Source organism: Mobula birostris, chromosome 3 (assembly GCF_030028105.1).
Source record: "Mobula birostris isolate sMobBir1 chromosome 3, sMobBir1.hap1, whole genome shotgun sequence".
Classification (NCBI taxonomy): Eukaryota; Metazoa; Chordata; class Chondrichthyes; order Myliobatiformes; family Myliobatidae; genus Mobula; species Mobula birostris.
Window position 1 is genome coordinate 83,198,442 of NC_092372.1, and position 144,179 is coordinate 83,342,620.

Consider the following 144,179-nt stretch of genomic DNA (forward strand, 5'->3'; position numbering starts at 1 on the left):
CTCTCCTTTGACTATTATGTTTGTTATTTCCTCAATGAATTCAAACTAATTTGTCAGGCAAGCTTTCCACTTACGGAAGCCATGCTAATTTAGGCCTATTTTATCATGTGCCTCCAAGTACCCCGAAATCTCATCCTTAATAATGGACTCCAACATCTTGTAAACCACTGATGTCAGGCTAAATAGCCTATAATTTCATTTCTTCTGCCTTCCTCTCTTCTTAAAGATTGGAGTGACATTTGCAATTTTCCAATCCTCCAGAACCACTCCAGAATCAAGAGATTCTTGAAAGGTCATTACTAATTTCTTCATCTACCTTTTTCAGAACCCAGGGGTGTAGTCCATCTGGTCCAGGTGACTTATCTATCTTCACACCTTTCAACTTCCCAAGCACCTTCTCCTGAATAATATCAACTACAGTCACTTCTGCTCCCTGACACTGAATTTCAGGCATTTCTGGCATACTGCTAGAGTCTTCCACAGTCAAGACAGACGCAAAATGCTAAATGTTCATCTGCCATTTCTTTGTCCCCCTTTACTATCTCTCCAGTGTTATTTTCCAGTGGTCCAATAGCCACTCTTGCCTCTCTTTTACTCTTTATATGTCTGAAAAAATTGTGGTATCCTCTTATGTTATTGGCTAGCTTACATTCATATTTAATCTTTTCTCTCCTTATGGTTTTTCAATTGCCTCCTGTTTGTTTTTAAGGGCTTCCCAGTCGTCTGTCTTCCCATTCATTTTTGCTCTAATATATGTCCTCTCTTTTCATTCTCTGCTGTCTTTGACTTCCACAGATAGCCATGGTTGCCTCATCCTCCTTTTAGAATATTTATTCATCTTTGTGATGTGTCTAATCCTGCGCCTTCCAAATTGTTTTCCAGTCTTTTCTGTCTGGACACAGCCGTGACACTTTCACTGACTAGTAATGCCACCCTTCCCCGTTCCCCAGTAGAGATCTCAGATTCTTAAACAATCTGGAATTGAAAACTTAGTTTGAGTAATGGCAATGATGAAATTGCGAAATTGTCATAATTTGAGGTTGTTCTCAAGTGCTCTTCATAGAAGGAAGATTTCCCTGCTGGATCTTGTGTAAATGACATAGGTAACTGGGTGGCAATCAGGAGAGGGAAAGAGAATCGGTAGCCAGTGCAGAGTACCCCTTTGGCCATTCCCCTCAACATCAGGTATACCTCTTTGGAAACTTCTGGGGGGAATGACATAGCAGAGGAAAGTCTCAGCGGACAGTTCTCTGGCACTAGGTTTGGCTCAATGACTCAGAAAGGAAGTGGGGAGAAGAGGCAAGTGGTAGCGATAGCAGATTGGTTAGGGGAAGAGACAGAAGGATCTAGGATGAGATCGAGATTCTCGGGTGCCATGTTGTCGCTTGGGAGCTAGGATCAGGGACATCTTGGCATTCTTAAGTGGGAGGGTGAGCATTCAGAGGTTGTAGTCCACGTCTGTACCAATGACATGAGTAGGAAGGGAACTTAGGTCTTGCAAAGTGAGATCAGGTAGTTAGGTGCTAAGTCAAAGGACAGAACTTTTAAGGCTGTGATCTCAGAATTGCTACCTGTGCCGCATGCCAGAAATAGAAAGGTGATTAATTTAACACGTGGCTAAGGAGATGTTGCAGGAGGAAGAGTTTCATGTTTTTGAATCTTTGGGCTCTCTTCTCCAGAAGCTGGGACCTGTACAGAAGGGCTAGTTTGCACCTGAACTGGAGGAGGACTAATATCCTTGTGGGAAGCTTAGCTGGTGCTAGATGCTGGGGGTTGGGGGGGAAGGGGTTAAACTAGAAATACAGTGGGGTGTAAACCAGAGTGCCAGAACAGATAGTGGAGGGGTTGTCAGAAAAGATGTTGTGAAGCCTACGTACATACGAAGTCAGGGATCAAAAATGAGCATGGTGGGACTAATATTCTGAGCTGTGTCGATTTCAATGCAAAGAGGATTGTACGAAAAGAGCATGAGTTTAGGACATGGATCAGCATGTGGATCTGTAGCCATTAGTGAGACTTGGTTGCAGGAGGGGCAGGGTTGGCAGCTGAATGTTCCAGGGTTGATAGAGTAGGAGGAATCAAAGGGGCAGGAGTTGCATTACTAGTCAGGGAAAATATGATGGCAGTGCCCAGACAGGACAGAATGGAGAGCTTGTCAACTGAGGCTATATGGGTGGAACTGAGGAATAAGAAAGGGATGGCCACGTTAATAGGATTATGTTCCTTCAGTTCCCTAGCCTAGAGTGGTAGTGGGGATAAACACCCACTACATATGAAATGCTCCCAATGGCATGGTGTCTCAAGTAGTCACTGACACCCAAGTTCAGCTCCTGGCCTTCACCCATCCTTAGCCATAGGTGAGGTGCCAGAGGATCACAAGATAGCTAATGTTGTTCCGTTGTTTAAGAAAGGCTGTAGCTATAAGCCAGGAAATTAGGCCTGTGAGCCTGACAACGGTAGTGGGTAAGTTATTGGTAGGCATTCCGAGGGATCAGATATATAAGTATTTGAATAGAGACAGTATGATTAGGGATAGTCAACTTGCCCTGTGTATAGTAGGTCCGGTCTAACCAATTTTATAGAGTTTTTTGAGGAAGTTACCAAGAAATTTGATGAAGGCAAGTCAATGGATTTTGTCTACATGGACTTTAGCAAGGCATTTGACAAGGTCCCACAAGGGAAGTTTGTCAAGACAGTTCAGTCGCTTGGCGTTCAAGATGAGGATTGATATTGGATTAGATATTGGCATCATGGATGAAAACAGAGAATGGTAGTAGACGGTTACCTCTCTGACTGGAGGACTGTGAGTAGTGATGTACCAGAGGGATTGGAGCTAGATCTGTTGTTATTTATCATCTATTGCAACAATCTGGATGATAATGTAATAACCTGCGGTGACAGCAGAGTAGAGATGTAGTGGATAGCAAGGAGGCTATCATTTTTAGCACTGGGATCTTGACCAGTGGGAAAAATGGGCTGAAAAATGGCAAATGGAATTTAATGCAGACTTGAGGTGTTGCAGTTTGGGAGGATAAACCAGAGTAGGACTTGCATGGTGAGCGATAGGGTACTGAGGCGTGTAATAAGGGGGATCTAGGAATACAGGTCCACAATTCTTTGAAAGTGGCATCACAGGTAAATAGAGTTGTAAAGAAAGCTTTTGGTGCATTTGCCTTCAAAAGTAAATGTATTAACTACAGATATTGTGATGTTATGCTGAAGTTGTTTAAGACATTGGTGAGGCCTAATTTGGAGTATTGTGTGCAGTTTGTGTCACCTATCTACAGGAAATATATCAATAAGATTGAAAGAGTGCAGAGAAAATTTACAAGGATATTGTCAAGACTGAGGACCTGAATTACAGGGAAAAGCTGAATTGGTCACTTGCAGGCCCCAGTTAATTTGTATTGGTAATAATATCTCCTCCAATATTACCATCAGCACAGGTGCACCACAAGGCTATGTGCCTAGCCCCTCACTCCCACTGTCTCACTTTATACTTATGACTGTGTGGCTAACCAGAGCACCAATATTTGTTTGCTGATGACACCACTGTTCTTTGCTGAGTCAAAAGTGGTAACAAATCAGCATATTGGAGGGAGATTGAAAATCTGGCTGAGTGGTGCCACAATAGCAACCTTTCACTCAATGTCAACCAAAAAGCTGATTACTGCAGAAGGAAGAAACTGGAGCTCCATGAGCCAGACTTCATTAGGGGAACAGAGGTGGAGAAGTTCAGCAACTTTAAATTCCTTGACATTATCATTTCAGAGGCTCTGCCATGAGACCAGCAGTAAGTGCCATTACAAAGAAGCCATGGAAGCACATCTACTATCTTTGAAGTTTACGTAGGTTTGGCAGGTCATCTAAAGCCTTGACTGTCTTCAATAGGTGCACAGTGGAAAGTTTCCTGACTTCTTGTATCCTGGCCAGGTATGGATACACCAATGACCAAGAATGGAAAAAGCTACTTACAAAGAGGAAGCTATTTCACAGGAACGCCATAGGAAAAGTCCTCCCCACAGTTGAGCACAGCGAGAGTCATGTGCTGCCACAAGAAAGCAGCATCCATCATCAAAGACCACAATCATCTAGGTCATGCTCCCTTCTTGCTGTAGCCATCAGGAAGAATGTTGAGGAGTCTTGGGTCCCACACCACCAGGTTCAAGGACAGGTATTACCCTTCAACCTCCAGGCTCCTGAACCAGCGTGGATAACATCACTCACCAGAGCTGATTCCCCAGCCTATGGACTAACTTTCAAGGGCTCCACAACACATGTCCTCAGAATTATTTATTTATTTATGGTATTTCTTTTCTTTTGTGCATTGATTGTTTGTCAGTGTTTGTTTCTATATACTTTTTTCATTGATTTTGTTGTATTTCTCTGTTTTATTATGAATGCCTGCAAGAAAATGAATCTCTGGGTAGTATATGGTTTTATACTTTGATAATAAATTTATTTTGAAATTAAATGTTGGCTTTGCCAGTGATATCTGCACCCCATAGGTGTTTAAATGTGTGGAGAAGCAAAGTGGAATAAATAACTTGGCTGATACCAGAATTTTGTAATTACAGGTGAGACAACAAATTAAGTAGAAATTGTTGGGCTGAATTATGTGTTTCAACAAATGTAAGTTTCTACTTTGAGATAAAAGTTTATCAGAAAGCAAAATGAACAATGATGATATTGAAACTTTGCCAAGATACCTTTTGTAGTACTGTCAGGGTGTGGCAATAACATAGCAACTAATCCTATTCACTGACTTTATAATTGGTAAGTCAAGTAAACACAAGTACAATTAGAATATGAAATTGTGCATCATACAAATCATTATTTTATATTCAAAGTTTTCTTTCTCTTTTGGAAACATTTTCTACTTAGATAAGTGAATTTTCTTTCAATAGTGGAGACAGAGTAAGTGGAACGTATTCCATCAACAAATCACTTGGTACCTAAAACAACCAAGTTCAGTCAAGTAATGGATTCCTCTCTGTAATCCACAAAGTGGTAAAAGATGTTAATAACAGTGTTATTTAGTGGCTCTGTTCACCAGTGCCCAGGTGTTCTAAAGAGTCTTCAGACTTCATTAAAGTCTTGATCCCAACTTGGAGTAACAAAACAAAATGTAAAGGTAACTTGAGAGTGACAAGCCCTGATATTAAGGTAGCAGTTGAATATGGCATGAGAGACGCTTGGTGAAAATAAAATTAATGGTCTCCAAAGGGAAAACACCTAAATAATTGGAGCCATACTTCAAGCTAAAAGATATGATTGTGGTTGGTGTAAGTCAAAAATTCAAGCCAGAGTCCATTTTTGTAGGTGTTCCTCAGAGAGTGCTCTACTCTCTACTTCCCATTATGCTGCTGAATTTAGGGCAGCAATGAGGGTCTTCCATCTCTGGCATTGTTCAGGGATTCCTTCATCATGTCCTTCATCAGTTTCACTACTGTTAGTCATGAAAGTTCTGGGTATAGATTCAGTACTACCATCACACTCAAATGTAGTATTCCTCATTGCTGTTTCCATAGCAATTTTGTTTTACCAGTCAGTGTTGTTCACCTTGTGCAGAACCCCTAACCCTGCAAAACTGGTGGACCGTTCTTAGCCCATGCTAAGAGCTAAAGCATAAATCTCTGATTCCAGTCAACATAGCTCCCTGGGTCATTGAGGCATGCAAGCCTCCAAACCACAACAAGGCTGTGGTCCTTTTGGAGTTCCTTAGAGCACAGTTCAAATCAAAATCTCTTCATCTGTTTCTTCATTGACCCTCCTTCATTCAATAAGTCAGAAGTAAGAAAATACAAGTGACATTCATATTATTAATATATTAGGTGATGACTATTGCCAACAAGCAAGAATCTAGTGATCAGCCCTTAATCTTCTTTATCATTGCTCAGCCTGAATCTCGGAATTCCCTACTCAGTAGTTCTCTGGGAATACATTTCCAAAGGTCCTGCAGCACCTCAAGAAGATGGCTCAACATCTCTTTCTCAAAGCAACTAGAACAGACAATCAATGCTTGCCTTCCCAGCAAAGCTCAATGAATAAAGACAATATAATTCCATTATGCTTAAACTACACTAGCTTGAAAACATTCAAAGATTGCAATAAACTCAAAGTTTAGAACTTTCCTTCAGTTTTTCAAAAGCATAACATCTGTAAGTCATTCAGAAGAGTAGCTAACAACTATATGTGTTTTTTTTTCGACCATGTTTTATGTATCAGTGTTCTTGGAATTTGATATCTTCCTTGTCCTCATGCAGTTCTCATATTAATACATCTGTCTTAAATAAGAATGGTTTCTTATATTTCCCCTTATTCACCCCTAACACTCATATTGGATTCAAGTCTTAGATATGAATGGCTTCCTTACTGTTGGTGCCTCTTCAAGTCTCCACCCCCAAATATATGGATTTTGCACACGAAATGCAATCTTTCATTTATTCATCAGCTTCTCTTTTACAGCCTTTCTTATCTTATTTATTGATTGTGACTCATTTCTAAACCAAAAAAATACATCTATTGTAGTGTTTTGTTTATTTTTTCCTGACCCTTTCAAAGTTATGTCTGAATTTTATCTCTCTTCTCTTCAATATCTGCATGGTTTTGTCATAATAACCTGCTGAGTCCATCTAGCATTTTGTGTTTGTTGAGCAAAGTAAAATGCTTACTCAGCGGGAAAAGCAGTGCCTATGGAGACAACAGAATTACTGAAATCAATGACCTATTCTCAGTTCTATTGAAGAATCATTGGCATTATAGGTTATCTGTGTTTCTGTCTTCACAGATGCTGTCTGACCTACCAAGTATCTCCAACATTTTGTGATTTCACTTTACTGATCTTCAGAACCATTTTATTTTAAAATATTATCCAATTATTACCATAACAATTCCAATTTCTTTTGAATAGATGATTCAGAACAAGAAAATCTACAGTATTTTCATTATATTAGTTAAACCCTCTCATGCGCTTGATTGTGTTATATCTATAAATTAAGCAACATGTGTGCAAATAGGTTTTTTTCTGCTTTGCTACTGATGAAACAGTGAAAGGTAACACTATTTAAATATGGAATAACTTCATGTTATAAACTTCTTTAAATACAAATATTACAAATTCAACAAGTTAATAGGACAGAGATGATATGCTTTATAGCACATTAATCTCTGCAATATCCTTAACTGTTGCTGCATAATTGGAATGTACTTATAATTCTACGAATATTTAATTTAAATCAAAAACACTAGGGAAGAAATACTATGGAAACAATTTACATAAACAATACTGCATAGAAGAAGGAGAAAGATCGGAGAAGACAAAGAGCCAGTGTTATTTCAATTTTAAAAATGTAGAATTAAAAGTCAGAACCAAAAGCAATAAACTTAAAATCAATACTAGGAAAGAGACAGGGGTCAATAAACAATATTGATAAAGCACCTAGATGCAGAAAACATAATGATATTCAGCATGAATTCCAAAAGAATATGACATGTTTAACTAAATGGTCAAATTCTTTGAAATAATAGCAAAGTACGCTTGAGAGTAATTGATCTGCTATCAAATACTTGGATTCTCAAAGGTCCACAGATAACATACCACATAATTCACTGAAGTTAGGGAAAATGATTGACAGCCTTAAAATGGTACTAACTCAAATAGCTGAGATTCTGGGTATGATGTAATATTCAGTATGGAGAAAGATAGAAAGTGGAGATCCCTAATGTAATATCTCATCTGAGAGAAGGTACCGCTGATGGTACCAAACATATCCTGCATGTTATTTTTTTCATATTCTAGATTACTTAAAACCATAATCATCTAAGTTAGAATCAACGGAGCTACTTGGCTTTGGTAACAGGCCAATGCAGGCTCCTAAGAATGTCCAAAAATATTTACAAGGATGGCAATGGCTCTGATTGGTTAGGTTCCTTATAAAAGTTTTACAAATCATTAACATAAGAATGCTCTGGGCAGGGGAGATAGGGAGTGAGTGCTTTCAATTGCAGAAAATGTCAAAAACCATGAATAAGAGATGATAATAAGAAAATCAATCACCAAACTAAGCATAGATTTCTTTACTTAGAGGGTTAAAATGTCAGTGCAAATGCTTAAGTCACATTGTTAGAAAAATTCAAAAGGATAGCCAGATAACTTTATTATAGGGAAAAGAATAGGAAGATGTTGGAAAAATGAGATGAGGTAGTTGAATGGGAAGAAACTTGTAGCAAGCATACACCATCACAAACCAATTTGTCCTATCTGAAGTTGTGCATTCTATGTATTGCCATACATTTTGTACAAAAAGAAAACCCTACAAATAGCCAGTGAGTTAATTTCTTTGAGTTTTATTCAGGAGAGGAATGATAACCTGAACTTTCAGTAATATAATCTTCTGCTTTAACTGGTGATTTTAAAAATGTATTCAACAAAATAGGAAGTCAGGCCTTCATAATTATATCTTTCTCAATGACTTCTCTCTTTTTCAAGAATATTAACTATTTTGCTTCACTAATTTCAATGCCACTATTTCACTTGATTTATTCAACATGATTCAACTTAGTTATAAAAGAATTATAGAACAATACAGGAACTGGCCATTTGACATCTCATGCTTGTATTAGCTCCTTGAAAACTCCAGTTTAACTCACTTACTTGCTCTTTCATATTTATCCTTAAAATAAACAATTACGTTATTTTCAAACATGTTTGCATTATGCTATATTGATTATAAATTACCTGGAAGCATAGTTTAATGATTTTAACCATTTTGACTTAATTGTTAATGCAAAATTATATTTACTGTTAGAAAGTAGTGGATATCAAGAAAACAGCATAGATATACAATTTAGCAGACATAGCACAATCAGTAATCTAAATCAGCACTTAACACTGGCAGATTTTCAAATCCTAATTGAAAGTGGCCACACAGTCGACAATTCATCCAAGTTAAATATGAATATTTGAAGGCAATGTAATTAAATGGTAGCTTTTTGTGCGTGTTTAACAAATTTGTACAATTTGAATAAAATCCTACGATTTTGATACCTCCAAACAGATCAAGAAAAAGGAAACAATCTTGTTTCTAACAATAACAACAGGAATTCTACAGATGCTGGAAATTCAAGCAACACACATAAAAGTTGCTGGTGAACGCAGCAGGCCAGGCAGCATCTCTAGGAAGAGGTGCAGTCGACGTTTCAGGCCGAGACCCTTCGTCCTGGTGATGAGAGGCATTGCTTATTTGGGTAGCTAGAGGTATCTTCCCAGAGCTGAAATGGCTAACATGAGGGGGCATAGTTTTATGGTGCTTGAAAATAGGTACCGAGCGGATGTCAGAGGTAAGTTTTCACACAGAGAGTGGTGGGTGCGTGGAATGCGCAGCTAGCGACGGTGGTAGAGGTGGATACAATAGGGTCTTTTAAGAGACTCTTAGATGTCCATGGAGCTTAGAAATATATAGGGCTATGTGACAGGGAAATTCTAGTTGGTTTCTAGAGTAGATTACATGGTCAGCACAACATTGTGGGCTGAAGGGCCTGTAATGTGCTGTAGAATTCTATGTTCTATGTCCTATGTTCTGCCTACACCTACTATGCATCTCCTTTTTTTTTAACCAGAGTCTCAGTATCTCCTGAAAACCAAGGTTGCCCAAACCTGCTATGTTTACCTTTATTCTGACAAGTACATTCAAACTTTCTTCAAAATTTCACTTGCCAAGTACTGTACACCTTTACCAGAAATCAACCTGTCCCAATCCAAACTTGCCAGTTCCTTTCTGATACCATTAAAATTGGCCTTTCTTCAGTTCAGTCTCAACCCATGGACCAGACCTAATTTTTGCTTATTTACTTTGAAACTAATGGCATTATGATCACCATGTGCAAAGTGTTCCACTGCACAAACCTCTGTCACTTGCCCTGTCTCGTTCCTGAATAGTATTACACACTCTCTCATTGGGACTTCTATTCACTGATTAAGGAGACTTTATTCTATCTAGTCCTATTACAGTATGGGATTTCTGGTCAATATGTGGAAAGTTAAGATCACTTACTATAACCTCCTTATGTTTCTTGCAACAGTCTGTGATCTCTTTCTTACTCTAAATCCTGCAGACTGTTGGGTGGCCTGTAATATTGCTCATTAACATGGTCGTAACTTTCTTATTCCTCATTTCCACCCATAAAATCTCAGTGGATGTCTGTCTTGGCTGAGCACTGCTGTAACGTCAAGCAACTCATTCCATGTACTCACCATCTGGGTGAAAAATCTGCTCCTCAATTTCCTTTTAGTTCTTTCCCCTCTTGCCCAAAATCCATTCTCCCTGGTTTTGGACTTTACCACCCTGGAACAAAGACTGCTACCACCCACCTTTTCACTGCCCCTCATAATTTTATAAACCTTGATAAGGTCACCCATTATTCTTGCTCCCCCAATCTTTTCTACACTCTTTCCAGTTTAACTCCATTCTTCCTATATCAAGGTGAGCACAATAGTACACAGAACTCCAGGTGTGGCCTCACCAATGACATGATGTCTCAACTGCATACTCAATACCTGACTCACGAAGGCTAGTGAGCTAAGCATAGCATAATTTCTATGCAGATTTAACTTTCTAAAATGCATTGCCTCACACTCATCTGTATTGAAATCTATTTGCCACTCCTCAGCCCACTTCCCTAATGGATCAAGGTTCCTCCTGTAATCCACAATAACCATCTTCATAACAACCACCTCCCAGTTTCATGTCATCCACAAACATCGTGGTCAGGCAATATCTGTGCATAGAAGATAGAACATGAAACAGAGAAGCACTGGACTAGGCCTTGCAGGCTATGATATACAAAATGTGCCCACTGCAATGCAATTTTAAACAGCACATCTAGCTACACATGGTCAACATCCCTCCATTTTCTACCTGTTTCCATCCAACTGCCCCTTAAATACTGCTATCAAATCTGCTCCTGCTAGTTCCTCACACTGCATATTTGAGGCAACTGCATTCTCTGTTTAAAATAAAAACATAAGCCTCCATTAAAAATTTCCCCTTTCACCATAAAACTAAGCCTTCCAGTATTTGACTTTCCATCCTGGAATTGACTCTCCATGCCTCTGGGTTTATATACCAGATTATTCCTATGTTTCTGGCACTCTGGAGAAAGCAATCTCAGTTTATCCAACCTCTCCTTATTACAAATATTCTCTAATCCAGGCTACATCTTGGTGAACCACTTCTGCAGTTGGTCCAAAGTTTCGACATCATTCCTGCGATGCAGCAACTAAAACTTCACACAGTGCTCCAAATGTGGTCTGACCAACGTCTTTAGACTGAACCAATGTGACTTCCCAATTTATATGCATGACATCCAGACTGATGAGGGCCAGTATACCATATATCCTTATCATGTTATCTACTTGTGATGCTATTTCTAGGAAGCTATTGACTTGCTGACCAAAATCGCATTACCTCATATTAAAGTTCCCAAAGGTCCTACCATGTATTTTATATTTTATCTTAAATTTGACCTCCTACAGTACAACAGCTCACACAAGTCTGGATTAAGCTCAGTATGTCATTTCTCTGCCCACATTTCCAGTTGGGCTATATCCTGCCGAATCCTTTGACAACCTTCTTCATTACTTACAACACCATGGATGTTAGTGCTCTTTGCACACTTACTATTCAGCACACCTACATTTTCATCCAAATCACATATGTATAGGTCACAAACACAGAGGTCCCAGCTCAGATCTGTGGAAAAGAAAACTGAGTTAACATTCTTTGTCATTGTTACCTGAAATATCAGATACGCTTTAATTTCACAAAGGGTCAATACTCCCCCTTTCCTTATCCCCCCTCCACCATGTGCTCCCAGTTTAAGCAAAGCAGTCCCTTAAACATATAGTCCTATCAAGATGGATATAGATTGAATATATTCATCTGATATTGTCCACATCTTTTCTTACTCTCTATGCTGCTCATGTTATCCTGTGTGATATTGAAAATCCAATTAACCAATGATCAAGCTTTTGCATTAGTTGTTCTATGGTGATTCTGTCCTGGTATGTTATTAGAAAGATTGATGCTCTATGAGGACAGAGCAGTGGCACAGCTAACAGAGCTGCCACCTTAGAGCTCCAGTGACACTAATCTCCAGCACTTACTGTCTGTCCCCACTCTGGCTATCTGGGTTTCCCCAAGTGTTTCAGTTTCACAACACATTTCAAAGACGTGGGTTGATATGGTAATTGGCCATTGTAAGTTGCTTCTTATGTATAAATGAAAGTTGGATTGTGCAGAAAATTGATAGGAATGTGGGCAGCATATAAAAATAGATCAGTGTAAGATTAGTGTGTTTGATGGTGAATGCAGACTTATTGGGTCAATGGGCCTATTTCCTCTCTGAATAACTGAAGTTCTAAATCGGCCTCACAGATGTCACATCTTGCTTGCCAGACCCATGAAAGACATGATTTATTTGAGTCATGTCATAACCTTGTCAAATATGATGCCCCATCTCTTCAGTGTTCAATCACTGGTGAAATTAAGTCAGGACATGCGTGCCAGAGAAATCTGTAATACTGTCATTAACTATCTGAAACCTCCAAGTCTTTACTCTTTAATCCAAACAACTTTGAGCACTGTTTCTAAGGCACTGGTTTTGAGTAGAAAGTCAAGCTATTGCTTTGAGTTCCCGCTATCCATCCAGTGATGGTACTGCCACAGTGATATTGCACAGTGTATTTCAATACTTTGAACCAAGTGCAATAGATCTCCAATTCGGGATAGTGCATGATTTGGAGGCAAGCTTCTATGTTTTACTTTTTTCAAGCACCTGTTTGGTTTTCTAAAGTTTCTTTCCCTAAAGGACACAGAGGTAAACCTGATGGGTTTTTACAGCAGGTATTTGATTGATGGCGGTCATTACACTAGTAGCTGTTCCTTTAGCATTTTTTGAACTAAATATTTCAACTCCCCAAACACAGTGGTGAGATCCAAATTCATATCTCTGGATTCGCTGTTGTCACTTCTCCAGTGGTCTGATACATGGTCTGATATAAAACTGGAATATTTGTGGTTGTTCACCTCCAGAACCATTCCTCACCACTGCATTTTGTGCACTCTTTATCCACAAGAGAAACTGGACTTATTTTGGCCTAAATCTGCCTGCTCTCCTTGCACCTCAATCATGTGATGAGAATAAGGGCACGTAAAGGTTAAAAACAAGCTGTTTTCTTTCCCCTACTTATAGCAGACCTTAGCTCAGGCATTTGGGGTATTTCCCATATAAACACATATGTCTTGTAAATAATTAAAATAAGTAACTAGTGTATTCCATTGGGCTATCAATTGTCCTCATTGTGCAGTTGTATGCTTGTTTGCCAACTGCTAGCCACCTCACAGTAGCCTTCTGATACAGCGGTACAGAATGTGATGAGAAAGTTTCAATGGTAGTGTAGTGGTTAGCACGACACTATTACAACTTGAGGTGTCAGAGTTCAGAGTTCAGAGTTCAATTGCAACATCATCTGTAAGGAGTCTGTACATCCTCTCTGGAAAAAGTAGGGTTTTCACTGAGTGCTTTGGTTTTTTCCTACAGTCCAAAGAGGTACTGGTTATTAAGTTAATTGATCATTGTAAATTGGCTCAAAATTAGGCCAGGGTTAAATTGGAGGTTGCTGAGTGGCGCAGCTCGATGAAGTGGAAGAACTTATTCCGTATTGTATCCCAATAAATAGATAAAAAACAAATACACATATTGCTTCAGTTTTGAAAGTTGTCTTGTGAGCTAACAGATGTAGGAGAGAGCTGTGATGGTATTGGGCTTGCTGACTGCAAGGTTCTAAACTCAAATGAAGATTGTAAGCCCTATCTGATATAGATAGCTACCGTTATATTTGTTCAAATGCATTTTCACACATCTTCTGGGGACAGAGTTGACAGACACCCATAATTAATGTGGGGAATCAGATTCTCTGAGTACATAAACCATCCAACTATTAATAGATCATCTATTTGATGTGCTAAGTGACAGCATCAATCCAGTTTATAAGCTTCCTTGAACTAAATAACTTAGCTAGTGGTGTCGGGTTTGATAAAATGTATCATTCTCCAGAAGCCTCTGTATCCAACACATCATTCCTAAACTTCTGCCATCTCTAAAGGTATCCTACCATCAAACATATCTCCCTCTCCTCCAAGGATTGCTCCCTCTGTGATTCCACTGTCCATTCATCCCTCTCCGCTCATCTCCCTCCTGGCAAGCAGCCAGAGTGCTGCACCTGCCCATTCACTCCCTCCATCACCTCCATTTAGGGCCTCAAACAGTTTTGAACCTGCCCATTCACTCCCTCCATCGCCTCCATTTAGGGCCTCAAACAATTCTTCCCGGTGAGGCAACACTTCACCTGCTGGGGTCGCCTACTGAGTTTGGTGCTCTCGAGGGGGCCTCTTCTACATTGGTGAGATGTGCTGTAAGTTGGGGGACCACTTCATCGAGCAGCTCCGCTCCTTCTGCCAAAAGCAGAACTTTCTGATGGCCAAACATTTTATTTTTGATTCCCATCCCACGTGGAGAGACAACACCTCACATTCAATTTGGTTGGGTAGCTTCCAAGCTGATGGTATGAATATCGATGTCTCCATCTGGTAAAAAACAGTTCCCTCACCCCCATTTCTTCTATTCCCCACTCTGGCCTTTTACCTCTTCTCACCTGCCTATCACCTCCCCCTGGGTCCCTTCCTCCTTCCATTTCTCCAATGGTCTGCTCTCCTTTCCTATCAGATTCCTTTCTCTCTAGCCCTTTATTTTTCCTGCCCACCTAGCTTCACCCATCACCTTCTAGTTATTCCCACCCTCCACTTTTTTATTCTGGCATGCCCCCCGCTTCCTTTCCAGTCATGAAGAAGGGTCTTGGCAGAAATATCGACTATGTACTGATTACTATAGATGCTGCCTGACCTGTTGAGCTCCTTCAGCTATTTGTATTTTAATACAAGCCGAATTAATAGACCCTATTGTCTCACACTGCAGCTCTTGAACAGTTAGCTCTCATGCTCTAAGTCAACAACTCGTGTTCTATAGACAGTGCTGTTTGTTTGCAGAGCTGTTCTTTTTATTTCAGACTGATTATTGGTTGCAATTTATATTAAGAACTGAAGACTGGCTCTCATTTACAACAAGATGCTGAACAAAGAATATTGGATGGAAGTTTAACTTACTCAAAAACAACTCTAGATGTTTCAATTGCTGTGTTTAGAGAGCTGAGCTTGGCAAAAAGCCCCCTCACCCTGGACAGTGAATATCCATCAAAGAGAGCTATATCTCTCAGGACTATCCACCCGTCTGATCACAATTCTTCATTAACTATTACCTCTGCATGTGATAACCCATACCTTCAGCTGTAACCTGAAAGCACAATCTCTTGAATTTCCTGGATTTCCTCAGACCCAAATTATGTTTATGATTATGATTATGATCACTATGTTATAGGACATGAAATCTATTGTTTTTCAGCAGCAATGCAATGCACAGATATAAAATTACAATAAATTACAAAGGAAATAAATGGCATGAAAAGAATTAATGAGGTAGGGTTCATGGACCATTCAGAAATCTGATGGTAGAGGGGAAGAAGCTGTTTTAGAATTATTGAATGTACCTCTTACCTGTTGAAAGTAACAAGAAGAGAACATGTCCTGGATGGGGAGGGTCCTTAATGATGGATGTTACTTGAAGATGTCCTCACCAGGCTCCACATCATTTCTGCTGTGTTTTGCCAAAGCCAAACTTGGATTGAGGAGTGAAATGGCCAAAATGGTCCTGATATTTGGCTCAATAACCTAAAGCTACCTCCTTGTGTGAGGTTAAGTTCCAGTTTTAGGCTTAGTTTGTAGTGTCCAACTTCGAAATGCAGAAATTATTAAGAAAGTGGAAGTAAAGTTTTAGACAGATAATTATGTATTATCAGGTAGAATTATGCAATTAAATCCTTCAAAAAAGATTTTCATAAATTATGTGCATATTTTGATCTGCATATACCCTATATTCATTTAAAAGGTAATGCAAAGAATTTTAATTAACTATTCCAGATAATAACATTTTTGACACTTTAGGAAATATGTATAATTTTATTGTTTTTTAATTGAGATACTGCACAGAATAGTCCTTTCCAGCCCTTTGAGCCACGCCGCCCAGCAATCCCTCGATTTAATCCTAGGCTAATCACTGGACAATTTTCAATGACCTATCAACCTACCAATCTGTACATCTTTGGATTGTGGGAGAAAACCAGAGCACCAAGAGGAAACCCATGCAGTCACAGGGAGCATGTATAAACTCCTAATAGGCAGCGGTGGGATTTGAACCCATGTCCCTTGTGCTATAAAGTGTTGTGCTAACCACCATGCTACCATACACCTCTGCTGTTTGTGATTTATATATGTGATTGGGATGAAAATGTTGGTGGGCTGATTAGTATTTTATATATTTACATTTTTATTTAATTGGATAGAGACAACCAATGACGTGAATGCATATGCTATTATCTAGTACCATGGGATTCTTAGATCCAAAACCATATAATATTATTCCAAATGAACAAATTTCTTATAATTTTATATCAATTATAATTTTAGTTAGATAACTTATTGAGATTTTTAATTGCAAACGGTCTCCTCTTACATCTGCACATAGAATGGCTTCTGAGCAATTAAAGCAATGGGAACATTAGAAGTAAGAGCAGAAAAAGACTAACAATTTGTCAAACCTACTTCAGATTTCAATAAGGTCATGGCTGATCTGGTCTTTGATGTGATCTTCTCTCTCCTGATCGATCCTTGTAACTTTTCATTTCTCCAAAGTCCAAGTTTGTGCATATGCAAGGACTCAGCCATTAATGTTGGAGTAGTCTTGGTTTGGCATTAGCACTCAGTCTGTCTTCTTCAGTATGCCATTGCTGCCTTCAGTTTAAGCTCTGCAAGGTTGCATTTCTATTTCACAATTTGTTTCCTCTGATCAATTGCTACTTTTTACTTTTGTTTTGTACTTGGACTGAAATTAATTACCTTGTGGCCACCTCTTCCAAAACATTATGCTGCTTTCAGCTCATCTGCCTGTTCTGGCTCATTACCCATAATCATGCCAAATGGTGCTTGGAAAGAAGTTTGCAAAACAAGACCAAGTCATTTGGATTCTTGTGCATTTACAAGAGCCGTGGAAGACTAATCCACTTTGTGCTAACCTGTTCCCGGTCTTTCAACATTTTCTTCAAATATTTTCTTTACTCCTTGTTCAAAAGTGCATTATGATTTTCATTCATTTATTTGTATTTTTTTTTCCTTCAAGGAAACATCTTGAAGTATGGAAGTGAGGCTTTGAAATTTCACCTCTATTTTCAGCACAATTCCTGTCCCACAGCTCTTAAAATGCGTACCCACTGACATATTCCCCACCCCCACCCCCACCGTTGCCATTAAATCACAGCACATCCTTCTCCTTCACCTCCACATTTACAACTAAAATGGCTGCCGACATCTTGCTGTAGTGCTCAACTAGCACCCTTTGCTGTGCACCAGAATTTCTTAGCCTGAGGATACCATTTTCTACAAAAAATCTATATTATAGCATTGCCACGTTCATTCCATTTTAATTCTAATTTTATGGTGAAAACTACACCGATGAAATGATGAATATGCTCCTTAAATTTTTAAATCTATATTTTGAACATGAGTGGGCACAAATGCAGACAAATCTGGATTGTAATGTAACATTCTATAGAGAGTAGTGTTTCTGTTACCTCTTTTTGAGCCAATACATACTAAGGAAGTAGGAAGGGTAGAATGTGTCTCCCACTAGAAATCACACCAGTACTATTGTAAAATACGCCTGCACAGAGGAGTCACATCTACTGCACCAGTTTTGCAGTGGGAGATTAACAGCAGTGATCCAACTGCAAGTGATTACACCATGAAGCTCTGCCAGTTAAAGAGTTCCAGTGGAACATTCTGAAGAACACCGAAAAAAAAAATCTTCAGTTGCATTAAATCAAAAAGGCAAGGTACTGGTCTGATTTTCCAAACAGACTTTGGAGTTCAAAAAAGTTGATGTTAAAATGGGTGCTAATATCCTCTACAATCATGAAGAATATCAGTCCTAGATTTGCGGGTAACAATAGTACCTTTGCCACACTGGCATCAAGAATCGTGCACTGGTATACTTTCAGTGTAGAGATGGTCCTGAAGAATTTTGGAATACTAATCCAATCATAGTTTACTGGACTAACATCTATTATTTTGTTTGGAGATCTGCCAGAACTCCTGGAGTAGCAAATTATGTAATCTCTCTGAGGTTTGGTTGAAGTTATGTTATAAAGATTCAGACTCCCACTATCTTTATGTAATCTCACTTACTCCCTTAAATGGCGTTCCAGAGATATGAGTCTTTATCTAACAAGTGCTTGCAAAGGAATTTAATCAGCTTAAGCAGTGCATCACGTTCTCTTACCATTGCAAAGAAAAATTACACATAGATTTTGATGGTCTTTTAAGACTCAGACTGCCAATTATTGCCTACCACATTCCTTCCTTTAAGGGGAGGAATGTAACGTTATTCAGTTTGATTGAAGTAATAGAAAATCAAGGTGTTATTTAAGTAGTATAGGGTGATTAAACATTGATATTTGGAGAGATATGTGTGTCCTCTGAAAAGAAATACAAAGTTCGCTTGCTGGCGTACAAACTAAGTAAGAGAGCGTGACTTGATACTTTGATTACACAGGAGATCACATGCAAAATTAAGTCATTCTTGATGCAACTGTACAAAGCTTTTGAGAGGTCACATCTGGATTACTGCCTGTAGTTTTGATATTCATAATTAAGGGAGGATATGACTGCCTTGGAGGATACAGGTAAAATTTCAGAAGACAACCCCTCATGAAATCTAATTAGGAGAGATTAAGCAAAACAAATTAAACTCTTTGGAACTCAGGAGAATGAGAGGTCATCTTATTAAACATGCAAGATTGCAAGGTTATTGATAGAGATGATGTTAAGGTTTTTACTAATGGACTAGAGGCATAGTCTTGGGAAAATAGTTAACTGTTCAAGACAGAAATGAGAAAAATTTCAAAGGGAAGTGAAGTTTTGAAATTCTGTACCTTGAAGAGCAGTGAATGCTATGTCTTTATATTCAATGTGACACAGACTTTAGAACCACAGAGAAATCAAGTGTTAAAGAGACCAGGCAGAAAAATGAATATGAGGCCAAAGGTCAGATTAGTCTTACATGAAAGGTGGCACAGCTTTAAGAGTGCTTTGGTTCTTAGGTTTTTTGTTTTATCCACTTTTAATAAGCAAATTGATATTTTTATAGTCTAACTTTCTTTAGCTGATGTACAAAGATGATAAACAGTTTTTCCTATTTTATTGTGTTTTTGAATTTTCCAATGTGTTTTGACAGGTCTGTAAATTTTCACATGATGTTCTGGTTGCATATGACAAATAAATGGAAGTTGATGCTTTAAGAAGCAGATAATTCCAGTTCTCTGTTCTTTTCAGGCTGATAGGTCTAGTGTCATTTTACTTGTCTGCTTGAACAATTCGCCTGAACTCTGGAATAGCTGTGAGCAGTGCACACTGTTTCAACAACAATAGTCTGCATGGAACACCAATCTGAATGTTGGAAATGAAGCAAAATATTATATTGTGTTAAAATTTCACTATTTATTTATATGCTGATGATGAAACATGTTTCTTTCCTATTGTGAAATTTCCCACTGGAATCTGTGATTTCAGTAGCTCAGCTGAAATAAACAGCAAGTAGTCCTGGTGGGTTTGATACATTTTCACTTCTTTTTGTTCTTCTGTAATCTTATGTCACTCTTCTGCTCTCAATTCCCCAAATTGAAAGCAATGACATGCCCTATTTGGCTCACTGCTAATGTCCTTGTTGAAGGTGTTACTTTGCTGCATAGGCATGGCTATTCCCATTGATCTTTTTCCTCTCCAGTTCTAATGTACTTCAAAGGACATACTGAAATAAAACTATTGTATAGGACCAACTGGGCATGATTTGATTTCTTTTGCAGATATCCAAACATTTTACTTTTCATATACCTGTTGAAGCAGCAATATCTAATATAGATAACAGACACATTAAAGTATTTTTTTTATATCAAATGCTATCACATAGTCAAAATAAATGGACTAACTTATTTGCTAAAACAGCAGATATGGATATCACATGAATATATTAATTGATTGCAGAGTGGGATAAAAATAAAATTCAACCCCTTTATTCTTGCCATAATGAAAATACCAAGGGAAATGGAGGACAAAATTTTCCGCGTGCATACATTTTAGTTCATATCACTGTCAGAAATTTTATTGAAATTCAAAAGGAGTATCTATGTATCTCAATGGCCCTTTTAAATGGCTAAGGCCAATTGGGCAAATGGAGAGCTGCTGCTATCAGTGTGGACTCCAGATTAGCAATAAGTTGGCAATTTTATTCCCTTTTTTCAATCTCTTGTATTTTAATTTAGTTCTGTTTTGACTTTTGCTCTTTGAATTCTATTTGAAGAATGGGGTTTATCTAGGAGAGATCTGTTGATGCAAATTAATTAATAGGAAGAATCAGGATTTCTGGTCTTTCCCTACATGGACCATATGATCACTTTCATTCTGGACATTGCTTTTCTAAAGCAGCATAAATCCAAATATTAAAGCAGAACAAGCAAGAATAACAAACTCCTCCTCTTCATCCATTGACAATTATATGTTATGAAGTCAATGTTTTTCTCTTGAGCAATGCCAACCTTCTGCATGTCTTCATTTTATCCTATCCAATGTAACCAGTGCCTCCGTCATTGTGATGATTGTGTGTAAAATGTACTTATTTGCCACACCCAGCTCTGGAAAAAATCTCCCTCATCCTAAATTGTTTCAATCTTTCCTTTGCCACACTTTTAACTTGTCAAGAAGAAATCAGTATTGGTGCTTTCAAGGACCCCATTCTCAGTTAGCACCTCATGGACAACCTGATGACTTCCAGCCAAAAGGAATCACAGAATACTTACAACAATTGGTTTGCTCCTGTTTCTCCACGGGTTCCATGTTTTGAAGAGGTTTTTGTCTTCCTGTCTGAAGGATCCAGGGCGGGTTTGATGAGAATGACCAGAAGATGCAGGAGCTAATTAACAATAAACACCCAGTGGATTGGAAGCCTTAGTGTACTTAAGGGAAAGAAAACAGTCCCAGTGACACCAGCAGCACATGACCTAAAGACAAATTGTGGGTGGAAGTGTGCTGGAAACTAGCAACATTCTGTCAATTGCATGTCAATATTCTCTGGTACTGTGATCAAACATCCAAGGTGTAGTGTATTTAATATTTCAGTAATATTGCAAATATATTGTTTGATTACATATCAGAATCAGGTTTAATATCATTGGCATATGTCACGAATTTGTGGCAGCAGTACAATGCAATACATAATAGTAGAAAAATCTGTAAATTACATGAAATATATATATGATAGTTAAATTAAATAAGTAGTGCAAAAATAGAAATAAAAGGAGTAGTGAGGTAGTGTCATGGGTTCAATTTCCATTCAGCAATCAGATGGCAGAGGAGAAAAAGCTGTTCCTGAATTGTTGCTGTTTGCCTTCAGAAAAATGTATACAATATACATCCTGAAATTCTTTTTCTTCACAGCCATCTATGAAAATAGAGAAGTGTTCCCAAAGAATGAACGACAGTTAAATGTTAGAACTCCAAAGTCCCCCCTCCAGCTCCCCTCTCTCCCGCGCATAAGCAGCAGTGAGCAATAATCCCCCCTCCCCCCACCGGCAAAGAAAGCATTGGCACCCACCACCAAGCACTCAAGCGTGAGCAGAGCAACAGCAAAGACACAGACTTGCAGTTACCCCAATAATTTCGTGGTTCATCCTGTGTTCAACATACCACAGGCTCTCTCTCCCCCTAATAAGGGAGAAAGAGATGTCTCCGTTTTCACAGCGAGCAGGAAGACATAACAAACAACTCACTGGTTTATGATGTTAAAAGTCCATTACATCGCTTTTTTTCTCAAGTTCTGTGCCCAAAGATCTGGGCACACAGCTGTAGATATTCTGACTTCCCCAACAACACACGGGTCTCCTGCTATGACACCGACCTTCGATCTGCCTGTCTCTAGAGCCCTGAGATCCTAGGCCTCCAAAGCCGAGCCTGTATCTTCAGGTCAGGGTCTCCAAAAGAACTCTGAAGAGGAAAAATAAAGATATTAGAGATGGAAATAGAGCTGTTTCTGAAGATGCAAACAAAGGAGTTGCCGTTTAGCACCATCATCACTCTGCTCCACAGTTGTATTATATAGTATACTCTGTGTATAGATATTCACTAAAAAAGTTAAGAAATATCTAAGTAGACCAGAGTCCTGGCTCCTGCATTTTTCTTTTGATTAATTTCTGCTGTTACCAAACATGACATAAGGACCCACCATGTTTGGAACCAGGCATGGAAGAGAACAAGGACAGAGTTGCAGTTAATACATGTTAAACAACACCTCAAATATGATCCTGTTATTGATTGTGTGCCATTATCTCCACAAAATCACATATTATTCTGTCCAGCCACACCACTTATCCCCTATTGATGACAAGGCCTTATGCCAACTGAAGAAAACAAGTTATTGATGGTGAAGCAGTAAGAAATTTAATTTCCAAATCCATAGATTCTTATTCTACATCGATGTACACTTCTGTACCTTAATTCAAACTATAATGCCTTCACTTCAGAACCTAGAGATTTATGTTGTGGAATTCAGATACAACCACAGCAGATATGGAATCCAAATTCAGTGAAAATCTGAGATGTAAAGCTACTATTAGTAAACAAAAAAAAATCTAATGCTTTCCCAGCATATAATGATGAATAAACTCTTCTCAGGCTTCCAACTGGGTACAGGTATTGATAATAACTGACGTTTCAATGACAAACTCTGCCATCTTCATCAGGGATCGTGTTCTACTATTAGTGAAGTAAAATTCTGGGTTGTTTGAAAAAACACCTAGTTACTTAAAGATCTTTCGGACAAGGTACTTTCCTTCCCAGGTCTGGCATTTATGAGACCTTAGTCTCTCAGCAAGGTGTTTAAGCCTTGCTAAACAAGTCACTGATTCAAGATCAGTTAAGGAGCGGTAGTAAATTTTGACCAAATAAATTATACAGTTGGTTTAAAAAATAGTATTGGCACAAACTATACTGAGAAAAAGTTAACATGAAAAAACATGAAAAAAAATTACTGCAGAATTCTCTGAGTCTGAATCACCAAATTACCTGTGACTTGACCTAATTGATTTTCTGGGCTTCTTGTGTGTTGTTGCCTAATATATCAATCTGCCAAAAACTAGATCATTATTCTTTTTCCATCCTCCTTTGTATGTGATAAAAGTAATACCCCAACCTTGCACTTGAAAGACTGAATTAAATTAGCAATTCAAAGGATATTTTCCCCTTTTATTTTATGGAAAACATGTATGAATGTAATTGGGTTTAATTTGTCAGCCAGTTCTGATTTCCTATTTCTTATTAATTCTAGCCAATCTCATTGTCCATGTTTTGTCCCAAAATAATCCACATCTGTTTTCGTCAGCTTCCTTTAAACGGAGGCAAAAGTTGAATAAAAATTCCAAATAGGGTTAACATTATCTCTAGTAGGCTGGAAAATGTTGCCATGTCTAATTAGCTTTGTCTATTTGTATTGGCTGAACACTTCAATAATGGATATATTTTTGTATCTTTTTATCTATGTAACTTCTGTTAAAAAACTAGGACTATCCAGTCATTACTCTTTTTATTTAACGTACTATCCCATTTTTCAAAGTAGAACATTCTATTCCAGTAATAAAGGCAGAACTTGGCAGCAACACCCACATGCCAGAAATGAATTTTTAAAAAGCTGTCAGTAAACAAAAGTTAAATACTGATTTGCTGCTTATTTACATTTCTGAAGGATACTTTGCTTTATTTATTTCCTTTTCATAGAATTTCATATTGGTTCTTGTGCCAGCTATAAAAGCAATGTCTTTCATGTTGAGCAGAGCTTGATCACCTCCCAACCAATTCAAATGTTACAACAAATCTCTAACCTCTCAAAACAAAACACCTGCAAAGTGATTGACTCTCTTGTAGACTGATAGTTACATGTGCAAATCCTAGCATTATGAAGGCTCATCAGCCAAAAAATTACTACTATTTGAATTTGTAACACCCTTTTGCTTGCTCATATTTATCTACATTTTTAAAACATTAGTTATAAGTTATGTAAGTCGACCTTTAAGAATTGAGTGCATAGCAGTTGGTGTGGATTTTGTTACTTTACCGCAATAGATGCTGTTGTTAGTGGAGAGTTTACTGCCATCTGTAAAGTGTTTTTGTTGTTAGCCCTGTTTCTGTTATTTGCCATTGCAAAAGGCAACAAAAATGCATTCGCAGACACTACACTGGTGATGAAGACATAGCTTCTTGAATGGAAGGAGGATGATCTATTATGAAGAGAATAGAGAATGAGGATCTTTAAGTGCAGCAGTGACGATGGAAGGCAGTGGACATAGTGGTGCAGAGTCTCCACCAAACAGACTATGAAACAGCTGGACTTGAAAGGTGGTAAGGAGTTTTCAGCTCACGGGCAGTGGTGGACCACCGTTTCAGGCTGCAACTCTAATATAATAGTTACAGAAAATTATAATTCAATGTCTGCTGGCAAGAACATCACCTAGATAGAGACTTAACATTTTCATAATTTTCGGTGGCAAGCTATTCGTGGTGTATTCAGGCAACATAAGAGAACCAGTTCACCAGAATTTGAGGACAATGGCTATGCAATTGCCAAAATCCACAAATAAGGCAAAGACTCGGCACAAGTTGCTGCATGAAGTAATATGAATTGAATCTGTCACAGTCTAAGCTAAAGCAGAAAATGAGACTGTATGAGTTGTAGGAAGAACTGAGCATCTGTGAGGACTTTGTTGTTCACAGATTGTTGAATAGGCTGAATCAAATGCAGACTGAATTGGATCCCATCAGTGAAGGTTGTGTTCCAATGTGGAGGCTGTTAAAATGCAGCGAGGAAGCTATGTGCACTGTTAACTGGTGTCAGCTTGATATAGTTCATCCAGAATGTTACAAGGCCAGCTGAAAGTAGTCAGTAGATCATGTTGGTATTGTAGTTAGCAGGATTGCATCACTGCTCCAGGAACCTGGTTCAATCTAGATCAGTTTGTATAATCTCATTGCAAATGTGGGTTTCTGCTGGTTGCCTTGTTTTTCTTCCATATCCAAATGTGTACTGTAGATTATTTGGCTTTAATTTACCCTTTAATGTAGGTAAGTGGGAAAAGATTCAAAGACAATTTGAAAGATAAGTGTGAGAGAATAAAGTAGGAGAGCCAAAGGAAATAAATTGAGGGAAGAAGGTCACTGTTGAATGGGCCTGTTGAAATTTCCCTGTTTAAAGCCAGCGTGAATGGTCTAAATGGCTTTGTTCTGTGCTCCACTGGTATGAAAATAGATGTTATATGACTGGTGTTCATAGAAAGTTCTGAGCAGGACACAGAATCACAAAGATGAAGAAGCCAGCAAAATAGAGACTGTTGCAGATGAGTTTATGGTATCCAGTAATATAAGAAAACTTATAAAAGTTGATACCAGTCATTAGCTCTGTGTTAAGTTTTATGTGCAGAGTTTTGTGTTCAGAGGTGATACTGGAAAGGCACTGTTTAAAGATACGTAACTGAATGGGAAGCAAGAATTTCAGAACTGGATGTGGAACCTGACCAAAGATATGTTCACTGGAATTATCAGTTTGTGACATGGAGACACGTTGTTTGCGGCTGATAATGGAGTGTTCCGAGATTGTGTTGGTCAAATTATAATTAATTACTTGTATAATTTCATATCCATAAGGATGTCAAGACCATAACCATTTCTTCAATGCCAGCAAAATGGAAGAGCTGGTCATTAGCTCTAAGGAGCAGAATGGAGTACACACCCCTGCATGTGGCAATAGTGCTAAGGTGGAGATGGTCAAGAGCCTCATGTTGCTAGGTGTAAATATCACCAATAGCTTGCCCTGGTCCAATTACATATCTATGCAAACAAGAAAGCTCACCACTACCTCTGCTTCCTCAGAAGGCCAAGGAAATTTGGCATGTCCCCAATTACTCTCACCAATTTTTATAGATGGCATCATGGGCAGGATCCCTTGCACCCTATTTGTCTACCTGCACTGTACGATATTCTCTCTGTAATTGTAACATTACCTCCTGCATTTCAGATTGCTTTTCATTTTGAAGTACCTCAATGCACTTATGTTTTGGATGATATATTGGGATAGCATGCAAAACAAATTTTATCTGTATCTTGGCATATGTAACAACAGTAAACTAATTACTGATTAATTATAATTTTATCAATTATAGAAAGTATTAATCATTTTATAGGGTAAGTAATGTAATCATTAAGAATATGCTACTGTCCCAAAGCAACACACACAAAATGCTGGAGGAACTCAGCAGGCCAGGCAGCATCTATGGATCTGTGTGATACTACCGCTACCATATAGTATGGTTTCTAATTCATCACTGCAGCCAATCCTGCTTTCACTAAATAGCCTCAAATAAAGAGTGTATTGCTGTCTTGTTTTCCAATATAGGCATTAATACTAAAGAGACAAACTACACTAGTTTATAATGAAAATAAAGCTTTCTAAGAACAAAGTGAGGATGTATTTTCATTGTAATTTCAATATTTATTTTAACTTGTGGCAGACATCAAACATCGGAACATAGTAGATAGTTATAGAATGGTATCATGAAGACAGAAACAAATTGAACAACTAGGGCTGAATTCCCTGTTATTCCTTGGTATTTGTTATTAGAAACACCTATGGATTAGCTAGTATTTGCGAATAGACCTGATATAATAGTTGATATGTGTTATTAGTCCTGTGGTGTTGTATAAGAAGAGTTTGGTGATGGATATAGCAGTTGTTTCAGCACAGATGCTGCATGAACTGCTGAGTGTTTCCAGCACTTTTTGCTTCTACTGAATTTTTTTTTGGGAACTGTTGTCCTTTGATTTTCATTTTCTGTAGCACTGCTTTGTTGTGTTGTGTGCTTTGTGCTCCTAGGTGATGACCCCCAGTTTCAATTTTACTTCAAGATGGAAAATATTTTAGGCATCAAGAGTGAAAAAGCCACCATAAGCCAAAACCTGAATATTTATTCTCTGGCCGATGAAGATCAAATAAAAAACTGCACATGAACTATTGTTATTAGAATAGTTTTTACAGAAATAAACTGAGGCACTATTCATGTCTGCATAGTCATATGCTCAAAGGGTAGCATAGGGCCAAGGATGATGCATTTTAAAATTCAAATTTGCTGTGAAATACTGATGAAAGCTCATTAATATTAAACTGACCATCCTTAGATAATAATAGCCCAAAGTACTTTCACAAGTAGAAGAGGGTGGGAGGTTGGTTCTGAATCATTTAGGTGCAGGAGAAAAGTGACCTCACACAATTGTGCAGCAACCCATATACAATAAAATTATGAGAAGGAAGACAATCTAGATGTTTTAATTTTGCGTGTGGATTAATACAAAGATAATATTCTTCATTCCCAGGACATACTGTGTTATTCTCTAGTCAGTTTAGAATCCATGTGGGTTTGTGCTATTGTCAGCATTAGTTTGTCCATTCTAAATTGCCCTTGGGAAAGCAATAATGAATTGCCTTCTACAATTTCCACAGTCCTTCTAGAGATATCACTCTAACAGTGTCATTAAGGGGTTTCACAACTATGACTCAAAAACATGAATATTGACATTATATAAACGTAATTTAATCCAGACAAATGTGAGGTAATGCTTATTTTGACATCAAATACAGCATATACAGTTAATGGCAGGGCCGTTATCAAGGTTAATGTATAATATAGGGTACAAGGAGAGATGATGGTAGAGCTGGAGGTGGTGTAGCATGGAATCTGTTCTTGGTTAGGGGCTTGCCGCTGCCATCAGTGCTGCCCTCCAGTGTTTGACCGACAGAATGACAGTGGATTGCTGGGAGCTGTAACATCCATTTGCATGTTGCTCAAGGACTTTGACGATACATGTGTTTTGTTGTGTTGTGATGTATGTGTGTTATTTTCGCTCTTGCAATTCTGAATATATGCTAGGCCCCTGAGGAACACTGTCTCTTTCGACTGTATCTATGTACACTTTGAATGATAATTAAACTTGATTTGATTTAAAGTGTGTAGGGCTTTGAAGAATGCATTTTCTATTATGTATGAGTCAAAACATTCCTTATAAGAATTGGGATGTCATGTTCCAACTGTATAGCACATTGGCAAGGCTGCACTTGGAGTATTATATACAGTTCTGGTCACCATACTACTGGAAGGATGTGGTAGCAATAGATAGATTAAATAGATACTTTATTGATCACAAAGGAAATTACAGTGTCACAGTAGCATTACAAATACACAGGTATACAAATATTAGAAGAGGAGTAAGAAAGAATAAAAAATAAGTTACCTCAGCAGCCTAACAGGAGGGTCATCACTTCCCTGGTTATAGATTGTTTCATTATAGAGTCTAATGGCCGAGGGTAACAATGACCTCATATAGCGCTCTTTGGAGCAGCACAGTTGTCTTAGACTATAACTAAAAGTGCTCCTCTGTTCAGCCAAGGTCGCATGCAGAGGATGAGAAACTTCGTCCAGAATTGCCAAGATTTTCCAAAGGGTCTTTTGTTCTACCATAGCCTCCAGTGTGTCCAGTTTGACTCCCACAACAGAGCCAGCCTCTCTAATCAGTTTACTGAGCCTGTTGGCATCACCTGTTTTGATGCCATTGCGCCAACACACCACTGTGTAGAAGATCGTACTGGCGACAACAGACGTGTAGAACATGCGAAGGAGAGGCCTGCATACTCCAAAGGACCTCAGTCTCCTCAGGAAGTAGAGGGGACTCTGGTCTTTTTTGTACACAGCCTCTGTGTTGGTACTCCACTCAAGTCTGTCAGCCAGGTGCACCTCTAGGCACTTGCAGGCCCTCACCATACCCACGTCCTCTCACCATCTCCTTTGTCTTACTGATGTTGAGTTGCAGATAATTCAGCTTGCACCATTTGACAAAGTCCTCCACCAAGGCCCTGTATTCATCCTCCCGTACTCCCTTTATATATCCAACTATTATTTTTAGATTAGATTAGATTAGATTCAACTTTATTGCCATTGTGCCGAGTATGGATACAAAGCCAATGAAATGCAGTTAACATCTAACCAGAAATGCATAGAATAGTGTTATTTACAAAATAACTGTGAATAAAAAGTAAGTGCTACATCACACAAATATAAAAGTACTGAGATGTGAGATTCAGCAGTGCCATAGCCTCAGGGAAGAAGCTCTTCCTGTGCCTGCTGGTGTGGGAGCGGAGGCTCCTGTAGCGCCTACCGGATGGGAAGAGAGTAAAAAGTCCATGGTTAGGGTGAGATGCATCCTTGATAATGATTTTCGCCCTGACCAGGCAGCATTTATGGTAGATGTTCTCAATGGTGAGCAATTGGGTGCCGATAATCTGCTGGGCACTTTTCACCACACGCTGAAGTACTTTGCGTCCAACACAGGACAATTGCCATACCACACTGAGATGCAGTCGGTGAGTATGCTTTCAATGGTACAGTGGTAAAAGTCTGCCAGTATCCTGGGACAGAGGTGAGCTTTCTTGATGCTCCACAGGAAATAAAGGCGCTGTTGCGTCTTTTTGACCAGGGTGGAGGAGTTCAGGGACCAGGTGAGATCCTCGGAAATGTGGAGAGCAAGGAATTTGAGGCTTGATACATGCTCCACTACAGCTCAGTTGATGTAGATGGGAACATGAATGTGGCTCCTAGCGTGACTGAAGTCCACAATGATCTCCTTGGTCTTCTGGGTGTTAAGGGCCAGGTTGTTGTCGGCACACCATGCGGCCAGGTGCTGGACCTTGTCCCTGTAGGCCACATTGTCATCCCCTCTGATCAGGCCAACCACCCTGGTGTCATCTGTGAACTTGATTATGGAGTTAGAACCATGTACAAGAAAGCAGTCACAGGTGAAAAGAGAGTACAGAAGAGGGCTCAGCACACAGCCTTGAGGCACGCTGGTGTGCAGGGTGAGAGTGGAGGAGGACAGGTTGTTTAACTTAACTAATTGGGGTCTGTTAGTCACAAAGTCCAAGGTCCAACTGCAGAGGGATGAGCTGATAACAAGCTGGCGAAGTTTGGCGATCAGCTTGGAGGGGATCACAGTATTGAATGCCGAACTGAAGTCAATGAACAGCATTCTGACGTAGGAGTTGAGGCTGTCCAGGTGGGTCAGAGCAGAGTGAAGTGCTGTGGAGATGGCGTCCTCTGTTGACCTGTTGGTGTGATAGGCAAATTGATAGGGGTCCAGGGTAGTGCAGACAGGATTTCAGATGTGATAGAACCAGTCTCTCAAAGCACTTTGCAATGATGGGATTGAGTGCAACTGGGCAGAAGTCATTCAGGCCCATGGCAGTGGAATACTTTAGCACTGGCACGATGGTGGTGATCTTGAAGCTTGTGGGGACAACTGCCTGGGCCAGGGACAGATTGAAAATGTCCGTGGAGACCCGGGCCAACTGCCCCGCACAGATTCTGAGCACACGGCCAGGTATTCCATCCGGACCAGCTGCCTTCCGTACATTCACCCTGCTCAGGGTGGCACAAACATTGGAGGTGGAAAGTGAGAGAGGCAGTTCACCAGGTGGGAGATCTGCTTTGAGGGTGACCTCCTTGTTCTCTCGGTCAAAGCGAGCATAGAAGTAATTGAGCTCATCAGGGAGGGAAGCAGAGCTGGAAGGAGGCACAGTACTAGGTGGTTTGAAGTCTGTAATGACCTGTATGCCATGCCACATGCACCAGGGGTCCAAGGAGTTAAAATGCTCCTCGATTCTCTGTTTGTATATGTGTTTAGCCTGAGAGATTCCCCTCCTCAGGTTGGCCCTGGCTGAGCTGTAAGCCTCCCGGTCTCCAGACCTGAAGGCTGAATCTCTGGCTTTGAGCAGGAGGTGAACTTTTCTGTTCATCCATGGTTTCTGACTGGGGAAAACTTTTATTTGTTTTTGAGATGTCACTCTATCTACACACTTGTTGATGTGCTCAAGGACAGAGTTGGTATATAAATCAGTGTTAATCTGAGAGTCTGTGGTGGCATGGGCAGCAGATGCGCTCCAGTCTGTGTGCTGGAATTGGTGCTGAAGAGCAGAGTCAGAGTCATCAGAGAATTTCTGCAGATGTTACGACTCAGTGTTGAATTAAAGTCCGAGGTATACAGGGTAAACAGGAAGGGAACCAATACAGCCCCCTGTGGGGCCCCAGTGCTGCTTATAGCCATGTCTGACACACAGCTCTGAAGCAGCACAGACTGTAGTCCGTCATTCAGGTAGTCCATTACCCAGGATACAATGGCAGTGCCAACCTGCATTGAATGGAGCTTTTCCCCCAGCAATGAGGGCCGTACAGTATTGAAGACACATAGAAATCAAAAACATGATCCTCACAGTGCTGCCCTGCTTATTCAAATGGGAGTAGGCTTTGTTCAGCAGGTAGATGACAGCATCGTCGACTCCAATGTGCTCCTGGCAGGCAAGCTGCAGAGGATAAAGGGCTGATCTGACCAGGGGTTGGAGGTTATCAAGGACCAGCTTCTCTAGGGTCTTCATGATGTGTGAGATCAGGGCCACTTGGTGGTAGTTAAAGACTTTCAGCTGGCTCTTCTTGGGTACTGGGACCACAGATGATGTTTCCCACACAGCCAGGACCCTTTCCAGGCTAAGACTCAGATTGAAAATTTGCTGGAGAGCTCCATACATCTGCTCGGCACACTTCGTCAGGACCTGGGGTTCATGTCATCTGGTCCTAATGCTTTGCCATGTCTGAATTTCCCCAGAGTCCTTCTCACCTACTCAGTAGTGAAGATGAGTCCATGACTGGGGAGACTGAAGGTGAGACTGGGGAGTTAGTGGGAGGTGGAGTTGAAGATCAGGACAATAGCAATTGGTATGTGGAGATGTGAATGGTAGGTGCAGGGCAAGGAGGGATGTAGACTGTGGTAGCCTGTGTTGTTCATCCACGTGTTGGACTGGGGGGGGGGGGGCGCGAAGGAAGGGGAGATGGGTGCGCTGAGGGGGAATGTGAACAGGAAGGCAACTGTCAAACCTATTGAAGAATTAGTTTAATTCATTAACCCATTCACAGCTGCATTCTGAGGCTCTACAGCTATGCTGATTGAAGCCAGTGATGTTCTTCATGCCTCTCCACACCTCCCATATGCTACTTTGCCCAAGCTTGTTCTCCAACTCTCTCCTGTATTCTTCTTTAGCCACCTTGATCTTCTCCTTTAGCTCACTCTGCACATGTTTCAATTCCTTCCTGTCTCCTGATCTCTTTTTGTGGTTGTGAAGAGCCCTTAAGTCACTGGGGACCCATGGTTTGGTTGCAAACAGTCCTTGATGGTATTACAATGTCCACACAGAAGGTGATGTAGCCAGTGATGCAATCAGAAAGTCCGTTAAACTCCTCCCCATATGGTTCACAAAGCACATTCCAGTCAGTAACCTCAAAGCAGCTTTTCAAAGCCTCGATGGCCTCTGGAGACCATGGCTTTACTATCTCAGTGGTGGTTAGCTGTTGCTCTACTTTGGGCTTATACAAAGGCATGAGGTGAACCAGGTTGTGATCTGATCTTCCAAGTGGGGAGAGCTGTGGAGCTGTATGCATCTTTGACACGTGCATACAAGAGATCCAGTGTTTTATTTTCTCTTGTATGACACTTGACAATCTGATCAAAGGTGAATAAGATTGTCAAGAGAGAAACATGGTTGAAGTCTCCAGATACTGCAACGAACACATTGGTGTGTCGAGTCTGAAGTCTTGCGAAGGTAGTGTGTCTGACATCACACACAACATTGAGAGAATACAGAAGAAATTCACTGGGATGTTGCTTGAAATGGAGGGTCCCACTTACAAGGTTGGATGGGCTCAGCTTATTGTTACTGTAGTACTGGTGATTGAGGAGTGGCCTTATAAAGGATTACTTGACTATGAGGGGCAAGATGATCAGAGTCTTCTTCCCATGATATTTTGATTGTTTGAATGTTATTTGCTGCTTAATAGTTCAATCCCAAATGATGCCCAGGTCCCACTCAGTATAACTCAAGCTGTTTTCTTTTAGGAGCTGCAAATGTAACTGAACATTGTACAATCGTCAGCAAATTTACCCATTACTGGTTTTACGATGAAGCAGAAAAAGATAATTAGGATTTGGATTCTGCAATAAGGTAGCCCTGCACTGAAGCCCTGAGATGATTTGTCTCCAAAATTAGTTTTCCTTATATTAGGTAGTACATCCAGTCAGTATTTTTCCTTGAATTCCCATTTGTAAAGGATATTCTCCTACTATAAAACTATACATGCAACCAAATACAGTTCAGTCATCACTGAAACTTGACTCCTTACTGTCTCATGCTAATAATGTCTCAGGATTCACTCGTTGACTGCTTCATTTGTCTTTTAATGATGCTCCCTTAGAGAAATCATTCACACACTTAATCATCTTCGAAATGTGCACTGATGCCATCCTGCTTTTCTCTTTATTATTCTTCTCAATCCATTTCCATCATTATGCTGTCTGACTGCTAATGCAATATCAAGGTATGAATAGAAAAGCTGGAAAAAAAACCCTGAAGTTTTTTTCTCCTCCACTTCTGGCATCCTCATGGATCACTCCCTCTGCAATTCCCTTGTCCCTTCATCCCTCCCCACTAATCTCCCTCCGGGCACTTACCCTTGCAAGTGATCTAAGTGCCATATCCACCCACACACCTCCATTCAGGGCCCCAAACAGCCCTTCCACGTGAGACAATATGAGGGGTGATTGATAAGTTTGTGGCCTAAGGTAGAAGGAGATGAGTTATACAGCTCTCGTTACATGCAACTCTTTGAGTGATTGTGCAGAAAGTTTGAAGTTAATAACTCATCAGTTAATAACTCATCAGGGGTGATTCATAAGTTTGTGGCCTAAGGTAGAAGGAGATGAGTTATTAACTGGGGTCTTCTCTTGTGCCCAGTGATCCAAAAGCAGCCTCCTCTGAATTGGTGAGACCCGTTGTAAATTTAGAGACCACTTCGTTGAGCATATCTGCACTATCCGCCACAAGCAGGAATTCCCAGTGGCCAAACATTTCAATTCCAATTCCCATTTCTGTTCAGACATGTCGATCTATGTCAAGATGAGACCACCCTCATGGTGGAGGAGCAATATCTTATGTTTTATCTGGGTACCCTCAAACCTGATGGTGGTAATACTGAGTTCTCCCTCTGCTGAATGAATTCCCCTACCCCTTCCTCTGTTCTCCACTCTGACCTTCCATTTCTTGTCAGCTGCCTATTGTTTCCCCCGGGTCCCCTCCTGCTACCCTTTCTCCTATTGTCCATTCTCCTCTCCTAACGGATTCTTCCTTCTCCAGCCCTTGAGCTTTCTCACCCACTTGGCTTCACCGATCACCTTCCAGCTTTTTATTCTGGCATCTTCCACCTTCCTTCTCACTCCTGAAGAAGGTTAACTCTGCTCGAAACACCGACTGTTTATTCATTTCCATACAGTGACATGAAAAAGTTTGAGCACCCTGGTCAAAATTTCTGTTACTGTGAATAGCTAAGCGAGTAAAAGATAAACTGATTTCCAAAAGGCATAAAGTTAAAGATGACACATTTATTTAATATTTTAAGCAAAAAAACTTTTTTTTCCATCTTTTACAGTTTCAAAATAACAAAAAAGGAAAAGGGCCCGAAGCAAAAGTTTGGGCACCCTGCATGGCAGTACTTAGTAACACCCCCCTTGGCAAGTATCACAGCTTGTAAATGCTTTCTGTAGCCAGCTAAGAGTCTTTCAGTTCTTGTTTGCGGGATTTTCACCCATTCTTCCTTGCAAAAGGCTTCTAGTTCTGTGAGATTCTTGGGCCATCTTGCATGCACTGCTCTTTTGAGGTCTATCCACAGATTCTCGATGATGTTTAGGTCGGGGGACTGTTCAACAGGTTCAAAGGAACATATAAACAAGCCTGATGCATTTTGGAAACAAGTCCTGTGGACTGACGAAGTTAAAATAAAACTTTTTGGCCGCAATGAGCAAAGGTACTTTTGGAGAAAAAAGGGTGCAGAATTTCATGAAAAGAGCCCCTCTCCAACTGTTAAGCACAGGGTGGATCGATCATGCTTTGGGCTTGTGTGGCAGCCAGTGGCACGAGGAACATTTACTGGTAGAGGGAAGAATGAATTCAATTAAATACCAGCAAATTCTGGAAACAAACATCACACTGTAAAAAAGCCGAAGATGAAAAGAGCAAACAACAGGAATTCTGCAGATGCTGGAAATTCAAGCAACACACATCAAAGTTGCTGGTGAACGCAGCAGGCCAGGCAGCATCTCTAGGAAGAGGTACAGTCGACGTTTCAGGCCGAGACCCTTCGTCAGGACCTTCGTCAAGATGAAAAGAGGATGGCTTCTACAAACAGGATAATGACCCAAAAAACACACCTCAAAATCCACAATGGACTACCTCAAGAGGTGCAAGCTGAAGCTTTTGCCATGGCCCTCACAGTCCCCTGACCTAAACATCAGCGAAAATCTGTGGATAGACCTCAAAAGAGCAGTGCATGCAAGATGGGCCAAGAATCTCACAGAACTAGAAGCCTTTTGCAAGGAGGAATGGGCGAAAATCCCACAAACAAGAACTGAAAGACTTTTAGCTGGCTACAAAAAGCATTTACAAGCTGTGATACTTACCAAAGGGGATGTTACTAAGTACTGCCATGCAGGCTGCCCAAACTTTTGTTTTGGGCCCTTTTCCTTTTTTGTTATTTTGAAACTGTAAAAAATGGAAATAAAAAGGTTTTCTTAAAATATTAAAGAAATGTGTCATCTTTAACTTTATGCCTTTTGGAAATCAGTTCACCTTTTACTTGCTTAACAATTCACAGTAAAAGAAATTTTGACCAGGGGTACCCAAACTTTTGCATGCCGCTGTAGATGCTGCCTGACCTGCTGAGTTCCTCCAGCACTTCATGTGTGTTGCTTTGGATTTCCAGCATCTGCAGACTCCCCGTGTTTATAACCCTGAAGTTAGTTTATTCCCCACTCCTTAGGGAATACAAAGTTCTCATACATTACAGATAGAGAGGAAATTTCCGGAGGAGGTTTACCCTGTTCATGGCATTTTTGTTAAATTAATTGAATCGATTTCCATTGTCTTACTGCACTCTATTTAAAATTTGACTACTAACCACTCAGTGAGGTACTGTCCCAGAATTTATAGTTGCCCGTTCAGTAACATTTGAAAAGAGATTGAATTTACTTTAGTGTGATACCCCAGTGTTAAAAGAGACTTGTTAATCTGTCAATTTGCAGCAATAGAATGCTTCTGAAACATAATTTCATTTGCATGTGTGTGTTTGTTTTGGGGGTAATAAACAACAAGCCAAAGACTGTTGTGGACTCCATAAATACTCCTGCTCTCTAAACTGAAATAAAATATGACAGCTACTCAAAGCTATGTCCAATGGCTTTGCAGGTTGTCAAATATTAGACGTTTCTGAATGTCAGAAACATTTAAGGACAATTAAACATAATTCACACTATGAATTCACACTATAATTCACACCGATTAAAATTTTATGTAAATAGTAACAGCGCTTAAGAAATTAAAATTGTTTGAACAATTTTAATTAAAATCTAATGTTAATAAGATATACTCATCTGCAGTGGAAAGTGAACGAATATTTAGCTGATTTATGTGCCGAGCCAAATTAAAAGATCAAAGGCTCAAGACTGAGGGGAGGAAGAACAGTGTTCAGCTCACGACTCGCTTCAGAGCCGAACTGAGTCTGCAGCTATGGCCTGCAACCACTGGGCTCCTGGACCAGCTGGCTCACCTCAGCACTGAACATGTTCCCTGGCTGTGGACTCACTTTCAGACGCTCTGTTGTTCATGCTCTGTGTGTTGTTTGTTTACTTTTACATTGCCTTGCATAATTTGCTCTTTTTTTGCACATTGTGTGTTAGGCAGTCTTCGTTGTGTGGGTTATTTTTAAAATGAGTCCTTTTGTGTTTCCTTACAAGTAGACAAATCTCAAAGGTTGTATACAGGATACATACTTTTATAATAAATGTACTTCGAACAGAACTTGAAATTTGAACTTTATACGCGAGGGAAACCAGGTGGCACAGAAGATAGTGTTGCTGCGTTACAAATCCAGTGACACATGTTTCTTCCTGCTCTCGAGTGCTATTTGTGTGGAGTTCTCAGGTTTCCATTGGGTGTCCTGGTTTTCTCCCCATTGATAGATATGCAGGTAGGTTAAATAGCTCACCCCTAGAGTAGCTGGATAGTAGGAGGTTAGGTAAGGAGAGATAATGATTTCAAGGGTTTATGTGAGTGAATAGATTGCAGGAAAATGTGAGGGAATAGGACTGATGGGAATGCTTTGGGAGCCTGCATAGACTTAATGGGGTGAATTGCCTCCTCCTATGTTGTAAGGAAATATGAATTCAAACCATGTGTTTCCAATATGAAGCCAAACTCCATTGTATTTAATGGAGAAGTTGTCTAATATGGAATTAGATGTTCCTGTGGATTTCTCAACTTCACAATATCTGTATTTGTTACAATACCTGTTGTAGCTGTCAGTATGTGGGAACATCTCAGCAGTTCACTTCCTTAAAAAATATGCAAATGTATCCTCACATCCTGGCCAAGTCTGTCTGAAGTTGCCTAATTACAGTCTCACACTAATGCAGGTAGTCATGTGAAATCTCAGCTTGGAGTCCTTCAAGTTTGAGTTACTTGGTCAGACAGCATGTCAGTTTTTTTCACTGTCACTGAGGACTGTTTCATGTATCTGTGTCTCATCCCACATGTTCTGTCGTACAACTCTTCTACTTAGTTCCTTTTCTGACTCAGGTACCTCTTTTATCCATTATAAGTTTTAGCATTGCTCAGCTGGGAAAGGAAAAATAAAAGAGAAATAATCTATTTAATTTCTATGAATTACTTTCGATTCCCTTTGTCCTAAATGACCACAGATCTCCCAACTGTTTATCTGAAGGACTTCCAGATATTGGCTTAGTATCTTAATGAATCCATTGTATCTGTTTTAATCCTCAAACCCTTTCCTGATGTATTTTTTAGCCATACTTCAATCGACCCTTCATTCCACCACTATCCATTTCACATGCAACTTACTTTTATGGGGCACTAAATTAAAATTGAGCTGGATGTAAAACAAGCCACTGGCCACATATCCCCTGTTCTCACCAAGTAGATTTTCCTTAATTTTGTTGTGGCAACAGAAGCTGTGGCTATATATTGAAGCACTTCAGCCTCCAACATCAGTTTATCTTTGCCAGTTCACACAATTTAAGTCTGCTGTCTCCTCTTCTCTATCCCTGGCTTTTGTCTTTACATTTGCCTTGGTGACACTGTTGCTGTTACTCTCAGCTAGCTGTTTGTTTTTCTTTCATTTATAATAGATTTGCAGCCTCCTCTGTTCCTGGAACCAGATGCCGCAGTAGCACTTTAGAATTTGCTTTTCATTTTTCAGTTACTATCTAGCCCTCCTGCATTTTCTGCTAATCTCTGTTTTGCCTGATTTCCAGTCAAAGCAAAATAGATATCAATGTTGAAGTGAAGTGCTTAAAATATAAGTAGGTTTACACTTTCAGGTTTACTTAGTGAGCTGTTAAAATTAATTTCTGTGAATAGCTGAATCCCCATTCATCTTGTTCTCCTTGTCCTCATCCTCAGCAACTCAAAATCACCATCTCTTCAGTACACCTTTGCATGCCTCCTCAAATATTTTCCCACCTCATTTTGTGCCCAGTCCCTTATTCTGAAACATATGTTTATATTAAGCATTGCAAAAGGAATACAAGTCATATTTATATCTAGGTCATCTTGGGTCCCCATGGTGTAAGTTAGTGACCCAGATTTGGCATTCATAATTATACAGCTGAATAAAATTTCTTACAGCATATTGGTAAGGATGGTATTTAAAAAGACACAGTTTTTCTACTACAGGCTAGTGTGCTTCATGATATTTTCTTACAGGTGCTTCACCACATGAGGACACTCAGAATACTCTGTACATTCTGTTGACAGGAATACGTTACAATAGCAACCTGTGGGAAAACATGTAATTTTGGTTTGACTTCAGCTCACCGTGCAAATACATGTCACTTTTTAGGAAGCTGTATTTTTTTATTTTGCACTGCCTATTACATTGAAGAGACTTTTCAGAATTACATATTTAAAAATTCCTTTCTGAAGATCAGTACACATCTTGCTATTTTGATTACAGTGAGTATTTTAACTGGTTTGAAACATCCTTACCTGGTTCAGCCCATGCCGTTGCCAACCCCGCATCATTCCGGGTGGGTTTGTTTTTGCTACATCATTCAGTATTAGAATTACATGTAAGGTCAGATGCTAAAGTCACTTACTCTTGACGTCATGAGGCTCCTGGGTTTTGAATTTTTAATAGGGAGATAAGCGACTGGCCAGCAGGTTAGAATCCACTGAGCTAGCTGCAGCACACTCTTTATTTTGGGGCTTCTCTGTGAAAATGAATCCTTGGAGCTTGCTCAAGGACATTGACAGCAGATTACTGTCATAATTGTTACTGGATGCAAAATAAAATCAGTTTTCATTTTGTGGAACAAATTGGCTTTATTATAACAGGTGACAATTCCTCATAAATCTTCATTATTAACATTCAGGCTGTAATGCCCAGAGGTATTGTGAATAAAAGGCTCCTTTTCACTTAGTCACAATCATGTTGTTTTATGAACTGCTGCAGCAACCTAGCAATTGATGTTTTATCGTTATTGTTTCTCATTTAGATACTATGTGTAAAAATTTTCCATTAGGATTACATTATGGGGCAGTATCATCCAAACATAATGCAGTGTCAAATTTATGCCTTTTTTGCAGAATCATGAAATAATAAATATGACTTTTGTTATAGGTGATGTTTGCCAAATTAATTCCTATCATCTCAGACCTTATTTTATTTGAAATCTTTCAGGTCGTCTTCCCTTTTTGTACACAGCAGTACTTTTAAGCTTTGCACTTCTTAAATCGCAACACATTGTGATCTGCTTGCTCTGTTGGTGCAGAGTGCTAATTACCCACTCTTTTTATATAACACAGGGTGTTGTATGACTGCCTCATCACCTGCTGTCATGCTTATTCTTTGATAAGGACATATTTCAGTAGCTACACTGGAGGAACAGGCCCCACCCCCAGTCAATGGTCTGGGAGGATAGAATATCTACAGACGCTGTGTGAGTCAGTAATATGTGAACTGCTACACTGGCAGCTCTTATCCACTTTAGACATTCAGCCTCAACTGGTCAATGCCTACTGCTACAGCTGACCTAACAGGAAAAGGGCCAATTGGACAGGAAAATTAGTATTTGCTTCCCTAGCTGAAAATTTGTTTGACAGATATCTGAGGTAAATCAAAAGGATTTTATTTCAAGACAAGTGGGACAGCAGCCTGCAGTCTGAACTGTGGAACAAGTTTTCTGTTACAGACACCTCTCCTAATCTCTCTATTTTTGCACGAAGAATTTAATCCAGTCTAGCATGAGTGGCTGTAGGAAAAGGTGTAAGCGTGAAATTGTGAAATTTGCTCAGTACCTGTTCAGGTTTATTACCGGCTCACTAAGCACAGGTAATTCTGTGGGTTCTCTTTTTATAAATTAGTCTTACTTGTAAAATGTTATTTCAGCAGAATTGTGTTAAAATATGCTTTTGGGATTGTTTTACTTGTGTTTTGTTCTGGTTTGATATTTGTTATGCCCTGAAGGCTGAACACATGGTTCTGTTAACTGTATTGCAATGAAGATTTTAAATGTAATAAGAGCTGTTCAGGATTACTAGATAATGTGTATTCATTCTAGTAGGCATAGAGTGTGAAATGAATGAGTAACATATACATAGTTATATTAGATAAGAGTAGATGTGTATACTCCTTCATATTCATTATGGATAAGGAAGCTGAATGGTTAAAAAGCTGCTGTAGAGTTGGATCAAACTTGTTGCATTAAATGGTGCTTTAAGTAAGTTATTAATATTTGAAATGTTGTGTGAATGATCCTCTTTGATTCATCCTAAATCTGAACTATTGAACTGATCATTTTCGCAACTTGCTGCATAAGTTGAACAGAGCAGAGCAGAAATACTACTATACAAGTTTTGTAATACATTTATAACAAAACATTGGGATGATTATGTGATAGCCTTTACTACTCAAAACTGATTGTTCAGTAAATCTCCATACAAAATATTTAATTGAAAAGCTTTGTGGCAAGAAACGTCCAGCCAATGGCATGTTACTCAACAAATTTAAAAATATGTTTGACTAATCTAAAATAGTTTGCTTACATTATCAATTTGTATTAAAATCATCATTATATATAATGTAGTATTTTAGAGGTTCTTAACATGTCACATATACAGTGCCGGATAACAGGGCAGAAAGTATTGTTGTTCCCTGCAATAGCATTTTATATTTAGAGTTTTCTCAGAGTGGAGAAATCTAAAAGAACTAGTTGGATGTTGCACTATTTTAATGAACTGATTGTCAATTAAGAACTGTGACTGATGTCTCTTTTCCAGCCACAAAATATTCTTTAGTACTTAAAAACATTGTTTTAGGGTATTACAAGTGAACTTATACCAGGAAATAATTCATTATGTTGGCATATTTATTTGTTCCTTATTTTATTTCTCACATAGAAATAACTGCTGCTTCAGTATAATCATATGACACAATTTCCAAATTGTGGTTAGGTGTGTGATGACGTCACAACTATAATGCAGTCAGGCCCTAATCCTGCTGTTGTGATTTAGTAATACAGCACTAACAGAAATCTGCAAATACATTTATCCTGATGACTTAACAGAAATCACTGGTCTTTATTCATATCTTGTCCAGTATATCAAAAAATACAATATAAGGTGTCATGAATCTTCACCCATAATATTGTCTGCCTTTATTTTTTGCAGTAATATTTTTGATAAGGGTTTACAACTTGAATCTAGGTCATTGCAAATAATGATAGCATTGTCTTCATAAATGCAAGAGGGTACCGTCTTTTCACATCTTCTGCATCTTCTGATACGCATATAGTGTTTCTCAGTAGGTTCAAAGAGATGTTAATCTCGATTTTAACTCTTCAAAATTTATAATGCAAATAAATAAGACTTGTATGATTTATTATCTCATTCTGTAAACAGAAGTAAATTATAACAAAACACCAACTTCACAGACTCTGAAACATTTAAACACGAGTATAAAACTGCAATAAAGCAATGACCTGTCCATTAGGTGCAGTGCCAAGTACATTTAAAGGTATGATATGCATGAAGGTAAGAGATAGACCGGTCTATGCAATATTCAAAGCTTTTTGTTGCTCAAGTCACATTCTATTGAGGAACACAAAATATCTTTGTTATTACTTTCTGTAGTCAACAGCTATTTACATACTTTGTGTATAATATTATTGCATCCTTGTTTATTCTGCTGTCTTAAATAGATTGTCAGTCAGAGCCTAGTAACTTGTAATTAAATTAAAATACCCAAGTTGCTGATGAAGAAGTGTGAAATTTGCTCCCCTGGTAACTATGATAGTTGAGTTATAAACCATTTATGAGAAATGCCTGCTTGCAAACTAAAGCTACAAATCTCTATCTCATTACTGCAATCTGGATGAAGATTTTGCATCTGCTCTTTGCTATCTTGTAAAACAAAAATACCTCAGTTTTGTATTTATAGTTGTGTGTTTCCCTAGCAACAAAGCAAGCTATTAACCCTTTGAGCACATGATAAGTCGTGCATGAAATCTTCCTTAAAATGAAACATTGCAGGACACCATTGTCATAACTTACTCATACTCTTTATGTTTGGGCTGCATCTGAGTAATTTAAAGATAGTATTTAGAAAGGCTTCAGCTTAAACTCTCCTTTCTTTGCATCACTGGTGTACTTTAAATGTTTGTATATTATAATATTTCTAACCAATAGATGATAAATAAATTCTGGAGTTAATTCTGGTGTCAGTTTCAGCATCCTTACATCAAAGAACTCTGTCACTCTGCAATCTTGCCATGTAGTGGAATGATTGGTTTTGATATATGATTGCCAATCTGAAATGTTAACTCTGTTTTTCTCTCCAAAGATCCTGTCTGACTTGCTGAGTATCTTGGATTTCTTTAATTTAGATTTTAGTTTTGCTTTTAGATTACAGTGAAAATGGCCTAAAAAAGTGCTAATTTGTAGCTTCCTTATGTTCCCACTTTATGGCAATTATATATAATATCTGAAGACATTTAACTGAATGATCTTCATGTTAAAACATAGCTCAAATTAAATACACTGGCTATGAAATAAAATACAGAAAACGCTAGGAATTTTTAGCAGACCAGGTAGCATGCATGGAGAAAGACATTTCAGGTTGATAACTTTTCATGTAAATTGTTCATTAGACTTAACCTGATAAAAGAAAATCATTGGCCAGATCATTAACCCGCTTTCTCCCTCCGCATTTGCAACCGGACCAGTTGAGTCTTTCCACCTTTTTGTTTATTTTATTTCAGGTTTCGGTTTTTTGTTTTGCTTTCTAGTTATAGGTGATATCGTTTACATTCGTGCGGTCACTAATATTAGTCATATACAGTTAATTGGGAATCAGATGTGCAAATTATATTTTTGAGAGCAGTAATACGCATCATCATACGTACGTTAATCTTTTGGTTTTGGTCAGTAAAATGGTAAGACAAAAGTAGAATGTGAAAGTATCTTAGTTATCAGTTAGTTACCTAAATATTTGTGGTACAGGAAAGAAAAGAAACGCAGCAATATGGAAACACTGGCAGTTTTGAAAGGATAGAAAAACCATGACAGTGATCAGATAATTGCTTAAGAAAGCAAGGATCAACTGATGAAGTCCAGTTACAAAAATACTTTGCAAGAAAGCAGCACCCTACTATGATTTGTTTGGAGACCAAGGAGAATGTGAGTCTGATGTGTTTTATAGTATGTGTCAACATTCTCAGCAACTGCTTGCAATGAAATCAATGTCTATTGAAGCTGTAGACAAAACTGAACGCTGCCTTGGGAATGCACAATTCCTGGGAAGTCGGTGCAATACTTTTAAGTGACGTTGAAATAAGAGTCATCCATGCAACAATGGTGGATTAAAGGAAGTTTTAAACATTAGTTTTATTTGTCACATGTACATTAAAACATCAAAAAACACACATGGAATGTGGAGGAAATCCACCTGGGGTGAATGTACAAGGCTCTTTTTAAATAAACAAACACTGTAGAATTACAATTGCCTGCATTCATCATGGTAACTTTACACTAAAATTTGTACGTACGACGGCATTGGCATCATCAAGCTGAGTTTTTTTCAAGTTAGGTCAGCAACTTCACTTATAATACCAGTTTTCACAATGAAAATTCTAATTGAGATTTGCAGATCTGAGCAGCTTAATCCATGTCTTACAAAATAATTGCAAGTAGTTCAAGTTGCAAAACTATTATCTATCAGAATCTTAGTTTCTTTGTGTCATAACAAATTTTGGACTCCAGTAATTGATTTTGGGTTTTGAAAGGCTATTTCATGACTAATTAAGTACTACAGGTAGCAGCTAAAATTGTTTAGACTTTGATTCAGATTCATATTCACATTTATTTATCATGAGTATTGGAACGTAGTGAAATGCAGCAACAACCAACACATCTCAGGGTGCGCTGGGGGCAGCCTATAAGTATCACCAATATAATATGCCAGCAATGTACGGCAGAACAGCACGGAGCACAAGAAGTGACAAGATAACAGAGCAAAGCAAGACATGCTACTCCCTAAGTGTATGCTCACAGTCTTCCTACTCCAGGACAGGTTGCCTTCTGCCTCCAGCCTCCAACCTCCACGGACTCAGACTTGCAGACACTGGGACTGCAGACTCACAGAGATTTGCAGAGTCAGGGTCCAGCCATCAGGAGGTAACTTCCAGACCACTGATAAACCTTTGCCAACCCGTGAAGAGGACCCAAACACCAGGCATTAAACTCCAGACTTGCCTATGATAAGGCCCTGAGCAGTAGACCAGGTCTATTGACCTACATACCTATGGTATTTGATAGCTCCCATTTATTTCTCAGCAGTTTACAAAGTTCAATTTAAATTTATTACCAAAGTACATATAAGCCGCTATATACAACCTTGAGATTCGGTTTGTTGCAAGCCTGTTCAGTGAATTCAAGAACTATGATAGAATCAATGAAAGGCTGCACCCAACAGGGCAGATGAACAACCAATATACAAAAGACAGCAAACTGTGCAAACACAAAAGAGAGAGAAATAGCAATAATAATAAATAAGCAACAAATATCGAGAACATGAGATGTAAAATCCTTGAAATTGAGTCCGTGGGTTGTGGGAACAGTACAGTGATGGGGCAAGGGAAGTTGAGTGAAGTTATCCCCTCTGGTTTAAGAGCCTGATGGTTGATGGTTGAGATTTGTAGAATGGAAACTTGCTTTTCAGTTTCACGTGATAACGAAGAGTTGCTAGTAAACTGAGTACAGTATTGTTCCAAGCAAAATGTGATGGGATGAATTGACTGAATGTTCGCAAATCAATGAGGCAGTTGAATTGTTTCTGCACAGATCGAGTAAATACAAAAATAAGCTACTGGGTTTCCAAAGTTCTACATCTGAGTGTGACTTCCGAGCTTGGTGTTTTTTAAATCAACAATTAAAATTAGTTGTCTCTTTACCCGGGCTGTTCACTGGAATAAAGTGTAATGCTTTGTCTTGCAGATTTACCAAGGAGGGAATTCTGGCCCTTTAAACAAGAGTTAGTTACATATAATAAGACTTCTGGCTATCTACATATCTACAATCATTAATGAGCATAGAATTTCTCTCAATCATCTCTTTGAAACTTTACCAGATTCTATATCTGAAACAATCTTCCATTTTCTCAACTGCAGAGCAGTGCTGGGCCTTTTTCATCTCTGCCTATCATTGTTACTGGGTAAAAAGCTATAAAATTCCTCTTATCCTTATTGTGGGGTGAACCCCTATTACTGACCGTGGAGAAGGACTTTGGCTTGACTGTTTTCACACCAGTCTCACTAGAAGATCAATGAATAATGTGTTCTTTCCTAACACGTTTGCTCTTCATACACTTTCACTTATGTTTATTAATGCCATTAATGATATACTTATCAGTGATAATGAAGGATCATTGTTGAGGGAACTTATTCATTATTGTTGAGGAACGTATTCATGCTAGGTTGATCAGAAGGCTTCATCACCAGCCTTTACCTACCTGATTTCAGTAGTAAAGAGGTAGTATGTCATTTCTCCTGGTTTTCGATCATACATAATTTCTATTTTCTGCCTTCAAATCTTATTCACCTGCAAACGTTATTGCTTCTCCACTCCCTCTCTCTCCTTTCCCGTTTCATTGTCCTTTGCCTTCCTCCTTCACCCTTGTCAACAATTGTTCAGGGTATAAAATGCGCACAAGTATTTACTTCACATCCCTTGCTTTGCCAATGGAGGCTAATTTCATTCCATTTGTCATATTGTCCATTCTGCATGTTCTGTGACCAATCTTGTCATTTCACTTAGTTTATATCCTGTCAAAATGACAACTTTCTCCAGATTATTGAGTCTGCAGTAGATCCAATTGTGACCCATTAGCTTGTCACCTTCTGTGTACCATAGCCATACAATGTAATTATTTTCTTCCACAGATGTACATATTATTCTGTGTTTTTATCATCATCAGCAGCAGTATAAAACAAAGGATATGAAAAGATATTTGAACAGGGTTATTGTTATTCAAATAAGTAACTCATTTTATTTGGAAATTGTAGAACCGTGTTCATTGATGTGAGGCTTTTAAGGTTTCTAATGAAGCCTAATTTACAAATGAATGAAGGGAGAATGCAAATTACATAATTAATGTCCTGTTTTAGTCCCATAAATAGTACTTCAGAATCTTGTGAATTCTGTTCAGTTTTTGTCTGATGCATTCAGATGCCAGTGGCGTGTTATTGTCAAGTTGTATTTTATCTGCACAGTCAGGTTCCCGACTGATAGAGCATTTTACTACCACCACCTGAATGTGTAACTTAATCACTGCATCCACTGAATTACCGACAGTGATTGCTCAGAAGTGATCAACTGCCTACAGGTTGGAATTTTTGTGGCAGATGTATTATCCTGAAAGTAGTTGTACTTCCATTTTATTGGCTTCAATTACTAACTAATTATACTCAATGGAATAAACAAGAGGGAATACTGCAAAGCACTTATAATCTTCACAAGAAGATAACTGTTTGTATGATATTCCATCGAGACTGAGGCTATTTACTATGGATGAGGTACTTGAACTACATACGCTGGAGCAGAATTACTGGGATTATTCACGTTATCAATTTAGACAGAATGACAAAGGTGGATGGAATGATAGTTTATTTTGTTGGTCTATTTTGAATGATCATAAGAAGAAAGGAGAGATGAAAAGAGAATTTTCCTTACACGGGTTATGATAACATGAAACATTTTCTCACAGGGATTAGATAAGGCAAAGATTAGAGCAGATTGGATCAATGAATCAAAGCTTAAGAATAGACAGTATTTGGAGAAAGTGCTGAGTACTTGAAATTTCATATTTCTGTTGAGCATGGTTGAATACTTATATTGGACTTTAGAGTCAAGGAGTTGTACACCACAGAAACAGCCCCTTTTCAATGCAGAGAGTTGTACACCTCAGAAACAGCCCCTTTTCTGTGCAGAGAGTTGTACATCACAGTAACAGCCCCTTTTCTGTGCAGAATTGTACACCACAGAAACAGCCCCTTTTCAATGCAGAGAGTTGTACACCACAGAAACAGACCCTTTTCTGTGCAGAGATTTGTACACCTCAGAAACAGACCCTTTTCAATGCAGAGAGTTGTACACCACAGAAGCAGCCCCTTTTTTTATGCTTGTGTCACTCATCGTTAAATGTGTGTTGTTTACGCCTTATTACTATTTTTAAAATTGAGTCTTTTGGAATGCATTTCTAGTCACCATTTGGAAATTAAAATTAACATCAATTTAGATGATTTGTTCTTTTTATATGTAGTAAAAGAAATAACCTTTGTACAGCAACCTGTAAGATAGTCCAAAGCTCCAAGAATTAACCTATTCATTTATTTGTTGAGGCACAGTGCAGAATAGGCTCTTCCAGACCTTCAAGCTGAGCTGTGCCAGCCACCAACCCCAGTTTAACCCTAGCCCAATCACGGGACGATTTACTATGACCAATCAACCTATCAACCAGTATGTCTTCCGACTATGGAGGAAACCAGAGTATCTGGAGGAAACCCATGCAGCCATGGGGAGAGCGTGCAAACTGCTTTCAGACTGCAGCAAAAGTTGAACCTACCTGTAAGTGTTGTGCTAATCCCTGTGTCACTGTGCCGTACCAATCAATGAGTCAGCAGTCTCAGGAGTTATGATGATTGTACTGATTGTGAATATTCACTGCTGAATATTCTGTAATTAGGCAGAAACTTCCCATTCTGCATTGTAATGGCAAGCACTCACTTGTCCAGGCACTGTCTTGCATATTGTATTGCCATTGAGTATAATCAGTGGGTTTCACTTGACTAGTCTATGGAGTTAGCACTGTTCTCTCCCTGGGCTGGTGATTGGAAATATCATTCTGCTTCAGTGATCCCTATACTTCAAAGGAAGCAAAGAAAGTAGAGCTTCTCCTCGGGAGGCAAGGCCACCACTGTAACCAGTGTTAGAACTCAATAGGCCAGACTACTCTCCACTGGCAAGGTGAGAAAATAGAAATAGCTCCCACTGAGTGTTTGCAGTTTCTCTGCTAATTCTTTTAATAGATCATACTGATGTCACTTAAATTTCCTAACATCATGATAACATCAAATGAGCTATACTGATATATTTCGATTGATTTCTGTTACTTCACTCACTTTGTTATGTATTTCAAAGTCAAAATGATCAGCAGTGTTTAATATCTCCAATCACAGTGAGCTTCAAAAAATGTTGGTAGTATATGCAAGAGAATGCACTCCAATTCATTATTCAGTTCTTCAAAGCATATGAAGATAAAAAATAGATACTGTATGGTATTTTTTCTAATAATTGGATTTTTCATTAAAAATTAATACACAGTCTTCCTTCTTCACCATACATCTTGATCAGAGTCTAATATTCATTCTACTGTAACGTCCTAGGAAAGGTTTCACTGCTAACGTAATGGTCTTTCTGTAGAAGCAGTGTTTGGTTTATGATTAGAGATAACAGGTGCTATGGAATACGAATTATCCCATCAAAGGAGTGGGTTTTTGTGTTGTGTGCCTGACACCGGTGTGAGCTGGGTTCTTCTGTTCAGCGGGAGATGAAGAGAGAAAATGCTGGAGAGAACCAGCTGTTAGATTGAACCAGTGGGGGACCGTGATTCGATGGAGCAAAGTGCCGAGGTCTACTGAGGATTGGTGAATATGAATTTTGGAAGAGTTGAGCTCCAGCTTGTGCATAGTTGACTGTTTAATTATAATGGGCGTTTTCTTTCCTTCTTTTCTTTACTAACCCTTTAGTTAAGTTAAGATTCATAAGTTTGATCTTTTAATAGCACACAGTGTGCTGTCTGTTATTTCTTGGCACTGAGTTGTAACAGGGTAGCAAATTACACAGTATCCACACAAACCGGGGTTTGGCGTGGGAGAGCCTTCTCAATCCCATGGGTTTGGCAGGACCGGAGTGTGTCTTCCTTAGACTTACACAGCCAAGGAAACCAGGAGGGTTTCATGTGATTCCTGAAGCAAACCTTATGGCAGACATTCTAATTTCTCAAGCCTTCTCCAGATAAATATTTTCTGCCTGTTCTTCTCTGTTTCTTGGTAAGTCTTTTAAATTCATGACCAATTCTTTCTGGCTCCTAATTCACTGTTAAATCCCTTCATGATTTTAGAAATGTTTACTAAATCCTTTAAGCCTTTCTGCATCACTAAAAAAAGTTCTGGGCTCTGAAAGTTAATCCGAGGCCTCAGCTCAGGGACTATGCGGAACCTGAGAGAGGTCACAAACACTTGTACTTGACCTCTTGCTTCTGTATTTGAATGAACAGATGTGAATTCAGAGGTAGGCTGACTTATGGTTATGGAGAGGATGCTCCTAGTCATAATGCTGACCAAAGTCTTGGCACATGCTTGCTGCATAAAGCAGATTCCCCTCAATTTCTCACTCTGGGCCTTTTAACAATTAGCACTTATCTCAGGGGAGCTCAATAATTTTTTGGAAGGAGGACCAGATTGATAAAGTGAAGTATTCCAAGGACTACTCATAAGACGCAGGTATTATTTTAGCCATCAATAGCCAGATATCTATACTTTTAGACACATAAAGATATAGTTTGTTGAAAGTTGATGTTTGAAGATTAATTATCATAGCAGTAAAATACCAGCTCATTGGCTGGCTTCCTTACTATGCTCCAAATTGTGACTCCACTGCTCTTTTTCATCACGTCGATAAACCTATATCACCAGTGCTCTTTTCAAAAGCACTGGATGTTCTTTCAGTTAAGTGGAGACTACAACTTAAGATGGTTGAAGATGCCAAGTGCTGTGCAAATCAGTTTCAACTGATATATTCAAAAATATATACATTATTTTTCTAACCAATCAGCATTGGAATTCCAACTCAATAAGCCTTAAGACCTCCCAGACTGCTGGGTGATGGACGAACAAACAAAAACAAACCTTGTAAAATACTGAGCTCCATTAGTGTCAGGTAGACGCATCTGCAGGCAAGATCTTGGAGGTGGCAGAGTTTTAGATACCGACCGTCTTCCAGCAGAGTATGTTTTCCTCTATCAAGGCACTTAATTTATTTTAAATACCGTCGTAAAGTCTTCATTTAAACTTTTTCTGCTCAAAAAAGAGCAATTCCAACTTCATAAGTTTTGTTGCATCTCTGGTATCATCCTAGTGAATCTTGTCTCATTGCTGGCAAAGTCAGTATTATTACCTATTTCCTGATGGACGATAAATCTCAACTGTCCTTGAGAAGTTGACGGTGAGCCACCTTTCTAAGTCTCTGCAGTCCTGCCAATGAAGTTGTTGAAATATGATTCTGCTATCAGTAATCGTGACTGACGGATGTCCCTTTGACCTGCCTGATCTGTTCTGAATCCATCCCACACAATATGATAGAGCGTCCACTGTGTGAAGACTGAAATGGACTTCAAAGGTAGATTTCATTATATTGATGTGGCTATGCAGTACATGATGCACTACTGACCATAAATTAACTTCTGGGCATTTATTTCTAATCGTAGGGTCATAGAGAAGTACAGCACAGAAGCAGGCCTTTAAACCTATCTAATCCATGCCGAAACTATTTAGACCGCCTAGTCTCATCAACATGCACCAGGACCATAGCCCCCTATACCCCTACTATCCAGGTACCTATTCAAACTTCTCTTAAGTATTGAAATCGATCTCACATGGACCACTTATGCAGGCTGCTCATTCCACACTTTCACAATCTTCTGAGCGAAGATTTTTCCCCTCATATTCCCCTTAAACCTCACCTTTCACCTTTAAGACATAACCTGTAGTTGAACTCCCACCCAGCCTTAGTGGAAAAAGCTCACTTGCATTTACCCTATCTATACCCCTCATAATTTTGTATACCTCTATCAAATCTCCTCTCAGTCTTCCATGTTCTAAAGAATACAGTGCTAACCTATTCAATCTTTCCTTCTAACTCAGGACATCCAGACCTGATAACATCCTTGTAAATTTTCTCTGTACTCTTTCAACCTTGTTTACTGTAGGTAGGTGACACAAATTGCACACAGTGCTCCAAATTAGGCCTCACCAATGTCTTATACAACTTCAACATAACATCCCATTTCCAGTACTCAGTACATTGATTTATGAAGGCTAATGTGTGAAAAGCTTTCTTTATGACCCTATCTAGCTGCCACGAATTATGGACCTGCATTCCCAGATCTACCAGATGTTGAAAGGACTAGATAGGGTGAATGTGGAGAGGATGCTTCCTGTGGTGGGGGTATCCAGAACTAGAGGGCACAGCCTCAAAACTGAGAGGTGAACTTTTAGAACAGCGGGAAGGAGGAACTTTTTAGCCAGAGAGTAGGGAATCTGTGGAATGCTCTGCCACAGACTGTGGTGGTGGCCAAGTCCATGGGTATTTTTAAGGTGGAAGTTGATAGTTTCCTGATTGGTCAGGGCATCAAATGATATGGTGAGAAGGCAGGTGTATAGGGTTGAGTGGGGTCCAGGATCAGCCAAGATGGAATGGTGGAGCAGACTCAATGGGCTGAATGGCCTAATTTTGTTCCTATGTCTTGTGGCCTTATAGTCTTATCCCTATGTTCTATCACATTCCTCAGTGCCTTATGTTTACTGTGCAAGACCGATTCTGGTTGGTTGTGCTGAAGTGCAAAACCTCGCACTTGTCTGCATTAAATTCCATCTGCCATTTTCCCAGTTGATCCAAATCCCTCTGCGTGTCATGATAGCCTCACTGTTCACTACGCCCCTAAGCTTGGTGTAATCCACCAATTTGCCGATCTAGCTAACCACGTTATCATCCACATCATTGATATAGATAACAATCAACCAACAATAATATGCAGCCTCAATAAGATTGTCTAGCTCATGGATATTTTATATAGCTGTTAACAACTAATACATTTTTATTTAATATTTTACTTAATTGAATATCAATTTATTTACATCCTACCAATTATTTGTGAGATTCTTGATATATTAAATGTCAAAGAGTACTAAACCATTGATTTGCCTATCTATTTGATGGTTAAATACATAACTCTTCATAGATCAAATATTAATTGTCTGATATAAATGATTCTGAATCGGTATCTCTGATTTCCACCCAGGAAAAGTTCAAATTTAGCTGGGATATAAAATGAAACATATTAGCATATTAGCATAAAACATATTAGCATCTAAAACCCAAATTTCTGTTTGGAAATACAGAGGAAATAATTGAGAAGGATGTACTATACACCTAGCGAGTGTCCGTATAACACTTGTATAGTTAAATATTCACCAAATAATATGCAATGGACAGAAGGCAGATACACATAAATTTATTTTTCTGTAAACAAACTATTGCTGGCAGTAGTGCAGAATAGAAGATAATGATTTGCAGTTTTAGAGTTGTCCAGTTCATTCCCCAGGGTGTATTAGTATATACGTTGGAATGGCTTAGTGGCCTAGTGATATGTGTATTGTTGATCCACCTGGAGGTCACTTGAATCTTCCAGATTGTTTCACAGAATTAGTAATCACATCTTCCTTCTTGTTTCTCTGTTCATTATCACTTCCATGGTCCTGAGAATAATTTGCTCCACTTCTGCATATGCCAAGGAATGCGGCAAACCTTGTATGATAGTTTCTCTTCTTGCCTTGGTGTAATCATATTGAGGGCACCTTTTTGTCTTATTGGCATATGACATTGAAAACATCTGTTTCTATCATTCATACGTTCCCAGTTAAATGGTGCTGTTAGACAAGATAGTTGAAAGCAGATCTTAAATGAGCAAGAATTTCATTCAGTTCAAAATTATGAAATTAAACTGAACTACTCATCAGAAATGTTGTCTTAGTTTGTAACTTGGCTACTTGGTCAAGATCCTGCACAGGCTCAAATTCATGTTAAACCCAGAATTAAGCTTCACACTCTATGGGTAAACAGTCATGATGGGAAGAATGCTGGAAAGAGAATCAAGTCGCTTTTAACTAAACAAAAATAGGATGGGCACCTGAGTTGTATGAGTATGGACAAAGAATGAGAAAATGAGACTAATATGTACTTGGAGCAGGCAATGACACAATGGGCTGAATGTCCACATTTTGTGACATAGTGTTTCACTAATTCTGTTATTTTTCTTACAATTTTGCAACAGGGATGTGTGTTGGCTCCACGACTATTCACCATGTTGAGTAAAGATTTAACAAGATGCCTTGTTTTTCTATAGAGATAAAGGTATTATTGCCAATAGTTTAGGTGGAAGTATTAAATTAGTAATGTTAATAGACTACTTCAGCAAAATTGTGGCAATAGAATGCTATTTTATTCAAATATAAGATCATCCATAATCTATCTAAATTGGAATTAATAAATGGGCTTTCTAAAGGAAGGACTAAAAGCTGTGGAAGGCAAAGAAATCTTTGGGGTCCATGTTTGAAGATCATTTTATTTTCTTGGGCACGTGGCCAAGTGGTTAAGGCGTTCACCTAGTGATCTCAAGGTTGCTAGTTCGAACCTCAGCTGTGGCAGTGTGTTTGTTTCCTTGAACAAGGCACTTAATCACACATTGCTCTAGCGTCTGTGCGAGGAGTGGCGCCCCACACAGACTTCCAATCTGTGCCTTGAAAGGCATGAAAATGCCCGACGCAGGCCTCTCGTGGTCTGAATTGACGTTCCCTCTCCTCCCCTCTTCCCTTATTTTCTTGTGTGGGTAGAGAGCATAATTAAAATGGCTAATGAAATTTGGTTCGAAGATTTCTATAGATGGTAATTGCAGCCATGAAACTGAACGGTGTTTACTTCTGGGGAGAGCAGCAATAGCAAATTTGGTTAAAATACTGTAGAGCAGAGACATAACATTGTCTATGAAGATTGGTGTAGTCAAGTCTATGGTACATCCAGTTGCGATCTACGGCTGTGAGAGCTGGACTATTAGTAAGGCTGAATACAAAAGAATCAACGCCTTTGAACTTGGATTCTGGAGGAAAGTGTTAAGAGTTCGTTGGACGGCAAGAAGATCCAACAAGTCAATACTTGAAGAAATACAGCCAGACTGCTCACTAGGAGGCTTGAGCATGAGACAAAAGCTCAAGTATTTTGGTCCAATCATGAGAAGACAAGATTCTTTGGAGAAGACTGTCATGTTAGAAAAAACAGAAGGTAAAAGAAGGAGAGGACGACAGAGGCTACAATGGATAGATAATATTACTCAGACCTTGGGGGATCTTAGAGGCAGTTTCCAACCAGAAGGCTTGGTGTGCAGGAGTTCGTGACGTCATGAAAAGTTGCAATCGACTTAAAGACTGAACAACAATGAAGCTCAGAACTAAAATATGAGGGGACAGAAGTTATGCTACAACTATACAAAGTTCTGGTTAAATGAGCAATACTGAGGGAAATATGTTTTGGTAGTGAATGGTGGGAACATAGATTTATGAAAATGACGGCTGGACTTTTAAGTTTCATTTCTGAGGAGAAATTATATAAATAGGGGGTCATAATTCTTTGCAATTAGATTGAGATTTTCAAGATATTAAATGTTGATGGAATTAATGTTAAAAATCTACTTTCTTGGCTTAGGAGCTGACACTGTAGCTTGAGGTCTAAAAATTGGAATCAGTATTTTCAGAATGAATTTAAGAAGTGTTTCTACATGCAAGGACAGGAGAACTCTTTCATAAATGTTGGTTAATACCAAGTAAGTTCATTTAAAGTCTGTGCTTGACAGATTTTTCTTAAGCAAAGATCCACGAGATATTAGCCTTGGTCAAGTTCATGATGTAAGGACACAGATTAGTAATGATCTCTTTGAATAGTAAAATAAATTCAATGCATTAAATGGTTTAGTCCTGTTCATTTGCTTACTTGACTTTCCCAATGAATCCTTTGTCCATGCTTTTCTTCCCTGTCCAATACTTTTTCACTCTTGAATATTGCACGATCATTTTTCAGAGTAGGTGTGCAGATGCAGACTGAGATTCGTTTAGACAGATTGTTTGATGGGTGGTTTAGTATATAAAAATTTTCAAGGATACTGTGAGGATGAGGTATAAAATTAATATCCTGCAGTATGCACTTAGTCACCACTGAGTAATTACTCAAGTGTACACGGAAATTAATGTCAATACTTTCACATCTAAAAAATACAGTGCTCAGTGATATTGACTGAAAATATCTCTGTCTTGAAGATATTCCTAACAGTGACTAATCACTTTCCCTCCAAAACTTAACTTCAGTTACAATTATAGAGTCATAGAGTCATAGAAAAGTACAGCACAGAAACAGGCCATTTGGCCCATCTAATCTGTGCTGAACTATTTAAACTGCCCACTTCCATCCACCTGCACTAGGACCATAGTCCTCCAAACCCCTACCATCCATGTATGTATCCAAGCTTCTCTTAAATGTTGATATTGAGCTTGAATGCACCATTTGTGCTGGCAGCTCATTTGACACTCTCACGGCCCTCTGAGTGAAGAAGTTTCCCCTCATGTTCCCCTTGTAAGAGTCCTCCCTTAAATAGACACTCTCTTTAAATTTGTTGTCATCAACCAACATCTTTAAGATACCTTTGACCTCTCTGTTTTTACAAATTCTACCTCAATTCTTCTTCCACCTCAATTCTTCTTCCCTCTTCCAAGTCCTTGAAAATTCTGTAGCCACCTAAATCATGCCCAGCATACCTGGAATTTCTTGCTTGGATTCAAATTAGGTTTCCATCTTTATCATATTACCAAGAGAATCCCAATCATAGCTGCTAATCATAGTCATTGTCATTTTTATGACAGCAATTATCTCTCCTGATTGATCCCTATCCAGCTTTTTCTTTTGACCTGGCCAAACGCTTCCAACCTTTCTCCATGGTTGGCCAGCTGGGTGAGTCACTCTCACTTGACATCTCTCTTATCTAACCAATCATAACCAAAGATGCACCAGCAGTGACCTTTCTAACCACCCTGACTTAGTTACTATTTTGCTCTTCATGTATCTTTCCTGAGATACCTGCTGTCCCCAGACAACACAGTCCAATAAATGTAGAAAAGAAGTAGTCAGTGTTTGTTGCAGAACTTTTATCAGAACTGGGAAAAGGAGAGGAGAGGAGGCAGGGATGGGATAGGTAGAACAATAAGCTGATCGCTGATAGTGTGAGTCCAGATGAGTTAACCAGAGCAGAAGGAAGCACATTTTGTCTATGCAATAGAACAGAATAGTACAATGCAGGCTCTTCGGTCCACAAGGTTGTGCTAACCTTTTTAACTTACTCCACAATCAATCCAACCCTTCTCTCTTATTTAGCCCATAATCCTGCATTTTTATTTCATCCATGTGACTATATAAGAGTCTCGTAAATGTCTCTATTTTATGAAAGGCACTGTCTATCCATTGTATATATGCTCTTTATAATCTCAGTAAATATTGAGTCTGTTGGACATCCTCAGCTCGCCAGACTATACAAGTAGAAAATAATATCTCTGGTTTCAGCATATTAGCTTAATGGCCAAACATTGGGGTGAACCAAAAATATTAATCTAACATACAGAAAGAAATTCCTGAGGGAATATAGCGCCAATATGGCATGTGATGACTTGTGGACTCAGCAAATAACATTCAATCATTGTTAAGGTTCCACGTGGGAGCTTGGTCAACAAGCTTAGTGCTCAGAGAATGGGGGTAATATACTGACATGGACTGAGAATTTGTTTCATGGGACTGAAAGCAAGGAGTTGGATTAAATGGGTATTTGTCAGGTTGTCAACGTGTGATTAGTTGGATACTGCAGTGAGCAGTGCCTGAGAATCAGCTACTCAGGACCTCAATGATTTGGCTGAGAGGAGCAAATGAAATATTTCCAGATCAGCTGATGGAATTGAGAGCTTAGGGGAGTCTAGCCCATTCCTGCTACTATTTCTTGTACTGTACTGTTATGTTCTATCCAACTTCACAACTTTTTCCCTTGCTGGCTTGGTTTCAACCTTTGAATTGAGTGATATTTATTATTGTGATATCGGAGTTTTCCTGTTCCTGTAATTAGGTTTCATATTTATTATTCTTTTCATTTGGAGGCCAGGGTTAGGTAAATTAAATAAAATGAATGCAGTTATTGACATTTTGGTTATGAATATGGATGCGCCTCCTGCCAACCCCAATTCAGGTCAGCCTTATCTGTATTAATGATCCAAAGATGTCAGGGACAGAAGATCTTTCTGGAGAATGGGATGGGGAAATTGCAGAAATAATGAAACATTGTCCCAGCAGCAGCAGGTGATGCGCAGACTGGGACCCATGAGCAAAGTCCTAAACTTCCCATTCAGTCTTCAGGCCCACGACCACAGTCACCAATTGCCATGCTGCAGAGACCTTGCTGATGTCATTGCCTGATCACTTGACAACCTAGTCTGTTCCACCCTTCAGTCTTCCTGCCAGTCACCACTAAAGATACCCTGCTCTCCACTCTCTCCAGTTAATCTGGTGGCTGACCCTATCCTATCCTGGCTATCTATCTGAGCAGTGGCCACATCTAGGGCTTGTGAGTGCCAATCAACACTGTTCCTTTTCTCTTACAATTCTTCTCTCCTTCTGCACAACTCTCGTGTCGCCCCGGAAAACTACAAGCCTTGATCAGTAGAACAATTTTGTGCATCTCATCACCCTTCAGAATTTGTAGACTGTAATGTCTTATCATACCACTTGGAAATCCATATTCACTATCAGTTGCACTATGTTCAGCAACTTCTCCATTCTATGTTCAGATACACAATTGAGCTTGTCAAGAGCACAAGGGTAATGAAGCAAATTTAGTAACACTCATCCAGAAATATTCTAATTTGAAATTGTTTCTAAATTTAGGAGTTTCATCGCCATTAGTTCATGTAAAGATCTATTTGGTGTTTGTCATTTAGGTCAGACTAAGGACTTCTAGAATTTCATGCAAATATAACTTTATTATATTGGCACGTGGCCAAGTGGTTAAGGCATTTGACTAGCGACCTGAAGGTCGTGAGTTTGAGCCCCAGCTGAGGCAGAGTGTTGTGTCCTTCAGCAAGGCACTTAACCACACATTGCTCTGCGACGACACTGGTGCCAAGCTGTATCGGCCCTTGCCCTTCCCTTGGACAACATCGGTGTCGTTGAGAGGGGAGACTTGCAGCATGGGCATCTGCCGGTCTTCCATACAACCTTGCCCAAACTTGCGTCTTGGAGAATGAAGACTTTCCAGGCGCAGATCCATGGTCTCACAAGACTAACGGATGCCTTAAAAATATTATAATATATTATAATAAAAACAAAAATATTGTTTCATGCCCTGCACTTTTATTTTAAAGGATCAGCTTCCAGAAGACATTTCCAAGGTTGGGTAGCATCAGTTCTCTTTTCCTAGCATTTTAGTTTTGTGGCTTTGCTCTGCCCTCCCTGCAGTGCTGAACATTTTGGCAATGAGAACCAGATGCAGTGGACTGATGGAAGTCCGCTACTATCTGATTATTATGTTATACTTTATCAAGACGTTGCTCAAAGAGGTTAAGTATCTGCTTGCTCTGTTGATTGTTACACCATAATAGGTTGAGTGGGCTTAAATGTATTCCCTAACATTACTAAGTATTTTACAATTTCCAAAAGAAAAATTGGAAATTGAAAAAGTGTGTTGTGCATTTTTCCTCCTCTCTGTGGAAATTGGGTCCATTTGAAATTCCGTCCGTAACTGAACTGTTTACTTAAATATTTTGTTTAACATATTTAGTAATTGTTTCACTATTCTTTAATTTGTTTGCTCATGAATATATACTCTTTTAGTAGAACCAGTTCACTTTGTATATCTAAGTCCAAAACAACTGTCATACTATGGTACTGTGGAGCAATCTATTCATCAATTATCTCTCCTCCTCAGCCTCCAGTCTAACGATTTAACTTGATGTTTTCTATTATCTAGTGAATTTTTTGTCCTTTCATCAAATTTAACCTTAATCAACAGGGCTTTCAGAACTATGCTGCTAAGGAGAACAAAGAAAAACTGAGAAGTCCAAATCATTATCATGATCATGATTTAATTGGATTAGCAAACTATTAGCTCTTGGTAGAGGTTCAGAAAAAGCTTTCTCATCAGGGAAAGGGCAGAAAAAGGGCTCCTCCACTGCACCAATCACAAGCTGTGTGTACACTGGAAGCGATAACGACATTTCAAAGATAGTGATACAAACCAGCAAGCACCAAAGGTTCAAGATTTATTGCAGAGGCAGACTGAGATTTCTTATCTGCAGTCCTATAAAAATCACTCTCTTGCACTCATCTCTTAAACCATGAAGGCTATGTTGTTAAAGGAGCAAATCACCTCTGGACTCTTCATCTAAGGAAATTAAACATTGAGAACACTGAGATCCTTCAAACAGAAAAATATTCCATTTTAACTATTTAGAGAAAGCTTTTACTTGATTTTTTGTTGTGGTAAGTACATGCTGATTTAAGCCCCACTTTGGCATGTCATCAGCAGGTGTTCTCCAATCCTTTATTGGATGAGACCCTAATTTTCAAATGAATGAAGGGAACATAATTCCCTATGATATCCTTCATGCAGAAAAATGTCCCAGGAGAAAATGCAGTTTAAACAATCTGGAGTCTGGGGTCTCATCATCAGCTAGTTCAAGGGTCAATACCAAACACTGAAGCCTGAAATTGATGGAAATCTGGAAGTCGGAGCCTGATGGCTGAAAAATGAAGGCCCAGATTGTCATTTATAACCAAATGTTCATGTTATAGAAACATAGAAACATAGAAAACCTACAGCGCAATACAGGCCTTTTGGCCCACAAATTTGTGCCAAATATGTCCCTACCTTAGAAATTACTAGGCTTACCCATAGCCCTCTATTTCTCTAAGTTCCATATACCTATCCAAAAGTCTCTTAAAAGACCCTATCATATCTGCCTCCACCACCATTGCTGGCAGCCCATTCCACGCACTCACCAATCTCTGCGTAAAAAACTTACACCTGACATCTCCTCTGTATCTACTCCCCAGCACCTTAAACCTGTGTCCTCTTGTGGAAACCATTTCAGCTCTGGGAAAAAGTCTCTGACTATCCACATGATCAATGCCTCTCATCATCTTATACACCTCTATCAAGTCACCTCTCATCCTCCGTCGCTCCAAGGAGAAAAGGCCAAGTTCACTCAACCTATTCTCATAAGGCATGCTCCCCAATCCAGGCAACATCCTTGTAAATCTCCTCTGCACCCTTTCTATGATTTCCACATCCTTCCTGGAGTGAGGCAACCAGAACTGAGCACAGTACTCCAAGAGGGGTCTGACCAGGATCCTATATAGCTTAGATCTTTGATTATTTCATATTTTATTTGCCGAATTTTGCCCATTGAGGAAGAGATATTGATGGGTGCCATTATCGTGATCAGATGGTGTGGCATTTTATGGTTACATCAACTAATGATGTGTATTTTTATTCATTGAGCTGGATTTTGACTTAGGGAAAGAGTACAAAGCCAAGTTCTAGAGAGTTGGTATCATGGTATACAACTTTTTTTTACAATATTTTACAATTTTTAAATTTAATTTTGATTGACTACTTTCCTAAACTAGCCATTTATTGTGAGGTAAGTGAGAACATAGGAACATAAGAAATAGGAGCAGGAGTAGGACATCTGGCCCATCGAGCCTGCTCTGCCATTCAATAAGATCATGGCTGATCTGGCCATAGACTCATCTCCACCTACCTGCCTTTTCCCCATAATCCTTAATTCCCCTACTATGGAAAAATCTATCCAAACTTGTCTTAAATATATTTACTGATGTAGCCGCCATTGCTTCATTGGGCAGAGAATTCCACAGATTTACCACTCTCCGGGAAAAGCAGTTCCTCCTCATCTCCATGCTAAATCTATTCCTCCGAATCTTGAGTCTATGTCCCCTAGTTCTAGTCTCACCTACCAGAGGAAACAACTTTCCTGCCTCTATCTTATCTATCCCTTTCATAATTCTATGTTTCTGTAAGATCTCCTCTCATTTTTCTGAATTCCAGTGAGTACAGTCCCAGGCGACTCAAACTCTCCTCATAGTCTAGCCCCCTCATCTCTGGAATCAATCTGGTGAACCTCCTTTTCACCGCCATCAAAGCCAGTATATCCTTCAAGTAATGAGCCCAGAGCTAAATGCAGTACTCCAGAAGCGGCTTCACCAATACTCTGTACAGTTGTAGCATAACCTCCCTGCTCTTAAATTCAATCCCTCTAGCAATGAAGGCCAACATTCCATTTGCCTTCTTGATAGCTTGATGTATGTGCAAACCAACCTTTTGTGATTCATGCACAAGCACTCCCAAGCCCCTCTGCACAGCAGCATACTGCAATTTTTTATCATTTAAATGATAAAATGTTCTTTCATTTTTCCTTCCAAAGGGGATGACCAACATTGTACTCCATCTGCCAGATCCTTGCCCACTCACTTAACCTATCTATATGACTCTGTAGACCCTCCATATCTTTTGCACAATTTGCTTTTCCACTCAATTTAGTATAATCAGCAAACTTAGATACACTACACTCGGTCCCCTCTTCCAGATCGTTAATGTATATTGTGAACAGCTGTGGGCCCAGCACAAACCCGGCGGCACACCGCTCACCACTGATTGCCAACCTGAGTAACACCCATGTATCCCAACTCCCTGCTTTCTACTAGTTAACCAAGCCTCTATCCATGCTGGGTGTTGGGCACGTGGACAAGTGGTTAAGGCGTCCTTCTAGTGATCTCAAGGTCGCTAGTTCGAGCCTCAGCTGTGGCAGCGTGTTTGTGCCTTTGAGCAAGGCACTTAATCACACATTGCTGTAGTCTGTTCGAGGAGTGGCGCCCCACACAGACTTCCAATCTGTGCCTTGTAAGGCATGAAAATGCCCGATGCAGGCCTCTCATGGTCTGAGTCAACGTTCCCTCCCTCCCCTATCCATGCTAATACATCACCCCAAGCTCTGTGCATCCTTATCTTACAGATAAGTCTTTTAAGTGGCACCTATCAAATGCTGGAAATCCAAGTAAATAATGTCCATCTGTTCCCTTCTATCCACTGCGCTCATTATATCCTCAAAGAACTCCAGTAAGTTTGTCAAACAACACCTGCCTTTGCTGAATCCATGCTGTGCCTGCCTGATGGATGCACTTCTTTCCAGATGCCTTGTTATTTCTTCTTTAATGATAGCTTCAAACATTTTCCCAACTACAGATGTTAAACTAACTGGCCTATAGTTACTTGTCTTTTGCGAGTATCTTTTTTTGAACAGTGGCATGAAATTCGCCATCTTCCAGGCTGCTGGGATCTGCCCAGAGTCTAGAGAATTTTGGTAAATCATCACCAAAGCCTCTACTATAACTTCTGCCATTTCTTTCAATACCCTGGGATGCAATCCATCAGGACCAGGGGACTTATCTATCTTCAGGCCCACAAGCTTTCTAAGCACTATCTATTTAGTGATAGCTATTGTATGGAGGTCCTCACCTCCCATCACATCCATAACATCTCTCTTTGGCATGTTAGATGTGTCCTCCACTGTGAAAACTGACACAAAATAGTCATTCAAAGCCTCAGACATTTCCTTATTGTCCAATATCGATTCCCCTTCTCATCCTCCAAGGGACCAACATTCATTTTACTTTACATTCACTTTAGCCACCCTTTACTGCTTTATATAATTATAAAAACTTTTACTTTCCCATTTTCATATTTTGTGCTAGTTTATTTTCATAATCTAGCTTCCCTTTCTTTATTGTTTGCTTAGTGGTACTTTGTTGCTTTTTAAAGTTTCCTCAATCTTCCAGTTTCCCACTACTCTTGGTGACTTTGTATGCACAAGCTTTTAGTTTAATGCCTTCTTTTACTTCCTCTCCCCACCCTTACTGTTCTTGCTTGTATCTGGAATATGCTTTTGTTGAGCACTGTGAAAAATCTCTTTGAGAGTCTTCCACTGTTCCTCAACTGTCCCACCATATAGCCTACGTTCCCAATCTACACTAGCCAAATCCTCCCTCATCCCATTGTAGTTGCCATTGTTTAGGCATAATACACTGGTTTTAGATTGAACTATTGCACCCTCCATTTGTATGAGAAATTCAATCATATTGCGATCAATCTTTCCAAGAGGACCCCAACTACAAGATCACCAATTTTATCTGTCTCATTGGACAGGACCAGATCTAAAATAACCCGTTCCCTTGTAGGTTCAGTAACATGTTGTTCAAGAAAGCTATCACGGATGCATTCTATGAAGTCCTCCTCAAGACTGCCTCAACCAACTTGATTCACCCAATCAATGTGCAAGTTAAAGTGCCTATGATAACTGCTGTTCCATTCTTACGTGCCTCAGATATTTCTGTTTATTGCCTGTGCCACTGAAGTGTTATTATTGGTGGCTGATAGACAACCCCCACCAGTGATTTTTTTCCGCTTTATTATTCCTAATCTCTACCCAGATGGATTCAATATTCTGCTCCTTAGATCTTTTATTGTCTCTCACTATCACCCAGATCACATCTTTAATTAAGAGCGTTACCTCACCTCCCTTACCTTCTTGCCTATCCATCCATATTACCTGATATCCTTGGATATTTAATTCCTAATTCTCTCCACCCTACAACCATGTCTCTGTAATGGCCTCTAAATCATACCTCTTTGTACTGATTTGAACCACAAGTTCACTGACCTTGTTTTGAATACTACGGGTATTCAAATAAAGTGCCCTTACACTCATTGTGCTGTTAAAATCTTGTAATCTTTTACTCTTTTGCACTTGATTTTCCTTCACTCCACTCTTAATTTTCCCTTTTTTATCTTCTGTTTTTATCTTTATCTTTATCCACACTTATATTTTTTTACTTTATCCATTCTTCCCCAATCTGTTGAACCCCCCCCCCACCCCCACTATTTAGTTTAAAGCCCTATCCACAACCCTAGTTATGCGATTTGCTAGGATCCCGGTCCAATCACAGTTCAGGTGGAGCCCGTCCCATTGGTACAGCTCCTTTCTTCCCCAATACTGATGCCAATTTTCCATGAATTCAAACCCACTTCTCCCACACCAATCCTTGAGCCATACATTTAACTCTTAAAATTTTCTTCACCCATTGCCAATTTGCATATGGCTCAGGTAGTAATCCAGAGATTACTACACTTTTGGTTCTGCTTTTTAATTTTGTCCCTAACTGCTCAAATTCCCTCAGCAGAAACTCTTTCCTCATTCTACCTATGGCTATGGTACCCACATGGACCACGACAACTGGATCTTTTCTGTCCCACTGCAAATTCCTCTGCAAGTTAGATAAGATGTCCCAAACCCAGCCACCAGGCAGGCAACACAGCCTTCGGGAAGCTCTATCCTTACGACAGAGAAATCTGTCTATTCCCCTGACTATACTATCCCCAATTACCACTAATTTTCTCTTCTTTCCCCTCTCTTGAATGGCTCCCTGAACAATGATGCCACAGTTAGGTTGCTCATCCTTCCTACAGCCCCCACTGTCACCCACACAGGAAGCAAAAATCTCAGGCCTGTTGGACGAGCTCAAGGGCTGAGGTTCCTCCAGCAATGTCCCTTGGACTTCACTACCCGCCTCACTCGCAGTCACATCCTCTTGTCCCTGACTACAGACTGAATTTGAGGCAGCTAATCTAATGAATGTGACTACCTCCTGAAACAGAGAATCCAGGTAACTCTCCCCCTCCCTGATATGCCACAGTGTTTGAAGCTCAGATTCCAGATCATGAACTTTGAGCCTGAGTTCCTCGAACAGCCAACACTTGCCGCAGGTATGGTCACCAGGAACGACAATAGGGTCATGCAGCTACAGCACATCGCCTGATCCTGCATCATCCATTTATTTAATTAGCTGCAATTTACAGAAGTTTTTATTCAGCCACTACAAAACCCTTACTTGCCACCTACCTGTGCCTCCTCACCAATGCCCTAAGTTCCCACTCCTACACTGGCTCCCTCACACAATGGCCACTCTGCTTTGACCCAGTTTTACTTTTATTTCCTCCTGCTACTGAATCGTGAATCAACTAGTCCGTTGCTAAAGCGCCGATCCCTGCGAAACACTCCTTTTTCAAATTTTTCTCCCTGACCTGTGCGAAGCTCGCTCTCTCTGCAAATTGATTGGCCCGCCGCTAATGAGATAGAAAGTAATATAGAACTACAAGCAGTTTTCTGCTACAAACTGATCCCTGATTGGAATTGAATTGATAAGACTCAAATTTATAAAGTTTAAAAAAATGAGCACCAATCCATAAAGCCATAAGCTATAGGAGCAGAATTAGGCCGTTTAGCCTATTGAGTCTGTTCCGCAATTTGATCATAGCTGATTTATTATCACTCTCAACCCCATTCTTCTGCCTTTTCTCCATAACCTTCGATAACCTTACAAATCAAGTTCCTATTAACTTCCTCTTTAAGTAACCTAATGAACTGGTCTCCACAACCATATGTGGCAAATAACACCACAGATTCACCATTCCCTGACGAAAGAAATTCCTCCCTATCACTATTCTAAAAAGACGTCCATTGCAAGTGGAGTATGCAATTTTGATTACAATGTTTAAGAGAAGTTTGGGCAGGTACATGGATGGGAGGGGTATAGAGGGATATGATCTGGGTGCAGGTCAATGGAACTAGGCAGCTTAAATTTTTCAGCGCAGATTAGATGGGCTGAAAGGCCTGTTTTGTGTTGTAGTCTTCTATGACTCGATGACTCTGTTCTGAGTCTGTGCCCTCTGGTCCTATACTCTCCCACTTTTGGAAGCATACTCTGCACATTGACTCTATTTCGGCCTTTCAATATTCAAACGGTTTCATTAAGATCCCCCTTTGTTCATCTAAACTTCAGTGAATACAAGCCCAGAGCCATCAAACTCTCCTCATACATTAAACCTTTCATTCTCGGGATTGTTCTCGTAAACCTCTACTGGATACTTTCCACTGCCAGCACATCTTTTCTTAGATATAGGTCTTAAAACTACTCACAAACTCCAGGTATGGTCTGACTAATAACTTATAGAGCATCAACATTACATTTTTGATTTTATATTCTAGTGCTCTTAAAATAAATGTTAACATTGCATTAGTATTCCTTACTACCGACTCAACCTACAAGTTAACCTTTAGGGAATCCTGTATAAATATCGATTTCTCCAGTAATTGTCCCCCCTCCCCACCCAACTTCACCGTTCCCCATTCCCATTTCCCTCTCTCACCTTATCTTCTTTCCTGCCCATCACCTCTCTCTGGTGCTCCTCCCCTTCCCTTTCTTCCATGGCCTTTTTTCCACCCCTATCAGATTCCTCCTTTGCCAGCTCCTTATCTCTTTCACCAATCAACTTCTCAGCTTTTTACTTCACCTTGCCCCCTCCCAGTTAGTCCTATCAATTACTACCTTCTACTTGTACTTCACCCTCCCCATCTTCTTACACCGACTTTTCATCTTTCCTCTCCAGTCCTGATGAACTTTCTCAGTGCAGAACATTGACTGTTTACTCCTTTCCATAGATGCTGCCTGGCCTGCTGAGCTCCTCCAGCATTATGTGTGTTTTGCTTGGATTTCCAGCATCTGCAGATTTTCTCTTGTTTGAAGTCCTGCATGAGGCCGCCCAGATTCTCTTGCACTGCACCTCCAATTTCTAAATTTGCTCTGCATTTAGAAAGTAATTTATGCCTTTAATACTTCTGCCAAAGTGAATGATCTTTTATTTCCTTACACTGTATTCTACTTGCTGCTTCTTTGCCCTTTCTTCTAATCTGTCCAAGTCCTTCTGCATTCTCCTTGCTTCCTCCATATTACGTCCCTCCTCCTATCTTTATATCATCTGCAAAGTTGGTTACAAAGCCACCAATTCCATCATCCAGATCATAAACACATAACATGAACTGTAGCTAACCCAACACTGAACCCTGTGGAACACCACTAGTCGTTGGCAGAAAAATCCTCCTTTATTCTCACTCTGCTTTCTGCCAGTAAGGCTATCTTCTGCCCATACTAGTATCTTTCCTGTAATATAATGTTCTTTTTACTTGTTTCAGCAGGTTCATGTATGGGGGAACCGTGTCAAAAGCCAAGTATACAACATACACTGACTCTTCTTTGTCTATCCTGCCTGTAATTTCTTCAAAGGATTCTAACTGATTTGTTTGGCAAGATAGCCTCTTAAGTACACCATGCTGATGTTGGCCAATTTCCCTATGTGTCTCCAAATACCCTGCAACCTCATCCTTAATAATGGTCTTTAATGTCTTGCAAGCCATCCAAGTTTGTGTGGAGCGACTTCTGTGTCTTTCCAATTCCACAGAACCATTCAAAAATCTGCTGGCTCTGATAGATAACTGTGCTGCAAGATAGATGAACTTGCGGCACAGCTGCAGATTGGCAGGTATGATGTTGTAAGCATTATTGAGTCATAGCTGAAAGATTATAGCTGGGAGCTAAATGTCCAAGGATACACATTGTATCAAAAGGATAGGCAGAAGGCAGAGGGGGTGGCATTTCTCTGTTGGTAAAAAATGAAATCAAATCATTAGGAAGAGGTGACATAGGATAGGAAGGTGTTGGATCATTGTGGATAAGGAACTGCAATGGTAAAAAGACCCTGTTGGAAGTTGTATACAGACCCCCCCAAACAGTAGTAAGGATGTGGCCTACAAAATAGAACAGGAGATAGAAAATGCATGCCAAAAGTGCAGTATTACAATAGTCTTGGGAGACTTCAATGTGCAGGTAGATTGGGAAAATCGGGCTGGTGCTGGATTCCAGGAGGGTGAATTTCTAGAGTGCCTATGAGATGGCTTTTTAGAGCAGCTTGCAGTTGAGCCCACTGGAGAATCAGCTATTCTGGATTGGGTGTTGTGCAATGAACCAGAATTGATGTGAGATCGTAAGGTAAAAGAACCCTTAGGGCCAAATTATCATAATACGATCAAATTCGCCCTGAATTTTGAGGAGGAGTAGCTAAATCGAATGTATCAGTATTACAGTAGAGTAAAGCGAATTACAGAGGCATGAGAGAGGAATTGGCCAGAATTGTTTGGAAAAGAACACTGGCAGAGATGACAACACAGCAGCAATATTGGGAGTTTCTGGAAGCAATTTGGAAGACACAGGATATATACATTTCAAAGAGGAAGAAGCATTCTAAAGGAAAGATGACACAACCGTGGCTAACAAGAGAAGTCAAAGCCAACACAAAAAACCAAGGAGGGGGCATATAATAGAGAAAAAGTTAGTGGGAAGTTAGAGGATTGGGATGTTTTTAAAAACCAACAGAAGGGAACTAAAAAGTCATTAAGAAGATAAAGATGGAACATGAAAGTAAGCTAGCCAATAATATTAATGAGGACATAAAACATTTTTTCAGATATGTAAAGTGTAAAAGAGAAGTGAGAGTGGATATTGGACCACTGGAAAACGATGCTGGAGAGGTAGTAATGGTGGACAACAAAATGGCAGATGAACTGAATAGACACTTTGCATCAGTTTTCACTGTAGAAGAAGAAGTTCCTGACATCAGGGAGATGAAGTGTGTGAAGTTACCATAACTAGCGAAAGTGTTCTTTGGAAACTGAAAAGTCTGAAGGTAGGGAAGTCACCTGGACCAGATGGTGTATACCCGACATTTCTGAAAGCAGTGGCTGAATAAGCATTAATAATGATCTTTCAAGAATTTCTAGAGTCTGAAATGAATCATGAGGACTGGAAATCGCAAATGTTACTCCAGTCTTCAAGAGGGGAGAGAAGCAGAAGAAAGGAAACAATAGACCGGCTAGTCTGACCTCAGTGGCTGAGAAGATGTTGAGTCGATTGTTAAAGATGCGGTCTCAAGTACTTGGAGGTACATGATAAAATAGGCCACAGTCAGCATAGTTTCCTCAAAGCAAAATCTTGCCTGATAAATCTGTTGAAATTCTTTGAAGAAATAACAAGCAGGATAGTTGAAGGAGAATCAGTTGATGTTATGCACTTGGATTTTCCGAAGGCCTTTGACTAGGTGCCACGCATGAGGCTGCTTAACAAACTACAAGCCCATGGTGTTACAAGCAAGATTCTAGCATGGATAAAGCAGTGGCTGATAGGCAAGAGGCAAAGAGTGGGAATAAGGGAGCCTATTCTGCCTGGCTGCTGGTGACTAGTGGTGTTTCATGAGGGTTTGTGTTGGAACCGATTATTTTTATGTTATACGTCAATGATTTGGATGATGCAGTTGATGACTGTTGCAAAATTTGCAGAAGATATGAAGGTAGGTGCAGGGGCAGGTAGTTTTGAGAAAGTAGAGAGGCTACAGAGGACTTTGATGGATTAGGAGAATGGGCAAAGAAATGGCATATGAAATACAGTGTTGGGAAGTGATATGGTCATGCATTTTGGTAGAAGAAATGAAAGGGTTGACTATTTTCTAAATGGAGAGAAAATACAAAAAACAACTGAGATGCAAGGAACATAAGAGTCCTTATGCAGGATTCCCTAAAGGTTAATTTGCAGGTTGAGTCTGTGGTGAGGAAGGCAATTACAATGTTAGCATTCATTTCCAGATGACTCCAATATAAAATCAGGGATGTAATGTCGAGACTTTACAAAGCACTGGTGGGAATATTGTGAGCAGTTTTAGACACTTTATCTTAGAAAGGATGTGCTGAAACTGGAGAGGGTTCAAAGGAGGTTCATGAAAATGATTCCAGGATTAAATGGCTTGTCATTTGAAAGGAGTTTGATGCCTTTGGGCCTGTATTCACTAGAGTTCAGAAGAATGAGGGGTCAGTTCAGAAGAATGAGGGGTGACCTCAGTGAAACCTATAAAATTGTGAAAGGCCTTGAAAGAGTGCATGTTGAGGGGATGTTTTCTATGGTGGGAGAGTCTAAGACCAGAGGACACAGCCTCAGAATCGAGGGGCATACTTTTTGAATGGAGATGAGGGATTTCTTTAGCCAGAGGGTGGTGAATATGTGGAATTCTTTAACACAGGCAGCTGTAGAGGCCAAATCTTTATGTATATTTAAGGCAGAGGTTGATAGATTCTTGATTGGTTAGGGCATGAAGGGATATGGGGAGAAGGCAGGAGATTGGAGCTAAGAGCAAAATTGGATCAGCCATGATGAAATGGCGGAGCAGACTCGATGGTCCATATGGACTAATTCTACTCTTATATCTTATGAACTCTTAAAAGGTCATTACAATTCCTCCAGAATCTCTTCAGCTACATCTTTTTGAATTCTGGGGTGTTGTCCACCTGGTCCAAGTTACTTATCCACCCTTAGACCTTTGACTTTTCCAAGCACTTTGTCCTTAGTAACAGTAACTACACTCATTTCTGTCCCCTGACACTCTTGAATTTCTGACGTACTGCTGGTGTCTTCCACAGTGAAGACTGATGCAAGGCATCACCTAAATTAGCATCAAGTCTATCTGAATACTATTGTCCTCACAAGCAGACAAAAATAATGATTAGTGGGACACTATCTAAACAAACTTGAACAGATTTGAAGGACATTTCTCTTGTTTATCATTTGTAATTACTCTTTCAATATGTATTTAAAATATTTCAAGACTCAAGATTCAATATTGTATATTGTCGTTCTTTAGTATATGGGTGTTGAAGAGAATGAAATGTTTGTTAATCTGAATCCAATGCCACAGAACAAGTACAATAAGCAAAAAAAAACAGTATAAATAAAAAGTTATTCTGTAATGCACAATGTAAAAATATCTGTTGAACGTAGCCTTACATACACAAGATTAGCTTATATATATATATAAAAGCTAATCTTGTGTGTGTATATATATATAGACTAATTGTATGTACATACATAATGGGATGCTAGGTGCAGGTGAACATACGGGGACTCTTACAGGAAATGATCAGGTGACAAAGCAACTCTTGTCAAGAGGATCTTTTCGAGGTAACAGCACGGTACATGAAACCTGGAGTGGTGGTATCGGTTAATGGGTGGAGGTGTTTGTGATGTAATTGGGTTTGCTGACTGAGAAGTTGTAAACTGAAATGAAGACCAAGTCCTGTTGGAGATAAATAGCCACAACGTACGCTCTTAAATCCAAACAACATTCTTAAAGCACATTTAGAACTTACAAAACACAAAGAATTTCCAAAACATAGATACAAATCCTATAAACTGTGAAGATAACTTCTCTGAGTACATAAAACTGCAAGTATAAATATATCAGTTATTTGATATGCTTAGTGTTTGTTTCCATCTGGTCTTGAAGTAAACAACTTTGCCAGCATTATTCATTTTGCAACAATTCAAGTTAAATAACTTATTATCTTAGACTGCACTTCTTCAGCAGTTAGATGGTATTATGGGCTAGTAGACTGTTCAATAGAAAGAGCTTGTTTGCAAAGATGGTTTTGTAACCTTAAGCTGATTAGTGCTTTCCACTTACATTTTAAGAACTGAAGACTGGATCCTGTTCACAACTAAAAAGCTAAACAATGTTAGTTGGATGTTTACTTACAATTGTTTGATCTTACAAGTAAGCGTGAACTTGGCAAAATATGAGGCCCGTGGGCCCAGGATGTGACTATCTACCATATGTTGATCAGGCTAATGGCTTGATTCCTAGAAAATAAAGCCCCCGTGTATTCCCACTCTTTGCCTCATGTGAGGCATCTTGTCAAAGGCCTTCTAAAAACTCAAATAAACAAGATCCACTGAATCTCCTTTGTCTATTCTGTCTTTTATGTATTTCCTCAAAGAATTCCAATAGATATGCCAGGCAATATTTCCCTTTGGAAAACCATGCATACTCTGGCCCATCTTATCATGTGTCTCCAAGTACCCTGAAACCTCATCCTTAATAAGAGATTCCAACATCTTTCCAACCACTGAAGTCAGGCTAATTGGCCTATAATTTCCTTCCTTCTGCCTCCCTCCTTTCTTAAACAATGAAGTGACATATGCAATATTCCATTCCTCAGGAACTATGCCAGAATCTAGTGATTCTTGGAAGATTATAACTAATGTCTTTACAATCTCTTCAGCTACCTCTTTCAGAACTATGGATTGTGGTCCATCTGGTCCAGGTGCTTTATTTACCTTCAGACTTTTCAGCTTCCCCAGCTCCTTCATAGTGATGACACTCACTTCTGCCCACTGGCAGTCTTGCATTTCTGGCATTCTGCTAGTGTCTTACACAGTGAAGACAGACATTAAATTCCTCCAGCAGTATTAAATTCCTCCACCAGTTCTTTGTCCCCACTACTACCTCTCCACCATCATTTTCTAACAATCTCATATCTGCTGTTGTCCCTCTTTTAGTCCTTATATATCTGAAAAGCTTTTTGTATCGTCTTTCAAATTATTTTGTCAAGCTTACCTTCATATTTCATCTTTCTCTCTTTATACTTTCTTTTAGTTGCCTTCTATTGGTTTTTCAATCTTCCCATTCCTCTATACGTCCACTAATTTTTGCCATATTATATGCCCTCTCTTTGGTTCTTCTGTTGTCTTTGACAACCTTTGTCAGCCACAAGACCATAAGATATAGGAGCATAAGTAAGCCATTTGGCCCATCGAGTCTGCTCTGCCATTCAGTCATGGGCTGATCCAATTCTTCCAGTCATCCCCACTCCCCTGCTTTCCTCCATACCATTAATGCCTTGGCTAATCAAGAACCTATTTATCCCTGCATTAAATGGACCCAATGACTTGGCATCTACAACTGCTCATGGAAACAAATTCCACAGATTTACCACCCTCTGACTAAAGTAATTTCTCCACATCTCTATTCTAAATGGACGTCCTTCAATCCTGACGTTGTGCCTCTTGTCCTAGACTCTCCTACCATGGGAAATAATTTTGCCATATGTAATCTGTTCAGGCCTTTTAACATTAAGAATGTTTCAATGAGATCTCCCCTTATTCTCCTGAACTCCAGGGAATACAGCCCAAGAGCTGCCAGACTTTCCTCATATGCCATTGTAATTTCCTTTATTCCACTGAAATGCCAACATATCGGAATTTAGTTTCTCCTTCTCAAATTTCAAAGTGAACTCGATCATATTGTGATCACTGTTCCCTAAGGGTTCCTTAACCTTAAGCTCTCTTATCACCTCCAGATCATTACCCAACACCCAATCCAGCACAGCTGATCCCCTAGTGAGCTCAACAACAAGCTGTTCTAAAAAGCCATCCATTATACATTCTACAAATTCTCTCTCTTGAGGTCCAGTACTGACCTGGTTTTCCCAATCCACTTTCCTGTTAAAATCCCCAACAATTATCTTGACATTGCTCTTCTAACATGCCTTTTCTATCCACTGCTGTAATTTGTAATCCATATCCTGGCTGCTGTTTGGAGGCCTGTATACAACCGTCATTAGGGTCCTTTTACCCTTGCCATTTCCTAACTCAACCCAGAGAGACTCTACACCTTCCGATCCTATGTCATCCTTTCTAATAATTTAATATTATTTCTTATACACAGGGCCACACCACCCCCTCTGCCTACTAACCTATCTTTGCGATACACCGTATATCCTTGGACGTTCAGCTCCCAATGGAAACCATCCTTTAACCAAGTTTCAGAGATGACTACAACGTCATACTTGTCAATCTGTAGCTGAATTTCAAGATCGTCCAGTTTATTTCTTATGCTGTCTGCATTCAAATGTAACACTTTCAGTTCAGAATTTGTTGCTTTCTGTTTTAACTGCACTGCACCTCTATTGCCCTGTAAATTATCCCACTGACTGTGATCATGCCTCGTCTCCTGCCTATCTATCCTTTCTATCATCTCTGTTACATGCTATCTTTGATTTATTTCTGTTTCCCCCTTCCTCAGCCTTATCACTCCGGTTCCCATCCTCCTGCCAAATTAGTTTAAACCCTCCCTAACAGCTCTTTTAAACCTGCCTGCTAGGATATTGGACCCCTTTGGGTTCAGGTGTAACCCATCCTTTTTGTACAGGTCATACCTCCCCCAGAAGAGGCCCCAATGATACAGGAACCCAAAGCCCTGCCCCCTACACCATTCTCTCAAACACACATTAATATGCTTGATCATGCTATTCTTGTGCTGGTTAGCACATGGCACAGGGAGCAATCCTGAGATTACTATCCTAGAGGTCTTGCTTTTCAACTTCCTACCTAACTCTCTGAATTCTGTCTTCAGGACCTCCTCTCTTTTTCTACCAATCTCATTGTACCAACGTGTACCAAGAGTTCTGGCTGTTCACCCTCTCTCTTCAGAATACTCTTCACCTGATCCGAGACATCCCATACCCTGGCACCTGGGAAGCAACACACCATGCGGGTATCTCTATCAGGCTGACAGAACCTCCTGTCTGTTTCTCTCACTATGGAATCCCCTATGGCTACCACGTTCCTCATCTTCTTCTCTTCCTTTTGCACCTCAGAACCAGGCTCAGTGCCAGAGACCTGATCGCCGTGGTTGTCCTCTGTCTGGTCACCTCCCTCAACAGCATCCAAAATGAGATAATAATTACTGAGGGGGATGGCCAGAGGGGTGCTCTCTACTTTCTGAGCTCTTCCCATCGTTTCCCTGACAGTCACTCACTTGTCTAACTCCTGCACCCTCAGGTGAATAACTCCCTGTAGCTCCTATCTATCTCCTGCTCACTTTCCCTAATAAGCTGTAGGTCATCAAGCTGCAGCTCCCGATCCCTAACGTGTTCTTTCAGGAGCTGTGTCTCGGTGCACCTGGTGCAGATGTGGCCATCTGGGAGACTGGAAAATTCCCAGGATCCCACATCTGACACCCAGAGCAATGCACTAACCCTACGGACACACTCTCTATCCCTCAAAAAATGCAAGGAAAAGCAAAGTCCACTTACTCACTTACCTCGCTGAAGCCCGAATGAACCAAAGCCCTACCACTCTGACTCAGACCACTCCGACTCAGACCACTCCGCTAGGCAGTGTCTTCCTTTTATATCTGAACCTTCCCTGCTCTCTAACTCACAATTGGTGTACCGGTTATAGCCGAGTTCTCGTAAAACTTTCTCCTTTTAAACTTCGCCTCCGGACCTGTACGCTGTCTCCCCTCTCATAGCCACAGTTCAAACTCAAACAGAGTCACTGACATAGCTTCTAGATGATTGCATCGTTGTGTTTGGCCCACAATAAATCCTCTGAGATGTTGAGATGAGACGCCCATGGATTTAACGTTGCTCAACCTTTCCACTGTTGATCTCTTCATAACAATGGTAGTGTGAATTCTCCTGACTTCCCTTTCATGAGCAGAGACAGCATCAGGTTGAATATCACAGTAAGATGCATATCTGAAAGTAATTAAATCAGTGGTGCAAAAAGAGAGGGAAAAATACTGAGGAAGAGTTTATGGTTTCGTTGTTCATTCAGAAATCTGATGGTGGAGGGAAACACTGAGTATGCTTCAGGTACCTGTTCCTCTTCCTTGAATGGTAGCAATGAGAAGATGGCATGTCCTGGGTGATGGCGGTCCTGAATGATTGATGCCACCTTTTTGAGGCATCACCTTTTAAAGACGTCCTGTAGACTGGGAGGCTAGTGCCCATCATGGAAATGGTGAGTTAGCAACTTTGTGTGGCTTTTTCTGATCATGTTCAATCGCCCCTCCATACCAGTCATATTTGCGTAAAATATCAAATGTTTAATTGTAATATTCTGTATTAGGCAACAGGTGATTGTTGTCTGCAGGAGATGTTCAGACGCAGAATATGTCTTCAGTCTGGTTTGGACAAGTGATCATCTGTGAACCTATCTCCCATGAAATTACCTTTCATCCCTTAATCTTTACTAATAGCGACTGTCCATTAATGGCCAGACATAGTCCTCATTGATTCTGGTGGTCAAACTTGATATTGCTACTTCAAACCACATGTGACCTTTTTCCTCCAATTATATCAACTACATGAGGTGGTTCGGTTGTTTTCTTTTATCGTTATAATACTTGCAAATGTACTTAATCTTCTTGGTTTCACTCAGACAGCTATTCTATTTCATTGTTATCAGAAATCTTTTTGCTCGATCCAGTCTGCTGTTATCCCATAGATTGCCTTAGATTATAAAAGTTTAAAAGGGATGACTGAAGGAATTTACTGCGAGCAGCACTTTACCAGCCACACTGAAACAAAAGAATATATCTTCATATTCCTTATGCTGTGTACAACCAACTTAAGGACAGGACCATTTTGTTCTGTTAAATGTGACAGATAAAACAATAGAACCAGAAAATTTCCCCAATCGCATGATGATCTGTTATCTACAAATTATTACAGAATAATAAGCTTTCAAACAAATGAAACAAACCCAGAAAACCAAATGGTGTTATTTTATTCTCTTTGTTGAACGGAGTTTGTTTATTTCATCCCTTCAAAATATAATGCTTCCCAATATCGTATAAAACAATAATGATTTGCAAGATAAACAATAAAGCTATAAAAACTGATAAACAATGCAAGGAAAACTTTTAATCTTGAAAATAAATAGTGCAATATTTTTGTTTGATCATAACCTGTTTGATCAATTCACTGCAGTAGATCTTATTGCCTCCATAGACTACTTTGCTGCCTTCACGTTTATTATGTTTCACTGCATCCCAATAGTTTCCCTTTTGCTCCACTAAAGCAAAGGACATCATTCTGGTTTATAAAGTTTTCATTTGGTAATCAACATTCAACCAGTGGAGAATACTCCTCCATTACTCTCATGTGGTTTGCTTCCACATTCCATTAGGAAGTTTCACAATTGATTTGGTCCAAGCTAACACAGGGGCACATAGGTTTTTATTTGCAGTGTCCACTCCACTTTCATGCTGCCTTCAGCAACTATGAAGATCAATATCCAATGGACAGATTTCCTCAACAATGCTCTTGGTATAGCTTTTGGCTCAGCCCAGCTATCTAAGCTTAAATAAACAGCATTTAACAATTTAACAGCAAGGAAAAGTGAAAATAAATTCACATCATCAATTTAGTGTTACCTGGTGAGTCATTATACAAAAAGGATCTGAGACAAAAAGTAATTGGACAGACCTGAGTTGTCTGAGTTGTTGCTTGAATAAACTTAGGTTGTTTCGCCTGGAGTGGCAGAGTCTAAGTGTAGGCTTGATAGATGATAAAATAGACAGCTGGTACCTTTCTTCCAGGGTCAAAATGTCTAATACTAGAAGGCACATACTCCATTTAAGGTGTGTGTGTGTGTGTGTGTGTGTGTGTGTGTGTGTGTGTGTGTGTGTGTGTGTGTGTGTGTGTGTGTGTGTGTGTGTGTGGCAGGGTGGGTGGTATATTCAAAAGGGATATGTGGGATAATACTGCCAGGTGTAATAGTGGAGCAAATACGATAGAGGTTTTTAAGAGGTTCTGCAATTGACACATAAATGGGCTGGAAATGGAGGGGTATGGACATGTTGTGGGCAGGAGGGATTAATTTTGTTGGGAGTTTAATCAAGATTATCTTTACTGACATACAGTATGTCAATAAATTCATTGTTTTGCAACAGCCATATAGTGCAATTCATAAAAATAACTATAAGTTTCAAAATTAAATACATAGTGCAAAATGGACCATTCAGGAATCTGATGGTGAAGATGAAGAAGCTGTTTCTAAATTATTAAATGTTGGCCTTCAGTCTCCTGTACCTACTCTGTAATTGGAGTAATGAGATGAGGGCATGTCTGAAATGGTGAGAGTTGTTAATGATAGATGCCACCTTCTTGAGGCACTGCCTCTGAAGGTGTCATTGATGGTGGTGAGATTGTGACTATGATGCAGTTGGTTGAGTCTACGCCCTTTGCAGACTTTTTCAATCCTGGGCATTTGGGTCCTCCATACCAGGCAATGATGCAGTCAATCAGAGTGCTCTCCAATGTACATTTGTAGAAATTTGTAAGAGTCTTTGATAGCAAACTAGCACTCCTCAAAATCCTACTGAAGTAGGGTCACTGGCATGCCTTTTTTCTGTCATTTCATCAATATATTCTGCCTAAGATAGGTCCCCTGAGATGTTGCCATCCAGGCCCTAGAACTTACGTCTGCTCACCCTTTCCATCCCTGACCCCTCAATGGTGATAGGTGTATGTATCCTTGGCTTTTACTTCCTTAAGTCCCCAGTTCATGTTAGTCTTACTGATGTTCAATGCGATTTAACAACTCACATTTAACAACCCTATCTTACTTTTGAACGCCTCCTCACTGCCATCCGAATTCTGCCAACAACGAATTTATAAATGCCAATGGTAGTGTCAACAACAAATTTATAAATCATTTTCCACACAGACGTTAGTTCAGCACAACATTATAGACCAGATGGTTTGTTCTTGTGCTGTATTGTTCTGTGTTTCAATGATATAACAGGCACTAGAGGTGTAAGGAGAAGGAGGGGAGGGTAACATTTCATTCTGTACTTCCAGTCCTCGTGGTCTTTCCTCAAAAGACTATAGGACATGGGTGCAGAGTTCAGCCATTTGGCTCATCCAGTCTTCTCTATCATTTGATCATGGCTGATTCATTTTCCTTCTTGTCCCCATAATGCTGCCTTCTCCCCGTTAATTTTGATGTTCTTACTAATTAAGAATCTATCAACCTCCACCTTAGCTATACCCAATGACTTGGCCTCTACAGCCGTCGGTGACAATGAATTCTACAGATTCACCATACCTTGACGAATGTAATTCCTCCTCATCTCTGTGCTAAAGGGAAATCCTTCAATTCAATGTCCGTACCCACTTGTCCTTTCAATATCTGGTATGTTTCAATGAGATCCCCCCCCATTCTTCTAAACACCAGTGAGTACAGACCCAGAGCCATTACATCCTCCTCATGCATTAACCCTTTCATTCATGGGATCATTCTCATAAAACTCCTCTGGACTCTCTCCAATGCCAGTTCATTCTTTCTTAGATTATGGGGTACAAAAACTACTTACAAGTCTGACCAATGCCTTACAAAGCCTCAACATTATTCCTTGCTTTTATATTCTAGTCCTCTCAAAACAAATGCTAATATTACATTTGTCTCCCTTACTATTGACTCATCCTTCAAGTTAACTTTGAGGGAATCCTGCATGAAGACTCTTAAGTCCCTTTGCATCTGATTTCTCAATTTGTTCCCCATTTATATAATAGTCTGTGTCTATATTCCTTTTACCAAAGTGCATGACCATACACTTCCCTGCACTGTATTCTGTTTGCCACTTCTCTGTCCATTCTCAGTCCAAGTGCTTTTGCAGAATTCCTACTTCCTCAACATTATCTCTCTCTCCCTCCCCCAACCCATCTTTGAATCATCCACAAACCTGGCCACAATGCCATCAATTCCGTCATCCAGATTATGAGCATATAAGGTGAAAAGCAGTGGACCCAACACCAACCCCTGCGGAACACCACTCATCACTAGCAGCCAATCGCAAAAGGTCCCCTTTATTCCCACTCTTTGCCTTCTGCCAGTCAACCAACATTCTGTCCATGATAGTATATTTTTGTAATACCACAGGCTGCTTTCTTGTTTAGCAACATCATATATGACATTTTTTCAAAGGCCTCCTGAAAATCCAAATAAATAACATTCATTGACCCTGCTTTGTCTATCCTGACTATTATTTCCACAAAGAATTCCAACAAAGAATTGGGCACAATCATCTTCCTTTGGGATGGCATGCCACATTCTGATGTACACCAGGATAACAAGGGACCTCCTTGTCATCTGCTAGTTGCTGTAAAATTTGAACCAGTTATCCATGCTTTGGAGACCTTGATTACCTTGGATACTATCAGAAATAAAACCTTTTAAAGATTTTATTGATTATTTTAGAGATGACATGAGATCATAATTTCTCCTAAATCCATCATTACCACCCTTGCTCACATGTTTTTAAATCACTTTTTATATCATAAATTAATAATGCAATTGTTGTTTAAGATGGAAATGCTTAGTACCCTGTGTGGTTTTCCGTAATTCAGTTAGTATGCAGAATTTCTGTAAAGTTTTATGGTCTGTTGTTACAACTTCAAGAGAAGAACAGGGGAAGTCAGGAAGGTTTCATGCAAATTTTATCCTGATATATTTATAAAGGTGCTCTTATTTCTTTGAGATTATGAGGCAAAACTGGAAAATTGGACAAAATTTGTTGTGAAAGGAATTTGTATGAAAAGTAATGAACCATTCTTCATGTCTATCCTGTAGGATTGATAGATAACAAGTGAGTAGGGTGGCAAAGAAGGTGTATGGTATTTTTACTTCATTGTTTGGGACATTGAATATAAAAGTTGGAAATTCACAGTATAAAGGTTTAAGCCACATTTTGAGTATTGAGTGCTGTCCTGATTGCCACATTATAAGAAGGATGTGAGGGCTTGCAGAAGATCACCAGTCTGCTGCCTAGATTGCGCAGTAATGGCTAGATAAAATTAGTTTTGATTAGCTTTCATTTGTCACATGTACATTGAAATACACAGTGAAATGCATAAAGTTTGTCAATGAACAACAGTCCAAGGATGCGTTGTGGGCAGCCCAGAAGTGTCACCACGCTTCTGGCAGTAACATAGCATGCCCACACTTTACTAACTGTAACCTGTACATCTTTGGACAACTTGAATTGTTCTCCCTGGATTGGAGGCGGAGGTGCAACCTGACAAAAGTATACAAAATCATGTGAGACAGATGGTGTAAGGTAGTCAGTCTTTTTCACATGGGGGTGATATAAAATGTTAGAGGGTGTAGGTTTAAAGTGAGTGAGGGAAAGCTTAAAGGAGATTTATATGGCAAGTTTTATTTATTCAGAGAGTGGAAGGAGCTTGGTAGTTGCTGCTGGTGGAAACAGTTACAATGTCAACATTTAGACAGAAACAAGAACAGGCAGCAAGTTGAGGGATAGAAACCATCTGTAGGCAGCTGGGTGAGTTACACATGCACCACAGTCAACACAAACATAATGGTCCAAAAGGCCACTTCCTGTGCTTTACTCTTCTATGTTCTGTGTTGGGATCATTTAAAGTAAAAACCCTATTGGATATTCCTGATTTAGAAAGGATATATTTTAAAAAGTCCAGTTAAATTTGTAGTATTTATGATTACATTGAGAAGCTGTTATATTTGAATATTGTGATTTAAAATCTTGGATAATTAAAGAAGAATTGTCTGGAAAGCATCCTCACTTTACACAATTTTTGATCACACTACAGTGATTGTGCCTTGCTTAAAGACTTATTTGATTCTTTGGGGAATATTTCAGATCAATTCTTTTGATCTTAATACAATGGACAAAAGATCATGCAAAAATTAACACATAATTTAGCATCTTTCAGTAGTATTTATCAAAGCTTGAGTTTACTCTTAAGTTGTTATAAAATGAAGTACTGTAAATAGCAACAACACACACAAAATGCTGGACGGACTCCGCAAGTCAGGCAGCATCTATGGAAGGGAATAAAGAGTCAATGTTTAAGACTGAGACCTTCATCAAAATGGAAAGGGAGTGGGAAAAATCTGGAATTAGAAAGTGGGGGGTGGGGGGGGAAGAAAAAGGAGTACAACTTGTCATGTGATAGGTGAAGGAGAAGGTGAGTGGATGGTGGATGGAGGGGATGAAGTAAGAAGCTGGAAGGTGATAGGTGGAAGTGTTGAAGGGCTGAAGAGGAAGAAATCTATTGGGAGAGGACAGTGGACCATGGAAGAAAGAGAAGGAAGAGGAATACCAGAGGGAGACGATGGAAGGTGAGGGAAAGATAGAGGAGAGACACTAACCAGAAAAGGGAATGGAAAAGGAGAGGAGTGGAGACATGGGGGAGTGATTGCCAAAAGTTCGGTTGGAGGCTACCCAGGCAGAATATGAGGTGCTGCTCCTCCAATCCAATGACATGAATTCACTTTTTCCAACATCCAGTAATACTCACCCCTCCCCAAGCTTTGGCCTCATTGTGCCAGTAGAGGAGGCCATGGACAGACATATCAGGTGGGAATGGGAAGCAAAATTGAATTGGGTCGCCACTGACTAGAAAACAATGCTATTTTATTAAGTAAAATTTTCAGGAGACTAATGAAGATCGACAGTGATTAAAAACCAGAAATGGGATTTGGCTTCATTAATTAAGTGATACTGAGTTATTAATTTTCAAAGTTCAAAGTAAATCTGTTATCAAAGAACATGCATATCACCGTATACAAACCTGAAATTTTTTTTCTTGTGGGCATGCTCAATAAATCCAATAACCATAACAGAATCAATGAAACATCACATCCAACAGGGCAGTCACCGGTGTGCAAAAGACCACAAACTGTGCAAATACAATACAGAACAAAAGAGAAAAAATAATAAATAAGGAGTCCTTGAAAGTGAGCCCATAGTTTTTGTATCACCTCAGTGATGGGGCAAGTGAAGTTGGTTCAAGAGCCTGATGATTGTGGTGTAATAACTGTTCCTGAACCTGGTGGTGTAACTTCTTCCTGATAGCAGAAGTGAGAAGAGAGAATGGCCTGTGTTGAAGGGGTGCCCTAATGATGGTTGCTGCTTTCCTGCAACAACACTCCATGTGGATGTGTTCAATGGTAGGGAGGTCTTTACTTTGCTTGGGAAGTGGCTTGGATCCATTCCAATTTGTCTACCGGCACAACAGGTCCACAGGAGATGCCGTTTCATTGGCTCTTCACTCAACCCTGGAACATCTGGACAGCAAAGCTGCATACATCAGGATGCTCTTTATTGACTACAGCTCTGCATTCAATACTATCATCCACTCAAAACTAATTGTAAGTTTCAAGACCTTGGCTTCAATACCTCCTTGTGAAATTGGATCCTTGATTTCCTCACTTGCAGACCCTAGTCATTTTGGATTGGCAATAACATCTTCTCCAGAATCTCCATCAGCACAGGTAAACTGTAGCGGTTTCTTTAAAAGAAACCAAACCGCTGAGAGAATAAGCCAGGAGATTGACACTGTACGATGCACTTCCAAATAATGAAGTTCCAAAGTTGAGAATGGTGCTTTTGATCCTTTATTATTAAACCATTAAAGATGAACAATCTTATAATGATAAAAAAATTAACAGAACTAAATAAGTGATGTTGTGAACTTTGTATTTAAATTAGCATAACTACGCATTCTAATTAGTGATATCAGAATTAGCATTTTATATGTATTTAAGCGGTTAACAAACAAAATATCATTCCCTGCCTGCTTCTACCTAACAACTAACTAACTAACTAAGCATGACTACATAACTCTACTCATTTGCTTCTACCACACCCCAACGCATGTGACAGATTACCATAATAAATACAGCACAAAATACAATACGGTTGGAAAATAGATACATGCCTCTTACATGCAGCCCAAGGCCGTATGCTTAGCCTTCTACTCTACTTGTTTTACACTTATGACAGTGTGCATAAGCAGAACTCCAATGCCATGTTTAAGTTTGCTGACAACACCAATGTTGTTGGCCAAATCAAAGGTGGTGACAAATCAGCATATAGGAAGGGGTTTTGAAAATTATTTAAATAAATGACAAAAATGACAAAATATTTTCCATCCCAATGAATGCTTTTAAGGTAAAATGTAAACAAACTATCACCATGTAAACGAGTTTGAGCAGAAATATGGAAGCTATAAATATTTTAATATAAAGTATTATTACCTAAGTGGGCACAGTTTGAATACTGCTTGTATACAAATTGCTTACTTTGCTCAAAGTCTGTAGTCTGCTCCTTAAGGTAAAACTGATTATATTTGAGAAAGCAGAGAGCACTAGTTATTCACTAGGAGGTGAAAAGAACTTTCTATCCAAAGGATTGAAAGGCTATGGATGTGGATGAGACAGAAACCATCTCAACATTTTAAGAATAGGCCTTATGAATAGAAGTTTGAAGGAAGATAAATGGATGGAACCTTATATTCTGAAAGTTCTCATGTTGAGATATAAATTGTATATGTTGCATTAAATTATTTGATCCAAGTTGTAGCTACCTGTAATATTTTGTCAGAAATCTGTTAAATTCTTGTTATAACTGGGAAAATCGGCACAATTATGGAACTGTACTTGTTCTAGTGCTTTTAAAGTATATAGATAGGTAATTGAAATATCAGAGAATGACAAAAAAAATTGTTGAGCATGTCAGAATTTTCTTGGGGTTCTGTGGCAGAAGCTTAAAAATAGTAACTTGGGCATTTTCCAGGACCCTTCTTCAAACTCTTGTCAACATTTCAGCCTGGGGTCTGCATAATTTCTAGAGATCAGGGATCTTTATTCTAGTTTCTTTTTAATGGTGTGGGATTTATCAATAAAAGTAGGTTGGTACCTGCCTTTCAATATCTTAAAATAATCAAAGAAACACATGCTGTGTTTGGCCTGCATTTCTGGCACACTGGAGTAAGGAAATTCCATTACATATTTGCAATAAAAATCATCAGAAAATTAATTGTTAAAAACAATTATGAAAATGGCACTTCAGTCTCAAAATTTTCGGTTATGCTTCCAGATCCTCTTTGTGTATGGATGTGCCTGAATATACACAGTTGCATCCATCTGCAGGAAATGCATCACAAAATATTACTTCAATATAATTTACTTGTGTACTTGCCATTCACACAGAAACAGGCATCCACAAAGAATATACAACCTGCTTGGATGAGACTTAACTGAGCAGGTACCAACAAATGAAGACAGGGTTGGGAACAGTTTACTGTTGGGTATTCTTCAGGGTTAAAACTCTATTCATGTTATAGCTCTCACTTAAGATTTTCATTTTTCACATCCCTACCATCACTTCTCAACTCTGACTGCAATCTCAATTTGATCCCCACCCTGCAAACTGACCACATTAATTGAGAAAATGAGGAAAGGCCTTTGGGAATGTTAACTACATTGGAACTGTTGCTCAAAGTGTGCCAAATACTGGCTGACTAGGCACTGCACAGTTAACACCTTGTTCCGGCTGTTAAAATACATCCAAGCACCTCTGACAATGTGCCTTTTAAAGTACTATTCTTTTTACTTCTATTCCTTGTGCATTTGATAAAATTGAAATCTGCATTGTTATTGCATTGGGGGTTTATTTCTTTTACAGACGCAGATGTACCAATTTTCAATTCATTTTTATTTTGGATGTGTGCAGCATAATTAGTGCAGGCAAATAATAATTCAGTAATACACTACACCAGGGCTTTGTTCATGCATCAGTCATCTAGGTTTTCTATTCCTGGGTTCAAGATGTTTTTCCACTGTACCCAATTTCCCCAGGTTGCTCAGTAACTGCAAGCACATTACAATTGATATATTTCATGTGCACTTCTATAAATTTTCATTAAAATCCCCTAGAACACTTAAATGTTTTAAATAAGAGAAGACAAAAAATTGTTTAATTGACTGGAGCAAAAAAAAATTGCAGATGCTAGAGACTGTAAAAAAGGCTGGAAGTGTTTAGCAGGTTTGGCAGCATCAGAGGGAAAAAGGGTCTGATGTTTTGGATTAAGCACCTTTCATTGTGACTGGAGAAAACAAAGGTGTTTTAAGTTGGAGAGCGGGTGGTGAAAGGACAAAAGAAGATGTGCAGAATACTAGAGGAACTTAGCAGGTCACACAGTATCTATGGGGAGAAATGGACAGTCAATGCTTTGGGTCAAGACCCAACACTTGGACCAAAAGGTAGAGGGGAAATGAGCCAGTAGAAGAAGGGAAAGGGTGAAACAAGAGCTGGCAGGTGGTAGGTAGACGTAGCTGGTGAAGGAAGAGTAGAAATAGCACCAGAAACTGGGAGGTGATGGGTAGAAGTGACAAAGGGCTAAAGGTGATGCAATTTGATAGGAGAGCAAGGGGAGCATGGATTCAAAGGAGGAAGATGGGGAGGGAAAAGCAAAGAGACCATGGGGTGATGGGGTGCACACCAAGATGACAAAGCAACAATTACTCCTAAAACTAGACATTGGGACAAAGTAAGACAAATACAAATTGAAGCAGAGATACAACCCCATCTGTGAAATTTCTAACTCTAATATCAACTCCCAAGAATTAAGTGCATAGTTGGCATATGGGATACTCTGGCTTACTTGACACTGTAATGTCCTATATTGCTCCAACAATGCCCGAAGTCTGAGAATCAGCCACTCAGCTGGCAATTTATAAAGCAGTTGTTATTTTGAGAAGTCTGCAGTCTATCATAGTCTTCTCTTCTGTTTTCCCTCCCCCTCTCTGCAACTGAAACCATGCTTCTTACTTCTCTGGCTCTGATAAAGTATCCTTGACGTGGTGAAACATTGACTCTGTTTCTCTTGCCACTGATGAATACTTTAATTGGCACTGACAATAGCTGCCAGACAACCTGCAGCATCGGCAATTGGTAAACAGGCTGAAGGAGTGATGGCGATGTTGACTGACATGAAAATTATTTCAAGGCCTAAACTGCATTGTTCAACTTCATTTAATATTTTAATGAGACCCCTTACATAATAGATTGGAAGTGAAGCAAGATTCATCTCATTGGACTAGGATGTTAATTATGTGAAATAGTCTCGGTCCTACTAAAGATATCAAGACCTCCACTGAGAGAGTCTGTAATTAAGTCTCATTCCTGGTGGACTTGCTTACTTGGGATTTATCCTTGCTAATTGGATTTAACAAATATGTTTCTGGTCTCTTGCACTTATTCAGAGATAACCCACAGGGCATTATTACCAACTTCATGTTTTGCTTGCTTTGTTGTGCTTCTCTGTCAACCCAAAGCTGTGTTTATCTGAGATACAGTATTAATAACCTGAATGTCAATTGTGATTATAGCTGTCTGAAAATATGGACAGACCGTCTCTCCACTCTGTATTAACCAATCCCAAAGAATGAAGTAGTGTGAAACTTGTGCTTGAAAATAAAGTTACAATTAACTTTAATTCAAAACACAAATGTGAAAATAGGCTCACATAGAGTTTCTGGTGCAGACAATTCCTCAGAAAGAATAATAATTGAAAACTGAATCACTCTCATGTACACCTAATTCAGCTTGACTCATTCTTAGCTGAAGCATCTTACTATACAAGTGAGGGAAAATATGTCTAAAATCTGTAGAATATACAGTAAATGAAAAGGTATGTATCCAAATTGAAGACTCCTGCACAATAGAGTAAAAACATGTACTAATTCCCATCATGATTCACATTGCTGCCATACCTTTAAAAAGATACAGGAGTGTGTCTTAAATATATGGAATTGATTATGTCAAAAGGTCTTCAAATGATAAAAAATATATACTTATAGATTATATTATACCAGTAAAGAAACAGTTTTTAACTGATAATAATAAGTTATTATTATTATTAGCTAAATTCTTACTTTATTGATCCCAAAAGGTAAACTTTTTAATTATAGTAGCAACATTTAAATACATACTTATCAGTGTGCAAACTTAACTAATATTAAAGTACACAATAATAACATACACAATAATAATTTACAAATGTGCAATAATAATGTACCAAATAATAAAACAGGGACTATTGTACTATGATGTATGTTCTCCTGTCGCACAGAGATGAACTGTTGTATATGCTTATTGCATTTGGTAGGAAAGATTTTCTGTAACAATCCTTTTAACAGCAGAGCTGAATGAGTCTGCTTATTCAGTAGGACATGGAGAGGATGTGCTATGGACAGAGAGAGCAAAAAAAAGCAGTTTACACCTGAAAAAATCATTCATAACAGCTCAAGATAAGGAAGTATTGCAATTGTGAAAGAGTGATCACAGCATGATTGAATTTCGCATACAGATGGAGGATGAAATAGTTAGATCTAAAACTAGTGTATTATGCTTGAACAAGGGAGACTACAACAGGATGAGGGAGGAGTTGGCTAATGTGGATTGGGAGCACAGGCTATTTGGTAGGACAGTTGAGGAACAGTGGAATACTTTCAAAGAGATTTTTCACAGTACTCAACAAAAGTATATTCCTGTCAAAAGTAAGGACAGTAAGTGTGGGGAGAGCCAGCCTTGGATAACTAAGGAAATAAAAGATAGTATCAAATTAAAAGCTCATGTGTACAAAGTCGCAAAGAGTAGTGGGAGACGGGAAAACTTTAAAAAGCAACAAAGAACAACTGAACAAGAAATAAGGAAAGGGAAGATAGAGTATGAAAGTAAATTAGCACAAAATATAAAAACTGATAGCAAAAGTTTTTATAAAGCAGAAGAGGGTGGCTAAAGTCAACTTAGGTCCCTTGGAAGATGAGAAGGTGAAATTGATATTGGGTGATAAGGAAATGGCTGAGGCATTGAACGACTATTTTGTGTCGATCTTCATGGTGGAGGACATGTCTAATATGCCAAAGAATGATGTCATAGATGAAAAGGGAGGTGAGGACCTCGATAAAATTACTGTCACTGAAGAGATAGTGATGAGCAAACTAGAGGGCCTGAATGTAAATAAGTCCCCTGATCCTGATGGAATGCATCCCAGGGTGCTGCGGGAATTGGCGGTTGTTAAGAGAATGCGTTGGTAATCATTTACCAAAATTCTCTAGACTCTGGGCAGTTCCTGGCGGATTGGAAGACAGCAAATGTCACGTCACTTTTAAGAAAGGATGTAGGCAAAAGACGGGCAACTATAGGCCAGTTAGCTTAACATCTGTAGTCGGGAAAATGCTTGAAACTGTTATTAAGGAAGAAATAGCGAAACATTTAGAAAAGAGTGGTTCCATTAGACAGATGCAGCATGGATTCAGAAAGAGCAGGTCCAGTTTGACAAACTTACTGGAGTTCTTTGAGGACATAATGAGTGCAGTGGATAGAGGAGAGCAGGTGGATGTCGTATACTTGGATTTCTAGAAGGAGTTTGATGAGGTGCCGCACAAGAGACTTATAAATAATATATGGATGCATGGAGTCAGAGGAAGTGTATTTGCATGGCTAGTGGATTGGTTAACCAATAGAAGGCAGAGAGTTGGTACAAATGAGTGCTTCTCCGGTTGGCAGTCAGTGGTGAGTGGGATGCTGCAGGGGTCGGTGCTGGGCCCGCAGCTGTTTACCATTTACATTGATGATTTGGAAGAGGAGACTGAGTGTAGTGTAGCAAAATTTGCTGGTGACACTAAACTGAGTGGAAAAGCAAATTGTACAGAGGATGTGGAGAGTCTGCAGAGGGATATAGATAGGTTAAATGAGTGGGCCAAGGTCTGGCAGATGGAATACAACGTTGGTAAATGCGACATCATCCACTTTGGAAGGAATAATAGAAGAGCAGATTATTATTTAAATGGTGAAAGATTGCAGCATGCTGTTGTGCAGAGGGACTTGGGAGTGCTTATGCATGAATCGCAAAAAGTTGGCTTGCAGGTACAACAAATTATTAAGAAGGCAAACGGAATGTTGGCTTTCATTGCTAGAAGGATTTAATTCAAGAGCAGGGAGGTCATGCTGCAAATATACAAGGTACTGGTGAGACCGCACCTGGAGTACTGTGTGCAGCTCTGGTCTCCATACTTGAGGAAGGATATACTGGCTTTGGAGGCAGTGCAGAGGAGGTTCACCAGGTTGATTCCAGAGATGAAGGGGTTAACCTATGAGGAAAGATTGAGTCGCCTGGGACTATACTCTCTAGAATTCAGAAGAATGAGAGGGGATCTTATAGAAACATACAAAATTTTGGATGAGATAGATAAGAGAGAAGTAAGAAAGTTGTTTCTGTTGGTAGGTGAGACTAGAACTGGAGGACATTGCCTCAAGATTCAGGGGACAAGATTTAGAATGGAGATGAGGAGAAACTGTTTTTCCCAGAGAGTGGTGAATCTGTGGAATTCTCTGCCCAGGGAAGCAGTTGAGGCTTCTTCACTAAATATATTTAAGATACAGTGAGATAGATTTTTACATAGTAGGGGAATTAAGGGTTATGGGGAAAAGGCAGGTAAATGGAGCTGAGTTTACGGACAAATCAGCCATGATCTTATTGAATGGCAGGGCAGGCTCGATGGGCCGGATGGCCTACTCCTGCTCCTATTTTCTTATGTTCTTATGTGATTACGTAATTTTCATTACACCAAATTTTTTGTCCATTATCCTGTTTTTTGCCTGTCAAGGTATTTAAGATATAAAAGAAAACTTCAAAATGATGATCAGATTGAGTCCACTAGTCTGAAGTTAAATGGGTTATTGAAGGAGAACAAAATAAATTGTTCTTATCTTAATAACTTAGTTTTGAAATTTTCCTCTATGGTACCCTTTGATTGGCTGCAATGAGTGGCTCTTTCCTGTCTGACATGTACAAATTGGAAATATAATTCACATCTGTAATGACAGTATCATGTGTGATGCTGTTGTATACTGAAGATAAGCAGAGTGTGGAGATCATGATTTGAAAGAAATGGCATTGTATTGGACTTAAATAAAGCAGCTGATGCTGTGCTTTCAATTTTGTTTAGCAGTAGAATGAAATCATCTCTCACAACCGCCCTCCTGTGCTATTTGCTGGGATTAGATTAGATTAGATTAGATTAGATTGTGAGGACACGCAGTCCTCTTTTATTGTCATATAGTAATGCATGCATTAAGAAATGATACAATATTTCTCCAGTGTGATATCACAGAAATACAGGACCGACCAAGACTGAAAAACTAACAAAAAACACATAATTATAATATATAGTTACAACAGTGCAACAATACCACAACTTGATGAAGAACAGGCCATGGCACACTAAAAAAGTTCAAGGTCTCTCAAAAGTCCCACATCTCACACAGACGGGAGAAGGAAGAAAACTCCCTGCCATGCCCGACCACAGTCTGAATCAATTACTTTCAGGTTTGCTAGTAAGTTACTGGGTTATACAGAACTGAGATAAACCTGCTGGTTCACATTGTCCATGGCAATCATCAACTACCCACCTAAACTAATCCAATTTACCAGCACATGGTCTGTAACCTTCAACTATGTGGGAATTCAAGGAGTTAACTGGATACTTCTCAAATACTATGAGTATATCCTCTTCCACCATCCACTCAGGCAATTTCAGATTCCAACCATCTTCTGAGTGAAAAAAGTCTTCCTCTGATCTCCTCTTACTGTTTTCCCCTTAACCTAATCTGTTTTCTCTAATGTTTGACACTTCTGTTAGAGGGTAAAGCTTTCTACTCTCTATCATGTCTGTGCCCCTCGTAAGTGAAGGTCTCTGCTTATAAGTGAAATGCTCCATCCCAGGAGACAACATGGTTAATCTCCTCTGCAACCTCTCCAGTCCAATTACGTTCTTCCTATAGGTTAGTGACTAGAACTAAAACACAGTCATTCAGTTGTGGCTTAACCAGCTCTATCAATGTCCCTGTTCTTATATCCCATGCCCTGGCTAATGGAGATAATGGATGGCAGCATCCTGGGTACCTTCTTCACTACCTTACTTACCTGTTCTGTCACATTCAGGGATCCAAAGACTTGTGCATTGTGATCCCTCTGTTACACAATGGGGGCCCAAGGGGCGCTAATGATGTCCTATCCTTGTTAACCCTCACAAATTGCATTACCTCAAATAGATCAGAACTAACTTCCATCTGGCATTGCTTTGTCTATTTACCAGCTGATCAAAAATCTTCTTACAATCTAAGACTAACCCTCTTACTATCAACAACATCACTAGTTTTTGTGATAGCTGCTAACTTACTAATCATGCTCCCTACATTCACATCTAAATTTTAATCCCTATGACAAAAAGTAAGGATCCTGTCACCAGCCCCTTTGGGACACCGTTGGTCACAGGCTCAGCCCTGATGCAGAGCTTTGACCTGATAAATTCACAATCCCTTTGCTTCCATAGATGTTGCCTGACTGGCTGAGCTCTTTCAGATGTTTGTTTGTGTTTTATGCTACAAACTCCTGCACCTGAAGTCTTCTGTGTCACCACAAAAACAGTCTTCCTTTGCCTCCTATCACCAAGCCAATTTTGGGTTCAATTTGCCAATTTACCCTGGATCTCATGGATTTTAACCTTTTGGATTAGAGTCCTATGATGGACCTTGTCAAAAGCTTTGGTCTGAATGGACATGATGGACCGACAGGCCTGCCTCTGTGCTGAATAACTCTATGAATCTATAAATCCACAATGACAACTTTCAGAGTAGGCTAGCAAATCAGAAGTGGAAGCCTCAATTAGCAGAGATATTTAGAAAGCATGCTTTTTATGTGACTTTCTGTGACAATGTATGGGAATACTACTTCAGTAAGAAATAGTGCTATATGTAACTATTTGCCACATCAGTAACAAGAAAATGGACAGGTCAGCATTGACAATGACTGTGGTAATTGTAGTCTATTCAATACTTCAGTAATATTTGAGAAATATTGCAAATATATTGATTGATTAAGCATTCTTGTTTGTTTGCATAATTCATTACCATATAGGATATCGGAGCAGAATTAGGGCATTTGGTGAATCAAGTCTGCTCGCCATCTAATCATGGTAGATATATTTTCCCTCCCAATCTCCTGCCTTCCCCCCATATCCCTTCATACCCTGACTAATAAAGAATCTATCAACCTCTGCCTTAAGTATACCTAAAGACTTGGCCTCCACAGCTACGCTGTGGCATGAATTCCACAGATTCACCACGCTCTGGCTAAAGAAATTCCTTCTCATCTCTATTCTAAAGGGACACTCCTCTATTATGAGGCTGTGTCCTCTAGTCTCAGATTCCTCCACCACAGGAAACATCCTCTCCACATTTACTCTGTCAAGACCTTTCAATATTCAAAAGGTATCAATGAGATCACCCCTCATTCTTCTGAATTCCAGTGAGTAGAGGCCCGGAGCTATCAAACACTCCTCATATGACAAGCCTTTCAATTCTGGAACCATCTTCATGAATTTCATTTGAACTCTCTCCAATGTCAGCATATCCTTTGTTTGATAAATGGCCCAAAGCTGCTCACAATACTCCAAGTGAAGCCTTACCAGTGATTTATAAAGCCTCAACATTACATCATTGCTTTTATATTTTACTCCTCTTGAAATGAATGCTAATGTCGCATTTGCCTTTCTTACCACTGATTCAACCTGCAAATTAACCTTCAGGGAATCTTGCATGAGGACTCCCAAGTCACTTTGCACCTCAGATTTTTGAATTTTCTTTTGATTTAGAAAATAATCTATGCTTTTATTTCTTCTACCAAAGTACATGACAATACACTTTCTGACATTATATTCCATCTGGCACTTCTTTGCCTATTCTCCTAATTTGTCTAAGTCCTTCTGTAGCCTCTCTACTTCAGCAAAACTACCAGCCCCTCCACCTATCTTTGTATTGTCTGCAAACTTGGCCACAAAGCCATCAACTCCATCTTCTAAGTCAATGTAAAGGGAAGTGGTCCCAACACAGACCCCTGTGGAACACCACTAGTCACTGGCAGCCAACCAGAAAGGGATCTCTTTATTCCCACTCCTTGCCAATCAGACAATGCTTTGTCCATGCCAGTATTCTTCCTGTAATACCATGGGCTCTTAACTTGCTCAGCAGTCTCATGTGTCGCACCTTGTCAAAGTACTTCTGAAAATCCAGGTATACATCTTCCACTGATTCTCCTTTGTCTATCCTGCTTGTTATTTCTTCAACAAGTTCCACAGGATTTGGGTTATATGTAAGAAGTATATGAATGGCATATATAATTATGCCACCATGTCATATTTGAGCACCTCGCTATAGAGAAACTAAGCATAAATGAGTTACCTTGGGCTCCTGTGTTTTTCTTTCAATTATTTTTTGGAGTTATCATACACAGCAGTATGATAACTCCATCTGGGGTAGGCTTAAAATGAATCCAAAATGGTTACCTACCTGTTAAAGTGCAGCAAGATATACAAGTTAAAATAAAGCACAGCACTTGTTCCTTCACAAGAGGAGAGAGGCAGTTGAGTTACAAACAGGCAGAAAATGGGCAAACAGTGAGCTGTGGATGATAATAATAATAAGTAAAATACAGCAGATATAGCTGGCTACATCTGAAAAGAGTAGCATTTGTACCTGCTCTCTGGCAGACAGCTTTGGACCAGGTGCTGCAAGACTGTCCAGGCACTCAGTGTTATTTGTATGACATTATTGTTACTGGTGAGAACAACAAGGAGCATCTCCAAAATCTCAAGACAGAGTTAAAAAGATTAGAAGATTAGGAGCTCAGAGCACGATGTGACAGGTATAAACTCTTTTAACCAGGCATCACTTACTGTGTTCACACCATTGACACACAAGATAACACAAGCATGAATTATTCAAGCAGTAGTAGTTCAGGGTGTAAAATGTTTCAATTAGTGCTTGTATGTGGAGATTTTACCCTTATTACTGATCATCAACCACTAACGGCTATTTTCAACCACAGAAGGGTGAATCACCCAGAGCAGCATCAGAAATGCATAGATGGGCTCTTTTTTTTAAGAGGAGACAATTATAAGATTGAGTTCAAGAGGCTGATTAATCATGGAAATACTGAGTCCCATTTATCCTTGCAAAAGGAAATACCTGAAAAATTTACAAACGCTATCACTCTTCTAAACATATTCTTCCTAACGCAAATCAAAACTCTCTATTATGGCAGTGGTGATCCAAAGGAAAAGATCGCACACTGTCTCAGGTTCGCATGGCCATCCAAAACAGCTTGACAGGAGTTGCCTTATATGGGAATTAAAAGTTGATATACTATCCAAGCTGAGAGTTGCAAAACATACCAGTATTTTTTTTCTTTATAGAACTGGAGAGGAAGATTTCCAAACTCTGTATGAGGTTGGAACTGGTTTTTCCATGCTTTTTAAAATAGCAAGCACAAACTTAGGTGGATCAGCCAATGTACCAAGCATTTAATTAACTCCAGTCGGCAGACATTTGAAATCTTCACTTGAGTCTTCTGTGGCAGAATTCAAACATGGCCCCACACTCTGGTATCTAATCTACACTTCATTCCATTTATGTTCAATTGCACACTAGAAGTAAATGTCACACCTAAGTGTCTCTGGACAATTTCCAAAATGTCAGTACTTGAGGTTGTGCCTGTGAGAATTGGATCAAAAGCCCAAAATCTTTATTGTGCTGCTGCTGAGATGCTGCCTTGCCAGGTTGTCCTTCTTGACTAAAGACAAGAAGGAGAGGCAGTGCTGGGTTATAGTGTCAAAGGTCTAGGGTAGGGAAAGTTTGAAGTTTACAAAAATGGTCAAAGAAATAGCAGATGGAATATAGTATAGGGAAGTATGTGATCATGCATTTAGGTTAGAAGAAATAATGGCATAGAATGTTTTGTAAACAGGGAGAAATTTCAAAAATCACAGGTGGACTTGGGAGTCCTTGTGCAGGATTTCCTTAAGGATAACTTCCAGGTTGAGTCGGTGGTAAGGAAGGCAAATGAAATGTTAGTATTCATTTTGAGAGGACTAGAAGATAAAAGCAAGGATATAATGCTGAGATTTTATCAGGCATTGGTTAGACCGTACTTGGAGTATTGTGAGCAGTTTTGGGCCCCTTATCTAAGAAAAGATGTACTGGCATTGGAGAGGGCCCAGAGGTGGTTCACGAGAATGATTCTGGGAATGAAAAGGTTAATGTATGAGGTGCATTTGATGGCTCTGGTCCTGTACTTGCTGGGGTTTGGAAGAATTATGGGGGATCTCAATGAAACCTATTGAATATTGAAAGGCCTAGATAGAGTCCATGTTGAAAGGTTATTTGCTGTAGTCTGGGACCAGAGAGCACAGCCTCAGAATAGAGGGACATCATTTAGAACAATTTCTTTAGCCAGAAGGTAGTGAATCTGTTGATTTCATTACCACAGATTGTTGTGGAGTGCAAGCCATTGAATATACTTGAAGTAAGGCTGATAGTTTCTTGATTAGTCAGGGACTCAAAAGTTATGGGGAGAAGACAGATGATTAGGGTTGAGAGGGATAATGAGTCAACCATGATGAAATGGTGGAGCAGACTCTATAAACTGAATAGTCTAATTCTGCTCCAATGTCTTATGATCTAACATCAATGTCTTCTGGGACTTGTAATCAGAAAACATTGTGGAACGGGAGTAAAGTAAATTTTAAGGAACCAGGATTAGTATGAGACCTGATTAAGTATTGAGTCCTGATAAAGGGTCCCGGCCCGACATGTTGACTATTTCCCTCCATTGATGCTGCTTGAATTGCTGAAATCCCCCAGCATTTTGTGTGTGTTGCTTAAGTATGAGATACTGTCACCTGCAACATTTTTAGTTTCAACACTGTTCACTGCTCCATTGATGACTTGTATTTCTCCTTAGATGAGGCATAGACAGGGAATGAGACATTGTATTCATGTTTATTTCTGTCAGTTTGATTTTATTGGTAATAGACACATATTAGTTTGCTTTGCAGAGAACAGAACAGTACCTTGAGTGAGTGTTGCACATTGAACTTGAGTGAAGTGATTTTCACAATGGAACAGTTGCAGTATTTGCATCCTGTGAGGAATGAATGAAAAGTTTAGACCAGCGGAAATGTGTAATGGTGTGGTGGCTGTATGAATATTAGAACAAAGTGGTGATTGACATAGATTTCCAAAAGATAATATACAGGGCATTACAGAAGCCTCAGACCAGTATTAACATTAGTAGGAGATGGCATAGTTAGTGACCTTTACATATGTGTTAGGTTATTATACTTTTTGCTCTCCTCTCTGCTGCCACTTTAACATTCTAGTCTCCTGTGCTTAGAGGACCACTCTTCGTTGGATTTCATCTGCGATTTCACTCTTAATGATGCATAAAAATCTGGAGGATTCCTTCTTGTCTGCATTTAATCATAGGCAATTTATAAGCAGAACTAAGCAAACCTCAGAACTAACACTAACCACTATGATAGAGCTATGATAACACTATGGGTAGAGCTGCGTAACACTAAGGGGCAGAAGACGCTGGTGGGAATTGTGTACAGGCCACCTAACAGCAGTAGTGAGGTCAGAGATGGTATTAAACAGGAAATTAGAAATGTGTGCAATAAAGGAACAGCAGTTATAATGGGTGACTTCAATCTACATGTAGATTGGGTGAACCAAATTGGTAAAGGTGCTGAGGAAGAGGATTTCTTGGAATGTATGGGGGATGGTTTTTTGAACCAACATGTCGAAGAACCAACTAGAGAGCAGGCTATTCTGGACTGGGTTTTGAGCAATGAGGAAGGGTTAATTAGCAATCTTGTCGAGAGAGGCCCCTTGGGTAAGAGTGACCATAATATGGTGGAATTCTTCATTAATATGGAGAGTGACATAGTTAATTCAGAAACAAAGGTTCTGAACTTAAAGAGGGGTATCTTTGAAGGTATGAGATGTGAATTAGCTAAGATAGACTGGCAAATGACACTTAAAGGATTGACGGTGGATATGCAATGGCAAGCATTTAAAGGTTGCATGGATGAACTACAACAATTGTTCATCCCAGTTTGGCAAAAGAATAAATCAAGGAAGGTAGTGCACCCGTGGCTGACAAGAGAAATTAGGGATAGTATCAATTCCAAAGAAGAAGCATACAAATTAGCCAGAGAAAGTGGCTCACCTGAGGACTGGGAGAAATTCAGAGTTCAGCAGAGGAGGACAAAGGGCTTAATTAGGAAGGGGAAAAAAGATTATGAGAGAAAACTGGCAGGGAACATAAAAACTGACTGTAAAAGCTTTTATAGATATGTAAAAAGGAAAAGACTGGTAAAGACAAATGTAGGTCCCCTACAGACAGAAACAGGTGAATTGATTATGGGGAGCAAGGACATGGCAGACCAATTGAATAATTACTTTGGTTCTGTCTTCACTAAGGAGGACATAAATAATCTTCCAGAAATAGTAGGGGACAGGGGGTCCAGTGAGATGGAGGAACTGAGTGAAATACATGTTAGTAGGGAAGTGGTGTTAGGTAAATTGAAGGGATTGAAGGCAGATAAATCCCCAGGGCCAGATGGTCTGTATCCTAGAGTGCTTAAGGAAGTAGCCCAAGAAGTAGTGGATGCATTAGTGATAATTTTTCAAAACTCGTTAGATTCTGGACTAGTTCCTGAGGATTGGAGGGTGGCTAATGTAACCCCACTTTTTAAAAAAGGAGGGAGAGAGAAACCGGGGAATTATAGACCGGTTAGCCTAACGTCGGTGGTGGGGAAACTGCTGGAGTCAGTTATCAAAGATGTGATAACAGCACATTTGGAAAGCAGTGAAATCATCAGACAAAGTCAGCATGGATTTGTGAAAGGAAAATCATGTCTGACGAATCTCATAGAATTTTTTGAGGATGTAACTAGTAGAGTGGATAGGGGAGAACCAGTGGATGTGGTATATTTGGATTTTGAAAAGGCTTTTGGCAAGGTCCCACACAGGAGATTAGTGTGCAAACTTAAAGCACACGGTATTGGGGGTAAGGTATTGATGTGGATGGAGAATTGGTTAGACAGGAAGTAAAGAGTGGGAATAAACGGGACCTTTTCAGAATGGCAGGCGGTGACTAGTAGGGTACCGCAAGGCTCAGTGCTGGGACCCCAGTTGTTTACAATATATATTAATGACTTGGATGAGGGAATTAAATGCAGCATCTCCAAGTTTGCGGATGACACAAAGCTGGGTGGCAGTGTTAGCTGTGAGGAGGATGCTAAGAGGATGCAGGGTGACTTGGATAGGTTGGGTGAGTGGGCAAATTCATGGCAGATGCAATTTAATGTGGATAAATGTGAAGTTATCCACTTTGGTGGCAAAAATAGGAAAACAGATTATTATCTGAATGGTGGCCGATTAGGAAAAGGGGAGGTGCAACGAGACCTGGGTGTCATTATACACCAGTCATTGAAAGTGGGCATGCAGGTACAGCAGGCGGTGAAAAAGGCGAATGGTATGCTGGCATTTATAGCGAGAGGATTCGAGTACAGGAGCAGGGAGGTACTACTGCAGTTGTACAAGGCCTTGGTGAGACCACGCCTGGAGTATTGTGTGCAGTTTTGGTCCCCTAATCTGAGGAAAGACATCCTTGCCATAGAGGGAGTACAAAGAAGGTTCACCAGATTGATTCCTCGGATGGCAGGACTTTCATATGAAGAAAGACTGGATGAACTGGGCTTGTACTCGTTGGAATTTAGGAGATTGAGGGGGGATCTGATTGAAACGTATAAAATCCTAAAGGGATTGGACAGGCTAGATGCAGGAAGATTGTTCCTGATGTTGGGGAAGTCCAGAACGAGGGGTCACAGTTTGAGGATAAAGGGGAAGCCTTTTAGGACCGAGATTAGGAAAAACTTCTTCACACAGAGAGTGGTGAATCTGTGGAATTCTCTGCCACAGGAAACAGTTAAGGTCAGTTCATTGGCTATATTTAAGAGGGAGTTAGATATGGCCCTTGTGGCTACGGGGATCAGGGGGTATGGAGGGAAGGCTGGGGCGGGGTTCTGAGTTGGATGATCAGCCATGATCATAATAAATGGTGGTGCAGGCTCGAAGGACCGAATGGCCTACTCCTGCACCTATTTTCTATGTTTCTATGTTTCTATGTTTCTATGATGAGTTAAAACAATTAGAAATTGAGTTCCATAATTTGATGAAATCACAGCAATGACCATGCTTAAATTTGGGTTAACAAGTTCATCACAATACTACGGTCCAGTTTCCTGCAGTGTCTAGTTTAATTCCCATTGGAAAACATAGTGATGTTATAGTTACAAAAGGTCATATTCTCTCTTCATTGTATAAAAAAAACAAACTATGTGCATAATGTGGATATCTTTGATTTGTTGAAGTTTCTTTTCACTTTGGAAGGAAGCCAGCTTATGTCGCACTTTATAGGTACCAGCAGATGAACTACGAGTGAGTTTATTAATAAGGTAATTGGGCCAAGGATACATTTGAGAAATAGAGCAAGATGTTGAAGGTGGCATCTTACTGAAAGTGTAAGATGGTAACATTTGGAATGCATACACAAGTCCTTTCTAAGGATTATTTAAACATTGTTGTTTTGCAGAACTTGAAGGGGCGGAGAAGCATTTAGAAAATATTGTAATGCAAAGCATTTTTTATCAAGGTCCATTGCCATAGCTATTATAAAACAATGGTCTTTATATTTAAACTTTAACTAAAAATAATTATCATTTTAAAATTCTTTCATATCTCTTTTCATTTTCAAAATCCCAGAATTGATGGGTTATAGATTAAGGCTGTGAAATGCATAAACTGTAGATCAGTTGAGGGCCATAAGCAGGGGAGGCCTGTATTATAAGTATTTCAGATACAGCCTCTGATAAATGGAGTGAAAATATCCATTGTAAACCTCCAACAAATGGACCACCTTAATTGATGTTTCTGATTAAAAACTTTCATTAGAATTGTTCGGATGAAAGGTAATGACCTGAAACATTAACATTACTTTTTGACCCACCGATGCTAACCTATTAGCATTTCCAGATGAGAGGTGTAACTACTGTAAGAGTCTGACTATCACTGATATGTGTACGTAAATCTTTGGTTTCACTTTTCTTTTGGTATGGCAAACTGTCATGGCATTTAGTACTAAGACCAATTTAAGGCAACTCCAATTTATGGTATGACAGCTGCTCTGCCCGAGACAGCTAGAAACTGCATACAGTTGTGGCCACATCTCAACACTTTATAATTTATACTTTATTGTCGCCAAACAATTGATACTAGAACATACAATCATCGCAGCGATATTTGATTCTGCGCTTCCCGCTCCCTGGATTACAAATATTAAATATTAAAAATATTAGAAATAGTTAAAATTAGTAAATATTAAAAATTTAAATTATAAATCATAAATAGAAAATAGAAAAATGAGAAGTAAGGTAGTGCAAAAAAACCCGAGAGGCAGATCCGGTTATTTGGAGGGTATGGCCCAGATCCGGGTCAGGATCCGTTCAGCAGTCTTATCACAGTTGGAAAGAAGCTGTTCCCAAACCTGGCCGTACATCTTCAAGCTCCTGAGCCTTCTCCCGGAGGGAAGAGGGACAAAAAGTGTGTTGGCTGGGTGGGTCGTGTCCTTGATTATCCTGGCAGCACTGCTCCGACAGTGTGCGGTGTAAAGTGAGTCCAAGGACGGAAGATTGGTTTGTGTGATGTGCTGCGCCGTGTTCGCGATCTTCTGCAGCTTCTTTCGGTCTTGGACAGGACAACTTCCATACCAGGTTGTGATGCACCCTAGAAGAATGCTTTCTACGGTGCAACTATAAAAATTAGTGAGGGTTTTAGGGGACAGGCCAAATTTCTTTAGTTTTCTCAGGAAGTAAAGGCGCTGGTGGGCCTTCTTGGCAGTGAACTCTGCTTGGTTGGACCAAGTCAGGTCATTTGTGATATTGACCCCGAGGAACTTAAAGCTTTTGATCTGTTCCACTTGCGCACCACCGATGTAAATTGAATGGTGCTGTCCGCTACTCCTTCTGCAGTCAACAACCAATTCCTTCGTCTTGCTGATGTTGAGGGATAGATTATTATCTTCGAACACATTACAGAAACCTCTTTCCATGGACTCTGTCTATACTTTTTCAGTAAAGCAGCCAGTATAATCAAAGATCCCTCCCACCCTGCACATTCTCTCTTCTTCCCCCCTCCTGCTGGGCAGAAGATGCAAATATCTGAAAGTACATACTACAGATCTCAAGGATAACTTCTATCCCACTGTTATAAGCCTATTACTAGTCCCTTAGTATAATAAGATTCACTCTTCACCTTACAACCTACTTCACAGAGCAGTTGCAATGTATTGTCTGCCTATATTTTCCCAGTAACTGTAACACTTCATTCTGCATTCTAATATTGCTTTTTCTTTGTACTACCCCTAGGCACTGATGTGATGAAATGATCTGTAAGAATAGCATGTAAAACAAAGTTTTTCACTGTACCTCATTATATGTGACAAAAATAAACCAATATACCAGTTTACCAATTTAGATCCCCTAGTGACAGAAGCATTCACTATAACAGACCTGCTCCATTCCAGATGGGACCATAACTCTGCACAGCATCCATGTGTGTGCATGGATATATTTGCGAATAGGGTATCAGCCATAAAGGAATATTCTGCAAGGCATTCAAAGAGCAGCTGTCTCAAAGTGGGAGCGAACCCCTAGATTTAGCAAAAGATCGGGATGTTTTCATTCAACAGAAATTCATGCTTTATTGTGTGTGAATACCCACACAATCAGTAATGGCACACATAGGTTTCACATCTCCACAAAGCTGGTCAGAACTACAGATCTTGAAGAACAGTTGAAGCAATACATTTATTGGTTGGTGTCTGAATGTTGGCACAGGTTGACATGCAAAGTAGCATGTGAGTGATCATTAGGCATCATAGGAGCTCTTTTATCTAATTATTCCTCGGGTACATTGAAGCGTAGAGTGGCTGATTTGGTTTTCTATAGGGACTATGTATAGGCTTCTTAATATAAATATTCCTCTATCATACTTGCCTCCTCTGCTGGGCTAGGAGATGATCCAAGAGTAGCACATGAGGACTGGAAAACTGCAAGTGATACACTATTGCTGAGAAATGAATGGTGAGGAAAGATTGTTTTTCAGACTGGAGTGAAATATACGTTTAGAGGAGCAGTGGTATTTGGCACAATGATTCTGGCCTTTGCAGAGGTCTCATTGTATTTGTAATCATCTGATGTGGTGGGAGTATGAATAAGTGTGAGAGGCCAGTTGCCCTTGTTCTCTCAGCTCTATCCCTTTCAACTGGCCACTGATGTTACCGCATACCTGTTGGTGTCACTTGAGAAAGAATCATGCATACAGACTGGTAATACAGCAATTCTTCTGGTGGTTGTCCGCCACCCAACACTGAGGTGAAAAGGTTTAAGTTGTTAATGGTAACCCCTATGGGCATGGGTGCTGGCAAATTTCAATGCCTGATATGTTTCCTAATCTCACTGAAGTCAAAGTGGATGTCGTTATTTCTCTGCTGATGCAGTGGCTGGGTGACCTCTCTGATGCAGCAGGGAGCCACAAATCAGGAGGTGCGACAGAGATCTGCTGTGGCTCCCTGAAAAGATCCTGTGGTGAGGAAGCTAAACATTGAAATGACCTTGACCTCCACAGAGGGAATAGCCTAGGCACAAAACTATTCCGAGTTGTTCCTTCTAGCCTCATTTGCTTGCTGCAACACCAGAACGGAAGCCTGAATTTGCAAATACTCTGATCGACAGGATGCTCCAGTTAGGGTGTTGTGTCCCTGAAGATTCTCTAGGAGTGGGATTTTCTGAGATGTGTGAACTTTAGCACCTGCAGAGATTTTGTTGTATTTGCAATCATCTGTTGTGGTAAAAGTGTGAATTGGTATGAGGAGCACCAATGTCTGGATTGCCCTGGCCCATCCTGAATGTTGAGCATGGCCATGCCAACATCTCTAGTCATGGAATGCTGCCAGGAATGTCACCACTCAGGCACACAAAGTTGAATGCTGGATTAAAAACACTCCCTGATGGTAAGTAGGAAATGTTCCCATTTTCAATCAGTCTGACAGAACCCACCCAGGTCTCCAGACTTCAACAGACTCCAGTTGGATAAGCAGTGAACTAGTTGTAGTAGATCTGTTCCCCAGCAATTAGGAGTTGCACTTTTAAGATCTAAGTTACATCATGAAGGCCAGCAATAGGTTTTGCATGAGTGGTGACATTAAAACTTGCATATTGGACACTGAAAAAGTGTTGGATGCAGTAACATAGGTTGTGCACAGATATACCTGGTAAACTTTCACAGCTTCATCCATAAACGATTGCCAGCACAGTCTTATACTGGTACAACACATTTTCTGGATGATTAGTGCCTAAAGGTGGATATCACTCAACTCATTTTCTAGGCTATTATGTTAAGCATCACCAACAAAAACATGCTCTAGTTCTATAGATCCAATTTTTTTTTTGCTTGACATAGTTTTTAAGCATTATAAATGTGAATATATATAGTCTGAGAAACTGTTCTGAATACTGCATTTTGGAAAATAGCTTTGCCCACAAAAGTATACATTAAATAGGATAATAAACAAAAATTCACTTTAAGGGCAGAGTATTGTAGAATTAGTCCAATGATGGAGACTTTGTCAGATATTAGGCAAATGAAACAGATTAACCAGGCAAGCCAGCAGACTATTTTATACAAAAATGCTAATTTTATACAAAGCATCAGTTTATGTTACTAATTTTAGCAACTGAAATGTCTTAATTTGTAATTTTAGCTTATCTAACTAGATATGGAGCAAAACTGAAAAAAAAAAAGTTAGAAAAACCCAGGAGACCAGGCAGCCCCAATGGAAAGAGAAGCTGTCAATGCTTTTGTTTTACAACACCTCAGCAGAACTAGGAGTGAGATGCAAGTTATTATGTTGGCTGTGTTTCTGTTATCCTACTTGTACAAGTCTATCTCACTGGGCATGTACCATCACCTTCCCATTAATAACTCACTACACAGATAACGGAGCTTACTGTGCTGGTAGCTGCCACCAATAAGCCACTTAGTCTCTCCTTTTTTTTACATATTTCTTCCCTGTTCTCCCTTACTGATAACTGACATCTCACCCTTCCCTCTTTCACAACTCAGATGAAGGGTTGCAGGCAGAGAACAAAGACAGTTTCTTGAACAAAGACAGTTTCTCTCTCCACAGGTGCAGTCTGACTTGCTGAGTGATTCCAGCATTTTCTGCTTTTGTTTCAGATTTCCAGCACATGCAATTTATTTCATTTGCATTTTAGATACGGTATAATACAAGGCATGTTAGTTTTATGTATAAATCTGAGGAAGGCTCCTGACAATTTGTAGCATAAAATTTGACAATTTCTTTCAAGCGTGGTGTTGGATAGTTATGTAATTATACTGTTGAGGACTCGTGCCACTTTCAAAGGTGCACCAATAAAACCTGACATAAAATACTAAAAACCAATACTACTTATTATGTTGACTTTCATTACATTTATATAACATATGATTTTTTTTCTACCTTTTCTTTCCTCTTCCAACCATTTTGGGATCAACAAAAACAAAAACATCAAGCATATAAAGTTGTGCTGAAATAAATCTGTGTTCATCTATTGAGATCTTATGTATAGCTGTGAGTTATAGGAGTGTCTGTTTGCTTTATTGCAAGACTTTCAATGATGCACTTTATTTTTAAAGAGTCCAAATGTCCATAACACTACTGAATGTCACCAGTGTATTATGTGGAAGCAGGTTCATGGGTTTGGTAAGAGGGACAGAAGACAGTGATTAAGAATAAGCACATTAATCATTTATTTACAGCCAAAGAGTGAAACATTCGACCACTCTGAGTTACACAAACTACAAAACTAAACATTCAGTAACACTTCAAACTCAATAGTTACCTCATTAAGTCTTCCCAAGTCACACAACTACAAACATAAACATTCTGCATATACTGAGCTAAGTGTGCACTGGGCACCTTATACCTGCAGCATCCTTTCCCAATTGTTTATCAGCACTGTTTGCGACCTCAGTGTGAAGGTGAGTGCCAGCAGAAAGGAAAGTCCCTGAGGTACCCTGACACTGGCCACTAATGCTGTGGTACACCAGGCAGCCAATGGGAAAGAGTTGCTGCATCTTTCAAATGGGCCAATTGATGACCGGCTTTTGACCGACAAGTAAACTAATCATTCACATTACACAGTGGAAACTGCATCTGTTGATTACAGGATTGTACAAATGATCAGTGTATCATAAGAAATAGGAGCAAAATTGAGGTATTCAACTCAACAAGTCTGCTCTGCATTTAATCATGGCTGACTTCTTTTCTTCTCTCAGCCCCATTCTCCAGCATACTCCCCCTTACCAATCAAGAACCATGCTTGACTTAGTCTCCCCAGTGTTCTGTGGCAATAAATTCCATTAATTCGTCTCGCCTGACTGAATAAATTTCTTCTCAGTTCAGTTCTGAAGGAATGTCCCTTTATTCAGAGGCTGCGTCCTCAGATCCTAGACATTCCTAATAATGAAATCATCCTGTCCACATCCACTCTTTCCAGGCCTTTCAGTATCTGGTAGGTCTCTGTGAGATCCTTCCTTCATCTTTCTGACTGCCATTGATACTGACCCAAAGACATCAAATGCTCCTCATTTTAATTAATCGTTTTATTCCAGGGATCATTCTTATGAATCACCTCTGGATTGTTTCCAGGACCAGCATAACTTTCCTTAAATATGGGGCCAAAACTTGCTCATATTATTCCAAATGTGGTCTCACCAATGCCTTATAAAGCATCAACGGTACATGCTTGCTTTCCTATCAAAGTAAATGCTAATAGAATGTGCCCCATCTTCAAACTGAGGACACTCTCTGTCGAACTGCTTGGCACAGCTGCAGTGCTGAAGGGATAGAATCAGAGTAGTGGATCCACCATCAGCAGCGGAATTATATTCCACTTCAGCAGGTAACCTCACATTTCACAGGTAAATGGGACTAGCTTGCTGGGCACCATAGTTGACATGGGCAAGTTCGGTCAAAGGATCTGCTTCCGTGCTATGTTACTCTAAGAATATGACACTATTGAGCCAAAATGGAGCATGGAAAGATACAGTATGCCAAGATGACTTCAAATTTTTACAGCTGATTGCAGTTAGAGTCGTAATAATGGAATGATTAGTTTTCCTTGATCTTATTGTGATTCTGCTAACAGCTGTGGCTTTAAGTTCTCCTCTGCAAAGGGTAGCTACAGAACTTGGCTAGACATTCAGCAAACTCAGCAAGTCATGGGAGAAGTGAATCTACTTTTTAGTAAACATAATTAAGGCAAGTTACATGGAAAAAGTATCTGCGTCATTGTCGAGCAGGTGGGAACTAAAAGATTCCTTTGATGGTTTAGAACAGTTCAACAGACACTGATGCAAATGCAATCAAATGAAGTGACACTGGACAGTAACATCCAGTCTTCTAAATCTGGAAACTGTGTGCTCCAGGCATGGTTGATAACTAAGCTGACATTGTACTGGAGAAGTAGTGCCTTAATTTTAAATGATTAGTGTCATAAAATGAGACAACAGAAATCACAGGATGCTGTTCCCCACAAGCCAATTCATAATGATATTTCTTTCTGCAACTGTTGAGATGACATGTCAGGCAAGTGCTTGTCACGAAAGGAATGAGATTTAACCTTGGGTCTGTCCTGCCTATTTTCAAGGTTGTAGGCACAGTTTCAGCACTGAAAGCTGCCTAGGAACATGGCTTGAAAACTTGGGATTTAAATATTCAAAATATTGCAGATGTTCAAACTGAAAATCAAAATGAAGAATAGGCTTCACCTGGAGGGATGGAGAGAATGAGTTAGCTAATGTTAAGGTGTTCTTCCTCTGCATCTGAAGCATTATGGCAAAGGCTAGACGTCCAGTATGTGAGCAGGAGGCAGGGAGCGAACCAAGACTTCAAGGGGTGTTGTCGTCACTGTGGTCCAGAGGATGGTCTGAGTGGGTGGTTGGAGCTGGGGTACAGGTCCTTGGTGAGATGTGATGTTGGAGATGAAATGTTTTGTACTCCGGAAATTAATTGAAAGAAAAATAAAGGAGCCCGGGATAACTTGTCTACTTGGCTTTACTTTAGCGAGGCACTCACAGATAACATGGTTGCATGATGACGTATGCCATTCACATACTTCCTACAAATAACCCAAAATGAGTTATGCAAACAAAGAATGCTTAATCAAACAACATATTTATAATATTACTCAAATATTACTGAAATATTGAATATACTACAGGAGCCAAGGTCCAAACTGCTAGCATATTTCTTTCTTACCCTGAACTCACTGAGATCACTAGAAAATTTATTCTACTGCTATATAACTTTTACAAAGAAAGTGACATGTTGGGGTATAAATTGAAATAACATCCAATACTATGGAAAACTGCTGGTTCATGTGAATGCAGGTTGTTTGAATTCTGCTCTCTATGCGCTGCCAATCTTGGAGCTTGTTTCTGGAACTGTAAGTTTAGGTCATGGGTCCTGAGGTCTGAATGGAACTTCTGTTGTAGGCAAAAACAGAGTGCAAGAACTTAGTGTCTTATGAGGAAGCATAGATAGACGGTTGTTTTTTGAAAGCTGCAGAAATATCTTGTTTCATTTTTGCACATGACATTTACCTGTATGTTTCAGCAAAAAAAAAGGACAAGAAGGTGTAAATATGTGGTGGACTTTCTGCCTTGCTTCAACCAAACTCCCGAAGAAGCTGCTGCCCACCTGTATTTATCACCTGGCATTTGGATGAATCACCACCTTGCTTCTCTCTCTTCCTGTCCTCTTTACCAGAAAAGGACTGCAGCAAGACAATGACAGGTCATATGTACGAAGACAGAATATGTGTGAAACACAGCAGAGGTGAAAGAAGTAACAGTGAGGAGAGAAGCATACTCAACATGCTGTAGGGATTGCGAGAACTGTAGTGTTTGGAGGAATGATGGCAATGGAGACAAGCATGGAACTATGAACCCTGGCTCATCAGATGGAGAGAGGTGCTCAGCTGAGGGGAATGACAGCATTTAATAGGCTTACCTTTTCTTAGTCATTGCAGCATGGCCTGGAGGCAATGCCACTCACACCGATGTGCTGTATTATCTCAAGTAAAAATTGATTTTTTGAACAGCCTGTTTTGTAGGCATCTTCAGAGGATTTAAAGAGAATAATTGAATGAGAAATCAGAGACTAAGTAAGTGTCTGAGAAACTGTAATAATCTACAAAGAATACATTAACAGTTGCTATTATGAATAAAACATATGGCAAATACTTGGATTTTGATTTTTCAAAAATGCAGCAAATTTATGACCTCTGTACTTAGTAATTGATAATTAAATGATTGTTTTAATCACCTCGAAATGTTTTGATTATATGGTTCATGGATTTCTGAGTGAAAAGCTTGAAAATTAGCACTACCAGGTGTCAAACAGTTCAAGGGCATATCAAATGTTATTTATCACTGGTTCTTTCTTATCCAGTAATAATAGTTGGTAATTTTTGCCCGACTATTTTTAGCTAATTGTATCTGTTATGGTGATGCATTTCTAGGTTTCTGAAATCATTCAGGTGACTGAATATCATAATTCATTTACCTTCATACTCACTGACATACACCCTAATGTGATTTTTCCTCCCTGGTAGCCTTTCTATTTGCAAGCTTTTTGTTTGTGCATGTCATTTACAATGGAATGTGTACTGAGATACAAGTTGGTATATAATTAGGCCAAAATGAACCAATGTACTTAAGATGCTATTTCAAAGTCAGACATTTGCACGTTCCTAAATCACATTTATAATAGAAAGTCTGTGTAAACATTTGCTCTATAATTGTAACATTTCAGTAGTGGTGTTGCCAATGTGAATATGGGATAATGATGGTGAAGCAGATGCAATCTTTTTAAATGTATTGTGAGTAGATATATGTGTTTTAATTTTACAAATGTGTTTATATTTCTTGTAAATTCCTATCTTGATATTGAAATTGAAAATTTCCTAGCTATGCACTTTTTCACACACTTGTCATTGTCACAATTGTTGAAGCAAAATAAAGCACAGTTTATTAAGAAGTATTTAATCTACTAATCTTTTTCTCATTAATTTAAATTGTTATTATCAAACTTAAGGGTAAAAGTAAATGAAAAGCACTTAAATATGATTAAAAGGATCTTCTAATTATTTTATTAAATGTCTTGACTTTTTAGACCAAAATAATTATTCTATAGTTATGTAAAATGTAATGTAAGTCAGAGAGGAGAAAAAATCTTCATACAGATCTTGAAAAGGAAAACTGTAGAGTCTGATTACAATGGGCAAAAGGCCCAGAGGCCAAAGTGGAACACTGTTTGAGAACAATAGATTTAACACTAAGTTTTGAAGTCGTCCTCTCAGGTCCTATCAACACATAAAATTGTGTTTTTATTTTCCAGCAAAAGCTATTGTCAGTTAAAGGGGTGAATCTGGGGAAGTATCTAGGAATTTAACAAAAAATGACATGTTGCATGTGGTTAAAAATAACGAGCTATTCCTGACAGTAAACTTAAATTCCTCCAGAGCTGATGGTTCTGGGCATTTCATAACAATGTTATGTGGAATGAACTGGCTTTCTGCATGAATTTTATTTGTAAATATCTTGTGTGTGTACTTTGAATATTACTTAGCCTCAGGAAAGTTCTAGAGAACCCAGAGGCAATTGACACTCTACTGAGTTAATAAGAACAGAATAATATTCATTATAAAGTCAAAATATCACTGTGGTCCAATAACAATATAGACTAAGAAGTGCCTGTGAAGGGCACTTGGCTCCTTCAGCATGCTCCACCAAATAGAAAAGTCTTGACTGAATTTCTAACTCAACTTCAAGCAATCTTTGTGGGTCAAGAAAAGAGAAACACATATGACTAGTATTTTATGAAAATTTTTTAATTTCTCATTAATCCATTCCATTTATAATCCAGAATTGTGTTCATCAAACAAAGTAAATAGGAATCAGAGAGCCAAATGTTATGAGTCATAGGATTAATCATGACAGTGGAGCAGTTTCCAGGGGGTATACAGGCATTACTATTCTTATGTAATAAATGGTCCCCGTGACTTTTATCCTCCGTGTGCAATGTGTTTTACCATTTAAAGTTTCAAGTGCTGAAGTTCCATGGGAAGTCCTCCCAAAGGACTTTGAAAGATCAGAACCATGTGTGTCTGCTAGTGCTTGGTTTTATGGAACCAGAGAGGTCATTCAGCAGAGACCTTATTGCTTAAGGACAAGGAAGCAGAAAAGTAGCTTTGAGTATTTCATTTTTGCCAGCATAAATTTTATTAGGCACCCGCTCACCCTTCTGACATCCTGACTACTTACCTACTCCTCAGCAGCCCAAACTAAACCTTCCCAGTTTAGGCTTTCAGACACCAGAAGGTCTCATTTTATCACACTGGTGATATGCTGGGTACTTGTAAGGCTAAGCAGAGTTTCCATCTTTTCAAGATAATTCATGAGATTCTGTGAAATAGTGGAAGCTGGTTGAAAACAGAAATGTGATACAATTTCTGATAGCTCATGACTTTAAGGAGGTGTCTTTAATTTTCTGATAGGCTGGAAATGCAATGTAACAGTTAAAGTTCAAAGAAAATTTATTATCAGAGAACGTATATATCCCCGTATGCAACCCTGAAATTCATGCTCTTGCATGCTTCACAGTAAATACAAGAAACACAATAGAATCACTAAAATACTACACCCAACAGGATGTACCAACAACCAATGTGCAAAAGACAACAGACTGTGCAAATACAAAAATAAAGAAGCAGTAAAAGAAATAATAATAACGATAAATAAATAACCAAGACATATTGAGAACAAGATGAAGAGTCCTTGAAAATGTGTCCATTTGTTGAAGGGACAGTGCAGTGATAGGACAAGTGAGTTGAGTGAAGTTATCCCCTCTGGTTCAAGAACCTGATGGTTGAGGGGTAACAACTCCTCCTGAACCTGGTGATGTTGGTCCTGATGTTCCTGTATCCTCTGGCAACAGCAAGAAACAATCAAGGCCTGGATGGTGGGAATCCTTGATTATCGATGCGGTTTTCCTGCGACAGCGCTCGATGTAGATCTGCTCAGTGGTGGGGAAGGCTGTACCTTGGATGTATCCACTACTTTTTGTAGGCTTTCCTTTCAATGACACTGGCATTTTCATACTAGGCAGTGGTACAAGGAGTCAATACATCTGTAGAAGCTTGTCGAAGTTTTAGATGACATGCCAAATATCTGCAAACTTCTAAGACAGTAGAGGTGCTGCTGTGTTTTTATCATAATGACACTTACATGCTGGACCCGGGACTATTCCTTTGAAATTTTAAGTTGCTAACACTCTCCACCTCTAATCTCCTGGAGCCCCAGATTCTTCCTTCTTGCATTAATAATCATCTCCTTGGTCTTGCTGATATTGTGGCACCACTATGTACAGTATGCCAAACTTATCATAAATTGTGGCAATTGTAAGCAAGCTAAATTTATTTTTTTATTTAGATTGAAGTAGTGATAAATATTCAAGGGTGGAAATTCTGGCATTCTTGCTGTACCATCTTGTAGTTTGAAATTCGATTCCATAAAAGTTTAATAGCTCCAATAAACCTATCAATACACACTCTTAGATGACACTTGATTGGCATACACAATTGATTATAGATATGGCACGTTGGTGATAGTGTAGATATAGGTACTAATTGGTGAGTAATTAGGGAAGGGATCCGAAGTGAAGGGCATTTCTACTGTTCAGCTTAATCAGATCCTCCTCAAAGCTTGGTCTTCCTGGGACGGATTTCTGACCATGGGCTAAGAGGAGGATATGTTAGGGAGCATTGTGGAGTTATGTGAATATAGTATATATAAATTCAAACAAAAGCCAGGCTTCAGTTCTTATTGTAAATGTAAATAACTTCAGAAAGCTTGTAATTAGCCTTCAATTTTTTTTTTTGTAAACTCTAAGCAGTAAATTGAAGTTAAAAGCACAGGTGGTCCATGGGCTAAAAGATTGCATATGCAAGAGCCAAACATTAAAACGATGGGTTTGTGTTAGTTGGCTCGCATCAAACCAGGCATCTTTGCACCATTGTGACTTGAGTGCAATTTGGCAGACCAGACAAATGTTGTCTACTTACCATACCTGTATACTTAGAAACAGTCTTGACAACATTAATTTTGGGTGTCTGGCTCTCTGGTTCTTTGTCATCAAAATATTTTAGAATATTTTTCTTAATTAGTTTCTCCCAAATGCGCTTGTCAATTACAATGTGCTTCCACTTTGCATCACAAAGGAACAATTTCTCAACTTCAAGTATTGAAAGATACAGTGTCCTTGTAACTATTGAAATTGGTAGCCTCTACCAGCCTGATGCCTGCTTGTTGTGCTGGATAAAGACTTCTACATCACCAGCACCATTCGCCCCTTCAATCTCTGCTAGCTAATGCTATCAGTAGTGGCTGTCAGTAGTTACTTTGTGGGCAGGGTCACAGCAAGGTAATTTTGTTTCAGATTCACAAACAACAGTTCACATGGTTGATAGGTTTGTCTGCTGCCATCTTTCAGTATTTCTGATTCTAAAAAAAGAGAAGATCTAGCAAACCTAAAGTTTGTCTGAAAATTCCATGACCTTCATTACCCAAAGTTTGATTTTCATTATATTTTTCAATCCTCAAATCCTCCATATTGGGTTCCATATCTTGTTTTGAAACACAGATATGGTTATGAATCATCTGTTGACCAAGATACGAAGAAAAGATATGGCAAGTAATTGTCTCCCCTTCCCACATTTAATGCATTAATTAGCTCACAGTCTGACTTGCACATTTTGGTTATCTTAAAATGATAAAACTGCTCAAAAACTTGTCAAATAAAATTAAAAATACTCATTATTTCTGTCATTTATCATTCCTCTCTACACTTGATGTAATTTTTCACTCCTCTGTCCCTGAAATAAAATGATAAATTGGACATTTGTACTCCCTATCATGCATTCTTAGTTTGTAAATCACATCCATCTTGTTCATATGAGCAGGGACATTACACTGACCAATTAGTAAGCTTTATTTCAGCAGATATGGCTACAAACACATTGCTTGAAATGTATGTTTCATATCCTTGCATGCATCAAACCCTTCATTTGTGTTATAGCAAACTGAATTTACTAATTACGTTTGAATTACTTATCTACAAAAAGTCATAAATGGGGAACGAATACAAATAAAACCATTCATTTGTCAGAGGTGGATGAACTATCAAAGATTCAGCCTTGAAAGCACATACAATTTTTTTCCACTTAGATTTTGTAAATTTACAAGTTATTTGATTATTTAACTCACCATGTAAGCATTGGTCAAAATCAGTGTTATCATTAGTTATTTATCCTAAATCCACTGCATTGCTATGCCATTTAGCAATATTAAAGAATACTAAAAGTAACCATTATCTTTAGAGTGTCTGGGCTTTACAGTGAGCACATGAATTTACTATAAATTTTGACCCTGACATTACACACAGTAGATTGCCATAATCTTGAATGGAATTCCATTGTGGCCTTGTTATTTTGGTAAAATACTACTGTAGTATACGGTCTGGGCATAGAAAGATATTCATCGCATTTAAGTGGATTTATTGATTCATGTGTTGTGAAGATATGATGGTTGAAAATACAACCTCAGTGACACAACATTTCAATATGTTTTTTTTTCCCATCTGGATCTTTTTTTTCAAATGTTGGTATTAATATGGGCTATTAGTGATTGGCAGGACTTCCAATTAATCATATAAACTCTTCTCATCAGTTTGCATCAATTGCTTTTGTCAAAGTTCCATTGCCTTTCTCTGTATCTTCTCCTAAGTTCAAGCAGGAGGATACCTCTTGGAAATATTGCACTATTACTTGTAATAACCTGCAGAAGGTAGAATCAGAATCAGGTTTATTATCACTGGCATGTTTCGTGAAATTTGTTAACTTAGCAGCAGCAGTTCAATGCAATACCTAATCTAGCAGAGAAAAAAATAATAACAATAAATAAAATTAATGAATAATAATAATCAAGTGAATCAATTGAAAAGTAAATATATTGAATAGATTAAAGAACATGCAAAAACAGAAATACTGTATATTAAAAAAAAGTGAGGTAGTGTCCAAAGATTTAATATCCACTTAGCAGTTTCTGGTAGAATGAAGTAGAAATGATTAGAAAGGATGTCAGTCAGTGAGAAGGTCGTGTGACGGCTATAGAGAGGTATGTCTAGTCAAGAGAATCCCAAGGCACACCTCTCCACAACAGACTATCTACTCCTTATCAACCATGATCTAGGTGATTCCAATTTTAAATTGCAGATAATCCAGGATGTTCACTTTACTTGTGCAGATTGTACTCTGATGATGTCACAGAGTCTCAGGATTTCATTTGAAACTTGAGGCAGCTGATGGGTTTCTCATTAAAAATTTGTTAGAAAAAATTGCCAATTTATTAAGAAGCCCAGCAACAGAATATTCTTAGTTTCCTTTTGTGCCTGGAAGAGCAGAATATCTCATCAGATCTCACAAGAAGGGTCATGTGCTGGATCAAATACTTTTGGATAGACTTCCCATTGTAAGTACCATAGTACCTACTGTAGGGCCTCCTATTAGATAAATTCCTGCTTCCCTCAGCTAACCTGTGCATCAAAATACATAATTACAATGTTTAACATTTAAAACTCATTATGCTTGCCATAAAGTGCTTGTAGTTAATGCAAGTACAGCTACGAGACCATCCTGCATCTGTAATCAGGTCTCAGATTCAGATTCATGATCTCAGCATGCATGGCTATCATTCGATCTGCAATGAACCATTGTCTAAAAAGGCTGGAATCCATGAGAGAAGGAGATGATGTGCAAATTGGAAAGAAATATAGAATTGGCTACAGGCAGAGGTTTTTGTTCAGTCCACAAAGGATGTCAAAGTGATCAAATATAATGGACTTGGGTTAACTTTAACATAGATGTTTAGAGCTGATGGGCCATTTCAGTCACTCATTTTCCATCCTTTGTAATGTTAATGTCTACTCTTGTCAATGAAAATCTGTAGACATATATAATGGATGGCTGATGAGATTGACTCAACTTTCATTATTCATTACCCCCTCTCCATATTCATTGACTTAATTAGAAATAGGTATTTAAAAAATATAGAATAGTTAGATGAGTCAATAATGCCTATTTATTCTTCCTATTTAAAATTTCCTCAACTTTTCCTCAATCAACGTGGCCTGGAAGACGAGCGCATCTTCAGGGTTCCGGGATTTCCTGGCTCTGGGAACGTGTTGATTCTAGGCCAGTGCCCCTGACTGAAGTGTTGCAGGAGAGCAAGGAACATCAGGAACAGTGGGTTAGCTGCTGGGGTTGTGTGCCTGGAGAGCTGCGCCTTTTTGATGCCAACTCTCCGGGAGTTCAGAAAAAGAGACGCAACAGACTTTTAACAACGAAAATCAACGAGTTGTTTTGTTAGGTCTCCCCTCTCACTGTGAAACGGGGACATCTCTTTTTCCCTTATTAGGGAGAGAGACAGCCTGTATTATGTCGAATACTGGGTGAACGAGTAGTCTTTGGGGTACTGCAAGTCTGTGACTTTATTGATGCTTTGCTGCACACCTGAGTGCTCAGTGGAGGGTGCTGATGCTTTTTTGTTGGTGGGGGTGGGGGGGTGGGGTCGTTGCCTTGCTGCTGCTTGTGTGTGGGAGGGGGACCTGGGGGGGGCTTTGGGGTTCTAATGTTTTAACTGTCATTCATTCTCTGGGGCACTCCTCTGTTTTTGTGGATGTCTGTGAAGAAAAGGAATTTCAGGATGTATATTGTATATATTTCTCTGACATTAAATGTACCTATTGAAACCTATTGATTAGCTATCTCAGTATCAGAATTGATTCTTTGATCTCGAAAATACAGGTGAATTGTTCTGCCACGCTTTGCACTGGGGAAATTTTAAATCTAAAAGGAGAAAATGGATTTGAAATTGTTTCTCCTTGGGTTATAAGGAGGAGCTGGAAGAAGCTAACATGGAAGGCTATAGTGCAGAAAATTGTTTTCAGTTGTTCAGTATCTAGACAGCAATGCTTGCACTGTATGCTTATCCTTTAATAAAAAAAATCAATAGAATATGTAAACAATCAATAATGCACCAAAGCTGCTGCATTTCTCATTGAACGTATGAGGGGTGATTGATAGGTTCGTTGCCTAAGGTAGAAGGAGTCAATTTTAGAAAAACTAGCACATTTACTTTTCCTATATTTACACACTTAGTCCAGCAGTCACGGAGCATACGGATCCCTTCTTTGTAGAAGTCCGCATCTTGGACCTCCAGAAAGTGGTTCACAGCAGGGTTGATTGATAAGTTTGTGGCCTAAGGTAGAAGGAGATGAGTTATTAACTTCAAACTTTCTGCATTTTCACTCAAAGAGTTAAACTGCATGTGCATATAACAAGAGCGGTATAACTCATCTCCTTCTACCCTGGGCCACAAACTTATCAATCACCCCTGCTATGGACCACCTGGAGGTCCAAGATGCTCTCGTTACATGCATGTGCAGTTCAACTCTTTGAGTGATAATGCAGAAACCTTGAAGTCAATAACTCATCTCCTTCTACCTTAGGCCACAAACTTATCAATCACTACTCATATGTGAGCCAGTATGGATTTCTACCTCAACCAACACCCTACCTTAGCATACAGGTGATGGAATTGACTTCTATCATGGTGTAGCTTGTTCATGATGTGAAACACTATGTCTGACACATGAAATGAATGTTATCCACAAATCTAAGATTATTCATCTGATGTTATTATACCCATGAATTGTCATAGTGCTATTAGATCTGTGCATCAATATACATAGTTAAGATAGCCAACATTTAAAACTCATTATGCTTACAAGCTGTTTTCCTGTGGTGCTAATGTTTGATTTTTCACTTGGTTTGTATTATTCTGCTATTTAAAAGACATTATATCCTCAGAGGACACCGTGTAATTGTATTTATGTTGATAGAGAGTGGGCTGAATCAGAATTTAATTATAGTGGACTGAGACAGAATTTCAAGTGAAAAGGCTGACCAAGTTTCAGACAGAATACAAAACAGAATGAAAAACATAGTTGAGTGTTTTAATATTTAAATTTGTATTTGAGTCACTCATTTAACTGTTCCGCACCATTTAGCAATTTATTACACATGACCTCCATGTTGGAGGGCAGGTGAGGGGGTTGGGGGTGATTGTGTTTCTTAAAAAAAGACATATGCACCATGAATTTCTGTAATGTGAAACCTGAGAAAGGAATGTGAGTTTAAAAAGAATAAAAATTGACAAAAATTTGGTGAGGGACAATTTTTAAAAGTTTAAATTTCAAAATACATTTATTATCAAAGTATGAATATTATATACAAACATGAGTTTCGTCTTCTTACAGACAGCCACAAAACAAAGAAACCTCAATTGAAGTCATTTTCTAAAAAAAAGGCCACCAAGCCCCTTATGTGCAGAGTAAAAAAAAATCAGTTGCAGACAGAAAAAAAAACAAATCTTTTTAAATCCACATCCTAGATATTTTTCGCAATGACTTGTGAACTCATTGAAGGTAGATTTCCATTAGCCAACTACTGTAGTGTGGGAAAAGGTCACCTGTTATTATTATGGCTTTATATGAAACATGGAAGAACTTGTATTTAAGTTTACAAAGTACAATTTGGAATGATATAACTCCATTGTTCACCTGGTAAAAATTGTGATTTTGATACATTCTTCAAGGTTTTTCTTGTGAGGTGCTTGCTGCTCAATTCTCTATTAGAATATAGTATACTAGAATTATAAATGTCCAAGTAAAACATTCGTAAGGACACATAATTGCTGATAAGATAAAGACTTCAATAACGATGTTCCTTCTTGAGTTTGCAGCAACTGAGTGCTCATAATAGTTCATCCTCTAGCATCAGTTTTCTGTTAGTCCTAAACAGATTAAACTATTTGAGCAGCCCGGTTAAAAAAAATTTAAACTAAACTCTTGAGTCCATTTACTTTTTTTCTACACACTGGATAGAATAGTATAATGCAAAGTTCAAAAAAAGTAAAAAGTAGAAGTTATTTTCAGAGAACACACATGTCACCCTGAGATTCTTTTTCTGCGGGCATACTTAGCAAATCTATAGAATAGTAAATGTAAACAGGATCAATGGACAAAGAACTGCAAATGCAGATAAAAAAATATATAGTAATAAGTAATGGGCATGAAATAACAAAATAAAAGAGTCCTTAAATGAGTGTGGTTATCCTCTTTTGTTCCAGAGCCTGATGGTTGAAGGGTAGTAACTGTTCTTGAACCTAGTGGTGTGAGAACTTGTACCTTCTAACTGATGACAGCAGTGAGAAAGAGCATGGCCTGGGTGGTCATGGGTGAAATTTATATAGAGCACATAGATTCAGAGATAATTGAGAAATGAAAGTGAATAGCTAAGATTCATGGAACATATCATGAGTAAGATTGAAAAGTGAAAATCAGATGGATCAGGAATGGTAATGAAATTGAGGCGACCTAAGTTTATTAAAAGCTTGGATATTGTAATCTGAAAAATAAACTACTGGAGGAACTCAACAGAATGAGCAGCTTCTGTGGTGGATGGTCTGGGCATGGGGGGAGGAGCTGGGGGGGGGGGTGTAGATTGTCACCCTGCACCAGATAGTGGAGAAGGAATGTAGTCAATATGATGAGAAATGAGATCTGGGCCAGTGGGTGTCTGGTGAACTGAGGAGTGGTGAAAGATAAAAGGCAAATCAAGGTGAAATATCAATAATTCCTTTCCTCTCTCAAAAACTGCCTGAGACCCTGAATTCCTCCAGCAGATTCTTTCTTCGTTGGTCCAGATTCCATTATCAGCAGTCTCTTGTGTCATCAAGTTACAATTAGATGTCTTAAAACAAGGGTTCACAGTCTGGGGTCCACGAACCTCTCAGTTAATGGTAGGAATCCATGGCATAAAAACGGTTGGGAACCCTTTCTTTAGAAGATGCTTTGACTTGCTTGAAGTACGGGTGTACCAGCGATTAGAAGCTGTCGCTTCAAAGAGCTAAAAGAAGCAGAAGTTTTTGATACCGTTGAATGGAGTGGAGAAGATCAGCATTTGAACAATAAATTTGCCAAAGCTGTGTTAAAGGACAAGAGTCTCTGAACACTATATATAGATAATCCAAACAAAGCTGTTGATTGCAAGGTGAATACTGATAGATAATGAGTAGAAGTTATCAGCAGTTTGAAAAATAGAATAATAATGCATCAAGGTGTTTGGTATTGAATTCCTATAAGCTGGGTGGAAAGTCAATGCCAAAATCACAGTTGAAATGTTTACTACTTGTTTTATTTACTTTCTTAGATGCTCATGATATTTTGCAGCAGGGCCTCTGGGATTATCTTTTCATTTGTCACTTTCCGTTGTTATGTTTGTGGTCTTTGGCAAGGTGGTATTGAGGTTGTTCAGAACTACTCCTCCTACTCTTCCCTCAGTTACCACAGCCTGTACTGAATCATGGTGATGAGTGCACACCAGTGAGCCAAGGTACTGAGGAGATATCAGATCTCCACAATTTGCTGGTGGGAGAATTGAAGTACAGTACTGTCAAGTCACTAAAGTTACTAGAATCCGCACAGCCTGGGGATTGCTGGGGATCTTCATGCATATTTCTGTCTTTGCAAAGGCCACTTTGCAAAAAAAAGTATCAAAATCTAGTGCGTCGGTCATAAACTTTGAAAATAGATTGGCAGACAAGTGATGAAATAGTTCAAACACATTGTGCGGTGGCTGGTAAAGTCAAGATGATCAGAATGAAGTGCAGTGAAGAGAAAATCACTGCTCCTGACAAGCGCCCGGCTGGAAGGGGATGGATTAAATGGAGCATAGAGCACATCTAAATATTTCAGCTACTGCATGCACCACACGGCTCCTTGCATCCCTCCAGCAGGTATTAAATACTGGATCTGGCAAAAAGGAAAAGCTGGCAGCTTTTCTTTCACCTTTGGACTGATGCTACCTGGTAATATCTGCTACTGACTGATGGTGGTCTATAGGCATGACAATGCAGTCTGCTCCCATTGTAGTAAAGCAATCTAATATCCCTACATTGCTTCTCTCCTCCTTCCTCCAAAAAACAATGAGGGATTCAAAGTGGATTCCCATTATCATAAATAAAAGCCAGAATGCTTGCTGCAATATATGAAGAGAAAACAATGAAATAGCTATTTTAAAACTAACTATTTAATAATTCAACGATTGCTGCAATTTCACATAAGTTGTACTGCTGACCTCTGTAAATGGCCTGTATAGCAGCATAGTGCATCATTCTATATGTTTGCATAGATAAAACAGATGATAGATAATAGCATAAATGGCAGTGATGCTTCACTACCAGACGACACTTTATATGTACGCTTTGAAAAGGAGAATATAACTACAGCTGTGAAGAGCCCTGCTGCACCTGGTGACTCTGTGATCTCTGTCTCAGAGTCTGATGTTAGGCTGTCTTTCATGAGGGTGATGGAGTACCTTGGAATATTTTGAAAACTTGTGCCAACCAACTGGCGGGATTATTCAAGGACATTTTCGACCTCTCACTGCTACGGTCGGAAGTTCTCACCTGCTTCAAAATGGCAACAATTATAACAGTGTCCAAGAAGAGTAGTGTGAGTTGCCTTAACAATTATAGTCCAGTAGTACTCACATCTACGGTGATGAAATGCTTTGAAAGATTGGTTATGGCTAGAATCAACTCCTGCCTCAGCAATGACCTGGACCCACTGCAATTTGCTTATCACCACAGTGGGTCTACAGCAGATGCAATCTCAGTGACTCTTCATATGACCTTAGATTACCTGGACAATACAAACACCCTAAGTCAGGTTGCTGTTCATTGACAATAGCTCAGCATTTAACACCATCAGAACCTGGGCCTCTGTACCTACCTCTGCAATTGGATCCTTGACTTCCTAACATAAGATCATAAGATATAGGAGCAGAAGTAGGTCATTCGGCCTGTCGAGTCTGCTCCACCATTCAACCATGGGTTGATCCAATTCGTCCAGTCATCCCCACTCTCCTGCCTTCTCCCCATACCCTTTGATGCCCTGGCTAATCAAGAACCTATCTATCTGTGCCTTAAGTGCACCCAAAGACCTGGCCTCCACAGCCGCTCATGGCAACAAATTCCACAGATTTACCACCCTCTGTCCAAAGTAATTTCTCCATGTTGCTGTTCTAAATGGAGGTCCTTCAATACTGAAGTCATGCTCTCTTCTTCTGGACTCCCCTACCATGGGGAATAACTTTGCCATATCTAATACATTCAGGCCTTTTAGCATTCGGAACGTTTCTATGAGATCTCCCCTCATTCTCCAGAACTCCAGGGATCACAGCCCAAGAGCAGCCAAATGTTCTTCATATGGTAACCCTTTCATTCCTGGAATCATTCTCGTGAATTTTCTCTGCACCCTCTCCAATGTTAGTATATCCTTTCTAAAGTAAGGAGCCCAAAACTGCACACAATACTCTAAGTGTGGTCTCATGAGTGTCTTATCAACATCACATCCCTGCTTTTAGATTTCATACCTCTAGAAATGAATGCCAACATTGCATTTGCTTTCTTCACCACTGACTCAACCTGGAGGTTAACCCTTAGGGTATCCTGCACAAGGACTTTCAAGTCCCTTTGCATCTCTGCATTTTGAATTCTTTCCCCATCTAAATAATAGTCTGCATGTTTATTTCTTCCGCCAAAGGCATTGGTCATACACTTTCCAACACTGTATTTCATTTGTCACTTCTTTGCCCATTCCTCTAAACTATCTAAGTCTCTCTGCAGGCTCTCTGTTTCCTCAACATTACCCATTCCTCCACCTATCTTTGTATCATCGGCAAATTTAGGCACAAATTCATTAATCCCTAGTCCAAATCATTGACATACGTTGTAAAAGACAGCGGTCCCAACTCCGACCCCTATGGAACTCCACTGGTAACTCGCATTCAGCCAGTATAGGATCCATTTATTGTTTTCTGCCGATCAGCCAATGCTCCACCGATGCTAGTAACTCCCTTGTAATTCCATGGGAACTTATCTTGCTAAGCAGCCTCAAAGGCCTTCTGAAGTCCAAGTACACCACATCTACTGTATCTCCTTTGTCTACCCTGCATGTAATTTCCTCAAAAAATTGCAGTAGGTTAGTCAGGCAGGATTTTCCTTTCAGGAAACCATGCTGGCTTTGGCATATCTTGTCATGTGCCTCCAGGTACTCTGTAATCTCATCCCTAACAATCGATTCCAACAACTTCCCAACCACTAATGTCAGGCTAACAGGTCTATTGTTTCCTTTCTGCTGCCTCCCACCCTTCTTAAAAAGCAGAGTGACATTTGCTATTTTTCAGTCATCCGATACAATGCCAGAATCTATCGATTCTTGAAAGATCATTGTTAATGCCTCCACAATCTCTCCAACTACTTCCTTCAGAACCTGAGGGTACTTTCCATCAGGTCCAGGAGATTTATCCACCCTCAGAACATTAAGTTTTCTGAGCACCTTCCCAGTCATAATTTTCACTACACATAATTCACTTCCCTGACACTCTTGAATGGCCGGTATACTACAGATGTCTTCCACTGTGAGGACTGATGCAAAATACGCATTCAGTTTCTTGGCCATCTCTGCATCTCTCAATACAACATCTCCAGTGTCATTTTCTATTGGTCCTATATCCAGCTTTTTACTCTTTGTATACTTAAATGCTAGCCAGAAGACCACAATCTGTACGCATTGTTAATAATACCTCCTTACTCACGATCAACACTAGTGCACCTCTGGGTGTATGCTTAGCCCATTGCTCTACTTACTCCGTACCCATGACTTTGTGGCTAGGTATTGCTCAAATGCCATCTATAAATTTGCTGATGACACAGTCATTGTTGGTAGAATCTCAGATGGAGACATAAGGGTGTACAGAAATGAGATGTACCAGTTAATTGAGTAGTGTCACAGCAACAATCTTGTACTCAACATCAGTAAGACCAAAGAGCTGATTGTGGACTTCAGAAGAGAAAGATGAGGGAATATCAACAAATCCTCATAGAGGGGTCAGAAGTGGAGAGGGTGAACAATTTCAAGTTCCTGGTTGTCAAGATCTCGGAGGATGTAACCTGGTCCCAACATATATTGATGCAGCTATAAAGAATGCAAGACAGCGTCTACATTTTATTAGAAATTTGAGGAGATTTGGTTTGTCATCTGAAACACTCGAAAACTTCTACAGACAGACCTTGAGAGCATTCTGACAGGCTGCATCACTGTCTGGTTTGGAGGGTGCTGGTGAGGGGGTGGGGGGGTGAGGACACTGCTCCAGGACCAAAAGAAGCTACAGAAAGTTGTAAAATGAGTCAGCTCCATCTGGGGTACTACCTTCCTTATTATCCAAGACACCTTCAAGAAGTAGTGCCTCAGAAAGGCAATGTCCATTATTAAGGACTCCCTTCACCCAGGGCATGCCCTCTTCTCATTGTTACTGTCAGGAAGGAGGTGCAGAAGCCTGAAGGCACACACTCGCCAATTCAGGAATAACTTCTTCCCCTCTGCCACCTGATTCCTAAATGGACATTGAACCCATAAGCACTACCTCACTTTTTAAAAAATATTATTTCTGTGTCTGCACTATTTTAAATTTAACTATTTAATGTACATATCTATACTTACTGTAACTGATTTGTTTATTTTTTTCTATACTTATCACATTGTACTGCTGATGCTAAGTTTACAAATTTCATGACATATGCTGGTGATACTAAACCTGATTCTGATTCTGAAGTACCTCAGTCTAATTTTAATGAAATTCACTGCAAAATAGCAGGTGTCATTGGTGTCACCCAACTGAAAAAATGAAGTGTGGAAAATTTGACACAACAGCTCTCAGCTCATGCTTTTGAGGTGTAACTCTTGCTTAATTGATAATGGAATCTTGTCCTCCAATCTAGAAGCATGAATTAATATCTGAAAGGAATTAGTCGAGTGTTGAATTTCTTTGTTTATGGAGGCGTCATAAAGGTTTGTCTTTTTGGTGACAAAGGAATGCTTGCTATATTGATCAGCAACACAGTGTATCTGGAATCAGAATGAGGTATTAAAGATAATGTTTACTGTTTCTTCCACAACTACTGGTTGTATGTGTATTTGGTGAGTTTTGGCTTCACTTTTGAAATGTGCAACAATTCTGCAAATTCTTCGATGATGTTGCAGAACTGACAATATACACAGAGTATTTTCTAACTAATTAATTTCAGATTTGTATGTGTGCAATTGTTTTCTGCAATTACCCCAAACTACACCGTAATAAATTCTATGAAAATTATTGAAATCAATAACCTATTTTGCAGAATCTTTCTTTTAGATATACGTTTGTATGAATCTACTGAGTTGATTGCAAATTTGGCTTTTAAGCTGAAATTTTAAATAATTAATGTAAATAATCCTTTTCTGCACTTTGGCTAATTTATAGATCGAGCTGAAACTGCAACACTGGAATTAATAAGTATTTTATTACTCTAGGTTGTAATATACCATGTAATTAATAGGCTGCGCTATCAACTCATTTGATTAATTTACTACAAGATCTCATCTAGCCAACCCCATGTTAAGGAGTGTTGCAACAAATGATTGTTTTCCTCACAAATTAAAGCTGTGTATTAACAGTAGCAAGTTGGAAGATGCATTGCCTTTAGGATTGATCTGTCATTAAACTGTAAGTATCCTACATTAGTTTGAGCTTCTGCAGCAACAGCATCTAACTGTTTGGCACTTTGGCAGTGCTTTAAAGTTCTTTCCAACATAGGGAGTATGTACAGAGGCATGGAGAAGAAATTGGATCCATCTTTTGCTAGCCCTCTTGGTTCTGGGTAAGCCAACCGGGTAACTAGACATTTACATTGAAATTAGTCTTTGAACAAGTTAACTTTAACGTCTTTCTTTCTCCTTTGGGTTTCCCTTGTATCAAAGGGAAATTGCTTCACTCTCGTTCTGTTTATTCTGAGATCACTCATGAAGCCAATATGAAAAGTGCAGACGCATCTGCAGATGGGGCAGGAGGTGCCCAGTAGGCCTGGTGGGTGTGTAATTTGTGTAGTGTTGTCTTCCTACCATTGAGTGTACCTGAGATATATGGACTAAAACCTAGCTATCTTAATGCCATCCTGAATGCTCCTCCTCCACTTTGAATATGTGGGCTAAGGATTCCCAAGAGCCATCGAGGATGCTGCCTATTTTCAAGGAGGTTTTTAATATATCCTCGATTTTTTTTTTCCCTGTGACAGAGCTTAAACTAGACAGTTTTTCAGGAGCCTGACGTTGCTATGGCCTGCCAGACCTACTTGGCTGTATGTAACCTTTGTCTCAATACTGAGGATAGCTGCCCAACAAGGAAGTTTATTTTTGCTTCATTTATTCTTCCAGAGAATTTTCATAAAGCCTGTTAATATATTTTTGCGAAGGAGCACACAGTCTGAAAAATGCAAATTTGTAAGTAATTACGTGTCAACAGACTTATTAGTGCTATTTTATGGAGGATTTTCTTTCTATGCTTTTTCTTTCATTACTTTGGAAATCCTGTTCAAATGGTTATGAGGAAGCATATGCTCAAGGCTTTTTGTCCTGCAGATTGCACTTATATTGAAGATCCAAAGATGCCTGTTTTCTTTGTTGCAGACTCTCATGATGAAAATGCTCCTGCACAAAGCTCCCAGACAATGGAAAACCCTATAGATTCTTGCTCCTTCATCCATATAGCTGATATATAATATCAAGATATTTTCTTCTAGCACTCCTGTCTCCTTTTCTCATTTGGGAGAGTGCTGGGAACAAGTAAGATACTTGATGTGCCAGTGCCAGTAGTTCCACTTTGTCCTTCCGTTGTTTTCCAAAAATTATACATGTAGAAGAGGAAAAATTATAATCTATCCTACATGATCTTGCCAAGGAAAAGTAATATCTTCAAACATACAAGAGTACAGCACAGTATGGGACCTTCAGTTCACGATGTTGTGTAGACCTTTAAACCTACCCCAAGATCAATCTAATCCTTCCCTTCTACATAGTCCATAACCTTCCATTTACTTTCAACCATGTGCCTAAGAGATTCTTAAATTTCCTAAAAATATTTTATGCACAGACATAACAGGTGTGGCCCTGCAGAGAAAATGAAGGTAAATGGTGTAATTCCAAATTGATGTCCAAATGAAGGGTGCCAAGCCAAAACATCAACTGCCTGTTTTCCCTCTATGGTTGCTGCCTGATCTGCTGAGCTCCTCCAACAGCTTGCAAATTCCTCCAGCATCTGCAGGCTCTTGTGTCTCACAGCTTAGGATAATTGCTTGTTGGTTTACACCACAATTTTAAACAAATTATCCCCAATCTTCTCTGTAAATCTGAGGGCAGAAAGAACATGGGCCAACTTTAGATCTTAGGTCTTACTCTTTAGAGTAACAGTCAACACTTGAGCTGATTATTTCATGTTATACCTTAACTTTCTAATTCATTATAAATTCTTAAACAGTATATAACGTGGGAAGGTATGGACAACCACCTGCACATTCAGGAAAACATCAAGAAATACAAACTTCATACAAGGGAAAATATTTTACAATTAGAGAGCATAGCGTTTTCACTGGCAGTATTCAGTTAAAGATGCATTTTGAATTCCTTTCCAAAAGAGGCATCTTTCTATTTACCCACTGAGGTTGTCCCCACTATGTTCTGTAGTTTATTGGTGCGTGGGAGGAAAAGGGATAATTACTTTCTGCATGCTACTTAGCTGAAACTCCAGGAGAATGTTCCCATCGAGATTTTTGAAAAGTTATTTTGAAGTGTGGCAATGTTAACAAGGGTAATAACTATTGTGGATCTTAACAATCCTTGAGATACTGCTTAAATTCTTCAATTAGCAATTAAATAGCAATTCTTCTCTCTAAATATACTGGTTCAGTATTACACAGAGAAGTATAGGACTGAGACTCAATGACAAAGAAACTCAGGGTGATGTACAACATGGTGGTGGAACCTGGAGGTGGTGGTGTTTAGATTGATGGACGTTTGTATATTTCAGAGATACCATTAAAATGGCCCATTATCAATAAGTCTAGCGCAGTTCATAGATGTTGTAGACTGTAACTACAGACTATCAGTGCTGAAAGGAATAAGTGTTTAGGATAGAGGATAGATGCCAATCAAGTGGGTTGTTTTACACTGGAATGTGAAGATGTTCCTGAGTGTCACTGGCAATGTATTCATCCAGGCAAGTGGACAGTGTCCCATCACCTTCCTAATTTTTGCCTTGTAGAAACAAAGAAACATAGTAACATAGAAAACCTACAGCACAATACAGGCCCTTCGGCCCACAAAGCTGTGCCAAATATGCCCTTACCTTAGACATTACCTAGGCTTACCCATAGCCTTCTGTTTTTTTACCTCCTTTTCAAAATGAGCAGTTTACCCATATAAGCAGTAACAAAATTTATGTAGTTGCTTCAGGTAAGTTCCTGCAAGATGGTGAGAAAGCTGAGACTGTAATACCATTAAATGTCAAGAGTAGGATTGTATGTTTGCTAGGTTATTGTAATCTAGAGACCTGGGTTAATAATTAGGTTAAATCCCACAAAGTCCTCTTGAGATCATGAAGCAGAATTTCAGAAAAAAAACAAGAGAACTAATAATGCTGTTGGGAGTAAAATAATTATGGAATTGTGAGACTCCAATAGAACTCCATTGACTCATTCAGTCAGATTGTTGAAGAAAAACTATTGTTCTCGCTTGGTCTAATCTAATTCACCATTTCCACCAATGTACTTGATTACTATCTGTCTTCTGAAGTAGATTAGCAAATTATTCCAATGTATGAAATTGGGACAGAGAAACAAGCATTGGACTAGATGGGACTTTTAAATGCAGCCACAACCTTGTACCTGTAACAGGAAAAGTTCCATCAAGCAGCTGACTCCAAAAATTCTTTCTCATAAACAAATGAAGACAGATGTCAAAATTGTGAGAGATATCCCACAGATTAATTAAGTAATACCCTGAAATACATATACACTGAAGCGTACTAGTAGTAATGTTGTTAAAGTCCCAGACTCTCTGCTGCTACACAGGATTGTGGCCTTTCACACAAGGGGGATAAAAGAGGTCAAGGTTGAATTTTGTTGAATCAAGGAGTTGTCCCCTGAGTCGTCAACTTTGACTCTGGATCCCTTTTAATTTAATTGGTTCAAGTCAAACTGAAAAACCTCTTATTATCACCAAACATTTTCTGCTAGCTAACAAAACCTAGGAACATAAGAAACTGTTGTGGGAGTACAATCCATATTGTGGCAAATCAAAAGAAGGAAATAATTCTTGCATACTCTAATTTCTAAAAACATAATAATGATAGACACCCCTATTGTTCAGCAAATTTCTCAGCTTCACTTTCTGGCACAATCCTGTTTTGCTCTGGAATCCCTTCAAGTCCAAAATTCTATCAATCTAAGAGCACTTGCAACCTTCTGAATTAGAAAATTCAAAAGATCTACAATAATATAAGAAGAAAAGTATTCTCTGCTATTAACTGAGGTAACAGTAAGCTGGTCTGAGCCAACACAGCTTTGTAGGAAACACTATCGGTAGAAGTGTTTTAAATCAGCATTTTTAACATTATAACAATTTTTGGAAAAAGTTTGTCTTAGCCCAACACTTAAGCACCATATCCACTATCCTGGGGCTAATGTCTCCCCTTTATACTCCTAAACCTGTTACAGAGTCTTGACCCAAGATATTAACGATCTCTTTGCCTTCACAGATCCTACCTGATCTGTGGATTTCCTCCAGCAGTGTTTTGTTACTCAACATCCGCTCTCTGTTGTGTTTTTTTTTTCATGCATCCTTTCCTCTGTCTGCCTAGTAATCACTTCCTGTAATGGAGCTCAGATAGACTGTTTCAAGTGTCTGGCCTTGGGCAACTGAACATGATGACCTGCCCAATAGCTGACTGAGAGCAACCTGCATCTCTGCTGGGGATTGCTTCTGCTCTGTAGCAGGCCTTGAATTTGATTAAAGTCTGAGGTCAATTGTCAAACACCTTTTTGCTCAATCGACCAAAGACTGTGCTGATGCTTTGCTGAAGATAGTGAATTTTACTTTCAGTACAAAAGCCATTCGGATAAGTACGTTGATAAAAAGGATTTAGAGCAGTATAGGCCAAATGTGAGCAAATGGAAATAGTTTAGGTTGGCACATCAATTGACATTGGCATGTTGGACAGAAGGCCCTGTCTCAATGCTGTATAGCTCAGTGAATCTATGAAACCAGCTCTGCATTCATTAACCAGTTGAAACAGTCTGTCAGCATCTAACTTGTCACTAATTTGCAGGATCTTTTAAAACGACCAGTTCTCACTCTTCTAAATCGAAAAGATTATAAAACTGTCCTACTTCATCTTCCCTCAAAGGACAACCCTCTCATTCCAGTAATCAATCAAGTGAACCTTCTTTGTGCTGCTGCAAAGTTGTTACAACTTTGCTGCTCTCTGAGAACGTGCACATCTAAACACTACTCAAGCACTATGAAATCTCCTTATCCATATTCCCTAATCTATTAATTACAAGAGCTAACATATTATTTATCTGTCAAATGTGTTCCTTTATCTTGATCTTAATTTTCTGTGTTTAATGTACAAGAACTCCCAGATTCCTCCAAATATCAACATTTAGTAGGTTTTTGCCCTCACACATTTGTAGATTTTCTTTATCAAATAAATTTCATTTAATTCGCAAACTTGGATGCAATACACTAAATCCATTTATTGGATTGAAATGTCAATTGTATTTCTGGCTCTACCGATACTGCTTGATCTGCTGAGTATGCCCAATATTTTCTGTTTTAATTTATTTAAGTAATTCATGTAGATTGTATGGAACTGAAAGGAAGTGTTGGCAATGCTTAGAGCAGGCAACATTCATCTGTGAAGAGAGAAATAGAAAACTATGTCACTTACTTGTGTCACTTTCTTAACACTGTTAACACGATGGTGGCCTTTTGCCCTACACTGAAGTGCCTGTTCAGAATCTAAATTAGGTTTATTATCACTGACATACTGTTTGTCATGATCTGTGACAGCAGTGCAGTGCAAACATAAAATAAACTATAAATTACAGTGAGAAACGTATGGATATACATTCAGTAGTCACTTTATTAGGTACGCATGCGACCTTGCTCATTAATGCAGATATCTGATCAACCAATTATGTGGCAACAACTCATAAAATGTATTAAAGCATGTAGACATGGTCAAGATGTTCAGTTATTCAAACCAAACATCAGAATGGGGAAGAAATACGATCTAAGGGACTTTGACTGTGGAATGATCATTCGTGCCAAACAGATTTGTTCAAGCATCTTGGAAACTGCTGATTTCCTGGGATTGTCACACACAACAGTCTCTAGAGTTTCCAGGGAATGGTGTAAAAAGCAAAAAACATCCAGTGGCTGAAAGTTCTGCAGGTGAAAACGTACTTCATAAAGTAGCCACTTAGTGTATGAAAAGTAAATAAGAACTGCAAAAAGAGAACAAATATATTGAGGTAGTGTTCATGGGTTCATGGACTGGTCAGAAATATGATTGTGGAGGGGAAGAAGCTGTTTATATAATGTTGAATGTGGGGTTCAGATCCTGTACCTCCTCACTGATGGTAGCAATGAGAAGTGGCCTGTTCTTTGCTGCAACTCCTGCAGCAGGATTGTACATGAAAGCTTTCTCAGACCATTCATGCATGCCTTCCTTTTGTAGCTGAAAAGAAAATCTCCGCTTTAAAGGCTATCACTTAAGTGCAAGTTCAAGTTTGCATTTAAGTTTAATTATCATTCAACATACATGAATACAGCCTGGAAAAACAGTGTTCCTCCAGGACCAAGGTCAAAACAGATTGCAAACAGCACCCAGCACAAATAGCACACATGGTTATGATTTCAGAAAAGCATACAGTCACAAAGAAAAAAATAATAATGTAGCCCAAATCCTTGAGCGACATGATTGCAGGTTGATGGTAAGTCCTGGTCCAGCTTTTTCTTCCACCAAGCAAACACTGGAGGGCAGCACTGATAGGACAGAGCAGCCCCCAAACCAGTGTGGATTCTAGCACACCCACAGAGGCCTCTGGTGTCTTCCACATTACCTCTGGCATTTCCACACCTGGCTGGCTGCAACAGGTGACTCTTCAGCAAGACGTTAGTCCTAACCACAACTGAGGCAATGCAGCTCCCCTGCTCCCTGCCGTCAGTCTCTCCAATACCCAGTGAACGGGACTTGCAGTATTCTACATTGCCAATATCTAACAGGGTCTTGTCGTCATAATATAAACGCCCAACACAATCACTTGCACTTCGCACCATCACAGCACAACATTGGGATGCAACAAGTACTGATGCCAGCACAATAACAGTACACTTTGCTATCAAGCAACTCACTGATGGGATAGTGCTGTGGTACTTGATGTTCTTGGTATCTAGCGTGACTTGTGATCGTAAAAGAGATGTACAGGACAAACAAATACACATACATTGGGCTCAGAGTGGCTGCTGTGTCAGAGTGCACCGCCATCTTACAGGAAACAGTGGTTGCTGCATTTTCACCCTCGAGTTCATGGTATTCCTTTGATTTCCAGCACGGTTTCTCAGTACTCAATTGACTGGGAAATATTTCCTTGCAAATTTCAACAGGGGCATTCTCTCTTGCAGCCGGCTTTTCACTTCAGTTATGTTTGTTTGCCCTTAGCACTCTGCTCTGGCTCTGTTGGGTATGGACTAAAAGCATAGTAACTCAGCATGGTGCAAAATACCGAAAGAAATAAAACAGGCCATCAATAAAAATCTCTTGTGATATCTTAATAAGTCTGTTTGAAATTATTATCCCATCATTATTATGCACATCAGTTGTGATGCGGTAATTAATGGCCAAAATCCCAAAGAAAAATTTATATTAAACTTTAGATTTTAAGCTGGGAACGGTGCACAAGAGGGGGATGGGATAATGATGTACTGGGAAGGAATGCAAGATTAGTCACTGCCCCTTTTAGTAAATAATAATATTAAGTAAAGCTACTCTTTTTTTTTACATATACTGTATTGCCTTCGTTCTTGCTGGGCTTCTCATGATTTGTGCTTTAACTACAGAGACAGCTAAATGACACAGATCAATAGATTTAATATAAATTTTGGTCAGTGCATGAAGCTATTGAACATCCTTTTGTGAATGTTACTTACTGATATAAATGGAAGAATTTTGAAAAAAATAACATTGTAAATGATTTGTTCTGAAAATTGAAACTTCATTTGCAAAATAGCAAGTTGCTGGTTTGAGCCCTTTTTGTTTGCGGATAATATTTTAAAGCTGCAAGCACAATGTATGATTTCAGCTCTCTGCTTTTGCCTTTTTGGATTGTTTTTAATGATATGAACTATCCTGCAGAAAACCAGAACCATATTTGAGAGAATGGTTCTCAGCTAATAAGTTGCCTTGTCAGACCCAAAGTTACCCAACCACAATATGGGACTGGCCTCAGCTCAAGTTTTGTTCAATTTTTTTATTACTACTGGCATGTCATGAAAGTTGTTGCTTCATAGAGGCAGTAAAGTGCAAAACATAAAATATTGCTATAGGGTACAAAATAAATAAGCGGTGCAAAAGATGAATAATGAGATAGTGTTCATGGTCCATTCAGAAATCTGATGAAGATGGAGGGGAAGAATCTGTTCTTAAAACCTTGAGTGTGGGTCCTGTACCTCCTCTCCAGCATGTCCCGGATGGCACATTTCTTTAATGATGGATGTCGCCTTCTTGAGGCACCCCACACTTGAAGATGTCCTCGATGATGGGGAGAGTTATGCCCTGATGGAAATGGCTGAGTTGAAAACTCTCTGCAGCCTTGTGCAATCCTATGCATTGGAGGCTCCATACCAGGCCCTGATGCGACCAGTCGTGATGTCCTCCCCTATACATCGGTAGAAATTTGTACACCGGAACCACAGTAGTCAAAGTACTGAAGACAAATGATGCTTGTGTGTTCATGTGCTTGAAATCCAAATCCAAATCATTGTACACTTGTTCCTCAAAGCATGACCTGCAAGACAAAGGTCTTTACCAACATGACCCTGCTACATAATGCTGCCCTCTAACAATAAACATTCATGTGTTAACAATTTTTCATGATTTGGGAATCACCTTTTAGCAAAGGCAAACATGAATAATAAAGTTAACCACCACTTTCAATGCATTGGCTCACAATTTCTCTTTATTGAGGAAAAGGATATTTGATAATGAGGACCTCAGAGATGTCACAGAACCTGTTGTTAACTAGGCATCAGTGATCCCTGTCCTCCTATATGATTCTCAATTAGCTATGGTAGGCACCTCAAAATACAGCCTCCATTGAAGCTGCAATATCCACCAAATTTACTCATTCCAAGTTCTGTTGTGGGAAGAGGTTACCAACTGGGTATGGTAATAGATCTAAAGATGGGCTGAAAGGCTTCATGGTAAAAGAAAACATATTCACTGACTCCTTGAACCTTTAACGCAGGGAGTTTCAGGATGGTGTTGAGATCATTGGCCTGTGTATCAGGCACACACAGAAGCTGTGCATCAGTGGGGAAGGAATAGACCATCTCGCCCCTGCCTCTTCAGGTACCCCCCTGTTCCATCTGAGGAAGACTCTGCAGTTCCAATACTGACCCCACAGCCACCTCAGAACCTATACAATTGGAGTGAAAGAAAGTCATTCTTAATCCTGAAGGATTGCCCAAAGAAGGAGAAGATAAGAATGAAAGAACTGAAGCAATCTGATCTTCTCAAGGACACTAAGGATGTTTTTGAGTAATTGGGGACTTCGAACTCATACAATAATGTAAACATAAATGAGACTGAAGCAGCAGCCAGCTTTACACCCGTCCCTTTTTTTGTTACCCTTATTGACCTGTTATTTGATTATTTGACATTTTTTGTGCCAATCTTTCATTAAGCCATTATGTGGGAGGAATCTAAAAATCATACTTAAAGGAAACTCTTAACCTTGAAGATCTTCAATGCTTGAATTGTTACAGAAAATATAATAAACAACCTTAGAGAAAGATAGAGCATAAACTAACATTAATATTGTTTTGAGGAAAACCCACTAATGACAACTGCTTTACACATAAATGGGGGCAAATGTCTGATTGCAGCAGACCAACAATTTCCTGATGCACCTTACATCATTTACTGTGGTTCACCCTGTACATGATGCAGTGTGTTCCACGGATCTCAGAAGGTCAGTGATATTGCCCAAGTCTTGAGTCAGTGCATTACATGTGATGCGATGACCAAAGCTGAACACAATGTGGCTTCACCAACATTTTGTAGAACTGCAGCATAACATCCCAATGGCCTGACTGGTGAATGCCAAAAGCCTTTTCTTCATACCTTCTTACTTGTGACTCCATTTTCAGGGAACCTGTTACCTGTACTACTTGATCCCTCTGTTCTATAACACTCACCTGGTCACACTCTCCCTTGTATTTCCAAAACTGAATGTCTTTCACTTTTCTGAATTAAACTCTGTTTGTCATTCCTCAGCGCAGTTATCCAGCTGATAAGGTCACTCCATAAATTCTGGTAACCACCTGCACTGTCAATGTACCACCTATTTTAGTGCCATTTGCAAATTTATTAAACATTACTTGATGGTGGGAAGCAGAGTATTGTAGCAGAAGGTTGTTTTCGTGCAGAACCTAACAAATGCCTTACTCTATGTGCTACAGCTACCATCCTGCCCTCATTGACCCTCCCAGTTACTTCTTAAAACATCTCAATCAGATTCATGAGCCATGATCTCCCATGCACTTTCCTGTTACAATGCTAAGGAATTAAAATTCTAAACTGATATCAGAAGAACTGTTGCTATATGATTTAGTAAATCTACATGTCCATTTATTTCACCTCTAATATCTGACAACTTAATGATGTTCTTCCTCAAGATTTCTAAACACTTTTCAGACATGAAAGTTTAAAAATAAATCTTCCAATATCTATGAACTCTAAGTTAAAATTTGCCGATCCTACAGAGCATAATGTCAAAGTAAACTTAGATTCTATGAGAAAGCAGATGCAGCTAATGGTAATTGGAATCAGCCTGAATCTAAAATGAAAGTTCAGAGTTGAAGAATAAATAGAATAGGCAAATCTGTGATACTACTTTCCCAACAAGGATATTGCCCCTGCAGAGAATATGGTCAAATGGATTGGGCCAAATTCCTTAAAGTAGTCTGTGAGCAGAGTTCCTCACTTGTGGAAAGATAAGCTGCAGAAAATATAAGACACAATAATATGGTAATTAATGAGGTATATGATCAGTGGGAGTAATTTGTCTCAAACTCGCCAATAAAACTTATCTCTCTGATTCTTGATTCATGATACAGGAAAAATAATACCAAAATACTATAAATGTTGTAAATACCTTTTATATTTTTGAACAGAATGTTGTCTACAAGAGGAAGCATACAATATGTTTCAGTACTGTCTCTGGGTCATTCATATCTTAACTTCCTATTGGTTTTCTTCTTGGCCTCTGAAGACTGATATTGGTGGAAAGATGTATGTCCAGCCTGAATAGAAACTCTACAGTACTCTACCCAAAAAGATGTGTTTTCAGTATATGGCTAGATTATAAAGATATTCTATCAATGGAGTATTACAACCTAACCCACTCCACCAATGTGTAGGTTCTTCTTCTTGGACCCTTAGCTCCAATTGGAGCATAGACATTCAATGCCCTTCCATGTCCATCATCCAAAGTCAATAGAATTGTTGAAGTTCATCAACGCTTCTGTAGTCCATTGTATCCACTGTACAGGGCATTGCCTATACAGCTTCACCAGAGCCCTGTTGGCTGACCTTACTGTTTCCACCCCTCATAAGGGGGAAATAGGGGTGGACTTTGAGAGACAAATATCCATGTTAAGTTTGTCATCACTCCATGTGCATAAATGTTGACAGAGTGGATCACCCACCTGATTATTGAAAGAGCCTGATTTTCATTTCCTTATTCCAGCAGTATGAAAGCCTAAAGAATTCTACAAGGCTAGTTCATTTAAATATTCCTTACATTGGGAAGACAAAATTTTACCTGATTTTTTTCTCTTCAATGAAGGACATTGACAATAACAAGAAGCTGATTAAATTTTTCCCAAGTTTCTTTTCTCACCATTCTCATGTTGAATTCAGCAAATCACTTCCACACATTTTATAAAAATACCTGCAGGCATCAGATCTGCATAGATGCCAAAAATATAAATACAAGCAGAGGAAGAGCAAGTGTTTTATTGAGCTGTGAAGATTTTAAGTAAAATACAACAAAACTCATGGCTGCTGGTCCAAGGGCCCATGTGAAAATCAAATAAAATATTAACAAGAATTGCCAATAGAGGAGCATGCTAATAATAGTTTAGGCTGAAAGAATATGTCAACATAATCATAATCCCAATACTGATGAATTTTGCCAAGTACATAAATAATTAGATTATAGTGGGAGAGTGCTATTCCAAGAAAACTCCCATGATCCTATCACTAAAACAACAGTTTCAAGATTAACAGGATAGCTTGTAAACAATGAGTGCATTTTCACAGAAGCTCCATTAAACACAGGTGGTTTAGCTCTCAAGGACAAATAAGGTTGAATAACTTTATGTTCTATTTGCACACTGGGAAATCTAAATTAATACCACTCGAGAGAAGTAGAATATAGAATGAATCTTACAAGTTCAGTAGGTATTAAATAACAGCACTAAGTAAAATAAAACCAACATTCCAAGCTAAAAATACTAAGTTGAAAGGAGACATTTGTGAAATACAAAAAGAATATAGAAATTGCCATGCATTTCATAGTGCTGTGGAGACCCACAATCAGACTCAGGGGACTTGTTTTAATTTTCCCTTAGAAGCTGCTAACAATCTGTTGGAGGAACTCAGTGGATTGAGCAGCATTTGTGGGACTAAAGACATTGCCCACCGTTTGGGTCAAAACTCTGCATCGGGACCTGCTGCTTTACAGATGTAGTTTGACCTGCAGAGTTCCTTCTATAGATTGCTTTTTTGTTTCCAGATTCCAGCATCTACACTCTCTTGAAATCTTCGCTCTTTGATTCAGTAATAAATGAGACACTGTGGATAATAGAGCGGAATCCAATAGAGAGGAGAAAAGAAGTGAAAGTGATACCTTTTAGTAAGTAAAAGTTAAGACACTCACATGCATACAGAAGTAATTGGATCCTCAAGAGTAGATGGAACTTACTGGATTCATTAAATGAATATATTTTGGTGGCTGAGTTGACCTAAGTGTGCTACAAAAACAATCTGGGCCACACAAACATTGTGACAAGGATTCCTTCATAGAGAGTAAAGCTAATAAAACATTGGGGAGGATTTTAACACACTCTCAGTCCATGCAGTGAATGGTGTTTAGGATGATTTAATATCATTTAGGCCCACTCGCAAAACTATTCCCTATTTTGTCTCTTCTCAAATTCATTGGCGATCCAACTGCCAGCCTAGGGGCCTAGTTTAAATCTAGAAATTGTGACCAAAGTGCATGATTATTGCTGCAAAGGCATTGTAAATTTGGCTTTATTTTTGATGGCTGGCAATGGTTCTGCATTGGTAGAAATTGTGAATTCCAGCACCAGCCTAGTAGCTCCATATTATTCTCAGCCCTTTCCAGTGATGCCGCAAGTAGGGTGGCTCACTTCCAATGACTCGGGTTCAATCCCCACCTCCACTGCTATCTGTGTGGAATCTGTACTGTCTCTTGGTCATGTGGGCTCCTGTTGAGTGCTCTGATTCACCCCCCCCCCCCCACATCACAAGCACATTCTGGTTAGGTGGGGTTCATTGGCTACTGTAAATCATTCAGATTCGGAGAAATGGAAAGGAGTTGATATGAATGTGAAAGTGAATAGGTCACAGGAAAATAAGTCAGGGAGTGTGATTGACGGGACTGCTCTGAGAACTGGCATAGATTTTATGGGCTGTAAAAAAAAACACAGAAAAATGCTTAAGGATTCCAACAATCATTACAACTTCCAAAGTGCCAAAAGTATGATTGCATGCTTCAATCCTGCTTTGAATAAAATTTAATTTAAATATTTAAATTATTCCTGATAGTTTAAATTAGTAGGACCACACTTTCTTTGTGAATTTCAACTGTGGAGTCAGCTCCAACCCCTCCTCCCTTTAATCCCACACCAGTCCTCTTCAATTTAATTCAACTCCAGTATCTTGGTGCAGTGTTGTTTCTAAACATGCTTCATTAAAATGCAAACATGGTTACTGCACCACTTTATTGACAGAACTAATTGGGAAAGCAATGGGTGGAATTACTATGCCCCTAATTTCTTTGAATCATTATTTAGTTTCTCAGATTCAGCATCTCTGGTGTCCTCAAAAGCAAGCTCTCCCTGCAATCGCCTTTGAAAAAATGTGATGTCTCTGCTGACCCTACAACTCAATTCCTCAGTATTACTTATTTTTTATTTGCACAGTTTGTCTTCTCTTGCACATTGGTTGCTTGTCAGTTTTTATGTATAGTTTTTCATAAAATCTATTTTTTTTATTTTCTTGTAAATGCCTGCAAGGAAATGAATCACAAGGTACTACTTTAATAATAAATTTACTTTCACTTTTGACCTTGACTTTGACTCTGGGGAGTTCCTAGTCTGTGACTGCTCAACATGGAAACAGAACACTTGCAATGGTACTGAGAGCTCGGCCCCATTGTCGAGATCACATGAAAGCTCAGCAGAAGCAGAGTATGTTTGCACCAACTAGCCACCCACTTTTCCCATCAGGCACCTCTTGCTTCATTTGTGTTGGAACATCTGAGCTCCATGTTGCCCTCATCAATCACTCAGGACCCACAGACCGGGAGTGGAAGCAAATCATCTTTGACCAACAGAGACTGCTAAAGAAAATAACTAGCAGATATATAGTAATGGATCTAGGCTGTGTTATTATAATAATTTTACTGGTTCTGTTACAGTACTATCATTCTTAATGTCAAATAACTGTAATATTATTTTTTCATTTGGAGTATAGATAAACAACAGTTGTACACACTTCTAAATTATATGAATAGGAACAGTCATTTCTTTAAACTTGCAGCAGTTTATAGATTTAAATACCTCTACAGAAAATAGAAAAATAACGACAGCTTATGTTGTGTGAAGCTGCAATTTAAACTGGGCAAGGCGTGAAGTTCTGTGAATTCTTGTGCTAACAAATCTTTATGACACTTTTTAATTGGATTGAGATGGATTATGCAGCTAAATCAAATAGATAAATATTGTACAACATTAGTTTGATATAGATCAATATGAATGTGTCTGAGAACTTGCACTCAAACCAATTTACATACCACTGTTATATGCTATAGAAACACAAGACTGCAAATATAGTGATTCTAATACCATTTTCTAGGATAGTTTTAAACCTGGAAGGTAATATATGTAAATGTGCTTTGGAAAAGTGGTACAGGGACATTTCAGATTCTTGGAATATTACATCTGGATCTGAGGAAGAAGAACTGGTACAAGACATACAGTTGCATTTAAGGAAAAGTAGGAACAATATTCCCAGAGATATGTCAGTTGGTGCTCTTCAGGTGTGGGGACTTAAAGTAACTTGGTACGAAAAGGCAAACCAGAGAGGAGTAGCAATTTGATCAGAGAGTTGTAAAAAGCAGTCAAATTGGAAATATTCAAAACGAGGAAGGGGCCAGCTAATGGGCAGAAGTGACAATGACAGTGTTATATTGTAGTGTATGTTAACTAACTAACAAGGCTCGTAAACTACTGGTATAAGATTTCATAAGGGATTATGATGTGGTTACATTGTGAAGGTTATGGTTTAAGGGAGCCAAGAATTGGTTCTTAAAACTCCATGGTAGCCTGTATTCAGGAATGATAGAGAAGAAACATGAAGAATCACTGTGGGTAAGATTGTCAAAGGGTGATGATAAGTAGGATTTAAATATAAGTAATGATTTGGATGTTTGTAGAGGTGAATTATTCTTCATTCATGCATGGAATGTGCCTACTTCTGATAATTCCAGCATTTTCTTTTACCTATTTCAAATGGCTTCTGAGCAGAGGAGACAATTTGGAGCCACACCAGGGCCAGACTGATAAAGATGGCAGACTACCTTCCCTGAAGGTCATTACTTGGATTTAAATTGCACAATTGGCGTAGTGAGGGGCAGGGGGGAGGGGGTGGTGGTGGGGGTTGAATTCAGGTCACGGGATCCAGAACTCCTTCTACTAATCCAGTTACTATGCCCCTGTATCCTATTTGGTTTGGATTGTTTTTTCCTAGAGGACATAAAGTGATTAGGACCATGCTACAGAAGGAAATTATGCAGCTGGAAGCAACCACAACATTATTCAAGGTGGTGTAATTATGGGCTGAGAATAGATCAGAGTCAGAATCAGGTTTAATATCTCCAGCATTAGTTATGATACTTGGCTTTGTGGCAGCAGTATAATGCATTAGATAAAAATAGAAAAATTGTGAATTACAGTAACTATATATACAAGGGGTGACTGATAAGTTTGTGGCCTAAGGTAGAAGGAGTCAATTTTAGAAAACCTAGCACATTCATTTTTCAACGTAGTCCCCTCCTACATTTACACACTTAGTTCACCAGTTGTGGAGCATACGGATCTTGGACCTCCAGGAAGTGTCCACAGATGGGTGATTGATAAGTTTGTGGCCTAAGGTAGAAGGAGATGAGTTATACAGCTCTTGTTACATGCACCTGCAGTTCAACTCTTTGAGTAATTGTGCAGAAAGTTTGAAGTTAATAACTGATCTCTTTCTACCTTAGGACACAAACTTATTAATCACCCCTGCTGTGGACACTTTCTGGAGATCCAAGATGCTGACTTCTGCAAAGAAGGGATCCTTTTTCTCCACGACTACTGGACTAAGTTTGTAAATGTAGGAGGAGACTATGTTGAGAAATAAATGTGCTAGGTTTTCTAAAATTGGCTCCTTCTACCTTAGGCCACGAACTTATCAATCATCCCTCATATATATAGTTAAATTAAATAAACAGTGAGAAAATAAAAATAAAAAAGTAGTGAGGTAGTGTTCATGGGTTTCAGTGTCCATTCAGAAATTGGATAATATTGAAAGTAAGGGTTAAGGGAAAAATGGCAGATTGGTTATGTAGCAGGCTGAGTTTTGAGTGGCAGAGGATGGTGCAGGGTGACATGTTCCTCAGGAAGGGAGATAGCTGTAGTGATGCTGCTCACAGGTCTATTTGTTAGAAGGCCCATTACGAGTACGCTGGTTAGGTCCAACAGATTGCAAAGAGAGCTAGCTAGATAGACTTAAAAATTGGCTCAATGGTAGAAAGCAGAAAATGGTTGAATGGAGGCCAGTGACCAGTAGAGAGCTGCAGGGGTCAATGATGATTCCCTTGTTACTTATATAAATGATCTGGATGGCAATGCGCAAGGATTAATCGGTAAGTCTGCAGAGGAAACAAAATTAGGCGGTGTTATTGAGAGTGAAGAGCGTTATTGTTGATTACAAGGGAAATTTGGAGTGGTTGGGAAGAGAGCTGAGGAGTGGCAAATAGTTTTCAATAGAGATTAAGTATTTTGCCAAGTCAAACCAACTTAGTACTTGTACTATGAATGGTACTGCACTGGGAGTAGAAGAAATATTTCTCACTACATCAGTAAAGCAGCCATCTTAATCAAACCACCCCCCCCCCCCCCCCACAACCTGAGCATTCTCCCTTCTGCCCCGCTCTTAACAGGCAGAAGATACAAAGCCTGAAAGCTTGTACCACCAGGTTTAAGGACAGCTTCTAGCTATCTGTTATAAGGCTTGTGTCAAGATGAGGCCACCTTCGGGGTGGAGGAGCAACACCTCATAATCTTTTTGGGTAACCTCCATCCTGATGGCATGTATATCAATTTCTCCTTCTGGTAAAATAATCCCCCTCTCCCCTTTCCTCTATTCCCTATTCTGACTTTTTATGTCTTCTCACCAACCTATCACTCATTTGCCCCTACTTCCTGTTCTCCTATAGTTCACTCTCCTTTCCTATAAGATTCCTTCTTCTCCAGCCCTTGACCTTTCCCACCGATCTGGCTTCATCTATCACCTTCTAGCTAGCCTCCTCACCCCCCCCACCCCGACCTTTTTATTCTGGAATCTTCCCCCTTCCTTCTAGGTTCTGAAGAAAGTTCTTGGCCTGAAACGTCGATTGTTTATTCATTTCTGTAGATGGTGCCTGACCTGCTGAGTTCCTCCAGCACTTTTGTGTGTTGCTTTGGATTTCCAGCACCTACAGACTCTCTCATGTTCACTATTGAACAGATCTCTATTACAGTAAGAGTGAGCTCTTGGCTTCACAATGTACCTCATTATGATCTTGCACTTTGTGTTTACCTGCACTGTACTTTCTGCCTTATTGCTCACCCTGTTGTAGGAAATATGGGGTAAAACCGGAAAGAGTGCATAAAAGATTTACAAGGATGTTACCAGGCCTAGAGGGCCTGAGTTATAAGGAG